The 113,094-nt window shown below is 39.7% G+C and overlaps 2 protein-coding genes across 3 annotated transcripts; one reads left to right on the top strand and one right to left on the bottom strand.

Annotated features, from left to right (window-relative positions):
- The first annotated feature begins 532 nt into the window (after positions 1–532).
- On the top strand, positions 533–37,989 carry tmtops2b (teleost multiple tissue opsin 2b). The gene is made up of 4 exons (XM_061053355.1): positions 533–1,082; positions 17,563–17,888; positions 29,782–30,015; positions 37,137–37,989. Exons 1-4 carry the CDS (start codon positions 716–718, stop codon positions 37,350–37,352), a joined length of 1,143 nt encoding a protein of 380 aa, XP_060909338.1. The 5' UTR covers positions 533–715; the 3' UTR covers positions 37,353–37,989.
- Positions 30,029–95,549, bottom strand: st6gal2a (ST6 beta-galactosamide alpha-2,6-sialyltranferase 2a). 2 transcript variants are annotated; one of them, XM_061053352.1, is made up of 7 exons: positions 95,310–95,549; positions 68,514–68,570; positions 67,340–68,436; positions 51,856–51,953; positions 49,289–49,390; positions 43,145–43,319; positions 30,029–34,096 (listed from the first exon to the last, which is right to left on the bottom strand). In XM_061053352.1, exons 3-7 carry the CDS (start codon positions 68,346–68,348, stop codon positions 33,849–33,851), a joined length of 1,632 nt encoding a protein of 543 aa, XP_060909335.1. In that variant the 5' UTR covers positions 68,349–68,436; positions 68,514–68,570; positions 95,310–95,549; the 3' UTR covers positions 30,029–33,848. The 2 variants fall into 2 exon arrangements, with proteins under 2 accessions (XP_060909335.1, XP_060909336.1); XM_061053353.1 differs by lacking the exon at positions 95,310–95,549 and adding an exon at positions 77,190–77,312.
- Between the last annotated feature and the right edge of the window lie 17,545 nt (positions 95,550–113,094).

Here is a 113,094-nt window from a genome sequence, read left to right on the forward strand (position 1 = left end):
AAAGACAGAATTAAAAGAACACACACACATTATAGGCTACACATAGACCCCCCCCCCCCCCCCCCCCCCCCCCCCCCTCCACCCCTTCCCCCTTGGCCCCTGTCGTCCCAGTATCTTGTGACGTAAGAGTCGCCTTTATAAGATACTAAATAGCGGAGCAGCGCGGAGCAGCGCGGACTTTACACATCACTGTCCATGTAGCCGGAGCGTCCACTGTGAGCGCGGATTACAATGAAATGAAAACGGGGGATTTCTAGATGACAGTCTCCCCACACGTAAAAAAAAAAAAAAAAAAAAAGAAGAACAGAGCAGGGAGGAGAAGCTAGATTCTTGTGTAAAAATGTTGCGATTGATGGTAGTTATCTCAAGATATCATGGCGTCACAAGAAGCTGAAATGCGCTGAATTTAAATAAGTAAACTCGCGGTGCGTTCAGGGAACAAACAGGTGGCACTTTTCTCATATATTTGCTTTTACATCTATTTATTTTTTTGCTCTTGCTTCTGTCAGCTTTCTAGGAACGAGTCTCCAGCTGAATGTTTTTTTTTTATATATATCAGTGGATGTGCGTTTTGAAAAGATGAAGTGCTCTGTTCTGATGTCCCAGAGGAAAAGCAGCAAAGAGACAAACTGCAATTCATAAACTTTCCAGAGGAGCGAGGTGAAAAGTCAAAACTAGCAAAAAGCCGCTTCAGAGTGGACACGAGCTCCGATGAATGGACAGCAGGATGTTTTCTGGTCAGGCTGGTCTGAATTACAGCTTCAACCTGAGCGATGACCAGGATCTGGAGGACGCGCCTGCGGGCAGAGGGAAGCTCTCCCCGGCGGGCTTCGTGGCGCTGTCCGTGGTGCTGGGCTTTATCATGACTTTCGGCTTCCTCAACAACTTTGTCGTGCTGCTGCTGTTCTGCAAATTCAAGAAGCTGCGGACGCCGGTGAACATGCTGCTGCTGAACATCAGCGTGAGCGACATGCTGGTGTGTTTGTTCGGCACCACGCTCAGCTTCGCCTCCAGTGTCCGCGGGAAGTGGCTGCTGGGGCGCAGCGGCTGCAGCTGGTACGGCTTCATCAACTCCTGCTTCGGTAAGACCGTCAGTGTATTCCCGACTTACTTTGCAAATGCCTGAGCAGAAACACACCTTCAACCTGGTATATGTTTGAGAAAATAATTTCAGGTAGGCTATACCAGCCAAAGAAAGTAGCCTAGATAACAAGAACAACACATTTTTTGGAAACCAACATCACCAAAGATTGACTTCAATGTACTTTTACATACTGAAATCTGTGCTTCAAATGTTGGTTTATCATGTACTAAAAATTTTCGTTCAACATTTTCAGAAGTGACCAAGTTACCCAAACTATTAATACAAGTCATAGAAAGCATTAGGGCTACAAATCATCACATACCTGAAGAACTAATGATATCTAAACCATACCTACCGTCCTTTAAATCACTCCTTAAAACCTACGTTAAGGCTACATAGTGGCCTTTTTATAGTAAATCTGTTCATGGTATGCTTTTTTAATTATTTTTTATTTCACCTCCTTTTACTGTCCACATTCTTTTATTATTATATTATTTAAAGATCTTACTGGTTTAACTGGCAATTGTTTAATTTGAATTGTTCCATATAACCTTAGTACTTTATCTTGCTCTATGAACAGCTCTGACCCCATACGCTCAATATTTTTACGTTATATTACCCTGACTGTGTGCAGTGTTTTATCTGTTGGTGTAAAGCACTTTTGCAAGGTGCCACATAGATCAATGTATTAGCCTATTATTATTATTACACTACGGGAACTCAAAAAAAAAGGAGCTCTATACATAACATTCAAAAAGGCTGACATACCTGAGATGTTAAAAAGATAACTCACTATGTATTCCATGTTGCAGCACACAGATGACTGTGAGGACTGATGTGTGGAGTGAGAGCATGGTGTCTCACTGCACCAATATGTTTAATGACTTCACTGGCATGACTCACATGATTTAAAGTTGTAAACACTCATTTGTGGAAATAATGTCATTCCTAGTGGAGGACCCTTTGTCTGGAGGTCTCAGCATGTGCAAAGGCCGTTGTGATGTCAGACTTAAAAACTATAGACATATAGTAGACTGCATATATGTCTGATGCTGGTGCATCATTATGAAACAGCTGCCATGGACAGACATGATGTCACAGGGACATGTCACAGGTTAGCTTTCTGTCCACAGTAAAAAGTGATTAAAAAGTTAGCTTATCACTGCCCTCTAGTGGACAAAGTTTGTAACTCGTTTTGGCATTTCTGTGCTTGAATTTCTGTCATCTAATGGCAGATGTATTTTGATGTGCCTGCTTAAATATTGAACTGGCCAAAGAACAAAAACAATACATCAGTCAAGCTTTCAGCCTACTTTGTATTCCTACCTTTTTTCCAGCCAAATGTGAAATGTTCCACTGAGTCAGATTCAGAAATTCCTTCATCATGCTGTTAATGACCTCCCACAGGTATCTCTTCTAAAGAAATAACCAGAGTTTCTTTTTCCCCACATCCGAACAATCTGGGGAACTTTGTCTTTTGTCAATCAACCCTTTGTTACAGGAAATGTCACTGATGGATGAGAGCATCTATTTTTTAGATTTTTACTTCATCTCTTTGTCTTTATTGTCACATAGAAGACAAAGGGAGCAGACCAGTGCTTTCCCAGAAGTGTCACATGTTGTTAAATCTGGACACCCAGAGGGGGCTGTGACAGATAGAGGAAGAAATTCAATGCAAACACGCTTAATGCATACTTTAAAAAATTATTAGGTGATGCAGAACAATACAAGACAAGTGAGGGACATGACAAGAGCAAAAGTATGTAGGAGACAGGGGAGACACAACGATACAATGCACAGCATAGACAAAGACAAAACAGGCAAGCAGGGAGTAATAATAACGTTTTGCAATTTTGTATTTTGAGGGTGTTGAAGGGCCCTGCTTGTGTATGTGTGTGTATGTGTGTGTGTGTGTGTGTAATTCGAATGTATGCTTGTATTTTTTTCCCCTTTTCCCCTCCTCTATACCCCTATTCCTATTTTTGTCCTTCTTCTTTCCTTCACTCCATTTTTCTTTTCTTTTCTTTCTTTCTTTATTTTTTCCCTTCTCCTCCCTTGTGTATGTTTGCTTTTTGTTTATCTCAAAAGACCAAAAGACTTGCTTTAAGTGTTTAAAAGGAGCTTCACATGACTTTCTAGATGTAAGCTCAGAGGCTTGTACAGATCACTAATGCCTGCATATGAAGGGCGTAAAACATTTTTGCATAATATAACCTTGGATTAGATCTTAATATTGTGAAGCTATTCCTTTAATTTGATGATTTTTGGGGTCTTGCAGAAACCATTATACTTGGAAACCACCGTAAAACCATAAAAAGTATCTGTTTTCTGTTTTAAAAGATAAATATTTTCAGTAGAAACTTATGAGCATTGTACTTGCAAAAGAGATTTTTTTCTAGATTTTCATTAATGAGATTTCTCAACATGATAATTCAAGAATAATACAGAAAGCCATTTGCTCTAATGTCTATTGACAACATGAAAAAAGTATTCCACGTTTAAGTACTGAGGCTTTTCCATGCCAGGTCTTCAGTTTGATAGCAGCTGTTTCTGTTGTTGCACTATAGTCTGGGTAGATTAGTGCTTTATTTCACATCAAACTGTGATTTTGATTTGAAGATTTACACTTCCACAGGATCCACAGACATGTAAGGAAACATGCTTTGTTGAAGTGCTGGCTTCTCTGACAACAATGCAGCAGCCAGCATGTCCTCCTCCTAAGTTTTGATTCCACTGCAGGGTGGTTGGTAGGGTTAGGGTTAAGGCACCCCCAATGGCCGTTGTGGACGCCAGGCAAACAGCAGATCAAGCGGTGTTGCAGTGACGGAAGTGGGCAAGCAGATATAACTGATTCTACCGGAAACCTAAAAAAGCCTATGCATTTTCTAAAAAGCTCCACGAACAGAAAGGTGGCTAAACACTGAAGCTTCTGTGTCTGCAACATGGCAACACACACATGGACTCTAGGGAGGATGGAGACATCTCTCCAATGTTTTGAATTTGAACTGCAGTACCCATTTTTTAACGCTACATGTCGGACTTACATGTTGCTCCTTTAATTCATTGATAAAAGATGGGACTTACATTGCTTGAGTTGTCAAATGATTTGAACACTGCAATGACCAATCAAGGTGACCGAATATATTTGGTACTGCACTGTATGTAGTGACTATACTGCGAAGCTGCTTCTCTACAGGCTTCTGTATGGGACTGATTAAAAATGACTATTCAGTCCTCTGCTAAGCCCATATGCAATACTGAACACACAACTTGACACTGGCGCAAAGATAATCACAGTTTGGCTTTCCTCATGGAACATCTGAAGCCTTACCATGTTTTATTTATTTGGTTTTTTATCACATTTTCTTTCACAAATGACTTTTTTTTCTTTCAGTTTCTTATCTTTTTTTTGTTGCATTGAAGTTGTTTAGCTTCTGGTTTTTGCACCTGCTGCTTTTTATTTGCCCTCACAGATAAACAGAACAGAATAATATATTTGAAAAAATAAAATATGCTACTATGTGTCATACTGGGTTTTTGAAATCAGCATGTGCATATTTTGACTTTGTTGTCCCTCTGGGCTCCTGTATTGTGCGGTTTGTGCGAGGCTTTTGTACGCAGGGCTTTACTCAGCACAACTGTGCATGCTGGAGGCAGTTGTTATCTCGCTGAGTCAGTTGGGCACCTGGCACCAGCGGACATATACAAACGTTTCTTTTGTGACACCTGCAGGCTTTTTATTTATTTGCAGGATTTGGCAAGAAAATCCAGACACTGAATTCACAAATGCAAAGTACTCCGGTCGGAAGCTTTGGAACAGCACATCAGAGTGAATTCATGAGATTCCGCAACCTTGAGGATGGCAGAGCAAAAAAATCAAAAAAATAAAATGATCAGTTTTGCAGTCCTTTGGTGCGTGTCTATGTAAGGAGTTGGCAAAGTGCTTAAATTAAACTGCAAACAACCACATTAACGTCTGACTCAGATTATTAACTTCATCTCTAAATCTCAACGCCACCTTCCTCGACCTGTAGTATTTCCTTCACACTAACTCACACCACATGCTCTGTGATATATATCATTATTGATCACCAGCTGTTCAAGGTTGGTTTCAAACGAGGGTTTAATTTATACTACAGAGAGCGCTGAAGCCCCCTTCGGGTCTTTTAAGTGTCCAATTTCCTCTCATCTTTGCTGTAAGTCACCTTCTCTGTCACTTTACCTCAGGTCTGCTGGAGGAGAACAGACCAGTGGACACAAGCATGATGTATGATGACTCATATATGAACCACTTCTTATTCTATAGATCGACTGCAGTATTATGCTCTAGCAGTTTAACAGGTGTTTTGTTAGTGCCCGCTGACTCACAGCAGTTTGTGAAAGAGTAGATTTTGTACAGCGGGAAAAAAGACATCATAACCTTGTGCCTTTATTCAGTAAGCCGTGTGGATAACTGAACACAGTGATGGAAGTGCAACAGTAAACCTTTTACCTGAATGTTCAATTCTTTCAGTCGTGGTAAGGGATTGTTGAGCAGAAGTTTTTCAAGTATGGAGTCAGACATGACTTCCTGTGCAGGGGCGTGTGCAGACTTTTTTATTTTTCAAAGGAGTGGACCAACACAGACTTGTGCATGAAGTCTGGATGCAAAGACACGATTGTTTAAGTAGCTTTCAGTTTAAACAGTTGTATGTATTTTTTTTAAAAAGATAACAGAACTGAGTGTCAGTATACAAATCTCTTTAATTTTTTATTAAATATCAGTTTAAAATGTACAGGTCTAATTTTACCAAATGTTTTCAAATTGTACATATTAAGTCTTATTTTTATCTATTGTAATGCCTGCACATTTATGCAGATTAGATCCAATTGGGTTCATTTATATGGGAGGGGGGAAAATGTTTTATGTCATACATACTGGATGGTTGATCTGTCTGTGTGTTTGATTAGTTGGTTGTCTCCATGTTGTTGGTCAGTGGGCTTTACCTAGCATAAGTGAGAGTGACACACGAGGTAGAAAAAAAAACAAACTGGCAGTATCAGAGAGTGGCAGCACATTCATCATGTCTGTGGGTCTCATGAGAAGAACACCTAAACAACAACATGTCAATCATATTCAGCACGAAGACAAGCCCTGTGTTTTTCAGCCATGATACATGAGAATAAAAGGAAGAGTTGATGAGCAGAAGAACACATTTTTCATGTTTAGTTTCTCACAGGAACAGATGGTTTGACGATAAGTAATAATGACAGCAGCACCATGGTAAGCTTAATTATACATCAATCCAAAATAACATACAGTATAGTGGTTCTTTGTAGGAAATGCAGGGGGGGATTTGAGATTGTTTCAAAATATTAGTAATGTATTCCTCAAATAGATATAAAATAATACATTTAATTAAAAGATACAAATGAATGATCAATAAACTACATTTCAGGATTATCAGGATTTGACAGTTCTGAAATTGAATGACAGACATAACATCAGAAAATGGATCAGTGGTTAAAATGTAGCAGCACCACAGCTAGAAATGCCAGAAAATAGTGGAAAAACAAGACAAAAACATGGCCTTCAAAATCCTTTCAGCTGAAGGAATGCATTAAATCGTTTTTTTAAAAGCATCCCCAGGCTTTACGTTTTTATTCAGGCAGACATCTGCCTTCAGCTGCATAAAGCCAGTGAGCCTCAAAGCTGGTTTTTCAGTTTACAAGTGAAAAAAACAAAGTACCAAAATATCAAAGTCTTAGCTGTACATACAATTAAATTGGCATGTTTACCCTTGAAATAATGTTTTTCTGATTCAACACTGCTGCAGATTTGAATGGAGTAAACATGAAGCCAGGGGAAGCAGCTTTATACTGATAGTGTTGGATTTTCTTTTCCAGTCGAATGGTCAGAGACGGGAGGACGTTCAATCCTGATGTTTCTCAAAGGTTAATATGACGTTGAATATCATCCAGATATCATCCATATGAATTCTAGTGGGACGTAATATCCCCGGATTAATTCTGCTTGTCAACGGCGATCATTATTATGGAATATGTGTAATTGTAATAGTCTTTAGCCCTGCTCATTTTCAGCTGGTGAATGATGTGTTATTGAGACAACAAGCATAAAAAACACATTAAGATAATAAAAATGTTGTCACCGTCCTAATGAAAATCCTATAATCATCACTCCTTATATGACTACAGGACAGGTGTGCAAAACAGCATTCAGTAATGACGGTCGACAGATGGAAACACAAGAGGAATGGGATGGGCGTAAACATGTCTGGATTTTTCTTCTTTTTTTTTTTGCGACCATTGCCTATGTTATTAGTTTTTTCCAATTAATTAAATGCCCCCTCTTTTCCATAACACTCAATTTCCTGTGTTGCACCAAGACATGAGCTCTGATATGTTTCCTTCGCCAGCAGAATAATCTCTCTGTGTACTTTTCCTGCAGCCCAGAATGCTCAGCTCTTTCTCCTAACACAAATCAAGCAGAAAGCATACATTGCTATCATTTTCTTTAAGTGTAAGCAAACAAACAGTGTGCTGCCTTTGACTTTCAATCCTAAAAACCAAACATTCAAAAAGCCCAGTCAGATAGTATTGTGCGTTTTGTCCATACATGCAGTTTTATCAGATTTAAAATGAAGCAATCATTATCTGATTGAATTATATCAAACAGACCAGAACCAACAATGCCTGTGTATTTGAGAGTCCCCTGACCTGTCTGTGGCCCCCTGACTCACGCCTCCTCGTGGCCCCACTGAGGACAAAAAGTCATCGTGAAAGGTCATGAATGTAAAGATGAATTTTATGAAAAGGTTGAGTGGCTGAATTATGTGATACAGCGGGGACAATGTGGTAGTTGTAAGGAGAAGTCAAAAACAAAGGAATAAAGCATCGGGGTTCAACACTGTAGACAGTAAAACTTTAAATGTAAAAAAAATACACAAAAATACTACTTTGCCCACACTTGTATTTCATTGCTAATTCCTACACAAAACACACAACATTTTAAGTCTTTGACCCACAAAAGTACATTATTCTTTCAGTGTCTGATCCAACCTTCACAACAGGGTCCTAAGACGCTGACTAGACTCTTCTCCTCTGTCGCCCCCCGGTGGTGGAATGAACTTCCAAACTCCATGTGATCTGCAGAGTCCCTCTGCACCTTTAAGAAAAAGCTAAAGACCCAGCTCTTTCATGAATACCTGCTAACTTAATGATGATGGTCTCCATATTATTGATGATGATGATGGTAATGACGATGGTTTTTGTTTGATAACGACGACTTATAAGATGGTTTCTATACTGATTAGAGCTCTCAAGAACTGCCCTCAATGTTGTGCTTTGCCTCTGGTCACTTCCTGTCAGCACCTGTGTGTCCAATCAGACTCAAAGCTGATCGTTTGCTCTTACTGACATTGTTCCCTTTTTTCTAGATCCTTGCTTGTGTTGTACTTACTCTCTGATGTACGTCGCTTTGGAGAAAAGCGTCTGCTAAGTGAATTGTAGAATTGTAGAATTGTAGAATTGTAGAATTGTAGTGTAAGATTCTCTGTTGTTTGTTTGTAGAGTTTGCTAAAAAAAAAACAAAGGATTTTCATTTTATGATTACATGTTTTCTTTGCAGTTGACAGTATACAAAATCGAAATACAAAAAAGGTGAAAACCTCAGGGAAATATATATTTATTCACTGTCTCTTTTTGCAGCATTCGCTTCAGGGAATAACCGTCTGCGTGTGGTATTGTGAATCTAAAACAGCGACAGCCATGGATTTCAATCAGCATTAAGAGCAAACACACATATTGCTGCATTGATCCGTGTGTTTGTTTGTCCCATGATGACATGTTGGGTTGGACTCATCAAGACTGAAATAAATAAATCCATACGAATGCATTTTGAAAATAATTTCCTGACCACACAAATAGCCGTTAGTTTGAGTGCTGTGATTTCACAAAGTGCTTGCCCATGCTCCCCGCACAGCGATTGAACTCTTAAAACCAGGTCTCATACAGACACTCAGGCTGATCACACAGGTGACGTCAGTTAAAGTCAGCGAGGTTTCGGTGCTTAAAGGCTTAGATTGTGTTCACGATATAATGAAATGTGGGGAAAGGGGAAAACTCCCCATGTTTAACAATTAGGAGTGTGTACGTCATCCAGATGTCATATTGCACAACTGGTGGTGTTTAATCCCAACAGCCTCTGTATGAACACTTCTACATTACTGATAAGAAACCTCATAAATTAAGGAGGAAGTTTACTGCTGCTTTAAAAAGCATGTTTCCTTATTTAAAAAATATAAGAATAAAAAAAGAATCATTTCTGATTTTGATCATATAATACAACAAGTATGGGTCTAATTAACTACATTAAACCTCCTTATTAAACAAATAGTGATGAGTCTTTACAACCATGAAAATTCAACCAGGCCATCAGCTAAAACCCGTTTCATTCAGGTATTAATGTTATTAATAATTAATTTAGTTATTAATTAATTAATGTTGTATTAATTAATAATGTTGATCTCTACAGAGCCTGATGACGTGGTGCAGACCGAAGAGTCTTTGCTAACATTAGACCCAGGTGGTATACCAATGTTAGATGTAAGTAAGTCATTTAAAAAGGATGCACAGGGCAGGATTTGTCTTTAGCTACACACAGTTACAAAGTAGATTAAGTAAAGGCATGTACAAAAAAGTGCTTTAATTGTCAAGTCAGATATATTATTCAAGTATTTTGACTTTATTTAAGATGTAACAGTTCATAATTATGAATATCCAAATGTATTATGTCAAATATGTGTGTAAAAGAGTGTTGTTGGTTTAATCAGAATCAGAATCAGAATCAGAATCAGAATCTGGGTTTATTGCCAAGTACATTTACACATACAAGGAATTTGACTTGGTGTATTGGTGCTAAACAATTAACAAGGAAATAAAGCAGAACTAGCAACAACTTAAATAATACAGAATAAGAAGATATTACAATATATACAATAGAATTTAAAAATGTAAAATATGAAAAAAAAAACACAAAATGTACAAAAGGTGCAATGTAGGAGCTGTGCAGTGGACTATGAGAAAAAAAAATCGTGTGTGTAACTACTCACAGAGTGCATGTAAGTAAGTAAGTAGAATATGTCCATATGTGTTCAGATATTTGTAATATTTTATAAAAGGTTTTAACTGCAAAGAATCACATTGTGAGGTCATGTAATGCCCAAGCCAAATTGAATGGGAATGCAGTATATATATACATACATACATACATCTATGTATACAGTGTATATAGATATATATATATAGATATATATATATATGCAAAAGGGATGTAATGATTTAGCAATTGTAGTGTACGATATACGTGATGACGTTAAGACAAAGTGTAGGCTGCATGTTACCAGAAAAATAATACATAAAATATTACTGATTTATTTTTTAAATAAGCTTTAATGGCAGCTGCTTACACCATGCGTCGTTTAGGTTCATGACTACTCATGTCTGAATCTCATTGATGTAGGTGTTTTTACCATGTTTGTCTATTTTCTGCCTAAAGGGAATAGATTAGGACACACTTGATACATTTTTCACTTCAGGTGTTGAGCAGTGCTGGACGGAGTTTAGTTATATATAATAAAGCGTTATAGTTAATAATGCACAGTCAACATTAAGCATTCCCAGATCAAGTTTGGGCATCCTAGCGATCATCGTATGTCTACTACTGCTGCTACCTATCATCAGAAAAGTGTTTTAAAACTCACCACTCAGGGACATGTTGAAATAAATAATTTTTAGATTGCAAGGCTGCTGCATCCTCTTCTGATTACCACTCAAAAAAATCAAGCCCTTAGTGTACTCATTCCAACCACAGGCTTTGCACTGTTGCTTTGCTTCTGTGGCTCTAAACGTGCAATCTATTCTGATACTCCATACTGCAGAGTATCTCGTTTTTGCTTGGATAAACAGCCGGCTCTTCACGAGAGAGCAGACTGCAAAGGGCAGAGGGCGAGGAGGGACGTCTGATCTGATTCATCAGGTTAAAAAAGTCCATCACAGTGGGTTACTTTCACCCCGATGTCTGATTTATCAGCGTGCAAACACTCCCTTTTCTTTTACTAGGAAATAAAACAGGCCATCATGGATCCGAGCCAAATGTAGACACTGCCAAGAGAGATCTGCCCTTTTCTGAATCAACTGTATGAAACACTGTAGGGATTTTAAACGGTGTGGGGAAACCTCTGCAGAGAAGAGGATGAGTCAGCTGGCACAACATCTCTTATGTAATTCAATTTGCGTCATTTTTATGTAAAAACGTGAAATCAAAGTGTGTTTTTTTTCCCGAAGGCTGTTTTTCTTTGAGGGAGATTTGTGTTGGCCCTTTTGACACTCTGGTGACCTGCCCAGAAATAAGCTTGTGTTTCTGGATATTGTACGTTGTCTTTGTGAAATTTGGCTTCAGATGTTTGACTCTTCAGTTTAATCTGGACTAAATATTTAAGCTTGTAAATGGTACTAAAACAATTTAAATATTTATCCTTTGGGAGTGTTTGTGTGCCCGATTTTACAGTAGTGGGTGTACAGTTAGAGGATTTTATGCCTTCTTACTCCATGTTTTTTGAACGACAATAGAGAACAAACCATATGACGTATTTTTGTAGGCCAACCCTGAAGTAGCATCGCCATGGCGTCTAACGAGAATTCGCCTATGGGAATTTTTCATTGGCTTTTGGATCATTGCAGAAAATAATCTCTGTGGCAAACGCACGTTTCTGAAGCGTAGGCGTTTTGTTCAGCTGGATAATCTTCACAGATGAACGCCATTAATGCGGCCGACAGAAGTAAAAAGCTAACGTTATGCTACAAGCTAACTACACCACGGTCGGATGATTGTGACGTCACTAGCGTTATGCTTTAGACGATCTCCGATAAACTAATCCATGTAGTTTAATAAATAGTTTACTAACATAATATTCACCTTAACCTAAAGATTAAACCTACAGGAGACATCTCCGACTAGTGAGAGAGTTCCCGCCCTCTGTGTCCGGTGTGATGACGTTTAATATCCCCGACAACCACTGTAGTCACATTTAGCCACTTGTTAGCAACCGCCTTTTTAAAGACGAGTAAAAACTTCAAACTTCACGAGTGGAGGTATTACCTAACGTAGTTTATGTGGTCTAACAAAACACCAACATCTCTTCAGCTTGTGTTAACCACAGACCTTATTTCAGGCGTCTAAACGTTAGACCCCATGGCGCTCAAATGCTAACTTACTTCTGGTTTTAGGACTCATTCCTGTGGTGCTCTATACAGACTAATTTAGACTGATGGGGTATTGCAAGAAGACTTCTTTGTATATCGCAGAATAAGGGATGTTTTGGCTCAGATCTTGACATATTTTGCAGTTTTGTACAGCGGCCCACAAGTGCAAGTACAGCCAAAAAGATGTCCATGAGGGGAAAACAGCAGAAATTAAATCATATAAAATACCTCCAAACAAGTACATCTATGTGTGAACATAATTCAAATTATTAGTAGAGAGAAAGTAAAGGAAAAAAACAGATAACAAAAACCCATGAAAAACTCTCAGGTCCTCACAATGACGTGCTCCAGGCCAGGAGGGGGGCGCTGTAACTACAGTGTTTGCTACTTGAATAATGGCAGTATAAATGTGCACCTGCAAATGGGGGAGAATCATAAAGTTCAGGAACGTCAGAGAGGAAGTACTAGCAGCAAATGAGTCATAGCCATTAAAGAGCCCATATTCTGCCCTTTTTGGGGTTCGTATATTTAATCTATGTATCTACTTTTGTACGTTCACAACAGCTAAAGTCCGAAAAAGTGTCTGTTTTCATGTACTGCTCCTCCTTGCTCCCTCTCCGCTCTGAGTCCGTCAGCTGCACTCTGTTGAGCCCACACTGTTAGACCCCATGTGGGCCAAGTCTGCTCTGATTGGTCTGCCGATCCCCTCTGTCGTTATTGGTCAGTCGCTCAGCACGCGTCTCGGAAATGTCCCGCCTCTTTTACCATATTGGGAATGCAGCCACTTTGGCTCCGAGGGGAGCATAAACATTAGCACCTTAGCACTACTGTGCTACCGCAGGCTACGGCATATCGTGGGCGTGCTACAGAAGTTAACGGGCGTGCAACATGAGCTGCTGGGCTTGCCACAACGAGCCAATGGGCTTAGACCAGTGATCTCACACTGACAATGACGTCGGACTGACAAATTTTTATCGAGGGGGGCTAGAACCGAGCGTTACATGCGGCTAATGCTACATGCACTAAAGAGCATATAAAACCAGAAAAAGCAGAATATGGGACCTTTAATGTTGGATTTGAAAATGACATTGGGTTATCTCAGGAAGCATTAGTCCTCTATAAAATGTTTTGCAGCTGCTTTTTGTGATCAATTTAATCTGTATTTAATCTAATACGTCTTTGTCCTCTCCGATGCACAAAGCAGGGTCAGGTTCGAGGGATGTAAGTCTTCATGGAAGATGTATTTTCTTCTGCCACATGTGGCAGTGGACTCGAAACGTGGGGTGGGCTAGGGGGATGCAAAGTGCCCTCTTGGATGCCCCTCCTGTTGGATGAAACATGATAAAGTGCCCTCTAACGTGGAAAAATCGTGATAAAGTGCTCCTCACTCTGAGGCAGCAACGCGGATGAAGGGCTCTCTTGGGTGTCCTGGCAACCAAACGTGCCGTCCCACATGTTTGATAACTCCCCCGATGGTGCATTTTCTTTCCCCTCAGGCATTCCAAGATCACCGCTGTGGAAACAATTTTGATATTTCTTTTTACCGGAGAAAGGATAAACAAAGACAGAGGATTCACTGATTTTTAATCTTTTTGCCTGTGAACAAACAGCCCCAGGCGGAACGCGTCAGTAAGGAAGGCTTTCATTTTAGTATGCAGTGAAGGAACTGGATATGAGCATTGGGGCAGATACAAGCCGTGCATACTGTATCAGGGAAACATCCTCGCAGGCTAACTCCTCTCCTCCTGCATTGCCTCAGCCTCACGGGAGCTTCTTCAGAATGAGAATTGATGCTGAAAGTCAGAGGAGTTTCAGAGGATGTGCTTTTTCCTCATTTAAAGTCAAAATCACAAACACCACAAATCTTCTTATGTTCATACACACGCACACTGCCACGCACTTGAGTGGTGTTATTACTGTCACTGAGTGTATAGGAAGCACTTTGCTGTCATTCTTGGTGATTTACAGCACTGGTGGGAAAAAAAGGGCTGGATGGCAGAAAATCTTTTTTTTTGGTTTGTTTTCCCCCACACAGCTTTTAGAGCTTCAAAGCCAGCTCAGATGTACTGTAGGTACAAGATGACACGTAATGACTTGTGTTTTTCAGAACACCGTTTGAGTGTGTTTTAAAATGTCTGTTGACACAAACAAGGGGCTAACTGTATGTTGTAAGACATCACAAACACACAACGACTACTTATTCATGCCTAGAGAGCAGAGGCGCTTCTTGTCAACAGGCAAGGCAAGCAACTGTAAACAGTGCTGTTTACATCTGTTAGTCCGATCACTGTCCACTTATATCTACTCTTTTTATATTTTGTATTTTAAGTTAAGTTTAAGCTTTAAGTTGTATTTAAATTGACACTTTATATTTTAGGTTTAAAATGTTTCGTACTTGCGCTGTTGTTAATTTACTGCTCTGGTTGCCTTTGAATTGCCCCCCCGGGGACAAATAAAGTTTTTTGAATTTGAATTGAATTTGAACTGCTTGGGGACTTGCTCTCGTTGCCCAACAAAGTAAAATGAAAAGGAACAATCTGTTGATAGGAGAGGTAAAAAGAGGAAGAGGAGTAAGCATTGTGACACTGGCAGACATAATGGTGATGACCGCTGGTTGGAGGGACCCCAAATGGTTCTTGCTTAGGGCTCCAAGAGACTCTAGAATCGCCACTGCTAGAGAGTGCCAAAAAAATAATTCAGCCAACAAGTTCATGTCTTTGGGCATGTTGAACCAAACCAACCAATCAATGATTAATAATTAAGAGGCTTGGCAGTAAAGGCCTCAGAAGGGCCCAGTTGTAAACTATATTGGTCATGATGTCACTTTTCATACTCAAATGCCCCACAATGCATTGCCGTTCTTTGGCTATCCAGTGGCTTAGGCCAAATGATATTAAAATAATGACTTAGCTGTATAATGATGACTATTTGTATATTGTTGGTAAATTGCATGGCCGACTGACAGTACTGTATGTTACCTCGTGGTTTCAGACACAGCCTAAAAGATTCAAATAGAGAGTGGTGGTGGTGTATGTGAGGTAAACGTGGTTGGTTCCCCAGTGTGAAAATCTGATGAGTGACTGTAGGATTCATTTTTGCTCCAACACTTCTGAGACTTTTTGGGATTGAAGTTTTCTTGCATTGTCTTGTTGAGTTTGTAACAGGACGTTCACACTTGCAGAAATCTCCTGGAAAAACTGAAAAAGGATATTTAAAGCCATGTTTTTCGCTCGCAATTCACCCAGAGTTTCTCCTGCCAGACCCCTAGCAGTTTTTTTCCGCAGCAAGCCCGAGTGGGCTGATGTGAAAATGCCGCAGGATATTCTCCGGAGAATTCACCTTGAGCCAATTTTTTTATTTTTTTTGTGTCAAGTCACCTGAGGATCATACGTGAACAGCCAGGTCGGGAGGATCTCCGGAGCAGTCCTCCTGAGTGTATAAGTGAAAACGGCTTATGAGGTGCCAAACAGTTTAGAAACCTCACTTGTCCACAGTGGAGAAAAAGGGGAAGAGCTAAATTTGGCGTTTCTTACACAATCATGTGTGTTGTTTTTATGTATGTACAGTAGATGTCATTGTGTTGCCACAGCCTAGGTTTGAAAAATAAGAAGATCTGGCAGCCGATCAGCTGTTATACTGTCAGCAATCAGCGGAAAAAATGCATAAGCCAGGTCCCTCTTAATAAAACATATGGTCATGTTTACACCTGGCATTAACAACCATCTTGGAGTCTGTGCACAGCCCTTATGATGACAGCCCCTTACATCAGCTCACATCAGAATCACATCATTATTCCATTAAGTAAACTGTCTCATTTGCCCTGTCTACACCTGTAATTAGCGTGCATCTTGTGTGATGTGAGTGTGATGTGATGAGTGGACAGCCCTCAGGACAGCAGGTCACACCATGAGATTAGAATGTGTCTCCACGTGTGACCACCAGAACCACATGTTGGGATCCCTCTTACCGGTTCTGTATGCAAACAAAAACGTACATTGCTGAAGTGAAAGAGCCATCAAGTGGTGAAAAAGTGTGATGCAGAGAGAGAGAGAGGTTTCATGATAGGGATAGCGAGGCAGTGTGTGATTTCCAACAGAAGTGTCAACATGGTCTAATATATCTTTTATCTGTGTTTTATCACAGATGTTTCTTTACAGTGACAAACATATTGCTCACACTCTTCACTTCATGTCGCTCAAGCAATCGTTGCCTTCCTTAAAGAGGCAACAAAAGGCCGTCCTTCAGTGTGGCCCAGAACCATCTGCATAAACAACACTGGAAGAAAAAGGGGCCCAACCTCCAAATGTTGTCTGAGCAATTGGATGTCAACACCTGTTTGTTTGCATATTGGACACATCACAGCTGTGCAATGTGATTGGCTCACCCAGGAGGATGTGTTACTGTCAGGTGTTAACAGACAGGAGTGTCGCCCACCAACATTTTGTCAGCGGTGTAGGAAAACATCAATGCAGCTACATATCCTGATATAATGTTTTGGGATCAAATAAAGTCAAATAAAATGCAGAGATTTACATTTTTTTACCCAAAGACTAAAATGCTTCTACAATAATACGATTGATTGCCATGATTTCTCTTCAGAGCATTCATGGTTGAGACTTTTATGATCTCCCTGGATGCTTTGCAATCATGTTGATGATATTTTAGCCCATTATTACATTATAAGACATAACACTTTCCAACTTTCTGGGAGATGCAGGGTTTCTGTAGTAAATGTTAAATCAGCATGTTTTCGGAAGTTTCATAGTCAAAGACAAATCAGTAGTTTGCACATTTTTTGCTTTTTCATCAATATTAATTCAATTACCGGTAAACTTTTTCTTGAGTGAGGATAAACAATCTTCATCTTCAGCTCAAAAATGTCATTTTTTACTTCATTTTAAGCTTGCGACTGAATATACTGCGCTAACTTATGACATAAAAACCAGCTTCAAATGTGATTTGGGTCTCCTGCTCAATAGGAAATGTTGGTAACATCGGCTAAATTCACATTTTACACGCAGAAAAGTTTAAACCTGCTAAAGAAGTGCTTTGCCATTTAGCCAAAAGCATTGCGAAATCAAGACTCAAAGATCAGCTAGTATGGCTGTTGTCTCTTGTAAGAGTTCAGACATTTGCGTGTATCTTTTTGATGTTTCTCTGTAATATTGTGATGTTGATCCCGGGGACTCACAGCCGTCTCTCCGTCTCTCTCTCAGGTATTGTTTCGCTGATCTCTCTGGTCATCCTCTCCTACGACCGCTACAGCACTCTGACTGTTTACAACAAGCGCGGGCCGAACTACCGTAAGCCCCTGTTGGCCGTCAGCGGCTCCTGGCTGTACTCTTTGTTCTGGACTGTGCCCCCTTTGCTGGGCTGGAGCAGCTATGGCATCGAGGGGGCGGGAACCAGCTGCTCGGTATCCTGGACGGTTCGGACGGCTCAGTCGCACGCCTACATCATCTGCCTCTTCATCTTCTGCCTGGGGTTACCGGTGCTGGTGATGATCTACTGCTACAGCAGGCTACTATGGGCAGTCAAACAGGTAGACACATAACACTGTGTGCATAAATGTGTGAGTGCGATGCTTTTTCCTGTCGGGTGTTTGGGGAAAAAATAAAACTTGCTTAAAGGCTTTATATACGATTTTTTTGATCCAGCAGATGTCACCCTTGAGCACCAGCATGAAACCAAAACAACTTGCGGTGCATTGTTGTGTTAGCATGCTAATGCTAGCGATCTTTATTATGCTCGTATCTTCACACTGCATGTAAATTTACCTGAAATGAGCGTGATCTAGAAACACAGTTAAGCAGTGAGTACAGTATGTTATTCTTCTTTTCTCTAGTCCCTCAATTAAACAACTTTTATACACGAGGGGAGGAGTCAGCCGGCCGTCCGGGCGATGTAAACAAAGTGAAGATAGGACTCTGAAAACTCTGAAAACATCACAGACAGTGGGACTCGGGTGTTACACCCATTGTAGACAGTCATGACTCACAGAGTTATTTTCAGAGGATATACTTGATTTATATTATATTTAAGTGTGAAAAATCACATATAAAGACTTTAAGTACATGAAAGTAAAGTGTGGTGGCTGGATGGGGGTCAGCCCTATGTTCCCATATTTCGAGGACATTTTCAAAATTAGGTCTTGTGTTCCTACATTTCCCTTCAATTTAAGCCCTATCCTCCCACAAGAATTCTGTAGTTTAGTTTGTTTATTTAAAAGGACAATGTGCATTTACATTAAATGTTTGGGCGCACCAGATTTAGCTAAAAGCTACGTTCCACCTGTAGTCCATTGCTACTGGATAATAGGTTGGGTGTAATTGGCTACCAAATTGGGAGAAAGGGGGATAAAATCTGATACAAATTTATGAAAAAGGAAATGTGGGAACGTAGGGCCTGATTTTGGAAAAAAATCGTAGAAATTTGGGAACACATAGGCACGCTCCTGCTGCATGCCTCTCATATAAACGTATATCTATCAGAAAGCAACAAAGATTGGGCTTATAGTCCTGGGTGGCATTGCAGAAAACAAGTTAGCCGATATGACCTTTACTAGTCCAGGCATATACCCACTGGCCTTGACACATTCTGGGGACGGATGCATGTGACTTCTCACTCCCGTGGAGCCCAAGATGTTCGAAGAATGGGCCAAGGAGAACGATTTTTCAGTGATGTTTCTTTGCTGCCAAGGGAGCAGGAAATATCAAGAACAACCTAACACACCCTGTCTTTCTATGCAGGGGCCAAAATTGCCCCACTTCTTGCTCCACGGGAGACTCCACGGCCTCCTGGGAAGGCATGTGATTGAGCAGTAAAGTGCAAATTACCTAAGCAAACTTTCATGTTCCATACGTTTTTTTAGTAAGTCTTTTTTTAACCACTGAAAAAGGGAACACACACCTTTTTTTCCGGGGGGGGGGGATTTATTTAACTGGTAATTGTTGTAATATTGATTTAGGGCAAAAGCGCATCAAATTCAAAAACCAAAATTATTTTAGTCTGATTAAAAAAAAAATCCGCTGGTTAACCTTTTTTTCTGCCCATTTTCACAAAGAAATTTAGAAAGCCTTTTATTTTATTTTTTTTTTAAATTTCATCCCCCTATAGTTCTAAGACGCTGCGTGTATTAACAAGAATCTCAGTGTAAATACAATACAATGTAATACAATACAATATATTTTTATCCGCTTTGAAAAACAGGAGGGGGAAAAAACAGATGACAAAGTTAAGGGAATTCACTTTTATTAACCAGGGACATCGTCTAAGCTACCTTTTGGATCCATGGGGAATATGATCAAAATAAGTTTTGGCAGGTGACAAAAGTCCGGCAGAGGTGCCCTTGAGCAAGGCGCCAAACCCCCTCACCAGCTCAGGATCGCTCGCTGCACATCTCTCTATTAGTGCATGTTCATAGGATCCTGTTTGTGCATGTGAGTGTATTTCAGCCTGTGTTTGTGTAGCATGTCTCAATAACAGAGTGTAAAATGTAATTTCCCCTTGCAGGATTAATAAAGTACATCTCCTTCTTTTGCTTCTGTACTGAACAAGAAAAAAAAAAAAAAGAGTATAAAATCATTGTGAAGAGAATTCAGGAGACAGGGTGGATAATGAGCAGAGCGCCTGAAGGCTCTGGACCCCCCGTGGTGGATGGGCAGGAGGTGCAGTGAGGTTGATTGAAAGACCTGAGAGTGCGGGTAGATGTGTTGATGTGCGGGAGGTCAGAGAGGTACAGAGGAGCGAGGGGGTTATGGACGGCCTTAAAGGTGAGGAGCAGAATCTTAAAGTCGGACAAACATAAAGAACAGGTGTATTTCAGGTAAAAGGGGTTAACTTGTGGAATACTTATGCCATGGAATTAAGAATGTGTATTTCACCTTCCAGATTTAAATTTTTGTTTAAAAAAAATGGTGTTTAACAAATATAAAAGGTCGGTTTGATTATTTTTTGTGAGTGTGACTTCTGTTTTGTTTTTTGTTTGTTTTCATTTGTTTTGTTTTGAGAGAAATTCTTGGAACAAATTTTGTTCTGATATGTTTTGTTTTTTTTGTAACCAAACTTGTAGTGTCTTAAATAATGAGATTTGTAACGAGGGTAGGTGTAATAAGATAAAGCTTCAGGGCCTTCCAAACGTCTCCTTTGGACATGTCTGTTTCTTCTCGGGAAAGGTAGAAAGACCCGCTGTCAGTCATTGTTTAAAAACTTCAGATTCTCCACAGCGATATGAGACACCTGACAGACAGAAGCGGTGGACGGTGAAGGATGACACAATTTTGACGGCGTGGCATCAATGCGACCATCTAACGTTTGATGAATTGTGAATTCTGTGTACATACATCAACAGTAAATGTCAGGTTGGTTGACAATCCATAGATCACAGAGATAAATATCAGAGAAGAAGTTGTAGGCCAGACCTCCTCAAATCGGCTCACTGACTTGAATGCAATGCAGCTAGCAGACTGAGATCTCGGTCGTGTTCATGGACACACAAATGGTCATTTAAGATACACAATATTTTTACTGATTCGCTCATTTTTCAAACTTTCATTTAAAAGCCAGGAAACGTTTTCACCCCTGCTCTTGGGATTGTGACAAATCTGCCAAAAAGATTGATTTTACTTCAAGATAAGGAAAAGATAAGAGAACTTAGTTTTAACTTTAGCCTCCAAATTGGCTGCTCTATACTCAGTGTTGTCATTTTTTTTTACATTTCTGTTACAGCCTCCTTGACGTACATTAAGTAGAACCATAAATAAAAAGAGGAGACCAGAACATATAAAAAGGGACGCCACACAGTGTTAACTGTTTGAACCCCGAGCTTTATTTAAAGGATCTTACGCCCTAAATAATCTAAATAAGAAAACAAACAAACAAAAAAAGGACTGGAGATCCGGCTAAACAAAACAAAAGATGGGAAAGTGCCGAGCCAACCACATAAAGGGGCCGTCGCTCTCGGCACCTCCCCCCTAAACTACCTAATCACAAAACTTATCTATAAGAAAGGAAGGAATCGAAAATAGGACTACCGGTCTCTCCAGCCCACAACTAAAATAACAAAACGCAGCAATCTAAACATGCATGGATGAAAACAAAAACAAGCCTGGGTGGGAGAAAGCAACGGGGAAATATTTAAACGAGAAGGGAACGCCAACCCCCGTTCTCTCCCACCTGGCTCCCCGAAATCCCCCCTCCTCCTCCCTGATCGCGGATTGATCTCAGGTGCGCCACAGGTAGGGGGAGGAGGGAGACCAGAAATGCGCAGGCGGAGAGAACCAGGGTAACAATTTCCATAGTGCAAAAAAAAATGTTACTAAACTTGACACACACTCCCTGCAAAGATGGCTGAAGTGTTACAGAGGAGTCCTCCTTGCTCTTATCAGCCTGAGGCAGTTCAACTTTAAAGGAAACTAAGGCACAGAACACCTTTTGAAGAGGCAAAAACATGAATAAAGAACAACTATATTGTCATTCCAGTGTGGGGGTCGGCCCGTCTCGGATGACCCTGATAAAGGCAACAAGGCAAAACATGTTGGTCTGACAAAGTTTTTCTCTCCAACAGAAGTTGCACCTCTTTAAGACTTTCACCGTGCTCATTACAAGTTGTGCTTTGCTTAAAGTTTGTTGATATCTTAAATGAAATGAAAGTGCTTCATCTCCTCATCTAAATAGTTGTTTAGCATTGAGGAAAGCTTTTAACAAGTGGCACAAGGTTTTCTGGGAAATTTGAGTGAGTCTGTCTTTTTTTCTCTTTTAAACCATTGAAACAGGGAACACAAACTTTTTTGCCGGGGGGGGGGGGGGGGGGGGGGGGGGGGGGGGGGGGGGGGGGGGGGGGGGGGGTGGACAAAATTCTGCTCATAACTTAACTGGTAATTGTTGTAATATTCATCGAGGGCAAAGAAGCATCGTGCGCCTCTACCCTTTGTTCCAAATAGAACTGAAAGTCATGGCTTATTTGAAACGGATTAAAAACAATCATCCGGTTAACCTTTTTTTTTTTACCCATTTTTACCGACCAAAAGAAAATAGAAAAGTTGTTTTCACACATAACTAAAAAAGCTACTTTACAAAATTTGAATCAAATGGACTTCTTTTTTGTTTCGCTTGTGAAACTGTGGTGCAGCGGTTAGCACTGTTGCCTCACAGCGAGAAGGTTACTGGTTTGAATCCCTGTTGGACAGACCCTTTTAGTTTGGAGTATGCATTGAGGAGTTTACCCACTGCATCAGTGTTAGAGATAAAGGATGGATGTTATACAGTTAGAAGAAAAGGACATTTAAAGGACAAAGCAGGGTATTTTAAGAGTTGTCCCAGAATTCCCTGCTTTTAAAGCACTTTTAATTTAAGTGCTTTATCTGAGTCTTAGCTCTGTGAATGAACCCAACTGTAGAGACAGGAAGAGGTAAAGAGGGACTCGTAGTCACCAATCACTGTCCTTCATATTTAGAGTATCCATTGCACTGATGGGTACACCGAGTTTTGTTTAGTTCTCAGAGAGCTTTACTTGCACTCTCATTGATATATTCGTGAGAGCAGGGGGGGGGGGGCTCGCAGATTAAGCCTCACAAAGCTGAGCTGCTGTGACAAAGCCTAAAGCCACGCAGACATTGGAGCTCAGTCTTTGAAGTGCTGCAACAAATAAAGATTATTGGAGGACCATTGCACAACAACACACACATAGAGAATGCAGAGGGGGGAATAGTACTGGCACTCGTATCAAGCTCAACATGAGTACAATTATTTTTGACAGGTGTTTTTTTATCTTTTTCAGGGGGGTTTCCTCGAGCAGTTCCCTCTGACTGCTGGACGGCTTAGTCCTAAATAAATCATACCCTCTGTTTGTTGTGACCTTCTTATGTCCATAAGCAGCTCTCACAAATTCAATCAATAAAGGTAAATCTTAATTTAATTAGCTCTGTCGGGGCCCTATTATCTCTGTCGGGGCCCCATTATCTCAATTGATTTCACAACCTTTTTTCTTCCTGAGTCTTTGAGGCACCTGTTGATGTAAGCGCCTCTACAAATATCACGTTAGCTGGCAGAGTGTAGTGAGTAAGTAGGGCTGGGTGATATGGACCAAAACGCATATCTTGATATTGATTAGCTGAATGGCGATACTCGATATATATCGATATGTATTTTATTAACAGTGAAAACACATGAAAAATAAACTACCTGTTTGTGAATTTAAAAAAGTAATATTATCAAATAAAAATGTTCCTTAAATACAATAAAAGAGAGAGAGAGAGGAGGAGCAGGGTTAAGAGAGACAGACAGTCAGTCATCATCAGTGAGATGAGAAAAAGGTGACCTGGCACCTCTGTAACGTTATTTTAATGAAACACAAACTAAATCGATTTAAACGATATTGTCTTATCCTATATCTTGTTTGAAAATATATCGATATATCTTAAAAACTTGATATATTTCCCAGCCCTAGTAAGTAGCACACAATAAGCAGTTTTACCATTAAATAAGGTAGTGCTTTAATGTCAGGTCATAAAAGGAAATAGCCTATAGGTTACATAACAAAAATTATTAAATATTTATACTATTTTTGACTTAAATTTCATGTTTTTTTCTCCCATTGGAAGACCGGGAGGCACCGTGAGCAAACTGAATGTGCGTCATTCGCCGCAAACTGTTTTTAAATTGTCAGTCACATGTTCGCAGTGCTTTGTGATTATGAAACGAGCATTTCATATGGGGGGGGAAAAAAAAAAAAAAGGTTTCATTATTTCTGAGGACGCCCAAGCAGGAGCTGTTCATTCAAAGTAAACACACATGGCCACAAAGCAAACAAGGGGGATGTTTGTTTTCTGTCTATAAGATAAAATATATATGAATATGTGAGTCCCAGTAATCTATCCTGCAGGTGCAGACGATCAAGTGGATTCTGGACATCCACTTTTAATATTAAGATGTAGCGATCATATTGTACATTCCTGTAGAAATATCAGGAGCATTAGAGGGATTTCTCTGCATCTCGGAGATCCTGTTCAGCTTCGGCTGCTAAAGCTGGCCCCTCAGATCCTCGTGTTTTATTAGTGTCGGCCTAAAACTGGTTGATCTGTAGATCTTTATCGAAGGCATGGCTGACGTAATGGTCCGTCTGTCTGTACCGGCCACAAAGATTCTGTCCTTTTCTGAGATTTCACTAAATGCCTGAATGTGTAAAATGCATTCCTATAGTCCTCACAAAAGGAATCTAGAAGCATTCATACAGACTGAGTGCAACACTTCACGTGGGTGTCTTCCAAGGTTACAAGAGAAGAAAGTTATCCAATTTGTTTACAGTTTCTCGCTCATGTTTGTCGCCTCTGGAATAAATGGATTTATAGTAAATGTTAGTGAGCACCGAAAACAATAAACACTGAAATCCAGTGTAAAAAACTGTAAAAATAATCTATGATTCTTCCATGAGCATAAGAATACATTTTAAAGATTTCTCCTCTGATGTGCTTTAACCTATTCAATCAATATGTTTTGTCAGGGAACTTCAGGAAAACGGTTTGATTTAGCCTTAAAATGTATCGCTCATCGAGAGTCAGAGCAGCAACGATGATTCTGCCGCAAACATTAAGCAAACTCAAACAACGATTATTAGAATTTATAATAACAAGCAGCAAAGGTTCAGCACATATAGAGGAGGTTGTGTTGGTTGAGGGCGATGCTGATGAATGAGTATACCAGCAGAGCAATGCTGAGATGTGCCGGCAAGCTGGTCAATGAGTCAATGATGGTGATTCATGAATGGAGCAGCTGAAGGCAATTAGCCAATCGAGTGCAAAATTAGCTTGGCTTAATTCAATGCTTTAAAAAAAAAAGTGTGTTAAACATGGATGTACTCTCTTTGACTTTAACAAATTCGTTTCTGAAGAGGAGTTTTGAAGCCTGATGACCACAGCCGCCATATTGAAAATAGTAAATACTGTCTTACAAACTCACTTTTGATCAATCTAGAGGAAGGCAAAGAGGTTAAGCTGATCCGTCATTCAGATCAGTTACCTCTATAATTGCAAATGTATGCCTAACTCTTGCCTTGATATGATCAAAACTGAATAAAAACATCACATACAGTGTGAACCAATACAAAAAAATGAACCATATGGACCAAAACAGTTTTTATGTAAACATTTTACTGCTGTGAAAATGAGAAATTTAACATGAGAGTTAATGGGAGACCGGGTTGACAGTCTCAAGTGGACACTCTGGGAACTGCAGTTTGCACTTCCTTATTGCCTCATTTTTCAACATTAGCTTAGTTAATTGAAGTGGATACAAAGATGCTTCTCTACAGTATACTGCCCCCATTTTACAAGTTGGCCATTCATGGTACTGCCATCATGAAGCAGCCTATATTGACCCACAGAGGTTATCTGTAGATGCTGCGATGTCTTCCCAATTCAATCCAATCCAGACAACAGTATTTATCCCTTTTGGGGCAACTTGAATCAAGCAGCCTGCACACGAAAGACCGAAATAAACACAGCAACATTAAAGGCTTTATATGCGATTTTTTGATCCTGCAGCTCACGGTGTGTTGTTGTGTTAGCATGCTAATGCTAGCGATCTTTATTATGCTCGTATCTTCACACTGCATGTAAATTTAGCTGAAATGAGCGTGATCTAGAAACACAGTTAAGCAGTGAGTACAGTATGTTATTCTTCTTTTCTCTAGTCCCTCAATTAAACAACTTTTATACACGAGGGGAGGAGTCAGCCGGCCGTCCTGGCGATGTAAACAAACTGAAGATAGGACTCTGAAAACTCTGAAAACATCACTGACAGTGGGACTCGGGTGTTACACCCATTGTAGACAGTCATGACTCACAGAGTTATTTTCAGAGGATATACTTGATTTCTATTATATTTAAGGGTGAAAAATCACATATAAAGACTTTAATGTAATATATGTCACATAAATTAAACATTTTGATATTAAACACTCTCGAACAATACATATAGCAAGTGAGTAAAAACACCTAAACTCCTAAAACCTCAGGAGTATTTAATAATATAATTAGATTCTAATCTACAAACAGAGAAATGCATTACTCTAATTTTAGTCCGAGAGTTTCATATTTATATAGAATGTCCACCAAAGTTAAGAAAATACATCTGAAAAGTAAGAGGGTGAGAAAATACGTCTATGAAGTAGTTGCGCTCCGCAAAAGTAAGAGTGAAAGGAAAGAACCGAAGAAACTCCCCTCTGCCACCAAAACCTCTCAGTGCAAATCTGCTGTTGCAGAAATAAACCAAACTGACAGAAAGATGATGACAATTACCCGACGCATTCATGCTAAAAGAGAACCCGACCCCTAACCCAAAATTATACATTCAAGGTGGTTATAAATAAAACTGCTCCGCACTGAGGTTCCCCTGCATGGGTGACTGATCAGCTGGCATCGACTCAACCTCCGCTTCCGAGAATTTAGAATAATTTGAATTAAATGTGTGTGCCTCAAATATATAAAAGGTGCTGTGCTCAGTAGGCTTTACAGAGTCTGTGAGTGTGTCATGCACTGAGCTATCTATCACAATCGCTGTCACAATTTTTTTAAATTTATATAACAGAGGGGTAAAGGAACAGCTTAAATGTGTGTGTGTGTGCATTTTTAATTGGATTTGGATTCACATTTAGATCGATGGATAATGTCAAAATATGTTTTTAAAGAGACAGGTTGAACAAGTTTATAGAATCTGTCTACTTAACGTAGGTGTCAATTGCAAAAATCCCAATCTCCACCTTTAAGCCGAAGAACAGGACTCTAAGAGACGTTAATAGTGTTAGGCGTGCAGTGCATGACTATGAGAAAAACAGCAGGGCAGCAGTAAGCACTCACACACTTAGCAGGAACACACCTCAAAGGTGCAAGTCTGTGAGTGTGAAGATTTTGGATTGGGCAAAATGAGGTTTTTCATTTGTGATCTCAGCCTGTTATTGCACACTCAGGTGTTCTTCTGGTGTGTTCATAGTTTTTTCATTGATTGCAAATGTGTTTGATGTGTTAAAGTCTGTAAATCTACTTAAGTGATGTATGTTTGTTACCTGTAATTATTAATATTATTGCTTTATTGGGAAGACTCGAGGTCCATTGTAATGTCTCAGATGAAGGATTTTGTCAATATTTTGAAGTTGGATAATCTATGTTGGTGTTTCATATTTGCTGTTTTGTTTCAGACCTTGGCTTGTAGTTTGCTTCATTACCATCCTGGTTAGTCTCATTTTGTTTGTTATTTTGTGTGCAGGAAATCAGAAAACATGTATTTTTTAAGTGGTATGGAATATGCACAGCTGAAGTACAGTATCCATTTTCATGGTTCCCTAATTTCCTGCCTTTAGTTGTTATTGCTGATGTTTCTAAAAGGAGGAATCCTCCACCATCAAAAATGTATAAAACTATGTGAAACACAGAAACATGTATCTGAGTTGTCTTGCCTTTCACACCCGATGACTCGCTGTTTCTCTTTTGGACTTTTGTGTGTCCTGCACTTGATTTAGACCTCTGCACTTTTGAGACATGGCAACTAGTTCTTCCAGGGGGCTTTAACAGGTTATTCCAGCCATCTTGATTGAAGGGAGGGGGGATCATCAGTGACCAACTAAAGGAATTTTTAGAATCAAATAATATTTTATCTCCTCTCCAATCTGGCTTTAGAAAACAGCAAAGCACTGTTACAGCTGGGCTGAAGGTCCTAAACAATTTAATTGAGGCTCTGGACAGCAAAAAATATTGTGTCGCTCTTTTTATTGATCTGTCAAAATCATTTGACACAGTAGACCACAACCTGCTGATACAAGCCTTACACCACACTGGCTTATCTAAACATGCAGCTGCCTGGTTTGCCAACTAACTATCCAATAGAACACAATGTGTTCAGGTGGCTGGAGCTACCTCTTCTTTTCTGGACATTACTAAAGGGGTGCCCCAAGGTTCAATGCTGGGACCCATTTTATTTTCAATGTATATAAACAATCTCTGTAATAACTTGTCAAATGCAATGTATCATTTTTATGCAGACGACACTATTATTTATTGCTGTTCAACCTCACTCATCCAGGCTTTTGAGTTTTTACAAGCTGCTTTTATCCAGTCTCGTTTATATGATCTTAAGTTCGTTTTAAACACAGATAAAACCAAGCTCGTGGTTTTCCCTCATACAAAGGTGCTACCCCAGAACATTACAAATATTGTAACATCTAAAGGAAAACCTATAGAGCAGGTTTTAAACTACAAGTACTTGGGGTTTATCCTAGATCAGGAGCTTTCATTTAAAGCTCATATTAATAATCTGGTAACTAAACTTTTTTAGAAATAGAACCTGCTTCTCTCTCAGGGTCAGAAAGAAATTAGTGACAGCGACCTTCTTGCCCATTCTTGATTATGGGGACCTGCTTTATTTGAGTGTGTCATCCAAATGTCTCAAATCCTTGGACACTATTTTTCATTCGGCACTGAGATTTGTCACTGGCTGTAGTCGTCTCACCCACCATTGTGAATTGTATTTGAAATCCAACTTGCCTTCTTTGAGTGCACGCAGATACGCACATTGGCTGACCCTAATTTATAAGGCTTTCCGTTCTATCCTGAGGGACAGACAGCGTGAGACCATTGAACAGTGCCTGTGTTTTCAAAATCTTAAATTGTTGTTTTATTGTTGTGTCACAGCTCCCGCACTTTCTTTTTTTATTGAAAACACTATGTTGTTAATCTGTACTGTCACTTCATTGTAACTGTTCTTATGACATGTGCTGCTGACCTCTTGGCCAGGTCACCCTTGTTAAAAAGATCCTGATCTCAATGGGTTCTTTATCTGGTTAAATAAAGGTTAAAAATAATAATAATAAAAAATAAATAAATAAATAAATAAAAAAGGGAGATTAATCAAAAGCTAGCAGTGTATGACAAATATACCAGTGACATGTTTAATAAACTGAACCTTTTCTGTGTTTAAGTCCAAGTAAAGTAAGGGTTCATGTAATGTAATGTAGCTATAAGTTTAAGCCTAAGTGACTTTTTTACTGTTGCATGGCAGAGAAATTAAAAACTGTATTAATGTCTTCCCTTCAAAACGAATCAGATTCATTCCATCTTTTCAAATGTTATTGACGTACATCAAAAGAAGTAGCATTGGAGTGTTATCAGTGCAGCTGTATATATCTATACATGCAGCAGTGAAACAAGGAGGGCTTACATTGAGATCTTTGTGAAGGACAGCGCTTCTCTTCAAGTGTGCAAGGTTTAAAACTACTTGAAAAGCTGGAGAAATGAAATGTTTCAGCCTCGAAATGATGGAAAGGAATGAAAGTCGTCATGATTCAATTCTTTTAAAAAAGGGAGGAGCACTTGAAGAACTCCGGTATGTTAGACATGAAAAGATTCTCAGCTTATATGTTTTTGCCCCTTCTCGGTCTCCCCTCACAGGTTGGGAAGATCAGAAAGACGGCCGCCCGGAAGAGAGAGTACCACATCCTGTTTATGGTTCTGACCACAGCCGCGTGCTACCTGCTGTGCTGGATGCCTTACGGCGTCGTCGCCATGATGGCAACGTTTGGCCCGCCGAGGATCATCAGCCCCGTGGCCAGCGTGGTGCCTTCCCTGCTGGCCAAGAGCAGCACCGTCATCAACCCGCTCATCTACATCCTCATGAACAAACAGGTGAGGCGGACGCTCGACGTAGACAACAACTTTATTTTACATGGTAAAAAAAGTCCAAGTCACAACAGCTGAAATCATACAAATGGTCTATTTTAAATATCGATTCAAGTGTAAGAAGAAAGAGAATTCACAAATCAACAAATCAAAAGTCGAGAAGGACACCCTAAGGCTGCTGGGAGTGAAACAGGACCTTCACTCGTATTCTCTCTCCAGGCGCAGACGCTTCTGTTCTGTTCTTCCCTTCTTCCTTTCAGGAGTACAGTAAGACACTGCAGGAGTCTCTTTAATGTGTAACAATCCTCAGGAGGCAGTGTGGTGCAGCAATTCCCACGATACTGAGTAAACAAAAGACATGGAAAAAAAAAGGCCTTGAAAGTAAAGAATGGAAAGTGTCTTTAAATATGTCCTCATCTCCCGGGGGAAAACAAAAAAAAAGTAGACGTCGTGTGTCAGGGAAGTATGTCCTGTATTTACTGACGCCGATGCAATTGTTCTCGAGGAGATAAAAAAGAGTAAGACATAAAGTTCCATTTTAAGAGTCCCCCCCCAAAAAAAAGCAATAGCACCTTAGAAGTCCTGCTATTACTCTGAAGTCTCCCTTCCTCTCCTTGTTTAACACTTCTAAGACAAAACGAGTGATTGGAATTTGGCACAATATTAAGACGTGAAAATGAAAAATTCAGAAGATATTGTACGTTCTTAAGTGCTCCCAGGAAACTACTGTTAGCTGCAGACCCATCTTGATGGGATTCCACTGCCCACAAGCACACTCTACAATTATGCAAAACACCACCCAAGTAACAGAAAAAAACCCTCACATCAGGATTTCCTCTCAAAACGTTAATGACAATGGTGTCCTCCTGCAGCACAGTACAGCACACACAGTTGAAGACTATTAGCCCTGATCCTGATTTGCATGCTCTGTGCGTTGGGAAAGTAATCAAAAGTTATTAGAAATATACATATAATAATAATAACATAATAATGTTCAAGGGGGGGGTTTGCACCTTCAGTGTGTTACAATCAAGCAATTGAACATATGATAAGTTTATTTCAACAGCAGAGCTGAGAACCTGTGTTATCCCAAATAAAAGATAATCTCCTCAAGCTTTCAAAAAATTCTTCAGACTCTAAACTAATCCTCTGGTACAGTCCTCTAACTTCAGCTGACTTCACAGGGTTCCCTTGTTCCAAGACTTCTTAATAACATGCAAAAATGATCCCACTGAAACCGGGGCTGGGCATCAAAACCAAACTAGTTTTCGCAATCTGAGCAAAACACATTTGTTGCATTAGAATCCGTCATATTACCACCATACATATATATAATCTCAGATCATGGGGGGGGGGGGGGGGGGGTCTACTGTTAGAGATACTTCTATCCAATTTTGACAAATGCAAATCAATGAGAATTGCTTTATGGCAAAATTAAATCTACAGGACTTTGCATCAATGTGATGAAATACTATTGTCATGTATGTAACACGATGAATCCATCAGGTTATTCTCATCAAGTCATACACTCAGTAGATGCTTTATTACAGTATAGGTCTACCTCACTAGAAGCAATGCAATCCGATGCAACACTACTAAATCCAATCTTCATTTTTCAACAGAGCTGCTTTTTGTCCATTTATTATAGGATGTTGAGATAGACTTAGTTTGACTAAATACTGCCTGATAATCTCACATGAGTTTCCCTCGCAGATTTTTTTAATCACTTTATTGCAACATACAAAATATCAGGGTAAAACTGTAAAAAATGTGGAGCCCACCCTATCTCTAAATTTGAACCAAATACTTGGTCTTAGCTTTCCTCTTTCCTATAATCGAGCACTGACTGAATTCAACATTTTTCTGGTTGTTTTATAGAAAACAGGAGACACATATTTGTACAAATGTGTACGATGATACCCAGCCCTTCTCAACATCAAGTTCAACTCCAACGCCAGAAACTACCACAAGGTCATCTAATTCAACATGACTGACCATTCAAAGAAACATTTCTCCGACAACTTTTCACATCTTTACACCGAAACCACAACCAAATGGCACGAGAACATTTTTTGTAGAATAGCACACTTAGCAGTAAAAAAAAAACAATAAAAATCTTCGTTCAGAGGCAAGATTTTTTTTCTGAAGACTGAACATCTGCAGCAGAAAATCACAACCAGCCCTCCTCTCCTCTCCTCTCCTCTCCACGCTGAGCTAATAACCCTTCCCAGCTTGCTGAAGATCTTTCTCTAGCTGTAAACATGAAAATCGTCCTCGCTGGAGACAAAGCAATTTTCATGATATTACCAGTTTGAATTACCCTTTTGTTATTGTCTCCACTCCGAGCTGCAGACATGGTGCATGCCGCTATTAGAGGATCTAGGAAATATGAGACATAAATATGATGTAGGAAATGAGCTTAATGCATATTACATGACCAAAGAATAACCCCCGCACATCTGCAGACACCACTGCAGTGCGGGAGATCTGGAGGGGGGGAGGGGGGGTTTGGCCATTGCACGCAGCGGTTAAAATTACATTCAATAAAGAGCGAACTGACCGTCAAAAACAAGGGGGGGATGCTGGTTGTTGATGCAGAGCTGAGAATCTCCTGATACAGCTCATTTCAGCAATATCAACTGCTACTACTACACAGCTCCCACAGCAAGCTAAAACTCCTCATTACTGCCCACAGTTTGCTACTGCATTTATCCCAACAGGCAACAAGGCAACCCGAGGAAAAGTGTTCAGTCGACCACTAGGCACAGGGTCGCGGCCGTTCTAAGCACCGAAGATCCCGCTTTGGCCCCGTTTTCTTTTTGATTGATAAGCTGTGAGCGTATAGGAAGGCTCCTTTTTCTGTACATGGGGCGAATCCAAAAAAAACCCCTTAGCTTTTCCTTCTTCCCTTCTTTTCTTTTCTGTCCGTTTTTTTTTTCATTTCCTGACACATTTTCTGAATTTCCCGAGGGAACCTTCCCACGGGATTAATAAAGTTCTTATCTATCTATTGACAGACCGCTTGACACCAAATGGTAGCGGAGGTTAGCTGGCAGGTTGGCATGCACAGGAGAGTGAATTTAGTGTGAGGCCTGAAAAACATCAATTGTTTGAATAACCCCCTCATGACAACAAGAAAATAAACTTCTGACAGAGATATCAGAGGAATGTCAAACAGTCCGGAGCGCTCTATGCAAAAGCGATGACATGAACAGTAATATGACTTCTCTCATGTGTGCCTTCTTCTGCATGTGTTATTCATGCTGTGTGCGTTAGTGAGCACATGTTTCAATTTCGGACATTCAACACGGATGACTTCTCTGTTTATTCACAACCCTTTTTAGACCAGTAAAAAAAAGAAGGAACAAAATAAAATCACAAATATCCACCACTAAAATCTGTGGTTTTTCCTTTAAGTGGAGAGCCACCCTTTCTATTGAAAAATACAGAGCACACCATTGAATCACATCCAGTTATTGAAAATTCACTTGTCTATCTAAAAAACACGGATCTGTTGCTACCCTAGTCAGCTCCACAGCTAACGTGGCTCAGCAAAAGCAGAGAGAGAGAGAAACATCTTTTTCAGCCCCGTCTCGGAGGCTTTCTTTTCCTGCCCCGTCTGTGGGTCAAGTAATCCATCTTAATGAAGACAAGTTCTCCCATGTTGATCCCCCCCACCCCTGGAGGGATATGGCTTATGTTCTTCATGGGTCTCATTTCAAAACTTGTAAGCCTCAGCCTACATGTCTCCTGTGGCTTTATTGCACCTCTTCCCCTCAGTTAGCCAGAAAAAAAAGAGGCTGTGGTGTGTTTGTGTGTCTGGGGTCACTTTTCATATCTCAGATGTCACAGTTGACGGTGCTCAAGCCGGGGAGGGTGACCCGTCCCTTCCTCCTCAGGTCCCTCTCGGGGCCCGCGTTGATCCGCTGGATCAGGCTCTTCTCGTACAGGAGCGGGTGGTAGGCGCCCAGTGTGCAGGCGGCGTCGTAATAACGCTCGTGGTAGTGGCACAGGTCCGTCTGCCGCATGGAGGGGATGTACTCGTACACATGCACCTCCTCGCAAAGGGCCATCATCAGGAGGATGCCTGCATGGCAACAGAGAGAGAGCGAGAGAAAGAGAGAAAAAAAAAACATATTTTTAAGTGCAAAAATATTCCGAGCTCAGATACGGTCAGAAGCATAATAATAATAATAATATATTTTATTTAAAGGCGCGTTTCAAAACTCTCAAGGTCACCTTACAGAGCAGAGATAAAAACAACACAACCATAAAATTAACATTAAAAACACAATGTGGGGGGGCAGAGTGGCTGAAACTCCAACATAGTTTAAGGTAAAAAAAAAAAAAAGGTAGAATTCTGAAGCCTGTAGCATTAGCCCGTCATTATAGCTCATCACTTTAGAGGTTAAAATGTAGTTAGTTAGTCAGGCTGCAAATTACATTTTTCTTTTTTAAACAAAACAGCATTGTTGTTCAGAGTTCAAATGATTGTACATGTACATACATTACCAACTCATATGTAAGCTGAAGTATTACTATGCATGGAAATCTGATTATGTAAAGTAAGGACGTAATAATCTCCCCCAGTAGCTGCTTCACAAGCACCTTAATAAAAGCATGAATCAGAAAATCTCTAATGGATCTGCAATGAGTCAATTTAAGTGTAAATGAAAAGTTCAGTGCAGAAGAAGAGCATGCACCCTCAGCAAAAAACCCATCATGTGTGATGAGGATAAAAATAGCGCTGAATACATAATACATGAAGACAGTGAGTGTGCCTGCCTCAGCATGGTTCCTTTCACACAATCGAAGCGACGTACTGACACATTTTTTGTTGTTTTTCATTCCACCTGGCGTTGCATGGTTTCTGTTTTTTCATGATTTTTTCAATTCTGCTCACATTCTGTCCTCTTTTTTTTTTCTCCCACTGCTGCTCTCTAGTATGATAATAATCCCAACAAACAAGGGAGTCAAATCCTTCCAACATAATGTGTGAGAATGTGTGGATTCCTTTGTGATTTCTTTTTTGATGATTGATTCATTAGTTAGCTTACTTTGCTAAAGCACCGTTCTTCACAGTGTGTGTCGGCCAAGTTCACTGTCAACATCCAGGAGTTTCCCCATCTACCTTTTTACTCTCTAAAGTGATAATCATTTTGTTGAAGATCAGAGATAATTAGCGCCAAATGGCTCCCGATGGCTGCGCCATCATCGTGTGATTATGTGTATGAATGAGTTTGGATAAACAGCCTGATGCACCTCTACTGCCAAGTGTGTGAACAGAGTGTGTAGGGGGGTGTTTGTGAATAGGATAAATGGCGTGGAGATTATTTACTTTAAAAGTCTGAAGAGTGAAAAAAGCCAAAAATAAGTGCAGTCCACTTATCAGAATTATCAACAATCATTAATAAAATCTCAATATCGTAAACGAAAGGTGCATTACACCAGTTTACAGTCGTCTTATCAGCCTTCACAACACAGACCTAAAAAACCAATACATGTGTTTTTACAGGAAAATAATACTCTTTGTAGCCATGTATTTAACTTCCCCTTTTGAATAACCTGATCATTTTATTTCCTTATTCACCGAGACTACTTTCTTTCCAGCGAGCCATCAGAATCCAGTCAGTGTTGGAGTAAACCTCTTTCATTCGCTTGTCGAATTGAATACTGAAGGACAAGAATAAAGACGATACAGAAAAAATGAAGTATTTGTATTATGACTCATTCCTCTGAACGTTCAGGAAGCATAGCGAGACCATAACCTTCATGTGTTCGAGCAGCTGTCAGAGCTTTTTAACTGTTTGTTTTAGTGATTTCAAAGGTCAAAACAAACCATTAAGTGTTAGTGGCTCTCTCCTTCCATTACTACAAGCCATTAGGGGACGCTTTCCTCTGCTCAAGTGGCAATTCCTGTTGTACGAGGCCAACATTTAAGGCATGATTTCAACCTAATCAAACTCAAAGACATGTCTGTGAGAGCGCCGAGCGGCAAACCACGGTCACTCTCATTGTCTATATGAAATGGAGGAAACGTCTACACCTCCTCCTGTTGTACAAAAGTGAAGCCAAAACATCCATGAAGCAGACACTAAATGATCTCTTGTGTTTGTTGTAGTCACATTTCCTCTAAACGTTCCTTCTCTACTCTGCAAATCGGGTACAGAATGTGGCAGGAGCCGTCAATCAAGGCCCAAACCAAAGAGTTATCTTACGTTAATGAGGCAATTCTAAGTAAAATCTCAATTTATGAATTTAACTTAAGGGGACACTTAAGGTCCCAACAAATAAATGGCAATCTAAAACAGAAAAACAGTCACAAAAGATCAACAGTCCACAACAATTAAAGGCTTTATACGTGATTTTTTTGATCCAGCAGGTGTCGCCCTTGAGCACCAGCATGACACCAAAACAACTTGCGCTGCATTGTTGTGTTAGCATGCTAATGCTAGCGATCTTTATTATGCTCGTATCTTCACACTGCATGTAAATTTAGCTGAAATGAGCGTGATCTAGAAACACAGTTAAGCAGTGAGTACAGTATCTTATTCTTCTTTTTTCTCTATTCCCTCAATTAAACAACTTTATACACGAGGGGAGGAGTCAGCCGGCCGTCCCGGCGATGTAAACAAACTGAAGATAGGACTCTGAAAACTCTGAAAACATCACAGACAGTGGGACTCGGGTGTTACACCCATTGTAGACAGTCATGACTCACAGAGTTATTTTCAGAGGATATACTTGATTTCTACATTTAAGTGTGAAAAATCACATATAAAGACTAACTAATTTTGTAGACCCTTTTTTATGAGTGTGGACCAAACTGAATGACTATACTGTAACTTTAACGACAGAAACCATATTTGAGAAAAAGTTGTTTGATGTGTTTTTTCAATGTTCTATTTTGACCCATATCTAAATCTGTTTACATGTAGGCGGCAGAGTTCATAACATACTTTTATTCTTCAGCCAGTCAGTAGGGTGAGTTCCAAGTGTTTTGGCTTCACTTTTAGGGTGCTGTCTTGTTGTGCTTTTTTATACAGTTAATGGTCAATCCCTTTGATGAATCCAGGAGGTCTCAGTTTGCCGCCTGTGTCTCAAATTCCCACTGTCGCTTTTCTCAGTTCTACAGGTGCTTCCTGATACTGTTTCGCTGCGATCACTGGTCAGCAGAGACCGGCAACATCTCCATGCCCTCCAAGACCACCGTGATTCAACTGAACCGCAGGGTGTACAGCAACACGGTGGCCTGCACCGCCCAGATCTCCACAGATGCTCTCAACCAGTTCAGCAGCACCCCCAACACCATGCACACGAACCCCCCCGAGGTCCAGAACTGAGCCGGGGTTAAACTCCAACATGACCACGCAGGAAATACAGTCAGTTTGACTCCTACACTTAGCAATGTGAACTACTGGAGAAAGTGGACTAAATTACAACGTGTGCTTACAGTAAATGTACATTATGTGTGTGAGCTTGTGTTTGTACAGAATGTTTGTTTTTTTAAGTGTCTATTTAGTTTATCTATTTTTGGGTTCGAAAAGTACAAGACACAGACGTACTAAAATAATTGTTTTAAAACACTATGTAGCTAAAGGTGTGAGTAAAACTGAATATAAGAGTCTGTCCTTGACGCTGAACATTATAATGTTGATAACAGCCTCCAAATCTCCAAATCCAAGGGAATCTTTCCACATGGTTTTGGAGATTTGGGCTTTAGAGATTTTGCTCCCATTAAGCCACAATGTGAAGCCGAGCCCTGAGATTTGGTGATAAGGCCTCTCTTTCAACTGGCTTCCACTTTATCCCAAAAAGGTGTTTGAAGGGTTTATTCTAAGCTTCTAACCAGTCCAGTGCTTAAGTGGAAAACAGTTTGAATGTATTTGTGGGTCCTACTTTGTGCAAGGAAATGTACTACAATGTTAAAAGGAGCTACACTAAACTTTTTGCCTGTTTGTGTCTGGAATCTATTTCTCTTATATTTGCCCTGTTCTTAAGTACAGAATGGAGAAATCTACTTTTGGTCATATAATGTCACTCAATGTACTAATACTTTCCTTTTATTATGATTTTTTTATAGCAAAGAGTAATGCTTAGTTTGCATAATTTTTGTGAACACACCCGTCAGTGTCATCATCAACAAAGCACAATTTCTCTCGTTAGAATTACAATCAAGGTTATTAATGTTTGAAAAATTATATTTACAAAAAAGTTTTATGAATTTCCTAATTCGCCAAAACTCCTGAAGTTTTTCCAAAATTGTAATACTTCAATAACCTTCCTCCAAATCTACGCCCTGTTTCGGTCTTTTCAAACGTATTTTCTACAACACAGAAAAAAACCAGTGCCTACTTTCTGTTGCTGTTCACTCACTGTGTCATTGTGCTGCTGTAAATGCCTACGCTGGATAATCATCTGTGCTTCTTCAATCAGTGTGTAAGTGGTCTGATGTGCTCATGATTCAAACTTTGTCTTTTTTCCCCTCCAACATCTGCGCTTCTCTGTCTATAAATGTCGCACAACTTTCAACTTGTATATACTTACAAACTCTATACTTCTGGTCTGTGATATTGCATGATTTTGTTGCACGACTCAATCAAATAATAACACCTCGATTTGATGCAAGAGTCATGTTTTCGGACTGTGGGACACATGGAGCAGTTTGGCTACAATGGGTTATGAGAAAAGGTTAAAAAAGAAATGGGATGCCAAATGGCTCATATTTCAGCTTGTAGTTTCCCCAACACCTGGAGGGAATGAAATCTGTGATGTTTGACTATGAGATGCACAAAAGAAAATGGATGAGTCACAAAGACATCCTGTAACAGCTGGAGAGACGCCGTAAATCACTCTCCGAGAGCTAAGTAAGGGGATCTAAAAAAAAAAAAGCTTCCTGAACACATCTTCATGGCTTTGTCACAACCAAGGCCACCTGTGGTTTCAGAGTGCCTCTCCACCGGTTCCACAGCTTTTCAAGACCAGGAACAAGGAGAGGATGCAACATTCCCAAACGCATTGTGAAGCAATCAAGCGTGATTTACTCGGACTGGGCTCCCTCAAGTCGAGATGTCTTGCTGTTAAAACAGCGGTGGCTGACCCTCTCACTGCAGGGTGGTGATGAGGCTAAGTCAAGCGACTGTTAAGACAATCTGATTTAAGTTCATCTGGAAGCCGAGTGGAGTCGGCTCCAGCAGTTAATGGATGCTAAAAAACCCCTGAGCTGACTCTTGAGCGACAAGTCGTCATTTCATCGTGTAATACTGTTGGTTTACTCTGTTTTAATAAATGTCACTGCTGTGGAAATATGATGTTTCGCTGCTGTGTTTTAAAATGTGCTATAAGTTCTTATGGCAATGATATGAAAACAAAATGAACTACAGGACTCAGAGAAAAGATCATTTGAGGATTTGATGGTGGTTTAATGCCACATTATTATACTCTCTTAAAGTCTTTCTATGTGATTTTTCACAATTAAATATAATATAAATCAAGTATATCCTCTGAAAATAACTCTGTGAGTCATGACTGTCTACAATGGGTGTAACACCCGAGTCCCACTGTCTGTGATGTTTTCAGAGTTTTCAGAGTCCTATCTTCAGTTTGTTTACATCGCCCGGACGGCCGGCTGACTCCTCCCCTCGCGAATAAAAGTTGTTTAATTGAGGGACTAGAGAAAAGAAGAATAACCTTATTCTTAAAACTTCTTAAAACCTTAACATACTAAAGTGTAAATCTGCGATACTGCTCCTCAGTGTGAAATAGTTTACACTGAAAACGGTTTTAATTTACTTACACAGGAGTGACAAGCAAAATGGATTTTATAACTCAAAACAGCACACAACCAATACCTCTCAAGACAGAAACAAAATGCAGCCAATCTTGAGTAAAATGATCCAGATTATATATTTGTGGTAGTGATGGGGAACCCTTCTTTAGAAAGAAGAAAACCCTGTCAGTAAAGCTACACTAAAAACTGAGCATTTTCTCTCATTTGTCACCATAATGACTCTGTATCTCTGAGAAGACAAACAATTACACAGCATCCTTTGTTAAACCCGTAGCCATGGCGACTAAGGACCTTGCACTTACTTATTTCCAGAGAAACAAATTAAGAGCTCTTGTTCTCTTTAAAGGTTAAGCACACTTATTTAAGTCAATTCATACAAAAGTTACAGATACAAAATCACTAAGTGTGTTAATGCTTTTCACTCCTATGTCTCAGTGATTGGCGGTACGGAATTTAATTATTATTATTAAAAAGTCAGTTCACAGTTTCTGAAAAGACATGTCTTTAACAAGAGTGAGGGGGATTGTTTGACCTTTTTAGTCGGGTGGTCATTTGAAACAGCCGGGTAAAAATCAATCTACTCAGCATGTAGCAGAATTAATCAGCCGGCAGTGGAATTTACAGTCTGTGTAGTCCAACAAAACATGACAAGAGAGGACAGAAAAAACTCATGCAAGGAACACGCAGACATGCAAGCCCGATTGTTTGTTAAGCTTTCAATTTGAATCTGACTTATCTCAAGACAGTGACTGATTTATGCCAAAAAAACAGAATATAGTTTAAAGGCTTTATATGTGATTCACTTAAATGTAGAAATCAAGTATATCCTCTGAAAATAACTCTGTGAGTCATGACTGTCTACAATGGGTGTAACACCCGAGTCCCACTGTCTGTGATGTTTTCAGAGTTTTCAGAGTCCTATCTTCAGTTTGTTTACATCGCCGGGACGGCCGGCTGACTCCTCCCCTCGCGAATAAAAGTTGTTTAATTGAGGGACTAGAGAAAAGAAGAATAACATACTGTACTCACTGCTTAACTGTGTTTCTAGATCACGCTCATTTCAGGTAAATTTACATGCAGTGTGAAGATACGAGCATAATAAAGATCGCTAGCATTAGCATGCTAACACAACAATGCAGCGCGAGTTGTTTTGGTTTCATGCTGGTGCTCAAGGGCGACATCTGCTGGATCAAAAAATCACATATAAAGCCTTTAATGGTTATAATGCAAACCAAAACTTTGCTTCCTGGGGTGTGATACAGCCGAGCAAGTTGGCAATAATTAAAGACTAGTTCAGCTCCAAAAGATCAAATCGTGAGCAATCGATCAAACTGTATTATTCTGCTCTTCTCATTCTGTTCAGATGCCCAATTTAGAATTCTATTGACATAGCTTGGGCTTTGGCCAACCAATTCAAAGCAAATGTTTCTCTTAACTAGTATCAGGTATCATGCAATTCTATCATACTGATATGCTAACGAGGAGATGGGAAGATGACAGGTAAAGTACAGTTACACTTCAGCTAACATTAGCATCCAACCATTTCAAACATATGTGTAATGCAGTTCTATGTTTCTATTCTATCCAATGGCAACGTTTGGCTAGGTAGTGGCTGAATGCTTGTATTAGTGTTTTCAATTCACTGCTTCTGGACTGAGCAGAAAGACCATGTTATAGTGTTACACAACAGCTGACTTTAGCATCCAACAATGCTAATCTAACATTATTGTGAGGAGCTTGTATCGTGGAAATCTATCAAAGGGTTATGGTATAGGTAGGGGCTGGGAAACTAATGTTAACTCTTTTCCCCAATAGCTTATATGTTATGAAATATTTAAGGGCTGTCAAACAATTACAATTTTTAATTGTGTATAATCATGACATTTCAGTAGTTAATCGTGTAATCACATGTTTTGAAATTCCCTTATTTCGCATTTAAAAATATAAATTCTTAGGCTTTTATTTTGAATTTTTGTATTATTCGAAGACGAGAGTAATTTACTTGCCGTTTGAATTCAAACCTGCTTTTATTTTGAAGAAAAAAAGTAAAAAACCTTCTAGTAGATTTGAAGGTCACGTCATCAACCTAACATCGGAAAAAGGAAGGAAGTAAAACAGCACAAAGGAACGGTAAAAAAAAAAAAAGTGAAATGTTTGATGTCATAAGGTGGATATGACTCTTGACTCGTCAGCTGAGCTGTCTGAGAGTTCTTTGTAAAGTGAAATGAGACATTCAAAGATGCAGCATTGTTGTTATTTTCCGTCACTATGACAACAGGGAGACACCGTAAAAGGACAAAATAGCATGCGATTAATCACGATTGAAAAAATGTATGCATTCATTTCATACCTCAGTTAACTCATTTACCAGTTAATGCTGACGGCCCTAAAATGTTTTTTCAAGGTTTATTAACCTTTCAAGCAGAAAACTGTACAATTTTAACTATTTTCTCCAATTTTGTACGACTAAAGACGGATTAGCAGTAGTTTCCCTAAGCCTTTTGGAAATTGTCACTTACAATTCTTTTTTATGATACAGGTGCTTTAAAGGTCTTTTCCCCCCCTGATCACAGACTTCCACTTTCAGCCTTTAGCAATAGTAGGTTTTCATTTCTAATGGACATAATTTTGCAAAGCATTACGCACTCGCTTTGTAACATAGGTGCTTAACTTTCACATTACCATCATGTTCACAATAACCTCATAATCTAGTTGTTTTTTTATTGAAGAGCATTAGAGGGGGTACATTCAGAGACTACAAACACTTAACACACAGGCATATTTTGGTGTATTAATAAACATTATTTCAGCACCAAATGTCACAGTGACAAGATTCTTCACAAGCACATTCAATATGTCTAGATACAAGCCGATCAACAGTGAGAGTCATTTCCTGTCGCTCTGAGATAAACACACATTCTAAGGACCATAATTGGATGTTTTATGTTATTTGTCCGTGTGCAGGAAAAAAAAAATTATTAAGTGCTGCAAACAAACATGAAGTGGATATTGACAAGCAGGAGAGTTTACATTTCTGCTGCCCCCCCACCCCCCACCCCTGTAGAGATGTATCGCTCCGGAGTGCACTGCACAGCTCTGCTGCATGCTGATTGTGGCACTGTGCATGGTACAGATAAAAAAAATTCATCATGTATTCCAACGCATGGTGCATATGTGTATGTCTGTGTGCCTACATCTCCTCCAGGAGCAGGAAGGAAATGGCGAGATAAGAGTACAAACGGGAAGTTAAAGAACAGACGCACTCTGCATGCATACTGACTGTATGTATGTAAGTGTGTGTGTGTGTGTGTGTGTGTGTGTGTGTGTGTGTGTGTGTGTGCTCACCTATGAAGCCAGACGAGGGAGGATTGGGCTGGATGTTCTCCTGAGTGTTGCCCTGTATCACGTCCCAAAGTCTCCACACATATTTGGGGTGGAGGATGTAGAAGGGCTGGTCGGGGTGGAGCTTGCGGTGCTCCACGTACGGGCCGAACAAATTGTAGTCCGGACTGGCATACCACTGAAGAAGAGAGAGGTGAGACCGCAGAGAGTTGAGAATCAACGGATTCTGTTTTCATTTTGAAATTCAAGTCGATCTTTCAGACTGCCAAAAATCTATCAGCGCAAGTGTTTGGTGTATGTAAAAAAATATTAATTTCATTTTTTTTTTTTTTTACAGATCCTCAGCCTGGTTAAGACAGCAGGCGAGGTCATGGGAATGTGTGCCCCTCTTGCCCCCCCCCCAGGATCCTTTTGAGCAGGCCACAATCACACAGGCCAACAGCATTTTATCGGACACTTCCCATGTATTGCACTTGGAATATGTTTCACTGAACTCAGGGAGAAGGTACAGGGTTTCCTCTGTGCAAACACAACCGCTTCAAAAACTCATTAGCTCCTTTCTCAGTTAAATAATAGAGGATGAACGGAAAAACAGGAGGCCCCCAATGTACCGGTAATTGTAGCCATGTATATATGTATGAAAGCGTTTGGAGTGTGTACATGTGCATGTGATTGTAGGAGTGTGTGTGTGTGTGTGTGTGTGTTTACGTGTATGGATACTTAAGCAGACGCTTGTGTAAACTGTAGCAGGGATAAGCTACTGTTTTTGCACATTTGTAATTACTGTTTTTATATTGTTTTGATGTATTGTCCATGCAGCAATTTCCCAGTAACCGAGACAAATTTCTCCCTAGGGAGACGAATAAAGAAACCTTGACCTTGACTTTCATCATTAAAGGGATACTTCACCCGTTGAAACATGACTCTGCATTGACATTGGGTCATATACTGTATGTAGTATATGCTGGCCGCCGGGCGCTGAGCTTTCTCCATAGAGCCTGTTAGCGTAGCTTCCAAGCAATATGGCGGACGTTAAGTTTGGATTCTGGGAGTGAGTTCCCACACACTGATCTGTGATTGGTCTGTAGCTTCAGTGGTCGAAAATATGAGGAACTAGCGTTGTAGTTTCACCCCGCTAACCGCAACAGCTTCCAGTGACGCAAAAATCGTCATTTTGCGTCACTGGAAGCTCCTTTTCAGACTCAGAAATACAAAGATTTCCCGTCTCAGGGGAAAATGAGGGCGAGATGCACGACCATTCAAAAATACTACCAGGTTTCTAATGATACAAAGATTAATGCAAATGGGTGAAGTATCCCTTTAATAATTCAAAACAGATTCAGATGGAAAAATACAATTATTGGTAAAGCCCGGAAGCACCAGGTTTTCTGTATATACATTTTTTGTTCTCATTGTTACTTAACTTGAATGTGTGGCCTTCATTATACTGAATTATATGCAAGCAGAATTAATTACCATCTCACTCAACTATTTCTTTGTCCTTACATTTTCTACATTTCAACCATTTTGAAAGCCAAACAACTCACCATGCAGCTCAAGTGTGAGCAGAAACACCTCATGCACAAACAATAAAATCATTTATTTCAGTGACGTGGGGGAGACATTTGCATAGTTATCGATTATGAGCTTTTCAAATGACGTAGAATAAATAAGAGTTTAACTATAAGTTGTGATTTTTTTCTTTTTGGAAAGACCATGTCAGACTTTTATTCCTTATTTAAATAAGAGTTTATTTCTAGGTTTAAAAATAAATTATATTTGCAGTGTGGAAACAGTAATCATAGGGCAGAAGGCATACATATAAATACATGAAAGTGAATAATTATGTGCTCATAGTCAAAGCCAATATAATATATGCTGAGAGGATCAAAAAGTGAACATATGAAAGCATGTCACCGGCTGGTTGGCACAGAATAAAAAAAAAAGAAGAGAAATGAAAAGGTGAGGCGCTGGTTTGGCTCAGTTTGTTGAGCAAACGCCCTATGGAGGATGAAGGTCATCCCCCACCTTTCCTGTCTCTCAATTGTTGCCCTATCACATAAAAGGCAAAAAGCCCCAAAAAATAATCTTTAAAAAAAAAAAAAAGAGAGAGAGAGAAGCCCCCTTCAGCGGCTTTCACTCTCATCCTTCTGCTTAGTAATGCTAAATTAAATCCCGGTTGTACATATTCCCATTATTAGTTTTGATATTTTTAGTGCTTATTTACTTTGTATTTAATATTATATTGTGTTTAAATTTGCTAATATTGTGGTTTTTTTTGCTAATATTGTGTGTTTGGACAACCTGCTGCTGTAACGCCACAATTTCCCCAAAGTCATTCTATTCTATTCTATTCTTCTCTCATCTTTCTGATGAACTGAACTCAGACCTGCTTTCATCAGAGCTACAAAAACACATTTCCTTTCTTGTGCATAATCTCAAAATGGTATCTGACAACTCCAGTGTGCTACAGCTGAACAGGAGAATATTTCTTATTGCAAAATCCATGGTCCTGACAAAAGAGATACAGGCCTCTCTTGTGGCAACTCCATATGAACACATGCTTGTCTTTTATTGTTACATCACCTGTAAAAGACAAGCATTTCAAGCCTGCTGTCTAGCTGCTGTTTCTCTGTTTTTTTTTTTTTTTTTACATCTATTTGTTCTGCGTCGTGCTGTTTGGTTACACGGCTGTTCCGGCAATCTGCACAGTCTCACTCAGTTTAGTTCAGTAAAAACAATAAACTAAGAGGTAGAGGCAGTCAATATAGCATTATGGTATGTAAAAATAAAAACTAAAGAATTTAGTGAAAGGCTTTATATGTGATTTTTCACACTTAAATGTAGAAATCAAGTATATCCTCTGAAAATAACTCTGTGAGTCATGACTGTCTACAATGGGTGTAACACCCGAGTCCCACTGTCTGTGGTGTTTTCAGAGTTTTCAGAGTCACGCTCATTTCAGGTAAATTTACATGCAGTGTGAAGATACGCATATAAAGCCTTTAAACGGTATCAAAACTTACTAATATATGGAACAGGTTTAGCTGTTGCTTCGGGGCCTTTTGTGGATTTCTCCATGCTGAGTTGCCATCATAGATACAAAGTTTTTGTTGGACTTATGATATATTCAAACGCATAGCCTGGAGAGTCTATTTCTTGTCAAATTAAAGGGTTTTGGAATCCGTCAATTGCTCAGAAAATCAGCCTCAAGGAGAGCTTTTTCATATTTAACGCTGCTGTCTGATTTGACAACTTGACAGTTTCCAACAAAAAAAAACCAAAAAACAAGCATGTCAGGGTTATCAAAGCAGACAGGGAAGTTGTGGGCCTCTGACAGAAATCATTAGAAGAGATATATAACATGCTGTGTATAGAGAAGGGGCTGTCTGCGATGAACAACACTGAACTATACCTGTGTAATGAATGAGGCAGAGCTGCCTGATGGAGGATGCTGAAAAAAAACACAGCTCCAGTCCAAAGAATCCTTTGTATCATGAGCGCTTCATTTACAGTCATGAATGAAAAAAAACGAAACTAAAAGCGATGTACTCATTTCTACACACCTTTCCTTGGGGAGTTAATGGCCTTTTACTGTGAGATGTTTCCTGTCTTTGTTGGAGCAACAAAGTGAAATGTTCTAGATGAACAAGCTGAGAAGTTGCAGAATGGATTCTATACGTCCGTGTTATCAACCCTGACGACTGTGCTCCTCAATGCAACACAATGGGTCAAACTATAACCATGATGATATAATGGCTGATGTTGCGGAAGGTCAGTAAGGATGGATCAAAGGAAGAAAACACATCATCCTATCATTTTCCCTTTTTCAATGCACCATAAAACTGTGCTTCCTTTTTTTTCCATTAAAATGTCTCAATAAACTCTCATTTTCTTGATGAGACACAGAAGAGGCTTCATTAACTTTCATTTGCTGTTTTTCATAAAGCAAGACGAACCGGATGAATATTGCATTTCTCTATAGAGCCATATTAAAAATATATATAACAGACCTGAATTATGAATGACTTTGACTTTAATAGCATGAATACATGGATCCAAACTGAATAAATGCAGTGTGCACACCACAGTCTGATGTAATGCAATATGTTAAGTAAAAACGTTTTTTTTTTAAGGAAATTTACAAAATAAGAATCAGTTTTTAGGTTAATTTAATATCAATAGTATGATAGCTCAATTATATTCCAATAATTGTCACAAAAAGCAAAGACAAGAAACAAAACCTAATACAATTGGGGAGCTGGAAACAGAAACTGTGTTCTGTTGCCTGACTTGCAGGCAGGCTTGGGAACATATAGCTTCTGAATAATTTATGTTTAGAGTTTTTCCGTGTATTTCTTTCCCCCATTGCCTGTTTCTGTTTTAAATTAAAAAACCCTTCAATAAAAATAAAAGCAGGATGTCATATTTTAACACAAACCACCTGTACGTATGAAGTACAAGTACAAAACCAGCAAAGAGTTAACAGGTACCGCCTTGACCACAAGGGCGGCGCCAAATCAACAGAACCCAAAGTCCCTCAGTGGAGCTCTCCTAACGTTTATTGGACCAATCTTGGTTTTGACAGTGGTACACTGACCCGCAGGAACTTCTTCATAGTTCTAGGAACTGTTGGAACCCTCCCCCCTTTTTTTTATTGATTCCTCACCGCAGGAACTATGAACTTTTTTAGTTCCAAGAACTCCATTTAGAGGAACCTTTTTAGCTCTTGCTTTAGAGTAGTAATGATGATGGTCTCGATATTATTGATGATGATGATGGTAATGACGATGGTTTCTGTTTGATAACGATGCTTTGCCTCTGGTCACTTCCTGTCAGCACCTGTGTGTCCAATCAGACTCAAAGCTGATCGTTTGCTCTTACTGACATTGTTCCCTTTTTTCTAGATCCTTGCTTGTGTTGTACTTACTCTCTGATGTACATCACTTTGGATAAAAGAGTCTGCTAAGTGAATTGTAGAATTGTAGAGTATAGGTAATATAGTGCTGTGACTGCAGACAGAAACACGCCCCCATGGTGTATAGTTCAAATATGGTCTTCAAAAAGTCCCCAGAACTGTTTGGTCTGAAAACACCTATTGATGGATTTCCCGCCAAGACTTCTTTTTTTCTGTGCATTCCAATTTTTACAGTCTGGCTAGCATCTTAAGAAGCAAGAATGAAGTTGTCGTGCAGAAACAACATCTAGCAGGTGGTTGACAGCTGCACTTTTTATAACTCTGTATTTAGCTATTTTTAGCGAGTTCATTTAATTAATTTCAGCTAAATAGCTTAATGACTGCTGATGGGTTCTGGGATGCATTATGGCCATTATGGTATTTCCACATTCAAATAAATCAGCCATTTGGTGTCTTCATGATGTCCGGTGTAAGAATCTATGTGATATCGTATAAAGAATCCTTTACGTTCCCTTTGTGTGACACTATTGGTTATATTCAGCTGAAGGTTGTCGTGGAACAAGAAGCATGTGCAGTGTGCAACGTGCATGTTAGTGTACTGGCTATTGATCTGATTAACCTTTATGTGCTTTACTGTTGGATCAAATGAGCCATTAAAGTGATGGGAGAGAAAAAAATGGCTTCAGCTCAATATGTCAGCATCATGTTGTGTAATATGAGAGGACCGTGCTAGACAACAACCCCCTCTGCTCTTACAGAGAACTAAAGGTCGCCTAATTTCAAAAGACAAGTGCGGCTATTATTAACTTGAAAAAAAAAAAAATGAAATGTTGGAAGTAATCAATGGGAATAGACAAGGATGTTTTTTTTTTTAATTATCTGGCCTCAAAGAAATTTGCCAAAATAATTGAGAGAAGCTTACGTGCAGCACGCAAATCAATTCCAATTGCAAATTGTGGTTTTCAGGATATTATCTTGGAGGCTTCAGCGATACAATCGTATTAATAATTATGGCAGCGGGCCGTTCCATGAATTATAATTAAAAGACAGAACGAAGAAGAAGACGAGCGGGAGGGAAGGGGAGAATAGATTTATATTATGAACACTTTCTATGCATTACTCTGGTTACATATCCATCTTTAGAATTCAGATTTTAAATCCATTCAGTGGCTATATGAACGGGTTGCATGTGTGTGTGAGAAACAGGCTTGTACAATACAAAAACATACCTTGTGTAGGTTGACAGTATAAGGTGCAGGGTCCCAGGCCACCAAAGTCACATTCTTGTAGATCGAGCTTGAGTTGAACTGGTGTCGAGGGTTGGCTAAAATCTGTAAAGAGAAGTAAGCAACATGAGATTAAAAAAAACTTTCAACCAAAAGTGACCTTTTCATTGTATAAACTATTTTTAAACTAACTAACCACAACAGTATCATCATTGTGATATTCTTGAGAAATATAAAATTTGAAGCTTTGACAATTACATTTTTTATACCGATGTCCGCTTAGTGTATAAAATAATCCATCATGCTGCTCCCCCACATTGAAAAGCTTTGTGAAACTTCGCTCTGAGCTGATAAGCAGATCTTCAAGGTCTCTGCCTCAAACGGAGATTGCAGTATTCCTAAACGTGGCTCCGCTTCAGCACAATCTGTTTTTTTCTTTTAAAGCCATTAAAGAATGGAATAGTCTTCCAAAACTTCTGCACTTTCACCCGGGTCAAAAAGTCAAAAAATGGATTTTAAGGAACCAGTCTTGTGAGCATTAATGTGTCATCTCGACAACCTTTTAGATCTCTCTGGGAAACTTGTACATAATGTTTTAATATCTGTAAATTGTTCTATGTCTTTCTTCTCTGTTATGAAATGTGTGTGTGTGTGTGTGTGTGTGTGTGTGTGTGTGACTGGTTGATATGTATTTTGCTGTTGCCATCATCTGCCCAGGGACAACAGATGGAAATTAGCTAGCTAGCTAAATCTGGTACAAAGCATCTCTTCTCTTCTGAGACTAATGTTTTTTTTGTACACTGTCCCTGATTCAAATAAACGATTAAACTAAACTAAACTAAACTGTCAGTAATTCCTTAAAGACCCAAAATGCTGTCAGCCAGGTTAGCTTAACGTAAATACTGGGAACAAGAGGAAACAGTTAGCATGGCTCCACACAAAGATAACAACACCTGCCTATTATGAAACTGAACTCTGAAGCAATTTACGACTTTACAAGTATTTATTTTTTCAATCTTCACAAAATGAAAGTGTTAAAAAACACAAGTTGTGACATTTAGGGGCGGAAACTGTCAGGATTATTTCTCGGCAGGGAAAAACAACTTGTAGTCAACCAATGGAGACAAAGCTACTGCCACAGGCCGAGAAACGGTCCGACACAGAACGCCCTATAACTGTACAGATAGAACCAATGAGATTCAGGAGTCAGTCTGCCTGTTTCCCTCAGTATCTAGAGCTAATCTGAATACACAGAGTGGTGATAACACCTTTCTGACACTTCACATTCCACACTCATTAAATAAATGTTTACAGTGATTAATAAGAGTAGCTGTTACATCCTCTGACTGGGCTGTGTTTTTGTTTTGCTCTCCCTGCCTAACATACTAGTAACAGTCCTGATTTGGCCATAATGCAGTATGCAGTATATGAAGAAATGTGAGATCTGCAGTAGGCCAAAACTACCCAGAAAATCATACTGAATCAGGAAAAAAAATCACAGAATGAATCAGACCAGAATGCAAAACGCCAAGTCACTAAAGCCGTTTTCACATATGCGCTCCGGATAATATCTAGATCATTTCAGAAGGACTTCTCCGGAGATTCTCCCGACCTAGCCGTTCACATATGCTCCTCACAGCGGGGGACTTTCCCTGTCAGAGGGGAGGGGGGGTGGGGGATTTCCTGAGGTAAGACGTGACGTAATTTTATTTTAAAATAAATCTTAAAAAATAAAAAATAAAAAAAATAATAAAAAAATTTAAGATTTATTTTTGGGCCTTTTATTGTAGAGATAGGATAGTGGATAGAGTCGGAAATCAGGGAAAGAAGTCATTTAAGGATACCTTTCCGATAGAAAAGGACAGCTGTCATTAAAAGTAACACATGAACACCAAGATTCCTTCACGTGTTTGTGTCGCCGTGTCGGCTTGTCCCCACCACCCCAACGCTTTAAACCTAGGGGAAACACTGGAGTCCACTACACGACGCTATAATGAGAATATTTGTCTTTATATCAATGCTATGTGTAATCCAATGGAATGACAACATCCACAAAAGAGAGGAGAACAACATACTGACGAACAGAAAACAGAATGCAGACGTTTAATTAAAGCACGGAGATCGTAGAGGTCGCGTGCAGACACTTTAAACAGTCACTATATAAACGTCACTCTCTTTCTATTGGAGTTGAAATCTCCGGAGTATATGCTGCCACGTTCAGACATCAGCTCACTCGGATGTTCTGTGGAAAAAATACTAGGGGTCTGGCCGGAGAAACTCCGGGTAAAGTCTGCGGGAAAAATGCGTCTGTTTGTGTTCACACATAGCCTAAAGAACCTCCGAGTAGACTAATCTCTGGAGTTTTTCCGTATGTGTGAAAAGGGTTAATGACGGTAAAACAATGGGAAATAATCAGACCAAACCACATGATCTTTTTGGATTCTCAAAATCATGTGAATCAAAATGAAAAAAAAAGACTGAAGCGACGTCTGCCGTCAGCTGGATTTTGTTCACTTCCGCAATTCACACACAGAACCCAAAGCAAACCGAATGCTCTCTAAGTCACTCACCTGTGAGTTGATGATGCGAATAGTGGTTTTGTTTCCCACGTCTCTCTCGTATCCCTCTGTGGGCGCAGCGTTGAACCGTAAAACTGCATCGTGGGTATCTGAAAGGAAAAACACAGCCCGAGGCAAATTCATTAATGACATGCAGGAAGATATAACTTATTGATCATTCACTAAGTTTGATCTAATATATCACTGCTGAGTGTTTCAGGAAGCTAGCAAAAAGCAGTACATGTTGCATCTGTAACGTGTTTTTTTAACAGTCACAAGACATGCACGCATGCACATGATTGCACACTATGATTTAGGCTCATACTACATCATTGATGTGACGTCACATTTTGTATGAAAAGTCTGAAAAGTATGGACACAGTCCCAGTGATGTTCTCTTGTCTGATCAGAATGCTTGGTCGGATCAAACTTTTGTATAAAATGTCGTTTTTTTTTCATTTTCCTGAATCTAACTATGAAAATAAACCAGAAACCCTAACAGCCGCCTTTATGTGTGATTTACATGCAGAGTGCAAATTACAGTAAAAAACTCAAATTTGGAGGTTTTGGGGTTTTTAATCTAAATCTGTAACATAAAGGAAGACACATGTTTAGCGTTAAAACCCGGAGAGAGCTCGGTGACATTCACAAACCAAGTCCCCACCGTATGATTATCCTCCACAGAGCGGGCTTTTGAGCGACTAAATGCTGTCATTTACTCTGAGCCTGATGAGCTCTGATTACAGCTTCCTGATGACACATTGTTTAAAGCACTGACTCTGAACAAAGATGAGATCATTTCCAGCACTGATGCTGCTCCTCGTGTTTTTACCACGGTTCAGAACCCCTTTTTTAAAAAATGGGTTCTGCATGGGGTCTTTCCTTTCTTTCTTTTCTGACCCCTCTTGAATCATTCCATGTTTCTTCTCTCCTTTTTTTATCTTTCTTCTACAAAACGTTCTCTCTTTAATGAACCTTTCGCAAATCTTAATTTCTCTGATCTCTGTTTCCTTCTCTCTCTCTATCTCAAATTTGTATACCTCAAATTTATAGTCTCTCGACACTCTCTCTTAGATCACTCGTGAATCTTTTCTCAAATGACGCGTTCCTCAATTTTCTCAAATTCTTCTGCGTCAGGTCTTTCTGTCTCATAGTTTGTTTTCTTGAATTGCGCTTGCTCTAGAAACAATCTTGCACCAAATGGGGTAAATCTTACAAGTACCATTAAAACAACGTCAATAATAAGTATTCAACTGACTGTGAAAACAATCCAAAAATAATAAAAGAAAAAACACTTAAATGAACAAAATAACAAAAATAGAGACACAGCTCTCATCCCATTCCTGTGGCGTTCTTGTCTTCTACGCTTGAGTAGTGGGATGCCATGCCTCATTTGTGATCTCTTGCTGCCAGAGCTATTTTGATGGACAAAGAAATGTGTCATAATTATAGCGAGCTACGCTTTTGAAAACTCTGAACGCCTCTGACGCCTAGCACATGGCTAACTATTATTTTTTATTTTTTATTATTATTATTTGACTCAAAAATAAAATGATGACTAATTTATCTAATTTGAATTTTAGTTTTCAACTTCAAAAATGCACATTCTTTGATTAAATTAAAACGAAGAAGAAAATGACATTTGCATTTTCATTTTCAAAAAATGCCCCGCTAAATTTGTATCATAATTCAAATGAAAAAGCTAATTTTAAAATGAAAATGCAGTGACAGAAACGCGTTGTCATTTTCAGAATATAGGTGCTTTATTTTACCTATATTTAAAATGAATATCAGTCATCCAATTTGCATTATACTTTTGCTCTCTATGTATGCATATTTTTATGACATAATTCAAATGAAAACTAAAAGGTCTTTGGCTTTTCGTTTTCAAACTTGCCGTGCTAAAAAGTTATCATAATTCAAACCAACTCGAAAATGAAATGGCAAAGTGGACGGCGCAGGAAAGTGACGTCAGACTCCATAGACCGACCAGTGGTTGGTTTGCATGCCCCATTTATGGAGGCTGTAGTCCTAAAAGCGGGCGGCCCGGGTTCAAATCCAGCCTGTGGCTCCTTTCCCGCATGTCATTCCCCACTCTCTCTCTCTGATTTACAGCTCTATCCACTGTCCTGTCTCTCCATTAAAGGCAAAAAAGCCCCCCCCCCCAAAAAAAAGAAAAAAAATCTTCAGTGATGTAAAAACACCACATCTGTATTCAGACATATGCATGATGCTCGTACATATCAGCTTTGGACTATAATTTGTCTTTCCGCTTGAATGTGCAGCTTCAGCTCAGGCATTTTGGTTCACAGAGACACAGCTCTCATTCCATTCCTGTGGCGTTCTTGTCTTCTACGCTTGAGTAGTGGGATGCCATGCCTCGTTTGTGATCTCTTGCTGCCAGAGCTATTTTGATGGACAAAGAAATGTGTCATAAGTATAGCGAGCTACGCTGTAATGCTCTTTTGAAAACTCTGAACGCCTCTGATGCCTAGCACATGGCTAACTGCTTAAGATCAGGGCACGAGGCAACTATTCTTTCCTGCACCAATCTTTCTGTTTGTCATCCGTCCAATAATGAGACCATCGGGTATGGAATGTCTTCCACCATGCTGCTCCCTTCTTAGACTCTAAATTTACTCCACAGATAGATGATAATGAGCTGGGAGAGGAGGATGCCGCTCATTTTCAGTTTATTTTGAAGGCCAAACCGCAGCACCTGGACAGATGTGATACCAGATACACCATCTGTAACACAGATTCCTTCTTGGAGAGAGCCAACCAAAAGCTGGCGCTCTCATCACACGCCTGCATAATTGCAACAGACTGTCACCGCACATATGGATGAAAATGTGTCCTTATCTATTTCAAGCCATTTTATTCAAATTATGTAAAATTATTATTTACAGGCGGATGCATTTCAAAACATCTTATATACTGCTATGTAATAGTGAATTGGTTGTTATTATCATGATTTACATGTAGAGTGCAATAGACAGAAATAATCAGACTTATTTGGATGGACACTTTCGCCCTGAATGTATGCATACTGGAAGATTTAAATTGTGGGATTATTTGCAATGCAGTGAGTTGCAACATATTAAGGCACTGACACACCAAGCAGACGGCAAAAAACTAGTGGCGACAAAGGCTGCCTGGCAAAAAAGTTTCACTAGAACACACCGTAAAGACTGCAGCCGACGGCCAATCACCTTCTGCACGTGTGTGAGGCAATAACCCTCCATGCCAGCAGGCGGCGGTAGTATGTAATCATCATTCCAAAAAGGGGGAAACCGGGAGAGGACGAGGAATTATTATTAATTCTTATGCTCACTACTCAAGTCACATAATCCCTGAGTGCATTTTGAGTTTTCCTCTTCCTGTATAGTTCTTTATAGTTACTGTAGTTTAGCGCAATGGGTCTTTCACCCCCTCCTGGCCCTACCAGATTCAGATTTTTTATTGTCCCACAAGGGGAAATTTGCATTGCAACAGGAGCACACAGAAGACAAGAAACACAAGGACAACATCACCATAAAACATAATTTAGAAAATCAGACAACACAGCAAAATATAAAACCAAATAAAAACAGTGCAATAAAATCAGTCAAGAGCTCGTACCAGAATGGAAATTCAAGTTATTAAAGTGCAAAGTGGAGGTGTGCAAATGTGCAATTCAAGTGCAAAAAGAGCAACAGATAGCTAATTGTTGTTTAACATATTAATTGCACTTTGTAAAAATGAGACTTGGAGTCTTTTAGTCTTCCTCACAGGAGCTCTAAAACGACGACCTGAGGGTCAAAGGTCAAACTCACTGTGAAGTGGGTGATCTGGGATCCAGAGGTAGATGTAGAGGATATGACCACTGACCTCTGCTGGGGGGGGGGGGGGGATTATTATTAAGGCTTCTCTTAATGATTTTTGAGGTGGTGTTCTATGGAGGTATCATTAGTGAGTGAGTGCATTTCATAAAGTAGATGACAGTCTGCATGGCCCGTGTTTGGAGAAACTTGGTCGAGTTATGCAATGTAAGCAATTTGCATAAATACAGGGTCATGAAAAACATGTATTTTAGCCATTTAGAAAAAGGTTCTACTTAAAAAATAAACGTTGACATCATCCAATGTGTGTAGTACATTCACTATTAAAGTACCTTTTCCAACCCCCTTCAAAAGATCTGAACTCTCCCTTTAAAGGCCCCATCGGTGAAGTAAAAAGTGTTTGTGTGTGTGTGTGTGTGTGTGTGTGTATAGATGTTTGTCTGACACAGGGTGCAGATGCTTGCCATTGGCTGCCTATTTCAGAGGTACTATTTGTTGTACAGCCCAACAACACTGCATCCTTCACACCTTCTTTGGCGTGTGAAGAGGTTTAGACGAGGTTAATTATAAAGATTAGAGGACTATGGGGGGGGGGGGGGGGGTGACTCCATTTCTTCAGATTTACTGAAAAAGAAACCGGATTCTGTAGCTAAATATAGCTGTTCTTGACCCGCTTTGCGACCTTGTTTTCCTGACCTATTTTGAAGTTCGTCACCCAAGCAAACCCTGTGCAGTCACTTTTTTAGAGTTCCCTGAGAGTCCCACTCAGCTGATGAAATACTTAGTTACTGAGTTATTTATCAATTAAAGGCTTAATATGTGATTTTTCACACTTAAATGTAGAAATCAAGTATATCCTCTGAAAATAACTCTGTGAGTCATGACTGTCTACAATGGGTGTAACGCCCGAGTCCCACTGTCTGTGATGTTTTCAGAGTCCTATCTTCACTTTGTTTACATCGCCAGGACGGCCGGCTGACTCCTCCCCTCGTGTATAAAAGTTGTTTAATTGAGGGACTAGAGAAAAGAAGAATAACATACTGTACTCACTGCTTAACTGTGTTTCTAGATCACGCTCATTTCAGGAAAATTTACATGCAGTGTGAAGATACGAGCATAATAAAGATCACTAGCATTAGCATGCTAACACAACAATGCAGCGCCAGTTGTTTTGGTTTCATGCTGGTGCTCAAGGGCGACATCTGCTGGATCAAAAAAATATAAAGCCTTTAACAAACCAACTGGAAAATACAATTTGGTACAGTATTAAAAAGCAAAGAGGATTTTGTTCTCATAAATGCAGAGGAGGACAAATCAAGACTTCAAAAAGCATTTTAAAATGTTTGCACATCAAATATCTAACATCAGCTGGAGCATCTCAAGGTCCCAAAATAAAGTCAAGACTGAAGTAGAACAAAAGCTAAGGTAACTTCAAAAGACACCATTAATTATATAAAAGGGCACGGTGGCTCGCTGAAACATGCACACAGTCGTTTGCATATGAATGACTTCCACCTCACACACAGATTCACACATTATCATTTTCTTTTGTAGATAGTCAGATCAATGGCTCAGCAGCATCAAAGTGTGTGTGGCAGTCTTTCTATGACAACACATAACAGCAGTGATGTATGATGATCACATAACCAAAGTGCTCTCTAGTGGCTTGCCCCTGTAACTGATGCTATTTTAGAGCTTTCCTAGAAAAAACATTATTGTTCCACTTCTGTCCTTCACCGCCCTTCACTTCACACACCGACATGAAATCCTCAGCTTGATGGATGAGCGTGGTAATAATTAGAAACTTGTAATGTCTGCCCGCGTGATCGATCAGCCGCCGGTCTTCCTCCCGCATCGATCCGACACCAGAATGGATGCTTCTCGAAGGTTTTCATCTGATGCTTCTCCATCACTGCCAGCGCTCAGCTGATAGGCATTCACGACAACAAGACACACGCCGCCAACCGTCAGGCAGCGCGTGCCGTTCACTGGTTTGACTTTGAGTCTGCCCTCCTGCTCCAGTGTAAGACTGTAAACATGGGTGATGGGTTTTCAATGAGGTGTTTCTGAAAGCAGGGAGCACTCTGTGTTCATCCTTGAGTTATTATGTGTGGGGCTGATGGAGCTTGATAACATGAACGACCAATCACAATGGAGTACTGAATGACAAAGTCCAAATCAGTAACTGAAAAATGAGTCACTAGGAAATAAAAAAAAAGATACAATGGCAAAGCACAATACACATTGTGTAATGCTGCAGAGAGTGAATAGTGGAAGTGAATCACCTCAAAATGAGTTAGCTGTCATTAGATGTGATTAACTCTAAGAGAGAGTCTGTAATTGTTGATGTCATTATTGACCTTCTTCGGGGATCATGTGCATTTCAGTTGTTGTCGTTGTCTTTTTATTTGATTTCTTTTTTACATTTTGTTTTTCTCTCCTCGTCTTTGTGCAGCTTCACTGTAACAGCATCGTGTTATACGCTTGGATATTGTTTGCTTGTGATGATTGACACTCAAAACTGACGCCCACTGGACTTTAAAAATGTATCTTCCTTACATGCACTCTGTGATTAGTTACACACACTAAGATTTGTTTTTCTCATAGTCCACTGCACAGCTCCTACATTGCACCTTTTGTGTTTTTTATATTCTATTTTATTTATTGTAATATCTTCTTATACTGTATTATTTAAGTTGTTGCTAGTTCTGCCTTATTTCCTTGTTAATTGTTTAGCACCAATACACCAAGTCAAATTCCTTGTATGTGTAAATGTACTTGGCAATAAACCCAGATTCTGATTCTGAAAACATGCGTACAGATTATCAATGTGTCAAGAGATATTTAGAAACATGTTTTCTGAATGTTCATTATTTATTGTTCTTTTTTATATAGTAGACTTCCCTTGTGGAAATTCTGGTTTACCATCTGTTATTGAGTAAAATATCTATGTACTGTTTATCTCTGAATGCAGATGTGCTGTGTTCACATCATGGAAGACCGTCAGGTGCAGATTCCAGGTCTTAAGAACAAATGGAGTCATCGTTGTTCAGTAGTGCAACCATCACAAAACATGACGTGTGGACATGCATTAGTGGAGAGATGTCAGAGTGGGTGTCAGATGTCACATATTATGGTTCGCATCGGAACGTGAACCGGCGACCCTCGGGTTCCCAACCCCAAGTCCCTACTGACCGATCTAATGCCGCCCAATTCTGTAAACGTCTGTAGGATGAATGAATGAATCAATGTTTTTATTTTGGTCATTCCTTAAAGAATAACAAGAGTCAAAAATATCTAAATAAGGATGGCTTCTTATTAATTGCTTTATTGTTTATTGTAAGTCTGTCCTGCACGCCTTCTCAGGAAACGTCGTCAGTAGGAATACAGAATTAGGCTGAGGCGTTGCAACATCTGCTCAACACTTTGGTGACTTCATCCCTGAGTGTATTTTGACTTTCCCTCTACACGCGTTTGATTGTCTTTTTCAATTTCCATATCTACCCTTTTATTTTTTACAATTGATGAATTACCATTTATCATTAAAAAAAAAAAAACGCTCGGTCTCCTCTGCCTGAGGATCTCAGACTAGCTCCATCAGTATCTTCCTTTAAATCACTTTTTAAATAGTAATTTTTTAATGAAAGTCCTTTTTGTAATCTGTGTTCTGTCCATGCTGTTATATTTGTTTCACAGTCAAATTGAGTCAATCTTTGTCTTCGTTGTGTCTGTTCCTGTTGTTTTGATTTTCATGTTTGAGGATTTAATAGTCGTGTATTTAACGGTTGGGATTTTATATTCTGTGAAGCTCTTTGCGACGTTGGTTTAGATCAGTGCTTTATATAAAAAAAAACATTATTATAATCCTTAACTTTTCATATTTAAAAAAACATATATATTATTCACTTTATTCCATGTTTTATGATTGCACTTTGAGAACACCTTTTCTCCAGACCTTGCAGGATTTGTATCAAAGATTTGATCTGGGTCTTTATTCATCCAGGGTGTTTCATGGAACACGTATTATCACTCCTCATTACAGAGCCCTCGCTTGCACTATGCATCACTTGTACCCTACAGTTGTGATTTATAAAAAGGAGAGGAGCTCGCTTCGGTTTCCTCCTCTCTGCCTTTGCATCTGTGGACACAGCGCCTGACGAACAATGATCAGCTGTGATTTATGAATGTATTTATGCAGACTCGATGTTCAGCCTTTATTGTCATGTTTATATCTTTGTTTAAAACTTTATTGAACTGGCTGTAAATGAAATAATCTCCCTCTGGGACAATTAAGTCTGAATCCATATTTAAGCTTGAGCTCATTGTTTGTATCTTTGTATGAGCCTCATGGAGCTCAGAGACAGAGAGATGCTTACTTCTTGTAGATTACATGTGAAGTGGGCTACTTGAGTTACATAAACCTCCATCACTGAATGTTTGTATTAGCCGACTGTGAGGTCAATAATGATTAACGTTTTGTTTATTTCTACTTTTATTTACAGGACTAATTTGACAGATAATGGAGCGCAATTAAGTCTAATCATTGATACCAAGAAGGCGCACTCAGCCTCCGCTTGTCTGACATCAGTTATGTACAGTAAGAGCCCACAATGCATCTAAACGTGCTCGGGACAGATCGTGTTTCTCTTGTATTCTCGACCTTGTCTGACTGTGACCCCTTAAAAATAAAATCGATGCCCCACACATGACCCCTTTCACAGGCCGCGTAACAGGCTGAGCAATTTAATGGTCAAGTTGCCCTCTCGTGTTTCATTCAGCGTTTTTAAAGATGTCCAAACTACCTCAGGAAGGAAATTGCAACTGTTTCACAATGTGAATTCATTTAAATGGACATGGTTTTACATGTGTGAATATGTGTTTCAGTGCCTAGATGATATTATGTTTACATTGCCGTTTCTATTTTTGTATTGCTGCAGGGGACCCCTGGAAAAGAGACCTCGGTCTCAGTGGGTCCTAGCTGCTAAAATAAAGGATAAATAAAATGTTTTTAAAAAATGGTAAGGTTAAAAAAAAAAGTGGAGTAAAAAAAGAAAATACAGGAAAAAAATACAATTGATTACTTTCAAATACTAAAGGAGTTCATAAAGGAGCTCATGTTCTACATGTATATCTTGCTCCAATAACTCACAAACATTATAATCAGCGATTTTCAGTATTTGGCCCTCAGTAGTCTGACCTTTGACCCTGATCGTGAGCCTCTCTGTTCGTCAAACATCGATCCTCTGATCTTAATCTTCTCTTCTTCAGTATTGAGTTGCAGCACGTTGTACTTTGTTTATTCCACCATTTCCCACAACAATTGTTTGGTGGTTTAACCTCAGCTTGACCAGGATCAATAATCCACCTCTCTGACTACATGCTGTTTGTCTCCTTGACATTTTTTCAGGACTAGAACACACTCTGAATTTCTTAATGACACTAATGAGAATGTTCAGCTACATTTAGTAAGCAGTATCATTTGACAAGTTCATGAAGTGTTGTTTTTTTTTGTCCTGTAAGACAACGTTTGAATACTTTAAGGGTAAAGAGTCGCACGCACAGATCTTCAGAACAAACATATCAATTTCATTTTTTCATGTCTCCCTGACGATCTGTGTGTGTGAGCCTTTGCATTTCAATGTTTGTGTAAATTTATGAAATGTATTTGTCCAGTCTGATACCAAAAACAGTTTTGAAAAAATGTCTGTGAAGGTCAAATTAACTTCTCACATTTCAGCAAGACAAAACTTCTATATATTTTTCAATCAAAATGTAAGCTGAACATGGTGTGCTTGTAGCCTACAGTAGGGGTTAGTGTGCGGCGCGAGCATTGTAGCATTGCCAACCTGTGGCCCCTCTCTCTCTGATTTCTGACTCTGCCCACTGTCCTGTCTTTAAAGGTATAAAAAAGCCCCAAAATAAACCATAATTAAGCTGAACTCCCGCCATGGTGTGCTTCCTGAGATTAATCCTTAATAAAGGAGTGTATTACAGAAAAAAATAAGTAAAGTATTAACAAAAAGACAATGAATAGATCTCAGCTCAATTGAACAGTGTGTGTAAAAACGATATAAAGGGAACAGTCATTTTGGCTTTCTTCACTTCAGTAACTTTTGTTTTTCCCCACAGCTGCCATAAAGCATGTGAAGCGTGTGACATGTACAGTGATTACACTGCACTAACACAACACCATGTTCCACACTCTGTCACAAAGACTTTGATTAATTTACCACTCAAGAGCTCATCTATCAGTGTCGACGAGATGAAAGTCTGATCGTACACTGTGTTCATGTTTGACTTGTTACACTTCTCCTGGTGATGAATCGACTTCATGCTTTAAGATCAAGACCTCTGTGGCTGCGTCTGTTCTGTTTACTCGCTGCTGTTTGATGCCTCGTGTTGCTTTAGAAACTCAAATATAGATACGTTGATTGTTTGACCTGTAGGGTTAGTGCTGTTAGCTAAATATGGCTGACCCTGTGAGTTTTATGATTTTACTGCTTTAAAAGTTGGGATCTTTTTATGTCTAAAAGTGAGCCTGTCAGCCTGACAGATGAGCGTGGGGGCGGGAGCAGATGTCATAAGCAGGATGCAGGATGCTGGATGTCTGCATGTTCATTTAGAAAAAAAAAAAAAAACTGTCATGTATTCCTCCCTTAGCTATCATGATGCAGTATGAAGGTGTTAACAAGGCTCGAGGTATTAACTCGACATAGAGTGAATGATGTGAGCTGGACACCTTTAATTGGCTTCACATCAGGTTGTAAACTGTGAGGATTTCTCACTTTTGAAAATTCATTTTTTAAAATAAACCTCGATCGAACATCTTAACCTACCTCCTTACCCGTTGTATGCTTTCACTTCATGTTTCAGCTAAACCTCGATATCTTTTTATCAAATCTTTTGTCTGTAATTATTTATTTTCCTTGTTCTTTGTTTCAGTTTATGAGGTCCATGTTTTGAATTTGGACTTCAGAAATATCTTGTAAATATGTAACTATAGTTGTTATATTTGCAAGGGTTGAAATGCTCACTCGATTTAATCAATCAAAAATACATTTAAAAGACATCAAGCCGTGCGACCTCATGGCTCTGTAAATATTCTTTCTTTTTTTTTAACATCTTGTGTTCAACAATTTTGACAAATCAGTAAAAATGTAAAACTGACAAATGAACATACAATGAAAATAAACGTCTGTAGTTTTGATATACTCGTTAATTTTATAAAAATTATAAAAGCAAGACCGTGAACACTAGTACTGATGCTTTTATTTTATAACCATTTGAAACATTTTTCTGTTTTTGGTTTATTTAAGTGAAACAGAACATGTTGTGTTAAAAATAAGCCAAAGCTTCCTTTCCATGGTTTAGTCCATGAATGTATTTCAGTGTCATTTTCATTTTTAATTGTAGTTTTTTTATCACTTCTAAGCGTTTTTTAGAGGGGATAAATCACTGCTGACAGAACTACATTTAAAGTCAGAGCAGCGAGTGTGTGTGGAAGTTTCATGTTAATTCCAGATGTTTGTTTTTGCTTCATTTATTCCTCTGATGGAGGGATTTAAAAAACACTCTGCTCATCTAACGCTTTAAAATTCAGCGACCTATTAGATCTAAAAACTGCTCAGATAATGTACAAGGCGTACAATCATTTGCTTCCCAACAGTATTCAGAGGTTTTTTGAAACTAGAGAGAGCCGGTATGAACGAAGGGGAATAGGTGTGTATAAAAAAACCAAAGGTAAGGACAAACATAAAGAACAGGTGTATTTCAGGTAAAAGGGGTTAACTTGTGGAATACTTATGCCATGGAATTAAGAATGTGTCATTCACTTTCCAGATTTAAATTTTTGTTTAAAAAAAATGGTTTTTGACTTCTGTTTTGTTTTTTGTTTGTTTCATTTGTTTTTGTTTTGAAAGAAATTCTTGGAACAAATTTTGTTCTGATATGTTTTGTTTTTTTTGTAACCAAACTTGTAGTGTCTTAAATAATAAGATTTGTAACGAGGGTAGGTGTAATAAGATAAAGCTTCAGCGTACAGCTTTTCACTCAAAATGTTTTTGTTTTTTTCTTGTTACCGAAATAAATGATTAAAAAAAAAAAAATGAAATGAACAATAAATCCTATTTACTGTCATGAAATTCTAAATTCATACCCCCAAACAAAGAGGGGCGAGGCTTTTCTGACAAAGGCTGAGGATTACTCAACAGGTTATTAAGTCAACAATATTACAAATTATGATCAGTGACACCGAGTAGTGCTCTATCATTTCAGTTCATCCTGAGGATGCAGTGTCTGTTGTTGACCACATGATGGCAGACACACATCACACACTCAGAAGAAAGCAAACTAAAACCTCAGATACTAAAGTCTCACAGGATGCAGAGGTTCTGCAGCCGCTCACAAAGATGCTAATTTAAACCCCAGCCAGGCTGCAGGCTGCACAGAAAATAAATGATGCTCAGATTCATCATTCAATGATTTTTTTTTTTTTTCACCATTCAGAAGCTGCCTGGCGGGATGTTTTATTTTTTTTATGCAGTGCAGCCTTTTTGGAGAGAACCGCAGGGTGAGAAGAAGAAGAAGAAGAAGAAGAAGAAGAAGACAGAGCAGGATCAATGCTGTTTGATTTCATGTTGAGTCTGAGCCCGAGTATTAATGTAACAAAGTCAAGCTCCTCCAACACTGAGAGGCTGCTCAATAATTAATCTGCTGTTACATCTATCTTAGTCGTCAAGTCACCGAGTCCCCTCTGAGGAGCAGTATCTCCTTTTTTTAAAAGAACTGAATACCATGATGATGACACACTAATCCAACACCCTGATACCGCTTCTTTGACGTAGAAATGTGCGATTCCCTTTCAGAGAAGAAACGCTCTTTGGTTAACATTTAATTTGACTTCATCTCTGTAATTTCTAATGAGTCGCTGACGGCAAACATGAAGCGTAGAAATTCTCTTTACAAGGTATGTGTGTTCAAAGCAGGAAGAACAATGAAGGCAGATTCTGAGCATGTGCATATGGATCCCATTATTGGACTCAAACCAAAAACGAACATGGGGAGGATGATGATGCATCGACAGAGATTTTCGAAGCACCTGCTGAGTTTAAGTCCAAGGCCTGGAGCCCTAAAGCTAAAGACTGTCTTTATTTTTCGCTGCTTCCTAAAATAAGTTACCACATGGTTCGATTGTTCCACATACTCCAGAACTGAAACACCAACCAGAATAAAAATGATGATATTTTTTCACAACATGTTCTCTCCTGATTCTGCTCCGGATGTAAACTTGAATTTCTGCCGATACCTGCTACTTTTGCGACACCATCCATCCATCCATCCATCCATCCATCCATCCATCCATCCATCCATCGATCCATCCATCCATCCATCCATCAGGCAGGTAAGTAGACTAAAATGTGATCACTTTTTATTGACTCAAATGTTTTGAGTTGTTTGCTCCAAAAACTAAAACTATAAACAAATAACAAGGACTAAAATGCGACTTAAACTAAAAAATATTTTAGTCTTAAAACTAAGACTTAATCTAAAATAGCTTTCAAATGCATTAGCATTCACAATATCCTATTAAAGGCTTCATATGTGATTTTTTGATCCAGCAGATGTCGCCCTTGAGCACCAGCATGAAACCAAAACAACTGGCGCTGCATTGTTGTGTTAGCATGCTAATGCTAGCGATCTTTATTATGCTCGTATCTTCACACTGCATGTAAATTTACCTGAAATGAGCGTGATCTAGAAACACAGTTAAGCAGTGAGTACAGTATGTTATTCTTCTTTTCTCTAGTCCCTCAATTAAACAACTTTTATACACGAGGGGAGGAGTCAGCCGGCCGTCCAGGCGATGTAAACAAACTGAAGATAGGACTCTGAAAACTCTGAAAACATCACAGACAGTGGGACTCGGGTGTTACACCCATTGTAGACAGTCATGACTCACAGAGTTATTTTCAGAGGATATACTTGATTTCTATTATATTTAAGTGTGAAAAATCACATATTAAGACTTTAATTGATAAATAAGTTGCATATAAAGCCTTTAAGGCCGTATTTGATGGAATTCTGATATTACAATTCTTTAACAAGCCAAAAAAGATACATGCAGGCATCCAGTCACACACTCACTCAGAGATTTAATCAAATTAATCCTTATTTTCGGTAAACACGATGCACCCACACCTGTCTTTTGCACAGAGTTTGCAGCAGTCTTTTGCAGCAAGTGAAACTCCACTGTGACCACAATGTTTGATTACATCGCTCATGTGCATTTTATTTTCTCTGAAACATGTGTTCTCTATCTGGGACAGTGTTATCTGGGACGATGTACAGAACGCTGTCAGTGTGTAGACATATAACAGAAACAAAATGCATTAAGACAAAGCTCTTCACCACAAAGCTTTTAACGAGCTCTGAGCAGCTGAATTCACCAGGAAATGCAAGAAAAAACTATACACGATACGAAGCAGCCTGATTGTTAACCAGAGGGGGGTTCGGCTTTCTATCTACTGAGCCATCTGTCACGGAGTTCACACCCTCCCTACTTACCCAAAAAGCTGCCAGCGCCTCTAAACCAAGAGCACACACACACAGTCTGTAATGCAAAGACACACTGTATAGCCTAGTAGGCACACGTTCAAACCTGCTCACAGTCAGCTTGACGAGTTAATCAGCGAGTGCCGTGCATGAATTAGAGCAAATCATTGGAGGTGCAAATGGATTTTTTGTTGACCTTTAAAATTCAATATCTTAGCGAGCGACTGAAGCAGAAGAGATGAAGCTATGTTTTGAGATAGAGCTCATGATGGCAGCCATGATTCTTTTTGAATCTTTAATAAGCTAAAGCTGTTTGCCAAATCGCAAATATTTAAACAACCGCTCACAGGACGACGCAATCAAGTCTGCAGACGTGGTCAAGACAATCTTTGTTTAATACAAAATGTCTCAACAAGGACCTCTGTAACACCTTTTAGATCTGTACTTTTTTTATGTGCAGATATTTGATGCTGTCGCTTTGCTTTAAAAAATTATTTCATGTTGCTAAGCCTCCACTGAAAAACAAAAAGCATATTCAAAATATCCTGGACTCTCAGCGTACACGTTTGTGTGTGTGTCATCCTTTATCTTCTTTCAACTGGCGGTGCCGGGTATTATTTTTAGTTTTTTTTCCCCAAAACAAAATGCCTGAGGTTACATACTGATAAAAGCACTTTATATTCCTCTGAGGGATATTAACATGCTTTTTCCCTCCGGATCATTTAAAAAAAATTAACAAATAAGGCGCAAATGTTGTCTGTCTGTATTTCTAAAGACAAGCAGGGCTTTGCTCCCGAACATCGTAAATGAAGCTTTAAATAACTTATAGTCCGATCAAAGAACAAGAAACTTAAAAGTGCAAATCTGAGCAAGCATTGGATACAAGATTATTTTCAATATTAATGTTTGGTTACCAGCCCTTTTGTTTTTATTTGTACTTTTCTACTCTTTTTTTCTCTGCTTTTCTATTTTTTATGTATAATTTTAACTTTTTTTGTAGAAGCTGACTCAGGGAGAAACGCACAAAAAATCCAATGTACCTGTACTGTCCTGTACCTGTGCAAATGGCAATAAACATCTATTCTATTCTAGCCTTTCCCAGTTCTTTTGTTCTCTCCACTCACCGATCTCTTTGCCCAGTCCGGAGCGCAGGATGGCGCCAGCCGAGGTGACCACAGCGCAGGTCTTGTAGCTGCTCCGGCCCTGATGTTTGTAAAGCTGCTCCAGGGGGAGCGACGGAATGAGGCGGCCCCAGCCGAGAGAGGAGAAGGGCTGCTCCGACCCGTCCACGGTCCTCAACCGGGCCTGGGCTTTCATTTGACACAGCAGCTCCTTGGCGCCCTGGGCCGGCCTGCGATGCCCGCTGAACGAAACGTGGTGTTTGTTGGCGCTCATGTAGTCTTTCATGGCACGCTGGAGACGGGGACTGAGCATGCCGGCGGACACGCGGCCTCGCCACAGACGCTGCACCACAGAGGCCGACTTTGAGAAGTAATATTCCTCCAGATCGGAGGAGTCACCGCCGGCCCCTCTGCCTGCTGCTGCAGTCCTTATTCTGTTTCCTAGTTCTTCTTCTTCATTATCCCGGTCGTCGTCTTCTTCTTCTCCACCATCGTGGCTTTGCGCGGCGCTGACAGGGTTCTGGTACTCCGTTGTCTGGGAGGTTTTCTCTCGACTCAGGGCTGCAGGGTTCGAGTGAGAACCCACATTTTCTGTACCGAAAGAGGACCAGGCAGCCAGACTCTGCTGGTCCAGGTAGTCCTGCTGACTGGCTTCCTGGCTAGCGTAATTGGCATAGGGGGCGCCGTTGGGGCTGCGGCTCGCCTCCAGGCTGAGATCTGGGGTCGTGGAGCCGGCAGAAGGCTGTTGCTCTGGTTCCTGTCTGGTGTAGGAAGTGGTTAAGGCGGAGGCCGGCTCAGGTTGGGATCCCAGGTTGGAGAGCTGTTGGTGGGAGGCCTGTATGGAGGCCAAGCGGCGGGTGTCGGGATGCTGGGAGAGCAAAGAGCCGGTGGAGGTCAGGGTCTCATTCACACGAGCATCTAGGAAGTAGGAAAGGAGGGCAAGGAAGAGGAGACCCCAGGCTAGCATTCCCGCCAGCACCAGCCGCCGCCACTGCCTCATGCTGGATTTCATCACCTCTCGCTCACATGCACGGTCTGTTCAGCTGGCCCACCAACAACAAAGCCCCACAGGACGCAGCCCCCGAGGTCAGCTGGAGGGCCTGTTGGGAAAAAGAGAGAAGGTTAAGGACAGAAAAAGTGGGAAAATGTGCAGATGTAGTATGGGATTTTCACACACCTCAACAGATACTTCTAGTTCTTCATGTCCTTGTGGCCTCGGGGATACAACAGCACCCTGAGAAGAGGAGTGGTACAAATTAGATGGAGTGCAAATGCAGACATGAGGCTGAGAGCGCACAAAAAAAACACTGCTGCTAACACACTCTCTCTCTCTCTCTCTCTCTGCAGGAAAAACACCTCCTGCCAGGCACAACTTGGCTGCTTTCCCCCTCACAACAACAAAAGGACAATTTTTTTCGAAAGTAGGACTGTCTATTAAGCAAAATCAAATGTACGGCTTCCCTCAAAAAAATCTGCAGCATGCAAGTCCCAATAAGAACCATAGACTGCTCCCATGTGCAATGTGTTCTCAGCAACCAAATATTATACAAACTAGTAAAAATTCTTTATAAAACCTTCAATAAATAGATATACTGTATACACACAACCATAGACTCTTTTAGTAAAAGAGTGCGTTTATCATACACTGTATAAAAATGGAATTTATAAATGAAATTTATTTGACCTATTAAAAATTAATATTCAGTCACTTTCCTGTGCCGTCCACTTTGCCATTTCATTTTCGAGTTGGTTTGAATTATAAATAACTTTTTAGCACGGCAAGTTTGAAAACGAAAAGCCAAAGACCTTTTCATTTTCATTTGAATTATGTCATAAAAATATGCATACATAGAGAGCAAAAGTATAATGCAAATTGGATGACTGAATATTCATTTTAAATATAGGTCAAATAAAGCACCTATACTCTGAAAATGAAAACGTGTTTCTGTTACTGCATTTTCATTTTAAAATTAGTTTTTTCATTTGATTTATGATATAAATTTAGTGGGGCAATTTTTTTTAAATTAAAAAGCAAATGTCATTTTCTTCATTTTAATTTAGTGTAAGAATGTGCATTTTTGAAGTTGAAAACTAAAATTCAAATTAGATAAATTAGTCATCATTTTATTTTTGAGTCAAATAATACACCCATATTCTGAAAATTAAAAAGCATTTCTGTTAATGCATTTTCATTTTCAAATTAGCTTTATCATTTGAATTCTGATCACTGATCACTTCCATAGTACTGAGGTATGCCCTAAGCCTTCTTAAAAGCCTTCACATTAAGTCAGCTCATAATTGCATATTTATGAATAAGTCTTTGGATTATTACAGTCAAAACAAATTACTTATTTAAAAAAAAAACAATGTGTACAGAATACAATGTGTCCCAATAAAGAAACAAGCTGCAGATACGTAAACTGTCTGAACTGGTTTATTATGGCCTGGTGGAGATTCCTTGCTTTTGCAGCCAGCCTCAAGTTGACAAACAAGGAACTGCAGTTTTTGGGCCTGGTGCTCATACTCTGAGTGATTGGGAAGCTATCTGTACAAAAAGTTAGAAGATGTAATATACTATTTAGACTCTTTAAGTGGAGCTTCTCCAAAAAAAACAGTTTTTTTTTTCCAAACCGAAAATTCAAATTTATTCAAAAAAAGTGGTAATTTGTTTGAATCGCAGACTTTATATAGGAAGCTCATTCAGCCATTTGTGTGAACTCCTATTGTGAAGCTAGTGCAAAAACATGAAAGCAGAAGTGACAATATTTGAATGACATGGTGAATACACATTCCGCCTCATTGGACAGTTTCCCCTGTGGTCGCAACGCCCTTCAGCATATCCTGTTTTAATGTCATATTATCCTATATACAGGAACATCAAAAATCAACATCATCCTGTAACGAAGAAGACTTTTAGGAATTGATGAAGACTAAACACTGAAAAAGCTTTTTTAATGTAATAAATAAACCGAAAAAGTTGGCTCATTTGATCTTATTTCATTAATTTTAGTACGCAATCAGTCAGTATGCAGGAGTCGCCCCCTGCTGGCCATTAGTAAGAATGCAGGTTCAAGCTACAGCTTCACTGGCTCAACTTCTCAAACTAAATTTTTCAAACAGTGTACCACCTATGTAAGATAATATTTATGTAAATAAGAAACAAATCTGCTGCCATCATAACAATCAATGTTCCTGTGCTCTGCTTAAAGACACAATAATATAACCCCCTTTAAGAACATGTCCCCGTCAACATTTTACATGCGCACCAACAAGTAATCTCTGCTCGTTTAGTTGCTGCACCGAAGAAAACACAATCATTAAAAATAACACTCTCATTATCAGCCTGGCTTTCTCTAAAGCTCTGGAGTGAAAAAAAAACACCTCAGGTTCACTGATGGCTGCAAAGTGAAGTACACAGCAATGAAGGTAAATAAATGAAGCATTAAATTGCCTCACATCAGAGGACTTACAATCCTCTCAACCACACGTAATTATGAGCTTTGGTCTCTTAATGTGGGAGCGTTTCTCAAGATCGAGAGAGAGAGAGAGAGAGAGAGAGTGAGAGGAGAGAGAGTGGCAGGGTGAGGCAGAAAAAAAAAGGACTCCAGAGTGTTAAGCCTCCACTAGGCCTAATTACAGCTTCCTGTCTGTGTAGCTGCCGGGGTCCTGTAGCGAGCAGCAAGAGTGATCTCAGGCTGTGTCCCCCCCCCCCCCCCAACTTTAAACTCAGACATCCAGGCCTCCTGCCCCCAGGGGCCACGCAGGAGGGCAAAGCTCATCCACTGACCCTGGTTAAGCAGGAGGAAAGCAGCAGGGAGCAACTGGGCCAGAGGGAGCGGAGGCCGTATGGGAGAAAGAAAATACTCAAGACAAACACACATCTGCAAAAACACACAAAAAAATGTGATTACTGTCTGAGAAAACCTTTTTTTTTGTCTATGCCTTGAGGCGATTGATGGTTTGGGTTGACAGTATACGCTGTGTAGCAGTTTCTACATGTCGCTGGGGTCAAATGTTACTCTTTATAAAGTCGTCATTTAACACCTGGCTACAACAACAGGCTTTTTGCACACAAAGAAAACAAGCTGGGGGGAAAAAAAAATCACACAATGACAATGATGGCAACAAGCTAATGCCATTTTAATGCATCACTGCCCCTGCCAAAAAAAACTCACTTTGGATGTATTTGTGTGTCTGTGTATGTGTGGCCCCCCCGAGGCATGACACGCATGTATTAACGCACGCAAGCCGGTTTGCCTGCCTCACCTGGCAGCAATCAGGGATGAGTGCTTCAGTAACTGCGGCGAAACAACATAAATGCGTGGCACAGATGGAGAGGCGGGGGTGGAGGACAGAGCTAGTCTTGTGAGGGCTGCACAAAGACGCAGCACAAAATGGAAAACATGGAAACGAGATGCTGCCAGGAAGCAAAAGGACGACTAAACGGCGAGTTTTAACGGGTGAGGTGGAGACGAGGAAAGGAGTCTGATCAAAATAAAATTATTTATTGCAAACAGCAAAACAAGCACCCAGTGTTCATGTATGACAAAGGGAGGGAGGAAGAGGAGATAAAGGTTAAATGTTTGCATGCGACTATAACCCTCAGGGGGATAATTACAAGGTGTGTGATAAGCATCCACAAGAGGACAAAAGTAGGAAGAGAGATGAAATGATGCTCTGTTTGGGGTCACAGGTGAGCTCTCGGTATGCAACCAATCACAAGACTCCATTTTTCTGACGTGTCACAGCTGAATATGCATATCATATTATTATAAAATAGAGAAAAATGCCTAAGATTACATCATTTAAAGTCTTTAAATGTGATTTTTCACACTTAAATATAATAGAAATCAAGTATACCCTCTGAAAATAACTCTGTGAGTCATGACTGTCTACAATGGGTGTAACACCCGAGTCCCACTGTCTGTGATGTTTTCAGAGTTTTCAGAGTCCTATCTTCACTTTGTTTACATCGCCGGGACGGCCGGCTGACTCCTCCCCTCGTGTATAAAAGTTGTTTAATTGAGGGACTAGAGAAAAGAAGAATAACATACTGTACTCACTGCTTAACTGTGTTTCTAGATCACGCTCATTTCAGGTAAATTTACATGCAGTGTGAAGATACGAGCATAATAAAGATCGCTAGCATTAGCATGCTAACACAACAATGGCTGGTGCTCAAGGGCGACATCTGCGCATATAAAGCCTTTAATGTCCTGTTCTGTCCAGTATACATGGTTCAAAATAAGATGACAAATCACAGAAGAATAGGAGCTTATTTTTTGCATGTAAGTGTTTAAAAGAATTTTGCTTCCCTTTCACTTTCTTGAACAAAATAAAAATGACTAATCTGCCAAAATGATTCATGTTATTATTATACCAGCCAGACAGCATTGTGTCTGAATTATGGGGGGATGTTTGGATAAAAGTAATGAATTCATTTATTATTCATGTTGTATGAAATGTCAGAAAAAAGCTGATCAAACTTTTATGAAGCCTAAAGGGACCCAATTCAAATGACTTGTTTTGTCAAGCCTCAAATCGAGCAAAAGAAAAGCCACGTAAAGCTGGAGAACTGGGACTATTTATTCTATTGACAAGAGATAAAAATGACTTTGCTAGAAATACACAATTGGCTTCAAAAGTCGGATGAGAGTCGTTCCCACAGAATAGAAAAAAAACATTGTGAGCTTAGTTTAAAGATTGAATCCATTTTTACATATACACTCCTGAAAATATCTGGATAATGTCAGGAGGACTGCTCCACATATTCTCCTGACCTAGCTTTTCACATATGCACCTCACAGGAACAATGTCAGTAAGAGCAAACGATCAGCTTTGAGTCTGATTGGACACACAGGTGCTGACAGGAAGTGACCAGAGGCAAAGCACAACATTGAGGGCAGTTCTTGAGAGCTCTAATCAGTATAGAAACCATCTTATAAGTCGTCGTTATCAAACAAAAACCATCGTCACAACCATCATCATCATCAATAATATGGAGACCATCATCATTAAGTTAGTAGGTGTTCATGAAAGAGCTGGGTCTTTAGCTTTTTCTTAAAGGTGCAGAGGGACTCTGCTATATGATGCCACAATGAGAATACTTGCTAGGAGCCTGGCAGGAGAAACTCCAGGTGAGGTACGAGCAAAACATTTGGCTGTTTGCGTTCACACATACAGCTCCTCCTGCAAACCAGGAGTTTTTCAGGAGTTTTAAGCGAGTGTGAAAGCCATATTAGAGAAACAATAGCCTCAATCAGAGTTTGAGACTAATGTTGAAGCAGACACTTTTTCAGCTCATTTGAGCCTCTTTGGGTGTCCCGCTGGTTACCATCTTCAGCTTTTGGATGTAGCAAGAAGAGAAAATGGGATACTTATTTCTTTTAACCTTTAGACTGACTTTGGACTTGCTAGACATCTTCTCCATGTAACAAGACTTGATACAAAGTGTGCAGTCTCTCCATACTAAGTCTTATTGAAATATAGATATGAAGATATGAAAGTCTGTGGCAAGCCGTTCAGGAAATTAATATATTGAATGAAACTTTGAACATATTGAATGGAAGTCCGTAGTGTTATTTCAGCTGACATCTCAGTAAGAGACTAAAAGATTCCCTAGAGATGGATGTACAAAGTGCGCTAAGCAATGTCTTGTTGAGCATTACTACTCCTAAGCAATAAAAGTGTTCCAATAATTGATGATCTTCAAGGTGACGCATTCTACATTCCACATTATTCATGTGATTTTGAGTACGAACAGCTGTCTCAAAAAAGTTTTGAAGTTCAACAAAGTATTTGGTATATTTCAGCTGATGTCATCTTGCAAAACCAGCATATTCAGCAGGGTGTCTTTTGGATGACAACAATGAAACTGGTGGATTTGGAGAATTTAAATCAATTCAATATATTCAAAGTTTCATTCAATATATTCAAAGTTTCATTCAATATATTCAAAGTTTCATTCAATATATTCAGACTTCATTCAATATACTAATTTCCTGAACGGCTTGCCATAAAAGTCCTATTTATATAATTATCTTATGCCTTCTGATTTCTTTTTACAATAGTAATGGAAGTAAAATAAACCATTTTGTGCTTAGTCATCTACTTCTTGATAACAGATCTGTTTTTTGATAGGCAGCCTTTACATTTTGTGACATCTTTAGCAGCTGGTTTTCCAATGATTCTTGTCTTTCCCACAGCGTACAGCAGCGTATTTTATTCATTGTTTACACAGCTGTTTAAGAGGAAATTCTTTAAAGAAGGACTTGACATGTTCCTTGAGATTTATCATGTCCCGCAGGACTCTGTCACCAAACCCTAAAGTTTACTGTCAGTCAGATAAAAAACAGGCAAAATCAAATGCCCCAGATATATCTGTGGACTTTAAAGGACGTGTTCCTGTGAAGTCGTCTGGAGCTGGATATACAAAATTAACAATTCATCAATTTGCAACTTCACCTTTAAGCTGACAATCTGCAGATTTGAGGTCAGTTTTCTTAGGGATGCAGACTTTACTAGACTTTCCTAAAATATTTTCTTAAAACTCATGGCAATTTCAATAGTGTGAAAAAGAAAGTAATGCTAATACAATACTACTTTATATGTATCATTCATGTAATTATTTTCTAAAGGTTTATTCGGAGGCTTTTAATGCCTTTATTTAGAGTGAGCCTGATGGCCTGAAGAAGATCCTTTGGGTAGAAACATTGGCCTTAATAAAGTTTCTCATTGGGAGCTGTTTTTTTAGAGATAGGACAGTGTACCTGCAGACCGTTGTATTAACATCTTACCTGCTATAGCCCTTTGTCAAACTTTAGCACATGATGCCATTAAACATCAGCTGCATTTCATAGTTGGTGTTATTGGATTCAAATACGAAAAAGTCAACGCTGCAGTCCTTCACTGAGGTTTTCACTTGCTGCTCTGTGCAAAAGACAGGTGTGGGTGCATCATGGTTACCGAAAGTAAGGATTAATTTGATTAAATCTCTGAGTGAGTGTGTGACTGGATGCCTGCATGTATCTTTTTTGGCTTGTTAAAGAACAGTAATATCAGAATTCCATCAAATACGGCCTTAAAGGCTTTATATGCAACTTATTTATCAATTAAAAGGCTTAATATGCGTTTTTCACACTTAAATGTAATAAAAATCAAGTATATCCTCTGAACATAACTCTGTGAGTCATGACTGTCTACAATGGGTGTAACACCCGAGTCACACCCAGCTACATTTCATAGTTGGTGTTATTGGATTCAAATACGACAGTGTCACTTTAAGAGGCGATGAACAACAGTTAACTGTTAAAGTCTTTAGATGCTATTTTTCACACTTGTAATAGAAATCAAGTATCTCCTCTGAAAATAACTTTTTTCAGAGTTTTCAGAGTCCTATCTTCAGTTTGTTTACATCGCCAGGACGGCCGGCTGACTCCTCCCTTCGTGTATAAAAGTTGTTTAATTGAGGGACTAGAGAAAAGAAGAATAACATACTGTACTCACTGCTTAACTGTGTTTCTAGATCACGCTCATTTCATGTAAATTGACATGCAGTGTGAAGATACGAGCATGATAAAGATCGCTAGCATTAGAGCATATAAAGCCTTTAAAGAAGTTTTTTTCTTTCTGTGGAAATAGTTGAGCGAAAGTTGTCTCAGCACATTCACTTTCATCAATGGTCCTCATGAGTTGCAGTGACAATGTACTACAGTACTTCATACAATGTAGTCTGAAGTACAAAGAACCATACACACAGTAAGAGAACTCTCAGATGTGTGTGTTAAAGTTTGTCTGCTGTGTCTCATTGTCCTGCTGGTCTCATCCCACATTTGATTCTTTTACTGCTCGTGGATTTTCCTGTATTACTTTAATGCTGTTGTTCTGTCTGCCAGATGTGTTTGTATGTTGGACCATGTGTATGGTTATTGAGGAATGCCAGGCGTTATAATGTGTCTGGGGCCTACACCAGGTGCAGTGCTCGTTGGTGCCTGTAATTTGGCAACAGCATTTCAGAACCTAATTGTCTTGGATGGGCTACACACACCTGGTTGTTTTCACCATGTGTACCTGCCCATGCTATGATATCTTGACCATATTCCAACATTTTTTTTACTAGCATTCTGAGGCAGTCATATCTCTCTCTCTGTCTCAGAAACTGGATAAGGATTGTTGAAAGCACAATGGAAAAGGTTGAAATGATAAGCTAAACTTATTATCAGGGGGATAGAAACGAGATTCCCAACGTTATAAAGAATAAACAGAGAAAATGTGTCTAAACTGAAATGAAGAAGCTATTTTCTAGAAGCCTTAATTTCTTCAAAAAGTATCCGAGTGCTTAACGTTTGAAACACACAGCATGGATTGAGTCCTGGTCGTTTCTAACACACATTACCAACAAAGCCACTTTAACTTTTTATACAACATTTGACAGTTAAAGCATTGACCAGATAAAGTAGGTAACAGTAGAGGCTCATATCAGTATACTCGATAATAATAAGTCCCCTGCTGTTACCTTGGCCTTGGATGTAGATTGGTAATTCACATTTCTGTTTGTCACGAGTACTGTGTAGACTTCTCAAATTTCTTCTAGGGTGAACGGATAACCAGTATCAATACCGTCAACGGTATTATAATAATGAAGTTTATTAATAAAGCACTTATCCAAACCAGCGTCACAAAGTGCTTTACAGAAAAAAGAAAAATCCCAACAGTCAAATACACAACAATAAAATCCTATTAAAAAAGCATGAAAAATAAAACAACAGTGCAGCAATCGTCCAATTAAAAGAGAAACAACCGAGACAAAGATTGGCTAAAGTTAACAGTAAAACAAATAAAACTCAAAACCTACCAGCAACAGTGGAGGTAACGTTACATACCTGTAGTGATTTGTGATAGATAACGGCTCAGATCGAGTGCACCAGTATTCTGCTTGTTTCGCACCGACAAACAGTAATCTCAAGCGCTAATTTATTAGCGTGTCAGAGCAGTTGTTTCCAATGAAAATGAATTATTCAGGTAAGCATTCAGGTAAACTTGAACGACTTGACTCTGAGTCACTTAAGCTGAATCAATATCCTCATTTCTTAAAAAAAAAAAGAGAGAGGGAAAGGAAAAAGCAGCAAAGAACTCTCAAAAAGTGGATTTTTTTCCCTTGTTTTTCTTTTATAAACAAACAAAAATAACTGAATCAGCTGTCTTTACTGTTAGTATGGAAGGATTAAATAAACGCAGACATCACATTTTGACAGTCAAGTATTTAAGTCTTCCTCAAGATATTTGCTCAAGAAATATATCGAAGGACTAACTGTAATTGTATCTTTTATAAATACACACACCTGAATAATACAACATGAACATAACATAACCCTGCATCTCTTTAAAGAAGCCACACTCAAGACAAATCTAAAGGTGGAATAATGGGACTATATTAATAGTTTTTTTTTTTTTATGTAACCACTTTACTCGAGTCCTAGTATGCCCTGCTGCTGCCTGCTGTAATATTCTCAATGTGATGACCATGCAGGCATTTCTGGAGGTGACTGTACTAAACTGCAGCCACTATTTGGCTGCCAGGTAAGAGAGACCAAATCCTGAGGGAACAGGGCCGCACACAGAATCACAGTGAGAATTTGTCAAGACCACGTCCTCAGTTCCCGTTGATAAAAACCAGGGTTGTTGAAATCTTTATCAAGGCCAGCTTGAACATTTTTCTCAAATAATGCACATATAAATACAGGAAAGAGGTTTCTATAGGAAGCGCTAGCTCTGACCTTGGCGCAAGAAAGTAAAGGTAAATGTGAAAATAACGAGATAAAGCTGAAAAATGCAGAGGTTTGCAGGACAATGTTCACAAAGCTAGGAAGCTTTTAGCAACAAAAAAAAGAAGTTACCGGTTATTCAGAACGAGAAAAAAAAAGTCTTATCAGCCTAAAACAATTTGTGGCATTTAACACAGATGTCAAAACACGAACGGGAAAGAATAAAGAAGTCTCACAAAAGATGGATGCCTGAGGTGTTAAGTCCCAGAACCCAGCTGCTTCTGCAGGAGAACACACAGTCCGTCTCCATTCAGCTCACTGCATGGCAAAAGTGTGCACATTCGCTCAAATAAAACACCGACCATAGGGCTTGTTCCTCATGAAATATTGAGTCAACAAGAGTGGAGTAGTTCTTCATCTAAAAATATCAGGAAGTTTTTCTTTAATATTGACCTTGCAGTCGTTCAAGCAGCTACAAACCGATACATCACGGAGAGGATATGAAAAAAGCACCAGGACGAGGTCTTAAAAGGCATTTTTTTGACAAACATATGGAAGTACTACCGTGTGATAAAGAGACTTTTTTTTAGACTTTTGGATTTGTATGTCAAATTCCAGGTTAGGTCTCACAGGATTATATAAACTGAACATGAAATGGATGCACATGTCACGCCGCTGTTCATCTCCTTACACTGGCTCCCAGTTACTGCTCGCATTAAATTTAAAAACTCTGCTGCTCGCTTACAAAACAGCGACAAAAACGTCTCCTCCTTACTTTAACTCTCTGATCCAGGTATACACTCCCTCCTGCCCGCTACGCTCTGCCAATGAAAGGCGTCTGATCCAACCTTCACAACAGGGTCCTAATACGCTGACTAGACTCTTCTCCTCTGTCGCCCCCCGGTGGTGGAATGATCTTCCAAACTCCATTGGATCTGCAGAGTCCCTCTGCACCTTTAAGAAAAAGCTAAAGACCCAGCTCTTTCATGAATACCTACTAACTTAATGATGATGGTCTCCATATTATTGATGATGATGATGGTAATGACGATGGTTTTTGTTTGATAACGACGACTTATAAGATGGTTTCTATACTGATTAGAGCTCTCAAGAACTGCCCTCAATGTTGTGCTTTGCCTCTGGTCACTTCCTGTCAGCACCTGTGTGTCCAATCAGACTCAAAGCTGATCGTTTGCTCTTACTGACATTGTTCCCTTTTTTGATGTACGTCGCTTTGGATAAAAGCGTCTGCTAAGTGAACTGTAGAATTGTAGAAATGAAGAATGAATTGTAGAAAAAGTGAGAAAAACAGCCCTTTTCTCAGATTGTTCAGTACTACATGAGGGAGACAATATTAGAAACAAGCTGTAGTTTGGAAAAGGTGTGGGTGTAGGGTGGGCATATGCACCTTCACTACAGGGTCCTCGAGTTATTTATGAAATAGAGTTAGACTGGAGTGTTTTTGGGTTACCACAGCCAAATTGTGCTCCAACTTAAATCCCAAAGCGGCCTTTACAAAGACAGTTGAGATGCTTGAAAAGAAGAAACTTTCTCATTAAACATAATCAAGCAAGTCAGTGGGAGAAGCTGGGGTGTCAGTGTCATTGTCCTGCATGAAAAGTTGAGCCTGGCTTCATTTTGAAAGTCTAGTTAGCGTAACACAGTTTGTTCAAAGTGGAACTTTTATACTCTGCCTCTGTGTTGTGTGTAAAGGCAGAACTGGCTCAGCTGTCCCCACTACTGAGGGATAGTAACAGAGTTGTCGTGACAGCGGATCCCCCTTGCGGCACCTCTAGAGGTGGGGAAAAAAAATCAAATTCATGTAAAAAAAGAGATTCTTCTCTTCTAAGATTTTAAATCGATTCATAACTTCATAAATTTTGACTCCATGGATCAATCTACGCTGTTAATCCATCAGTGTATATTCATATTTGTAAATATTGTTTATATTTTCAATTACCTGCGCTTGAACATAGCTTATTACTTATACAACTTTATTATTGCTTTCACTTGATACTTATGCTTATTATATTGTTATACTATTTTTATTTTATTTTATATTGTGAACTTATCTGTACTTCCTACTGATTTTTGGTGTTATGAGCAACTACAGCAAAGAAATTTACCCCTGGGATTAATGAAGTATTTCTGATTCTGATTCTGAATGAACCCAGAATTGTGGGATAAATAAAGGATTATCTTATCTTATCTTATCTTAATCGTTTTGAATCAAAAATCGATTCTGAATCGAATCGTGTAGAAATTCTGTGTAAAAAAGGGCCTTTGAGTGGTGCTGGATGGACCGCTCTGAGTGGTGCTGGATGGACCGCTCTGAGTGGTGCTGGATGGACCGCTCTGAGTGGTGCTGGATGGACCGCTCAAATAAATACATGAGCTATACATCCAGTTTATTTTGTAGCATCAAGAATGCATATTGAGTCTTGATCACTTGGAAGTATCAGAAAAAAAAAACTGTTTCATAATCTCGGCTTTTTGATTTGTTGAATACAAGTATCATAGCTTGTTCAATCAGCCCACTGAATGGATGCTGATCAGCTTCACATGGTGTACATGCTGTTACATCGCTCAGTTGAAGCCTACATTTCTCTGCAACCAGCTGTTCTGTTCTTTTTCTCGGAGGGACTCGACACAAGCACAAAGCCCAATCAGTTGTCTCTGGGTTGTTCATCCGGCGCGTCAGATGAAATTTTCATAAAGCCGACACTTCTTAACTTCTCCACATTGTGCCAGAGGGCGACTTTTGAGCTTTCGTAACATGTAAAGAGGAGGTAAGACAAGCTGCGGGGATGTTCTATTCACATTAAAAGGTCAGTCAGACGCCTTTTAGAGTTTGAGTCTTTATATGGGAGTTTGAGAATGATCAAAGAGGATACAGTCAGGAGGAAACTTTGACAGAAAAAACTCTTCAGCCTGCCCGCGGCACGCTCTGAACAGGTATAAAGTTTTTGCAAAGTGTAACCTTAACTCAAGCTGTCTGAACTAAATTTAACCTGGGAGTGAACATATTGACAATGAAGACATTCTGTCCACTTCATGCTGCGTTCAGGTGATCAGGTTTCCTATTTTTTGGGGAGGATGAGTAGATGTTGTACGCACTGAGAATCCAACATAGATCCTAAAGCTAGACGACGAGGAGCAAGCAAGTGTTTAATCTCAACACCTGAACTGTGACGCTAGAGACGGAAATCACACAGACAGAAACTAACCGTCTTATAAACACCCTTCTTGCACACTTTGTGTAACCTAGAGCGATTTTTAAAGTCTGTATGCCTCAGACTTTATAAGCTGCCTTTCAAAAGGCACCTTTCTAATTACTGCAGATGATCCAAAACGCAGCAGTGCCACGGGGTCTTCAACCTACCCAAAAAGAGCACGTCATCATCATCAACCTCTATTTAAGTTCTCGGAGAGATCACTGAGGGCGACCCTCATTTACAACGATGCCGAGAAAACGGGCATAAATGACAAACAACGAGAAAGGAGATAAAGCCACTGCAGCAAATACAATCAATAAAAGAGCAATAAAATATATACACTAAAATAATTTAAAAGCGTGAAGTTACTACAGTGATAAGTCAGCAATTAAAATCAAATAAAACAGTTACAGTCAGGTACTATGTGGAAACAGTAAGGTTCTTCTTCTTCTTCTTCGTCCTTATCTGTCTGTTTTGTAAATTGCTTTGGACTGGTTTTCATGGGGAGAACAGAGAAAGGGTTTAAGCTGTGTTAACTGGATTGTCCGATAGTCTTAAACGCACCATCCCTGAGGTGCGCACAGCGCGATTGCTGTGTCGCTGTTAAAAGACGTAATAAGACTCTTCAGGTCGCAGAGGACGCCGACTTGGAAGCTGCCGGACTTGACAGCCGACCCTCACCCATGAACTTTTTTTTTGACACCAGCTGTATCTTATGTGATCCGACTACAACAAAAAAACCTGAACTCATAGACGAAGCCTGGGCTCGTCGCTCATCGCAAAGCCGTTCGGTGCGATCCGGGAACCCAGCAGACCGGCTTGTAGGTGAGCTGACCTCGCCTTGTGTTTTCCCTGCGGTGAGAACCAGTCCATTCTGTCCCTGTCATCTCTTGACCGCTCTGTCACACTTCAGGTTAGGGCTAGCGTTTTCTTGTATGTATATGTGTAGCCGGAGCTAGCTCGTAACAACATGACACTCCACTGCCTCCCAGTTACTGCTCAAATCAGATTTAAAACTCTGCTGCTTGCTTACAAAACAGTGACAAAAACAGCTCCTTCTTACCTTAACTCTTTTATCCAGGTCTACACTCCCTCCCACTACGCTCTGCCAATGAAAGGGTTCTGATCCAACTCTTCACATCAGGTCCTTAAGTCCTTAACTAGACTCTTCTCCGTCTACTCCGTCGCCCCCCGGTGGTGGAACGTACTATCAAACTCCATTAAATCTGGAAAGTTACTTTGCACCTTTAAGAAAAAGCTAAAGACCCAGCTCTTTCATGAATACCTACTAACTTAATGATGATGGTCTCCATATTATTGATGATGACGATGGTTTTTGTTTGATAACGACGACTTATAAGATGGTTTCTATACTGATTAGAGCTCTCAAGAACTGCCCTCAATGTTGTGCTTTGCCTCTGGTCACTTCCTGTCAGCACCTGTGTGTCCAATCAGACTCAAAGCTGATTGTTTGCTCTTACTGACATTGTTCCCTTTTTTCTAGATCCTTGCTTGTGTTGTTCTTACTCTCTGATGTACGTCGCTTTGGAGGAAAGCATCTGATAAGTGAATTGTAGAAATGAAGAATGAATTTATTTATTCATTAAAGTTACTTTGCACCTTTAAGAAAAAGCTAAAGACCCAGCTCTTTAATGACACCTACCGCACTTAATGATTTTGATGATGATGGTTTTGTTTGATCATGACATTATTTAGGATGGTTTTAATGCTTATTAGAACTCTCAACAACAGCTGTCGATGTTGTGCTTTAATTGCCTCTGGTCACTTCCTGTCAGCACCTGTGTGTCCAATCAGACTCAAAGCTGATCGTTTGCTCTTACTGACGTTGTTTCCTTCTTTTTAGATCCTTGCATGTGTTTTACGTATTCTCTGATGTACATCGCCTTGGATAAAAGCGTCTGCTAAGCAAAGAATTAAAGGATTGTAGAAAAAAATGTCTTGACTGCTATTATATCCTATAAATACTTTCACAAGTGGATTTCAAGTTAGATGTCATTAATGACTCATTTCTAGGTATTTGATTTAGCGAACACTGCCTTATCAAATGCACATCTATTTACTTTCTTCTAACATGTTGGTTTATAGAATTTGTGATTGCAGATCAGACATGAAAAATGAGACGGGAGCAAAAACGTATTAAAAAAGGGAACATCTGAAGGGAGAAAATTAAGCTCAAAGCAGAAGCAGATGCACGGACTAAATGAACCACGTCTCTCTCTCACTCTCTCTCTCCTCACTTAATGAACCCCCCCCCCCCCCTCTATGCCGCTTCCCCGCTTTAGCCTCAGGAGGCAATGAGGTTATTACTGTGTAGGACATCAGACTTCGCCCTGCGTAATTACACTGCCAGCGTCCGAGCTCTCTCGAAGGGTCCATTGCACTTCATCACATCTTGAAAGCCCAAATTGCTGCTGTTAAGAATAGATGGTAGACTGAACGGCTCGCTACCTGGGCCCATAAGAACGAGGGAGTGGAGACACACACAACTTTCGCATGTGTTTCACAGATAGATAGATAGATAGATAGATACTTTACTGATCCCGAGGGAAATTCAAAGCATCCAGTAGCAGGTTACAAAGACATGACATGAAACATTTTTCACAAATTAACCACAAAACCGACGCCCCCCCCCCCCCCTCCCATACATATATATCAACCCGAAAAAAAGATTGAAAGAATCCCCCTAGATGAAACAAACTTAAACTGTGCAATTAAAAATAGACTTATACAAGAAATGTACATAACCCGTGCAGGGAGAAAAATATATGTGAAATTAAAACAAGAATCTAAAAACAGTTGAGGGAGAAAATCTGTAATTAGACCTGAATATAAATTTTTTTTTTAAAAGTGTTGACCTTCTGTTGTGTTGTTTATATATGTACAGTAATGTTTAAGAAGAAAAATCATAAAATAACATTGAATAATAATTGTAATTTAATTATTTATTATTCAATTATTATTATTAAATTATTATTTAATAATAATAATAATAATAATTTAATTGACATTAAATAACAGGCAGTGCAAACATTAAATTAAAGGTGAGATTTAAATAATTGTGAGGTTAGCATTAAAGTGTCCAACTAGAGGCTGACTCTTGGGACAGCTGTGCAGATGGGAAATGGAAAAAGGGAAGATTCATATCTGCAGCTCTAATTCTGTACACTTTATTATAGGAGGAGGAGACAGGAGAATAAAAAAAAAATCTTTCTCCAGATTTACTATCTTTGATTTTTCTCACATGGAAGATTTATGACATTTTTACTTCCGCAGCTAATGCTCACAATCCAGGGGTTAAAGCCTCCCTTTATATCTTGCCAAACCCCTAATCCTACCTCTGCTCCAGCATGATGACATAATGAAAGGCTTCCTCCTCCCTTCACTTCCAGTTCCAGCACTCACCTTCTCTCCTCTCTCCCCCCTCCACACATCTGCCTTATTCTGTGACCTACATTCATCTCTGCATGCAGATGTATGTGCACACACACGGCTCCACTGACTGTCTGTGTCTATCTGTGTTTGCTCTAAAGTCACTCATCTTATCGTTTTTCGCCCTTAACCCACGAGGAGAAGAGAATAAATATTACATTCGTTTCTGTATCTCAGCCCCGTGAGAGCAAAAAATGGGGTATGCGTGTAGTTGCCGTGTTTAGCTCGGTTCTGTCTGCGAGTCCGTGCGCGTGTACGTGTGTGGAAATGTGACTTAGTACCAGCAGCAGATCAGCCGACTTCCTCACTACTGGCACCTAGCATGTGGAGCTTGTGCACACACTGCAGGCGATACAGCTCATTCCAGCCATCCCACTGCCTGCCAATCACAGACACACACACACAGGGAGAATGTAAATGCATGACTTCACACACACGCATACAGCTATAAGTACTGATCTGATATGAAATCTGATGAACTGCACAAAGTACAGATGTAAAAACAATGACAAAGAAGTTTACATTTCTGTTCCTTTTTGTGTAACTAGAGGCTCGATGGAGACACAGAACATGCAGCTTATGTTTTTTTTAAATAGCTGGGCATATCTGGTTCTGCAAGACTACAAATTCACCTGCAGGAACATGAATGTAATGCAAGACAATGTGTTACCCTCATACGGGATTATGCAGCTGCTTTCAACACCAGGCTAGCCTAGATTCAAGATTCAAGAAACTTTACTGTCCATCACATTGTGACAGAAAATTACCTTTTGTTGAGGCTCAACATGAAAACATACAAACATTCACACTAACACTCACATTAGGTCATAAATAGCTAAAAGTACACTAAATAGGTAAAACCACATATGCACAGCATTTAAAAAACATTGCTTATCTAGCCTTGTTTAAAATGCGTATTGCAGTGGGAATAAAAGAGTTTCTGTAAGTTTTCTAGGAAACAAGCCAAAAGCAATAAAGTGAGGCTTTTCCCCCCCAACTCTCATCAGTCAGTTTATTTATTCATAGATGATCAATAAATGATCAAAAAGGAAACAGAAGGGTTTTTTTTTGTTTTTACTAATATTGTATTATTTCATTACAGTTTATTGGAGGTATTATTTCTAGTTTTTCAATTACACATGGCAAACATTTACTGTTACTGCCTAACATTTTTTTTTTGTACTTTATTTTTCCAAAAGTAAAACACCAAAATGAAAAGACATACGTAAAGCATACTATAAAAACAAAAACAAAACAATCAAACAAACCAGTAACATCAAAACACCAGTCCAAATTCATATGTCATGGGTATGTAAACCATCCCACTTAAAAAAAATAATAACACTAGTATATAAACAAACAAACAAACACACAAGACAAAACAAAAACCCTGCTGCCCATAGTTCGACCTCCGGTTCCACAACTGGGACCGATAACTTGAGATTAAGTTCAAGTAGATCCAGTATGAAGCAAGGAAGTAAAAATTCATATTAGATAAACAGTCAAATGAAATGTCTTAGACATAATACATGATTCATTCATACATAAATCATTGTGAAAGCATATTTAGAAATACAAGAAATACTAGTGATAGAAAAGTAACTGATAGTCGACTGTTTACAAAACATAGCAACGACTGCCGAACATTGTCTTCCAACATGTGAAACTTTACTGACTGCATGGTCTGCTATGACACTGAACTTATCTTTGGGCACTGCTGGTCCGACAAAAATAAGAGTGCCGACATGACATTTTTTTATTCAAGACTATTATTTTTAGTCAAATCGCTCAGGCCTGCTGGTGACAGTCAAAAAGAGAAGTGCAGTGCCAGAAACTGCTGGTGGAATACACACAATACTCAAATGAAATGCTATTAGACTGGTAAAAAATTCTAGTAATAACATAAGATAGTCACTGGATATGCTAATATCGGCCAATATTATCGGCTGGCCTATGACTGCATTCATTACAATCCAAAGAGCACCTCATACTAACACCGTTTTTAGGTCCAGTGAGCCCTCCTGTCCATTTTGTTTTTTGGTTTCTACAATATTAAAATGGGTTTAAAGGCCATTTTGTATACACATATTGAAGGAAAATCCAAAACATACTCCTACATAAGAGCCTTGAGGGAAATATGTGGCCCAGATGGGCTTCTAAATCCTCTCCCCTCTGTATACCATGCATAGAGCCACTCAACTGCTACAAGGAAGTAATGAAACTTTTACTGAAAACAGCAAAGACAGTAACACCAAAACAATAAATGAAAGACACTAAAACAGGGAATACAGGGAAAACAATTTGGGAGATAGCTCTTTGTGGTCATAGCACTTTAATAAAGTGAGCCCTTGCTGATGCTTTGTTCATACTAAAAAGTTGTGACCGCAGCTTTTAGTTTGTTTCAAATCCTTGAAGTGCAGAGTTAGGTGTGTCTGTTAGTCACTGGTTCACCTCAAACTGTCTGAAGAAGAACTGTTCATCAGCTATTTCTGTCAGTTTCTCACTTGGTTCACTGAATCTTTGGTAAAAAAAAAAAAAAGAAGGAAAAACACATTTGTCATGTCTTCACTCAAAAGGTCTGTCTCCTCTCTGTCCAAGAGACAAAAACATAAAAAATCATTTCTAAAAAAAAAAAAAAAAGAAAAGTTCACTCCCCTGTCTTCTATTTGAGAAATTGGCCAAAGACAAGAAAAAAAGTTTGACTTCCTTCATCCCGACTCTCTTGGTTGGCTTCAGAATCGGACTCTTGAGGGATGGATTTATAGCTGCCGCGATGCCGGGTCCAGCAAGGTCAGAGCAGAAAGTACAAACTCCATTAAAAGGCTGATCCCGCCGAGGCAGATTAAGTCTGTCCTGTCCCCTGCTATCCTCCTTCAGCCACAGCAACCGATTATATCTGCAAAAAAAAATGTCTATTTTTGCAAAAAGAGTGCTTAGACACTCATTAATCTCGCTCCGGAGAGGCTACTACTACACCCAATAATCTCTGAGAGGTGCAGGGAGGCGGAAGTGTCTCGCACACACCTGTCACAGTCCATCTGCTGCAGGAAATTCACACCTGATCCAGAGCGCGGAGAGGAAACAACAGGGTCTACATGCTGCAAAAATTGGAGGCTCCATACAGCAGAGTAGTACTAGCGCAGACATTCATACCATAACACCGAGGCGACACCTGGACAAGGACACTGCACCACCAATTAGCCCCGCCTTCTATTGGAGCACCATGTGAAGTGTTCATGCACCTTGTAATTACCAGAGCAAAAGGACATGTTTCCATTTTTAAAAAAGCAGCATCATTGGCACGGCCCTTGAGAGGAAAATCAAGCCTCTGATTCATTCTGAGTGAGTAAGGGACGGGGAGAAAGTCATCAGCCATCAGACGACCACTGAGCGTCTGAACTTCACATTTAACGCTCCTCAGATGTCAAAGTCGCCAGGAAAAGAATGACGTCAATGTTTAGCTTTTAAAAAGTATAACCTCCACTGAAAGAAGAAAAGGACGCGTGGTGGAAACTTGCCAGCCGGGGGAAGAGTTGAATCATCCTGACCTTCTGAGCACATCCTATTCTGATAAATCATACAGCGGCCCAGCGGTTCTTGATGACAGGCTTTCACGGTGCACAGAGCCCCGGCTAGAATACAACCTGCCAACAGCAAGGTCCTGTGAAGGAAATGCAGCTCTATACACCTCACATTACGGCCCATAAATACAGCTGGGAGCCACAGAAGGCAGGCGTTTGATGTGAGGAAGTAGGGGAAAGTCCTCTTAAAGCTCATTTCACTGTCGGTTAGACTTCTCGCGGAGGCTGAATGAACATAATGTGTGCTTGTAACTTCTCGTGTGTGACTTGTTGGCCTCACGCACCTTCAGTGACCCTGACTCAGCTTGTTTCTGGAATTGGATTGAAACGAAAGTTTTACCATTTTTAGCCGAGCCGAGCTTAGGACAAACTGCAGGAGGCAGTTAAAGTCTTTATATGTGATTTTTCACACTTCAATCAATCAAGTATATCCTCTGAAAATAACTCTGTGAGTCATGACTGTCTACAATGGGTGTAACACCCGAGTCCCACTGTCTGTGATGTTTTCAGAGTCCTATCTTCACTTTGTTTACATCGTCAGGACGGCCGGCTGACTCCTCCCCTCGTGTATAAAAGTTGTTTAATTGAGGGACTAGAGAAAAGAAGAATAACATACTGTACTGACTGCTTAACTGTGTTTCTAGATCACGCTCATTTCAGGTAAATTTACATGCAGTGTGAAGATACGAGCATAATAAAGATCGCTAGCATTAGCGTGCTAACACAACAATGCAGCGCCAGTTGTTTTGGTTTCATGCTGGTGCTCAAGGGCGACATCTGCTGGATCAAAAAAATCACATATAAAGCCTTTAAGTAAAATAAGAGTTACATTTCTGAAGTAAGAGCCAATCTTCCAACACATGCTAATACTTCAAGGAGAGATGCTGACGTTGATTGGTCCACATCAGAGTTTCACACTCTCTGGCTGTTGTTGTATTTGTGGGTGGAGGGGGAATCATGTTTGACTGAGAACAAGCCCACTTAATCTACAGCACCAGAGCCATTTTCAGACAGCTTAACCTCTCCATAATCTGTCTGAACTCCTGGGCACTTACTTCTAAACACAGCCCGAGATTAGCAGCCTATGAGAGATTTATAGCACAACTATGAAAGCGACGCCCAAATAAGCCGCTCAAACATCCAGTGTCGCTTTAAAGACGACTCAACATGAGAAGTATACGTCAACATGTGGGACCCGAGACTTAAACGGCTCCTCTCAGGAAGTTTACAATCTGGTGGAGATGGTTAATAATGCCTGGGCGACCATGTGTTCCTCCTGGAGAGTCCTGACCTCGGAGCGCACACACACACACACACACACACACACACTTCAGACGGTGAGGGGAGTGAGCGGCACAGCTGGTTCTTGATGACTCCAGCGCGCTCACTTTGAAGGGCTGAGCTCAGATAACTGCTGCTCTAGCCGGTTAACGGGCATCTGAAATTACACCTCCATCTTCCTAGACCGCCCTGCCCATGCGGTCCCTCCGTTCCGTCTCTGTGCGCTGTATATCCACCATCATGTACTGTCTGCAAATGGAAACTCGAGCATCAGCTGACAGGAAAAAACGATGAGAATTTTTGTGTTAACTAAAAAGAAGCTCGTATGTTGACCTGAAAAAGTTTAGCCTTGCCATTTCCAGGGACGCTGAGAGACGCTGAGCCACGACTTTTTATGACAAAGACTCATCTTTTTTTTTCTTCTGTTAAGTGGCAATAAAATCATGACCTTGATTTATACAGGCCTTTTGAAACTGAAACCAATACTATATTATGAGAAAAACAATCCCTGACCACCCAAATGGCAGCCAATACTGGGAATTTTCTGACCAGTAATGATGAATATAGTTGTTTTGTACCATAAGTTGCAAAAACACAGCTACAAAAAAGATACTCAGAAGGCTTTGTTCTTTTAAAAAAATAATTTTTTAAAGTCTTTATATGTGATTTTTCACACTTAAATGTAATATAAATCAACCCCCCTCTGGTTAACAATCAGGCTGCTTCGTATCGTGTATAGTTTTTTCTTGCATTTCCTGGTGAATTCAGCTGCTCAGAGCTCGTTAAAAGCTTTGTGGTGAAGAGCTTTGTCTTAATGCATTTTGTTTCTGTTATATGTCTACACACTGACAGCGTTCTGTACATCGTCCTAGATAACATTGTCCCAGATAGAGAACACACGTTTCAGAGAAAATAAAATGCACATGAGCGATGTAATCAAACATTGTGGTCACAGTGGAGTTTCACTTGCTGCAAAAGACTGCTGCAAACTCTGTGCAAAAGACAGGTGTGGGTGCATCGTGTTTACCGAAAATAAGGATTAATTTGATTAAATCTCTGAGTGAGTGTGTGACTGGATGCCTGCATGTATCTTTTTTGGCTTGTTAAAGAATTGTAATATCAGAATTCCATCAAATACGGCCTTAAAGGCTTTATATGCAACTTATTTATCAATTAAAGGCTTAATATGTGATTTTTCACACTTAAATATAATAGAAATCAAGTATATCCTCTGAAAATAACTCTGTGAGTCATGACTGTCTACAATGGGTGTAACACCCGAGTCCCACTGTCTGTGATGTTTTCAGAGTCCTATCTTCACTTTGTTTACATCGCCAGGACGGCCGGCTGACTCCTCCCCTCGTGTATAAAAGTTGTTTAATTGAGGGACTAGAGAAAAGAAGAATAACATACTGTACTCACTGCTTAACTGTGTTTCTAGATCACGCTCATTTCAGGTAAATTTACATGCAGTGTGAAGATACGAGCATAATAAAGATCGCTAGCATTAGCATGCTAACACAACAATGCAGCGCGAGTTGTTTTGGTTTCATGCTGGTGCTCAAGGGCGACATCTGCTGGATCAAAAAATCACATAAAGACTTTAAAGAACATGTTAATTACAAAAACTATTTCAAAATCCCCCTAAGCACTTCTGCGGTAAACGTTTCAGAGCAGGTTTCCAAATTGGTGCATATCAGAAAACGTATACTGATAGATATATCTGCTGTATATTAAATCAATCTGGCCCAATTAAAATCTGTCAACTGACTTTAACTCCAAATAAATGATAATGCAACCGTTCCTTACAAGTTCACCAAATCAACTTCACAAGGTGGCTGTGAGTCGGTGTGGTCTCGACTTGTGTCGTATCAAATTGATCATTTCCAACCTCGTGCTAATGATTTGGACGACAACATCTTACTGTTCAATCATTGAGGCTGAACAGAGAAGCTTCCAAGCTGTAATGGTGGCGTATGAAAAAAATGTGCGTCACTCTGCCGCTGGTGAAAAATGATCGACCGCCACAGATTCCTTCTTTCAGAGACGGAGAGTCTGCATCTCTTTAAAACTGCATACCGTTAAGAAATGTGTCCTTGATGCTTAACTACCGCCTCATCTGTCCAGGGACTCGATAAACACTAACACATTATCACAATGATCTGTGGAAAAAGCATTTTTCATAAAGTTCCAAAAGTCATCAAAGCCAGAGAAATTCTTCATTTTATCGTTGTAACGGCCCGTGTCTCGTCGTGAAGCTGCCATAACAGACCCGGAAACACCGGGTGTTACTTTAAAGACCGCTGCATAAGGAAGTAAGAGCTGCTACTGAAACCTGCCGTGCTGTTGCTGCATGTGCTACTTTGATAAAAACGTCATGTAAATTATACCTGAATACACCATGGGTAAACATATTCTCTCCCTCAGGTCCGTTTCGCTTGTTCGGTCAACTCCGGAATTGTTTTTTTTTTATTTTTTTAAATCGGGGATGTGTGGGAGCGGGGAATCACGGGAGTTACAACCCAATAACAACGGCATCTTTTGTTATTGGGTTGTTACAGGGGTAGAGCCCCCTGGTGGCGAAATATACATTCTGCGTGTTTAAGTGAGGAAAGGGTGTGTGTACAGAGTCAGAAGGATTCTCCAACAAACAGTGACTGTTTCTGAGCACACATGGTAAATGGACTTGTGCTTATAGCGCTTTTCTAGTCTTCAGTCTTCAAAGCGCTTTTACACTGCATGTCACACCTACACATTCACACACTGATGGTAGTGATCACTTTGTAGTATCATCAGAAGTGACTAATGCCATTCATACACCGCAACCGAAGCAGCGGGAGCAATTCAGGGTTAAATGTCTAAACACATCGGACATGTTACCCAGCTGGGGATCCAACCCTCGACCTTCCGGTTGAGAGGCTACAAGATGAACTCCATCATCTCCACAATACTATCAGACAATTACCTGCTGCGTTCATGGATCATCTGCTCATCCAGATTTCAACACTGACTCTCTACAAGGATGCGGGCAGGAAGAAGTCCCAAAAAAAAAGTGAGGATCAGCAGATTGGGATGTTGGCATTCACACATGATGCACCCCTCCTGGTAAATATCAGGACATCTTTAGGATTACAGTCCATGTGTAAAAGGAACTTAGCTGGCTGTAGCTACACGTGTCCATGCACAGATGTTTATTCTCCACAGATAATCAGAAAGGTTTGTCAGGAAGGGAACGAACAAAGAATCAAACATTGATGTACAATTTTTCAACCTCAGCACGAGCTTTAATGTGCTGACTAAGCAATGCACTGTATTGATGTTTGGAGAGTGTGAGTCACTAATGTTCTGCACAGGCTTCATCTTTCCTTTTGTTGCTTATTTGTTGTTAAAAAAAAAAAAGCCATTTAATTATGGGTTGTTAGGTTGTATCTTATGATCTGTTGCTATCATTTTTTGTCTGGATAAATTGCCTGACAAAGAGAAATGATGTTAATGAAAATACACCAAATTCTGGGGAGTTGAAATATTTCAGCGAGGGGACAAACTTATCTTTTCTTGTAATTATTTTGAGAATTATGACATAAATTCTTTGGGGGAAAAAAACGATGACAAAAAGCATGCTGAGTGAAATGTCAGTATAGCTATTGAGTGAAAGAAGTCTTAGATTTGATGCATCTTGGTGGAAAAATTCTCGAAAAAAGGCGCTCCATGTGTGAAATGGCTGCTGGACAAGAGTATAAAGACTCAGCATAGTAAAAGAAAATTGGAATCGCGTTAGTGCATATGGAAGCTCCCTGACACACACACCTGTACTCTTTCTGCACGTGCAGTGGGCGGCACTCCAATTTGAGACAATCAACATCCATCTGCAGAGACGAAGAGGTGCCAGTCGGTGTGGAGCAGTAATTAGATATCTGTGTGTAAAAGGCAATCATGCAGATGTTCGGCCAGAAGCCGTTCCCCCACACTGCTGATGATGGGAACAGTATGTGCATTTATCAGGTATCCATCAGCACATTCATAATGCATCATTAGAGTGGGTATAGCAACATCTGTAGTTCACTTACTATAAAAGACAAACGCTCCGGCTGAGGAGAGATGAATTATTGAGCTTAAGCTTTATATAATGTGTGTCTTTTCTGCTACACTCCCATCTGCAGGCTGGAAACATTGTCTACAAGATTCAACTCTTGTCCTCATCACGAAGGCTTTGGAAGTCAGAGGGAACGCAATTATTCAGCAAGCTGCACCCACAAACAAAAACAACAACACTTTCCTGACGCAATGTCACTATAACCTGGAGAGGAAGCGTTTAAACTTTACTTCTTCTTCACGCTGCCCGAGGGGGAAAAAAAAATGCAAAGAACAGACTGGTTTCCTTTGATTGCAGGGGACTACAGAGAAGTGTGTTGAATATGGGTGTGTGTCGGTGCGATTTTATTGCAGATATCATTTTCGGGTTGACTCTCAACCTCCGCTGCTGTTCTCAGAGGTGATGTGATCATGTGATACGTCTCAACAGCTCAGAGTGACAAACCTCAAGTTTCCTCTTAGTTGCATCTACAGCAACTGTAGCAACACTTCAAAAAGACACGTACACACACACACACTCAAACAAAACACTTAAATACCCTTGACACCTGCATGTTCTCCTCCGCTTTTCAAAAGCATTTTACCGCAGTCCTGTGATGTGAAGGAACACTTTTCGAGCTTTAACTTCAAGCATTTTAGTCCAAAAAGAAATGGTATCTGGCTGACACTAATTAAAATTGCTCCAAACAAAAGCCTTCCATGCACGGCTGAGAAGCGGTGCAGCTGTGTGGATGTGAAAGTGTAATGATGTGGAATAAACACATTTCAAGAAGGAGCATGTTAGTCTTTTTTTTTTTTTTTTTTTAAACTGCTGCTGAAAAATGAACTTTTTGAGCACAGGAGAGAACCAGCATGACAAAACAGTGGCACAAATCTCAATCAATTTTAGGAATACACATGGTTTCTGAATTACAAGTTGATTGTTGTTGTTTTTTTCTAATATGAAAGTAAAACACCTGAAATGAAATATAATAATCATGGGGATTGCACGCACGTCTGTATGTTGTTGCTCTTGAGGCTTTGGTTTCCTGTTTTGCATGACTGACACCATGTGCACAGAGCTGTTTAACAATAACCCGGGTGTCAAGGGAATCATAAACCTCTGCATCTTCTGCCCGAGTTGTAGAGCAGCAGGAGCAGCATGCAGGCCATGGCTTCACCCTCCTCAGCTGTGAATGAACTCAGATTCTTCAGTGTTGCAAAAAAAAAACCTGATTCGCAGAGGGAACTATATGCTGCTTAAAAAATGCCCCTCATGTAGCCAATAATAAACATATTTTTCTGTGTGTGTGTGTGTGTGTGTGTGTTTGTGAATGTTAAAGAGCCGCGCGTAAATGAGCTGCAGTTAAATGATCTCCCCGTGATGATCACCGTGTTCCCGGAGTAAAGTAACGAAGACAAAGAAAGGGCTCTCCCTCTCTCTCTGCCCACATTTTCCCCGAATCTTTGCTTAAACAGAATCCTATATTTGATTATCGTTTGAATCGAACACCGTGCATGCATATCCTCCCCCCCGAGCTGCTCCACCACGTCCTGCACAAAGCGCTCATGATCTGTATTGAAATGCTGCAGAAAGCGAACAAAGCCTTACCTTAAAATCTGTCTCGGTCCCCGCTGGATGATGCTCGGGCTGCTGTTGTCCGCCGGTCCATGTCGCGTCCTGTCCGCCTTGTTGCACAGCGAAGCATGCGGCTTGGTTTGGCTCGGCTCGCCTCTGCTCCACTTTCATTCAGGGGAGAGAGAGATACTACGTCGAGCGGAGCAGAGGGGCTGTGTTGTCTGTTACACTGTTGCTGGCCTTTTTTTCTCGCATCCACATCTGAGTTTGAGGGGCGGAGTCAGCGACGGCTGATTTTTTTTTTTTCTTTCAGTCCGGCACGTCGGGCACCGAGGTGGCTTTGATGGCCTGGAGGGAAGGAGGGAAGGAGGGAAGGAAGGTATGTCAGTTGGAAAGGGAGGGAGAAAAATGTAAGGAAAGGTCGAGGGGAAAGGCATAGTCTGTTTTATTTTTGTTTGATCAAATTGTCCTGTGTAAAGTGGTGGATGGAAATCGTGGGAAATACATTTAATTGGCTGTTTGGTATGTTTTAGAAAAATATGTGCCTTAAAGTCTTTCTATGTGATTTTTCACACTTAAATGTAGAAATCAAGTATCTCCTCTGAAAATAACTCTGTGAGTCATGACTGTCTACAATGGGTGTAACACCCGAGTCCCACTGTCTGTGATGTTTTCAGAGTTTTCAGAGTCCTATCTTCAGTTTGTTTACTTCGCCCGGACAGCCGGCCAGCTCCTCCCCTCACGGAGGGAGGGGGGATTGAGGGACTAAAGAAAAGAAGAATAACATACTGTACTCACTGCTTAACTGTGTTTCTAGATCACGCTCATTTCAGGTAAATTTACATGCAGTGTGAAGATACGAGCATAATAAAGATCGCTAACATTAGCATGCTAACACAACAATGCACCGCCAGTTGTTTTGGTTTCATGCTGGTGCTCAAGGGCGACATCTGCTGGATCAAAAAATCACATATAAAGCCTTTAACAAACCAACTGGAAAATACAATTTGGTATGGTATTAAAAAGCAAAGTGGAGTTTGTTCTCATAAATTCAGAGGAGGACAAATCAAGACTTCAAAAAGCATTTTAAAAATAAAGTCAAGACTGAAGTAGAATAAAAGCTAAAACGTTTTTTTGTATATTGTATATTAAGGCATATAAAGTCTTTAAGGATATATCTAAGCAGCATCCTCTGGTGTTGAAAAAAGAAGCCAGTGTGGAAGTAGAATAAAACTACAGTTCCTCGATTGTCCATTAGAGGCCTGCTCCAAAAACAAAGGAATCCTAATAAGGTCCTGTTAAAGTAACATCATGTCACTTTGCCACATTAAAACAGTAGTTTCACAGTCTAATAGTACAATCCCTTTATATGTAATGGTGTCCCTGTTGCCTGTTTACTGCACTATGTAACTTTGCCAGCAGGGCAGCGATCAACTTGCGAGAAGCGGGTTCTGCTTTAAGGCTTTAGTTCACACACCGGCACAGTCGGACAAAAAGCAACAATCCATCGGCTGAGTGTTCATTCCTTCAGATATTATTCATAACAGATTGGGTGGCTGTATGGTTAGCCGTGCACATTGTCTCATGTTTCACACAAATAAATCAATCTAAATCTAAAGTTGTCCCCTGTTCTTGTCAATCTTCAACTTAGTTTTTGTAAGTTTAGAACCTTACAAACCTACCTCATGTTAAAATGACCGCCTACAATGTAGCCATTTAGCAATAGACATTAGACGTCATTGTAATAGGCAAGGCAAGTTTATTTCTATAGCACATTTCAACAACATGGCAATTCAAAGTGCTTCACACAAGACAAAAGCATCATGACAGAGGAAAGAAAAGAAACATTAAAATAGAACATTTAAAAATCACTGAAATGATTAAATCTGAACAAATGTTCAAATAAGAATAATTTAAATGAAATTAATTGAAATAAATAAAGTAAAATATAAAAATAGTTAAAAGTGCAGAGTTGAAGTTTAAAATCTTATTAAAATTGTTTAATTAACCTGTAAACAGGTGAGTCTTCCACCTGGATTTAAAAGAGCTGAGAGTTTCAGTAATATCTGAATACACATACATATGCAAACAGTTTGCAAACAATGGGCTGTAAACTAGAAAAGTCAGATTTGCCCAAAATCTGCTAATATTACTGAACCTTGTCAGTCGACATGGTTCACTGGCTTCTCGCAATGATTTTGCCAATCTCTGTTTCTCATCAAATGCACGTTTTCTAAGAGATGGGAGGCGTATGTTACGTGGAATATGCAACCTAGATTACAAGCTTCATTTGTGAGTTTCAGCAACCACGTATTCATTCAACCTTTCTCACCTCCAACTCTTTGTCTTGATTAGCCAGAAGTTAGTTTGAGTCAACATTTACAATATGGTTACAGTCATCATGGGGCTTCACCCACGCCTCTTCAAAGACTACGAGACTATACGTCAACAGTTTATCAATATTTCCAACGATGGCTCACTTTATCTTATTTGATAAGAATAAGAATAAGAATCTAACCTCCTTTGAAATAGGCTAGAAAAAATACATAAAAGTGAAATGATTGCTTTTCACTTTTATGTATTTTTTCTTGATTTAACAAAGAAAACATAAAGTGTTAATTGATAACTTATACAGGAGATGGTAGGTATATTTTCTGATGTTTTGCCAAAGCCATTCAAGCAGTGTCCCCTTGTTTCCAGTCATCAGCTAATCTACAGTTATGGAATGCCTGCTGTAGCCATTAACTATTGATACAGGCTAGAAGGGACAGAAATACCCAATACAGTAGTAAAGGCACAAAAAATATATTGAATTGGTGACCCACTTATTTGTCTCCTAACTGTCATTTACTCACAGGTTGGAGACCTCTGCCTAAATGACCCACAATACTACAGGATAGTGATGATTTAAAACTGAATGATTACATTTAAGTATTTCACTCATAAAGCCATCCCACTGTCACTCTGCCCGTAATACAAGGAAACAGTGAAAGCTAAAACTAGTCAGAGGCCATTAACAGAAACATGTGTGTTTAAAGTGCTTCACTCAAGACATTGGTTGGTTGGTTGAAATAATAAAGTGTTTATTATGGAGTTTCATAAATCTATTATTGCTGCTGTCCTAGAAACTGAAACCTCTACCACAAGACCCAGAGGACCTCAGGTGTATAGCAGGTGACATAAGGGCAGAGCATTGTGCTATTAGACTGTGGAGTTCTCAATAAACAAATGTCAAAGTTTGACTTTCAAATCGAAGATGACATGATACCCTTCAGTTTGTTTTGTTCTCTTTCAGTAAGTAAAGCAGATGTGTGATTTTGTTAAACAGCAGAGACTCCAGTAGGTAGTTTCATCAAGCCAAGAAGTAGTTTGACACATTGAGCAACAGAAAAGCAACAATTATCATTTGTGTTGTTTTACGATCTTTCAAATGAACAAATGTAATAAGCTGCTGCTCTGTGTGAAGATGCTAAACAGTGCTAACAGACTTGAACATTTACAGTAAATAATGAATTTTATAAAATGTCAAACTGTTGCTTTAAAGGCTTTATATGCGATTTTTTTCGCCCTTGAGCACCAGCATGAAACCAAAACAACTCGCGCTGCATTGTTGTGTTAGCATGCTAATGCTAGCGATCTTTATTATGCTCGTATCTTCACACTGCATGTAAATTTACCCGAAATGAGCGTGATCTAGAAACACAGTTAAGCAGTGAGTACAGTATGTTATTCTTCTTTTCTCTAGTCCCTCAATTAAACAACTTTTATACACGAGGGGAGGAGTCAGCTGGGCCGTCCTGGCGATGTAAACAAACTGAAGATAGGACTCTGAAAACTCTGAAAACATCACAGACAGTGGGACTCGGGTGTTACACCCATTGTAGACAGTCATGACTCACAGAGTTATTTTCAGAGGATATACTTGATTTCTACATTTAAGTGTGAAAAATCACATATAAAGCCTTTAAGGTCCTCTGACTAGTTTTTATCAAAGTTATGTAAAGTCTACTCCAGAATGTCTCTTTCCTTTTAGTAGCTTCACCTGTGGGGAGGAATATAGAATGATTTTGAGCAGATTTTGATAAAGTTTTTTTATTATTACTTTACGATAAAGAGATTTGCTTTTTATTGCAGATTTCTTATATCTGTTGTTAAACATCTTTATCTCTGATATTTTATTTAAGAAGCGTGAATAAACAGTGACTACATCTGTGAGTGAAGGTTTTCTAACCGCAAATAACAAGACTGATGGACCATTGAGCTGAAGGTGACTATAGACACCCAGCATTTTTTAAGGTGATTTTTGAACTCCAAGTATAGAGTGACTGCTTAGTTTAAAACAGATATACTGTATAGGAGAGGTCACCAGCGACTGATTGGTAAAACATGCATGGGCTAAAGTAAAAAAAAAAAAAAGTCTGAGACATTATACTGTTCAGGCCTCTAACGATCATAACTTGGCACTCTCCCAAAAAGACACCACTTGGCCTGACAACTTTTCTGGAGGAAACCATGAAGTGTGTTTACATACACACTGGTATCCTGTTTTTGATCTTATTCAGGATATAGTGTTTACATGTTCATATCCCTGTATGGAATGTCTGGCTGTTATATCAGCATCTCAGATCATGAATGATCACAAGTGTTGATCAGAGGTTAACATGCCACAGTATGCTTCTATTGTTTCTGGTGTTCCTCAGTGAGTATATCTTCTCAAACAGGTAACAGATCTGATCTGTGCAGATTACTACTCCACATATACTTCAGTCAGGTAAACACAGTCATGTACCATTGACAAAGCCTCACCTTTTAAGTTGTTATGATGAACTTTTTATTGCACAAAAAAACCAAAAACATAATAGATCAATGGAAAAACAGACAGTATATAATGATTAGTTAATTAATAAAATCTACATTTTAAAAGAAATGTGCTGGAGGAGCCAAATAAACCCAGAGGGGCTCGTCGAGTGCAGCCCTCCTAAAGAGAAACATGTAACACAGAGACAAATTCTTAATGTTAGTCCAAGTAAAAACAATAAAGCTAACAAGAACACATACTCAATAAGGTGTAAAAGAAAGCAAAACAAGAAAGAGACAAATTAAAGAAGAGGGGGAAAAGGAAAATAAGCTCTTATGGTAGAGAATGATTATGATGCCGCTTTGGTTAATTTGCCAAGCAGGAAATAAATGATTTGTTTTTTTAAATAAGTTGAGGGTGATTCTCATTTACACATCCTGGAGACACAATCCAAACTTTTATACGCGAGAGGAGGAGTCAGCCGGCCGTCCCGACGATGTAAACAAACTGAAGATAGGACTCTGAAAACTCTGAAAATATCACAGACAGTGGGACTCGGGTGTTACACCCATTGTAGACAGTCATGACTCACAGAGTTATTTTCAGAGGATATACTTGATCTCTATTACATTTAAGTGTGAAAGATAAAATATAAAGACTTTAAAGTGGCCAGAATATTGAAAATGTCCAGTAACAGCATCTAAGCAAAGTCTTGATGAAAATGATGATAAAAATTACGCCCTAATGTTGTGGGACTATTTTTCAAATTGAGTCCAAGATGAAGAATTACCTAAATAAGTTACAGTTTAGTATTTAACTGCTATTAGTTATTGTATCATTTTAAAAGTGATATAAAGGTCTTATCTAGCTTGTGCTAGCTTACTGAGCCTTCTGCATATCATTGTGTGTGACTGAGTGTGTCTTTGTTAAAGAGCAGTGGAGCTTGATATGTTGGCTTCATGAAGAGCAGTCAGCATGCACTTGTCTTCTAAACACAGTAAAGGCCTGTGTGTGAAGCATGGAAACTGTTAAGCATACGTGTTCATTTGAAGTTAAAATGTTTCCCTTCATAATAAATGTGTACAGAAGAGTGAACCTAGTTTGTAGATTGTGTTATTGTGCCGTGACAGGATCTTCCAGGTTTGTGCGTTTGTGCTCTGCTCTCTTAATTGCCTCATCAGTGAACGTCAAACGTTCAAATGGCTCCGCCATCTAGATTTATTTATCTAGATTTATTTATTCATTTGTGCTCCATCAGATGCAGGCGCTGCTGCATGGTGCAATTACTGCTGCACGGCCAAATGTGCCAATGAATAATAAATCACAACACAAAGAGATCTAAAGCAGCTAGCTGGGAATCAACTTGAGCTAAACCTGCATTGTGATTACAGTAGAAACATCCTCTCTAACGGCTGAAGCTGTTTCAGATATTCAGATGTCCTCTCAGGTAATAAAGAGGGGACACTTGGTGATTAGAATATGTACACAATCAGCCTCACAACCAAAAACCTGCACACAAACATCCAGATGTACATGCATATGGAACAAGGAGTTAGCACGGCTTCTCAAAATGTCTCCAAAATGTTGCCTCAAAATAATGCAACCAGAGGCCTTGGCTCCATTGCGCACATGCTGTTCTCTTCAAAGTGAAGCTGAATAACGGGGCGTTTGGAGGCAGATGACTCACACCATTGCACTGGTGTGCTCGGAGACTGTGACTGAAAAATGGAGAGAGTGTGAGTGGGCTGTGGGAAGTGTGTCTCTGTCCCTGGAGCAATATGTTAAGACCTATGTATTGAAATGTCTCCTCCAGTCGTCCCCGGCAGCCCCGCAGCGGGTCAGCGGCTCTTTGTTGAAAAACCTGACTCGAGTGCTTATCGTCTTTCTCCAGGTGTGTGTCAGTCAGCCACACTTCATTATGCTGCTGCTTTTGTAGTGGACAACCAGAGAAGGAATCTCACAATGAGGGTGTAAGAAGTGTGTAGCCAGGTGTGAAAAAAAAAAAAAAAAAGAGTGTGTATGTGGGCTACGACAGAAGTACATGTGTGTTGTGTGTGTGTGCAGGATGGTGTATCTTGCTCTTTTAGCCCTGCTGTGAAGCTATTTCCCCTTGAAACTGGCGGATCACCAGGATCAAAGGGACCAATTAAACCTCCCACTCCCCCCATCAAGCTCTCCATTCCAGCTTTACATGTAGAGCTTACATTAATATAGATGGCAGATTTTCCCTTCAAATGTATGGTAATTTTGAAACAATGAATCTTTGATTGACAGGCAGAAATGGACAAAAGCCACATTTTTTGTCAGAGAATGTCAACTTAAAGGAGAATACGGTATGTTACTCTGACACAGCGTTTAAAATGGGTACCGCAGTCCAAATTCAAAACATGGGAGAGAGCTGTCTCCCCCTGCCCCCTCCTCCCTAGAGTCGAGGCACACCAGATTGCACACAATAGGCTTCCGTGTTTAGAAAATGCTGAGGCGTTTTAGGGCAGGTAGAATCAGTTATATCTGAACCAAATGACTTGCCCGCTTCCATTGCTGCAACACGTTTGCATGGCAAACCGAGGGGCGTCCATACTGGCAGGGTGGGGGTGCCTCGATAAAGGCTACCTCAAAACAAAAACAAACCATTCACACTGGATTCGAAACTTAAGTTGAGGACATACTGGCTGCTGTGATGTTGTCAGAGAGGCCAGCGGTTCAAAATAGCATGTTTCCTTGATATAATACGGTAATTTCATGATTGAATTCAGGAGACATCTTACATATTAGTCCTTTAAATGCTTACTATTATGATTTTTTGATCCCTCAGTTGTCGCCCTTGAGCACCAGCATGAAACCAAAACAACTTGCGGTGCATTGTTGTGTTAGCATGCTAATGCTAGCGATCTTTATTATGCTCTTATGTTCACACTGCATGTAAATTTACCTGAAATGAGCGTGATCTAGAAACACAGTTAAGCAGTGAGTACAGTATGTTATTCTTCTTTTCTCTAGTCCCTCAATTAAACAACTTTTATACACGAGGGGAGGAGTCAGCCGGCCGTCCAGGCGATGTAAACAAACTGAAGATAGGACTCTGAAAACATCACAGACAGTGGGACTCGGGTGTTACACCCATTGTAGATTAGTTTAATCAACACAACAAGCATCAACAATAAGGACTAACTAATGAGTTATAATGCTGCCTCGTGAAGCCAGTTTGGCCAGGTAACCTCTCAAACGAAAGAGTAGGACAAAGCTACGAACTCAAACTCTTATGTTATCCCAGCACTTTTACCTGCATACTGGGCGGATGTGTCACATAAGTGAGGCATTAAAGGTCCCATATTCTGCTTTTTCTGGTTTTATATGTTCTTTAGTGTGTTTTCCAAGTGTCCTGTGCATGTTTAGGCACATCTATGTGCAAAAATTCAAAGTCCGCAGAAACGCAGCTTCTCCTACGTCCTCCTGTTAGCTGTAGCATTAGCCGCATGTAACGCTCGGTTCTAGCCCCCCTCGATAAAAATTTGTCAGTGCGACGTCATTGTCAGTGTGAGATCACTGATCTAAGCCCATTGGCTCGTTGTGGCAAACCCTGCAGCTCATGTTGAAATTTCTGAGACGTGTGCTGAGCAACTGACCAATAACGACAGAGCGGATCGGCAGACCAATCAGAGCAGACTTGGCCCCCGTGGGGTCTAACAGTGGGGGCTCAGCAGAGCGTAGCTGACGGACTCAGAGCAGAGAAGGAGCAAGGAGGAGCAGTACATATAAACAGACACTTTTTTCAGACTTTAGCTATTGTGAACGTACAAAAGTAGGAACATAGATTAAATATACAAACCCCAAAAAGGGCAGAATATGACCTCTTTAAGATATCTTGTAACTTTCAAAGTTAAGTAAATCATATAATTCAGTCGGTTTATTAACACTATAGAGTTGCTAGCTGCTTTAACTCTGATTTCACAGGCTACCATTAGCATGTTTACCAGCTCACATCTTGTGAGTTGATTTGTCATGCATCAGATCGGCTTCAAGATATAATTTTTGATATTTTTGATATTTTTAAAAATAATTCATCCTTTTTTTTGCCAGTATTTTAGCACAAGGCTATTAATGTGGTTGGTTAGGCTATCAAGTAGGAAAGCTAATGCTAATGCTACACAGACACACTGTTAAATTGCACATTGCTTTCACTTTTTAGTTGCTGTCTAGTTTAAATAATACAGATCCCACCAAACGTTCTTTTGGCCATTGTAAAATATTTTAAGGAATTCAGAGACTGACAAGCCTGTCTTAACTTTCATGTTTGCTAAACAACTGAAATTCCTTTTTTTCTTTTTCCTTTACTCATACAAAATAAATGACTCCTCTCACACCATAGGCTACAGCATTTCTGTTTTTATTGAGCTCCCATTGCTTAACATTTTCCGGGGAATGATTATCTTCACTCTCGTCATTACAAGCTGTGAAAAGCAGAGATATGCCAACACTGACACACTCTCTGCTGTTGTCTGTTTGTATATACTTTAGACTTTTTTTGTCTGTGTTTTAAAATCACAACACAGACACCAGCACTAACCTCGTCACAGCTCCTTGCGTAACCATCTCTGAGACTCATAACTATGATTGAGATGAATCGGAGAGCAGTCAAAGCTAACAGCCACAGCTTTAAGCATATCTGAACATCTGGCCATCAGTCTGATCCCCCCCCCCCCCCCCCCCATGCTTTGTTGTTCCTCTCAACTAATTGTACCCATTAGAAACCTGCGAGAGCGTGACAGTTTCCATGGTGATTTGCTGATGTGCCCGGGTGTTTTGAGCCTTAGATATCCCGGTCATTTTCACGGCATCTGTTTCCCCTGATCGCAATATCTCGACTGATTTAGAAATGATGTGAGTCAACATGTTGCGGAGGTCTCGGCTGACTCGAGGGGCTCGTTCACATCAACAAGACGCTGGTGGATGTGCTCCATGGAGGTTTGACTGACTAGAGAATGAGACTTCTGAGAGCATTTCATTAAGTTTTATAGTCAAATATTACACAGGGTGACAATGTTAACAGCAGATGATGAAGTAAAATGACAGCAAAGTGGGTAACTTAGGCGGCTACAGGCCATTTGATGGTTTGGTGCTAAATGATGTGCTGCATAAAGGCAATAAGAAGAAGAAGCAGTTGATCTCAGAAGTGTCTTTAGGTAGATTACCAACTTCTGTATGTATACTTAAAGGCTTTATATGTGATTTTTTGATCCAGCAGATGTCGCCCTTGAGCACCAGCATGAAACCAAAACAACTCGCGCTGCATTGTTGTGTTAGCATGCTAATGCTAGCGATCTTTATTATGCTCGTATCGTCACACTGCATGTAAATTTACCTGAAATGAGCGTGATCTAGAAACACAGTTAAGCAGTGAGTACAGTATGTTATTCTTCTTTTCTCTAGTCCCTCAATTAAACAACTTTTATACACGAGGGGAGGAGTCAGCCGGCCGTCCGGGCGATGTAAACAAACTGAAGATAGGACTCTGAAAACTCTGAAAACATCACAGACAGTGGGACTCGGGTGTTACACCCATTGTAGACAGTCATGACTCACAGAGTTATTTTCAGAGGTTATACTTGATTTATATTATATTTAAGTGTGAAAAATCACATTGAAAGCCTTTAAACATGTTGTTAAACAGTTAACATCATAAATACATGTCACAAATAAACAAGCTATTTGGCACCCGTCTGTCCAAGAGAGGAGCAGGCCTATTCTGTTGACTCAGAACGTTTCTGGATGTCAAGCCAATGACAGCCCGGAGGTGAGTTTGGGAGTTCAGCGGCTGGACTCAATTCCATCCAGAAAGTATGACGGACCGGCAAACACAAGAAAATACAATCATATTGAGGCAAAAAGCAGAGCTGACTAAGCTCATTCCAAAACTAAGATGAACCTTGGGTTGGCTTTAACCAGCGGGACGCCGAACACCGGCGGTTAGCTTGTGCTAGCTTGCTAAATTATCGTTTTTTTCCTTTACAACAAATGTTATTATCTTAGGTTGCTTGCATTGTAGGTACAATCATTAAACATATATGCCAAAGACTGTAAGAAAAAAAGTGTGTGAAATCCTGTCCCAGCCTAACTTTGAGTCATCCTAACAACAGGCTGAGAGCCGGAGCTGAGGTGGGTTTAAAGGCCCTGACACACCAAGCAGACGGCAAAAAACAAGTGGCGACATGTGATGTCGACACACAACGCTTTTTGTCTTGGCACACAAGGTGTGGCATTGTTTTTAAAATGACACAAAAATTAAATATTTGTTCAACTCTTGTTCCCCACCCTTTTCAAAAGAGTACGTGTTACTTAATTACTCTTTTGACGCACACCATCTTTCATAAGCTGCGTCAATATAAAACACAAACATTAAAAAACAACAATGAGGGAAGGCTGGGGTTGAGGAAGACTGCTGATGAGGAATCAAAGAATAAATACTTTATCCATTATTAATCCCGCGAGGGGAAATTCAGTTTTACACTCTGTCTAATGAACATGCTACACACACATAGGCTGAAATACACACACATGCACAAACAGGATCCTGTGGACATGCATTAATGGAGAGGTGTCAGAGTGAGGGGGCTGCACACAGCGAGTGCTCCAGAGCAGTTTTTGGGGTTTGGTGCATTGCTCAAGGGCACCTCGGCAGTGCTCAGGAGGTGGACTGGCACCTCTCCAGCTACCAGACCAACTTCTGGACTTGGTACTTGAACCGGCGACCCTCCGATTCCCAACCCAAGTCCCTACAGACTGAGCTACTGCCGCCCCAATAATGTAACAGGGGACCACAATCAAGTGAGTCCAAAAGAACCATGTAAACCTCCCCAACCCCACAAAGGAGTCCAAGAGGCACAACATATTCAAATGGAAAGAAAAGCCTTGTGATGAAAGCGGCTTGAAGCAACAAACACAACCACAAAATGACAGGTAAGAAGACACTGAATGAACCAAAAATTTACCAGGGACGAGTGCATGAACTTTGAACAGCGCAATGACTTTTTATGAAACCAATAAAACTTCATCTGCCTCAGCAGTTTCCTTTTTTACAATTTTTTTTTCTTTTTTCAAAACATTATTTATGATGTGCAACACGTTGGTTATGGATAAAAGCGCTCCAAACAAACCTGAACTGTCTCATTACTGAGATCATGCCACTGCAATTTATCAGAAAGCAAGAAAGAGACAAACAGGACAAGATTATTTGAGTAATAAAAGTGAGGCAGGCAAATGGCTGTGTGCCACACTTCTCTTCCTTTGTTCCCACATCTACTTTGTTCCACTTAAATATTACATGTGCATTAGGGAGGAGCGGTCTATGATGGATGTGTTGTGTTACCAGCTACACTTGCTCTTTTCCTCGTTCCCTGCAGTTCACAACACCGCTGGCTAACCTCATAAACCCAAGGGAGAAACTGTAGGGAAGAAAAAGTCATGATGACTTCTGGCACTTCAACTGAATTCATTTTATAGAATTTAAAAAATACTTCCATGGTGGTGTCCAACAAGAGACATCCATTCATCCATATATCTGTGTGTCTGTCTGTGTGTCTGTGTGTCTGTCTGTCTGTGTGTATGTCTGTATGTCTGTGTGTGTGTCTGTCTGTGTGTCTGTGTGTGTGTGTGTGTGTCTGTCTGTCTGTCTGTCTGTGTGTCTGTGTGTGTGTCTGTCTGTGTGTCTGTCTGTCAGTCTGTCAGTCTGTCAGTCTGTCTGTCTGTCTGTCTGTCTGTCTGTGTGTGTGTGTGTGTGTGTGTCTGTCTGTCTGTCTGTCTGTGTGTGTCTGTCTGTCTGTCTGTCTGTCTGTCTGTCTGTGTGTGTGTGTGTGTGTGTGTGTGTGTGTGTGTGTCTGTCTGTCTGTCTGTCTGTGTGTGTGTGTGTGTGTGTCTGTCTGTCTGTCTGTCTGTGTGTGTGTGTGTGTGTCTGTGTGTCTGTGTGTCTGTGTGTCTGTCTGTCTGTCTGTCTGTGTGTGTGTCTGTCTGTCTGTCTGTCTGTGTGTGTGTCTGTCTGTCTGTCTGTGTGTGTGTGTGTGTGTGTGTGTGTGTGTGTGTGTGTGTCTGTCTGTCTGTCTGTCTGTCTGTGTGTGTGTGTGTGTGTGTCTGTGTGTCTGTGTGTCTGTGTGTCTGTCTGTCTGTCTGTCTGTGTGTGTGTCTGTCTGTCTGTCTGTCTGTGTGTGTGTCTGTCTGTCTGTCTGTCTGTCTGTGTGTGTGTGTGTGTGTGTGTGTGTGTGTGTGTCTGTCTGTCTGTCTGTCTGTCTGTCTGTCTGTCTGTGTGTCTGTCTGAACATGTTTGAATATATAAATACTTGTTTGTATAATCTCTGTTGATGTTGAGCTGGTGGTGTTTAGTGAAGGCGGGGAGCAGATTAGAAGATGAGGATGTGAAGGAGGATGTCCTAAAAACAAATCATGTCAAGAGAACTCCTAAAACAAGAAACTGTGAACAACATTCAGACTACAGACGCTATCTTTACCTAGCATAATGCATGTTAAGCAGGGTAAAATAAAAATAAAAAATCTTATAGTAACATATGTTGAAAATATGAGAGACACACATGACAACCAATGAAAATACATTGAACATATTTGTTCCCATATAGTGTTCAGAGCAACAATATGACCATTTACCAATGTGGTGGACGACAGGCTGATACCAATTGGTGATAATGTGCTTTTGGACCACTTTGCTGGGAATTCATGAAGTAACATGACAGAAGACAGATGAAGCTGTGGAGACAGCGTGATCCCAGGATGTTCATGGGGCGCGGGAAATTGCTTTCTTTCTGTCAAATTGACTCCCAATTAGATTTCCCAACAGGATATTCTATCGTGATCATTGAACATATTTCATATTAACAATTTGACATCGGTACAGCCGTGACTGGATCACTTTTAATATTCATCACATCACTTGGAAAATCTAACAAGGTAATCTTTCCTACCATCAAAAATCTGAACTTTTCTTACTTTTGTCGAAAGCGGGTAAATTGAGATCAAAATCATCCAGATTATCTTCGAGTGTGCACCCCTCATAGGACATGAAAAAGGAAGGTGCATATGATTTCTCTATCTCAAATGAAGGGGCTTAATGTGGATGCTGAGAGGAAAAGAAGAAGATTGAAAATAATTTTTCTAGTAGTACCTCACCGAGGATTTAAGCACCCCTGTGTGATGGAACAATAATCAGAATCAGAATCAGAAATGCGGTCGTTACAGTTGCTCCAAAATATACAGTAGAAATATAGTAATAAAAATATGAATCAAATAGAATAGGAATGTAAGTAAGATATCAATGATAGGTACAATAAATATTTACAGGAATAAGAGTCAGATGGAATATATACACACATTATCAAGATTATTGCACTGTTTGTTGCAATATTGCACTTTGTTATCATGGACATGTTATTCATTATTATTATTATATTGCAGTTTTAATAAATAATGAGTTATGGTGGAGGTTACAGTTTTTCATTTTTTTTTTTTTTTTTTTTTCCAGGCTGAAATAGTCCAGGGTCAGATGGAGTGTTTGTCACTCAAAGGGAGGAGTTATAACTAGGCTAGTTATTCCTAGGCTAGCCTATAGTGTTGAAAGCAGCTGCATAATCCTGTATGAGGGTAACACATTGTCTTGCATTAAATTCAGGTTCCTGCAGGTGAATTTGTAGTCTTGCAGAACCAGATATGCCCAGCTCTTTTAAAAAAAACATAAGCTGCATGTTTTGTGTCTCCATCGAGCCTCTAGTTACAAAGAAAGGAACAGAAATGTAAACTTCTTTGTCATTGTTTTTACGTCTGTACTTTGTGCAGTTCATCAGATTTCATATCAGATCTGTACTTATAGCTTTTTTTTTTGTATAACCAGTAATTCTGACTCATATGCAGGTATATTTTTTTAATTTCAGATGATCCGTGAAGTGTTTGAAACCTGCATTTGCTGTCACTTGTAGCAACAGCAACTACTGTATATCCATCTGAGCTTTTGTTTTCACCGTGGTGTTGAACCCCTGAAGGTTTCTCTGTGAATTCTTCACACTGTATCTGTCACCTCCTAAGAGGTGGCGGCCCCATTTCCCACATCCAAACCATACAGCTAAGGCAGACCCCGTCAGCTCACCTTTAGTGCCTATCTTTGCTCTCTCTCTGTATTCTTGAGTTCAGTCTTTGTTATATATAAATATATATATATAAAGTATATACCTTCACACTTTTTAAAAAGCAATTATTCTTTGTTTTACATGTCTGACGGTGCGAGGTCTCAATCATCACAGTGCTGAATGTCACACTTCTTCAAAAACTCTGCTGCCATCCCATAATGCCAACCTTTTCCGAGTCTGTCTCTTTCCTTTTAATGTCTCTTTTCTCCCGCCCTCAGAAACATTGGCTCTGACTTTTTATATCTTTGACTTTGTCTGTCTTCGTCTCCATCTCTCTTTTTTTTTTTATTTCCTGGCTCTGCCGGTAATCTGCCCGCTATCTGACTGATGTAAGCTGGATGTAATAACTTTAATGATTACATGTTGTCGGTGAGATAAGCCTCCTAGAGCTCTTTGAAACCCTCTCTGAACCCACAAATTTGAGGATGGTAGAGGATGTGCCGTCTGGCATGAGCCTTAGTTTTTAATTTAAATTAAAAAAATAAATAAATAAAGATGGCTGTGGGGTTTTGTTATTATGCAAACGCTATAGCTTGTTTTGTGTATATTTTGGGTCCTGTAGCCATGATACGGTGTACAGTCCCTCTCCCCCCCCAGACTCATTTAGTCTAATTGGGATAGACGAGGATGAGGGTGGTCGCTTTAAAATCAGTACATCCCCAGGCAGGCAGGCAGGCAGGCAGGCACAGCTCTGTCTGGTCCTCCATTATATCGCTGCACCCTCCTCGCGCAAGCTTGGAACTAGGTTGTTTCCATGGCAACCGTGTATTTGATGGACAGCTCTGTGGTATGATGGCCGGTCCCACTGCGAGAGCTTCCACCCTGCGCTGTTGTCAAGACGGAGAAGCTAAAGATTTAGCATGTCTGTATCTGCACACTTTGCTATCTGCAATGCATTCATACATATACACAGCAGGAACTGTGATACGGTCACTGTCATCTACTGCTGGAATGACACACTTTGATTCACACCCAGCTTTCGGCATCGGTCTACTTTTACGTACAAACACCTACAACATGTCTTTACCAGCCAATCCTACACCCACAGGACGCAGGCATTAAATAATTTTGATCTCTGACGTGTGAAATGTGGCTCGTGTACAAATAAAAATGTTTAATCATGAGACTGCACACAAAAAAATAAACAAATACAAAGCTTGCAGACTCAACCATGGCAACCTGTTATGATTCTGTGTCTCCTCTTGCAGAATGATTTTGCATGTTGATGTTTTGCGTTTGACATCACTTAGTATGACGTACATTGGAATCGCCTCTGGCTATGCTCTTTGGTGTGTTGTAATGCATTCACTGAGTACAAATTTGAGGTGCTTCAATCGAGTATTTTGATTTTTAAGCTTCTTTACATTATTATGCCACCCATGTTTTCAAGGAGAAACGTAATACTTTTACACTTACTCTACTACTGTATATGGAAATGAGCAATACCACAAATCCAGAAAGTCCTTCAGGGGGGCTCAGGGGTGTCTTGGACATTAATTCCAGTGAGAAGATGAATCCTAAAATAAACATTATAAAAAACAGATAACATTCTGAATACCAAATTAATCAATGTCATGTGTACAAGAGTAGTAATCAGAATGCATATATATGTATGTTGTGATTAAACATTTAGGAATTCCAAATATGATGTAGTTATAGATCTAACTGCATATGAACAGCATACTGTAGCTCCTTTGTGACCAACTGCAATAATGAAATGTCACACATGAATAAATAGGAAATGATCCAAGACAATGGACATGAATTAACTGAATGAACTCTTAATCTTCATGATTTCTTACCCTGACTTCTTTTCTTCCTGAGTGAAATCATGGTAAATCAATAAAAGCATTATAAGAAGGCCTACACATGATTTGAATTGACTTTTCTGTTTTTTCTGTTTTAGGTGACTGCTTCTATAGCGAAACATAGCTTAGCTTCCATGTAGAAACCTCAACAGGGACCATGGATCGCAGTGAAATGACTCTGGCGTTACAGATCACTGTACGCAAAAACAACCCGCCACAGGAACAGTTTCTTCCCCCCAAGCTGTCACTCTGATGAACGCTAAACAGTCACAGAGTGTCAGACCTGTCGCGGTGAAATGACTCTAAACCAAACCGTCACCGTGAATATACATATATGTTTATATATATTATTTAACTTAAATGATCAATACACGCACACTTATTTATGTAAATACTGTAATTGACATGTTTACTTGACCCATCTGTCACATAACTGCATTTTACTTATCATGTTACTTCAGCATCTTTTGCACTATTCACCACTGCACTGTTTCATGTTTAGTCTTGTAAATATTAGTCTTTTCTTATTCTGTTTATTGTTGATATTTAATGTTGTACCTGTACATAAGAGAGCACAGTTCACCCAAGTTAAATTCCTTGTGTGTGTGTGTGTGTAAGCATACCTGGACAATAAATCTGATTCTGATAAATGATGAATTTACTTGAGCTTATATAACGCTTTTCTAGTCTTCTGACTACTCAAAGTGCTTTGTCAAACCTTCCCATTCACACACTGATGTAATGAAACCATCAGAACTAACTTTTGTGGTGCAGGAATTATATATACTGTCCTTTCAATTGAAATGCATTAGATCGTCCTTCTGACAGATTCAAAGTAAAAATCATGTCCATGTTCTGAGGCCAGGTTCTAATTCAAAATATAATGTCGTCCAAAACATATTTACACATTATGATAAACATGGAGCTCAGCGTCAGTTCAGACAGGAAGACTGGTTATATTCTTTCACTTCAACCTAAACTACTTCCTCCGTCTACCTGCTCTGCTGATCAGCTGATAATGTGCGTTTATT

Source organism: Labrus mixtus, chromosome 13 (genome assembly GCF_963584025.1).
Source record: "Labrus mixtus chromosome 13, fLabMix1.1, whole genome shotgun sequence".
In the NCBI taxonomy this organism is placed as follows: Eukaryota; Metazoa; Chordata; class Actinopteri; order Labriformes; family Labridae; genus Labrus; species Labrus mixtus.

Excerpts from the sequence above, each read along its gene's own strand:
- st6gal2a (XM_061053352.1), bottom strand. The coding sequence starts at position 68,348 with ATGAAATCCAGCATGAGGCAGTGGCGGCGGCTGGTGCTGGCGGGAATG. Across the intron at positions 51,954-67,339 it reads CGGACTGGGCAAAGAGATCG|ATACCCACGATGCAGTTTTA; the intron begins GTGAGTGGAGAG and ends TTTTCCTTTCAG. Across the intron at positions 34,097-43,144 it reads TCCCTCGTCTGGCTTCATAG|GCATCCTCCTGATGATGGCC; the intron begins GTGAGCACACAC and ends GTTGCCATGCAG.
- tmtops2b (XM_061053355.1), top strand. The coding sequence starts at position 716 with ATGGACAGCAGGATGTTTTCTGGTCAGGCTGGTCTGAATTACAGCTTC. Across the intron at positions 1,083-17,562 it reads CTTCATCAACTCCTGCTTCG|GTATTGTTTCGCTGATCTCT; the intron begins GTAAGACCGTCA and ends TCTCTCTCTCAG. Across the intron at positions 17,889-29,781 it reads TACTATGGGCAGTCAAACAG|GTTGGGAAGATCAGAAAGAC; the intron begins GTAGACACATAA and ends CTCCCCTCACAG.